Source organism: Dufourea novaeangliae, unplaced genomic scaffold (assembly GCF_001272555.1).
Source record: "Dufourea novaeangliae isolate 0120121106 unplaced genomic scaffold, ASM127255v1 scaffold21, whole genome shotgun sequence".
NCBI lineage: Eukaryota > Metazoa > Arthropoda > Insecta > Hymenoptera > Halictidae > Dufourea > Dufourea novaeangliae.
In genome coordinates, this window is record NW_015373910.1 from 1,658,375 (window position 1) to 1,780,270 (window position 121,896).

The window sequence follows — 121,896 nt, forward strand, 5'->3', positions numbered from 1 at the left end:
TAGTTAATTAAGACACTGCACAATACACGAACCAATATTACCTAAAGAGACTTTTCTTCGATATTATAAACAACGTGGAAAATCTCTAAATAAAATAACAAATAACACGTAGCGTCCATATTTTGTCTTTTATAGCATAGACACTCTCATTTTCGTATTACCTGGGTATAAAACGGAAGCAAGTTATATCAATTCGACAAGTATGACTTTTGAGAGGAAGATTACCCCGCGAAGAAAAGTTGAAAACTTCCTAGGTAAAACGATGCAAAACATTAACCGTGATAGGTAGTCGTTTTTTCACTTTCAACGATATTAATGATTGCAAAGTGGGTTCTTTATGAAATGAATTTCGTTCGTAAGGTAGGATTTGTGCTACTGGTAGAGATATTTTCTCCTACATGAAAATTAATGTACGTCCAGTTTTAACACAGCAATAAATTTCCAACAAAGTTGAGTATGTCTGATGGGATGTAAACAGAATTATTTCCCAGCTGTTGCGATTATTAATAGGCTGCAAGTGTTACTTTTGCAAGAATTCACGTTCTCTGACGGGATCATCGAAAGAATACAATGGCGATGTTGGAGCGTAACGACTATGAAAGCAAACAGTGGTCAAAGGTTTGAAAGTAGGGCTTCGCATTATTGTGGAATTAGCACACTTTTACGGAGTCAGAAGTGGCACTAACGCATAACAAATTTCCCTCAAAAAATGGTGTAAATTAAAATCTTTTACCGATTGCAGACTTTTTTTTATTCTGTCTGTATTTTTCATACAATGTTAGATACACATTAATCCTAGGACTAATCAATTTACCTCATTTTTTATATCATTACATTTTAAGATCCTTATTCCTTTTATTTAATATAAAGAAGTTAATAATTATTACAGAAAGAATATTTACTTAACTGTAGTAATGTACCTGCGAGACGAAATACTTAGAAAGCCTTAGCTGATTTTCATAAAATGACAATGAAGAGGATTAATAAAAAAAAAATTCCACAATACTTACTGATAGTAATGATGTTTGGAAGTTTCGATTTAAAACAACGGGATCGAATACAATACGCAAATCGCTGTAAATATTATCTTGGCTATCTTATCCAGGCTACTTAATCACCTGATACATGTACATAATCAATTGATTTATTCTGAAAAAAGAATTGAAATCGATTGAACAAATATTAAAGATACAATAAATCCTCGATGAGTGTTCGACGGCTTCTCGGCACTGAAAATTAAATATTTTATAAACCACTTACCATATGCGGCTGAAACAAATATAATTGCCTTCAGAATTCCAAACTCTATCACTGTGCTAAACCTCATTAAAAAGTCAGCGTAACACCTGGGGGCCTCTCCTTGTCAGTACGAAGAAGCCTTCGAACACTCAACGAGGATTTCCTGTACCAAAGCATTTTTCTACTCTCCTGGAACAAAACAAGAATTGTCAAGGTTCATTTCTGTCAGGAACCTCTTAATTTAAAATCAAAATCCGCCTAAACATCTGCAATATGACTATACCCAAAGATCCTCGAACGGAAACTACTTCGAATCAAAGACCCTCCATCAAACGGTGAATGTACAATCACGGTTAGCTCTAAAAAGCCTGCAGCACATTTGCTTTCTCATGCCGTGACACGCGGATTTTGAGAACGAATTACAGACGTACGAACCGCAAAATGTGCACAGTTACCGCACTCTGTTATGTCAATTCACGCCGATGCGATTTTTCAGCGTACAGTTTCGCGCCAGCCATAGCCGCCAATGCGCTAGAAGCGCGGGAAAACCGAAACGTTCGCGAGGACAGGTGGGAAAAAAAAAATAGGTCGATCAGAGAAAGAAACTTCGTGTCGTTCGACGACGATTGTCACGGTGTACGTCGGACACGGTGAAACGATCACGCGAACCAGACCGATGATTCCATTATTCACCGTGTACACCTACATACCGTCGAAATACGTTACTTTGCGTTTACCAGAATTGCTGTCGCCAACCCCGTTCTGCTTCGACAAACACCGCTGGTATCGATTTCGAGGAAGCGCGATCTGATTTTACGTCGCGACAACACGGAGAGAAAAAGATCAAGCCGCAGAGAAAAAAAAACAGAACTGGACATGGAAATCGAACTCGGTTGGCCGCTTGGTTTGCGGGAACGGCTGCGAAAACCATCGATCCACGATGATGGAACGTTCATAATTGTACGTGTCATTCGAGAATTTTTGTAACAGTGTCGTTTTTTGAGGTTACATCGGTATATTTATGGGATAACATAATAGTCTCGAGAATAACTGTTTTAAATTGCTAACTACATTTGTCGACTATAGTGGACGCCTACTTTAGAAATTTTAGTGACAATATTTGAAACATTTCTTGACAATCGGCAGTACGAAACCTCTTTAACCCTTTGAGTAACGATTTATGTGAAAAAAATGTTGCATGTGGAATTGATTTAATTTTTTGATGCTTGGAGTAGTATGTTAAAGCAGGTTTTATGTAAAAATTCATTTATTTCTAAACAATCAGTGACGTACATAGTATCGAGATGCCTTCGGGTAATTATTGTAGAATTGTAAGACAAAAATAATATACATATATAAAGAAAGACAAAACTAAAATAAATAAATTCAGGGTATAACAAAAAGCAAATTACGAATAATTATGAAGAGTGTAGTATTTTTCAAAGCGAGTAAACAAGTAGTATCACAAACAAGGTTCATCTAAATACTGTAATTGTTTCTTCCGTTGCAACTGATACGAACTACTCTGCAATGAACAAAAATATACATGGTAAATATTGTCTCAACTCGAATGACGAGTTCGACTCGTTAATATTATTTTTAAACTATTATATTTAAAACTATAAGACCTAGAACGCAATAATTTTTAGTATATGAAAGAATAAATAATTTGATACGGGAACCGTGTAAAATGTCATTTTTTTTTAAAGTGGACTTAACACATTCTAACTCTAGGATCCAGATATATAAATCATGTATTATTAATCTTAAGAATAATTCCATAGTATCATTTCTTCCAGTTTTCGAAAGTGGTGTGGTAAGTGGACCAGGGAATCGAGTCTACCTCCCATATTTTGTAGCCAATAACTAACTGGACTGTTTTATTGGTCAAACTAATTATTACAATACCTAATATACGATTGCGTAAAGTTGGAATGTTGATGCCATTTGTTGGCAGACATTGTACCGTTGCACCGTCACGGTACGGAAAACAAATCGGATGCGTAAAATACTGAACATTTAAATGATTTACATTTCAATAAATCAGTGACAGACCTGTGATCAGTGCTTTCATCAAAAACACACACATTCACAAATTGACACATTTCTGTGACGTTTACTACACTAATGATGGCACTTTCCTAAACCTCGTTGATAACGTGTTCAATAATGTAATTTATTAACTCTGTACAAAAGTAATAACTTACATAACGTATATATGCATTTAATGAAATAGATTTAATAATAATAATAAAGGAATAAAAATTACTTAAATAAAGTAATAATTTAGAGCAATAATAGAGCAAAAGCAAAAAAGACTCACGATATTACTGTGATTCCATTCTATTCTTTCGACATGGGATTCAACTATTGCCAGAAGAAAAGGCAAAATGTTGCAAAAAAGAGAAACGATATTGAATAAAATGCTGTAGCAATTTAATATTAGAAAGTATTTGCGGTAGGAGAACGGCTATTACTTTTTCGTACATCTAAGAACATTTTTGAAATTGCCAACTCACACAGATTTGTTGCAAACATTTTGTCCATTAATGTATCGAAGGATAGAAGAAAAGAGTAATTTACTGAGACACTAATCAAACGTATACTATTTCGAGAGTGTGAAGTGCAATTGACAAGCATATTATAACACTGGGGAACTAATTAAAGGCTAAAGAAAGGCTCAGAACATTTGCAGCAATTTAATGCACTTCATTTTAAAGTCAGTATACTTCTTGACGGAATTATCATTACAGAATTCATCTAGCGGTTGTGGCTAAGTTAATAAAAATTTTAAATATCCTTTACTTAGAATATTTTAGATTGTGTACTTAGTTATCTTAGATTATGACACGTTGTTATGAATTTCTCTATGGACCTAAGATCATTGACTTTCCTGGAAACGAGACCGCCCTTAGAATAATTAGAATAGGAATCTAGTTTACAGCGCATTGTTTCCACACTTAATGCTCTCATCATTACGTTGATGTGATATCGCCATTGATGGCACACATTATACCGTTACACCGTCACGCTGAAAGGATTAAAACAGCGGAACCGGCCGAGCCTTCGTACGATTGGACCTTTATAAACGTCTGACCTTTCACTAGATTCAGTTTGTCAGTCGCTGTTGTGAAAACACGATATCAGTTACAGTTTTAGCGAAAGTAATAGTCTTCCGAATTCTGTGATTACATTAATTAACTTTGAGACTATAATACCCTAAGTTGACATTAGAATATTCAGCAGCAATAGGAATGTTCAAGTCAATAAGATAACTTATTGTGTTGTATTACTAATCGTGTTACTAATTAAACTTGAATTCTTTCAATGTATATCGATATATCATTTTATTGTATTCTTGGGAAGGTGTCTAAACTTAGTCATTATATCATCAGAAGTAATTCTTTTAATATCTGAATTTACTATCTGTAAAAAATGGAAGGTTTACGTTTATTTAAAGTAAATTATATTCGTATTACAGGTAGATTTATATGCAGCAAATTCGTTCAATTGAATAAATTGAATAAATATTTATGGTTCTATTAATTCTATTATCGATGCAACATGTTTTACTTAAATGAGATACGATTAATATTGTCAAATATTTAATTAATAAAATTTACAAGAACACATAACAATTGTTAAACGATGAACTAAATACAATATTTCTCTATGAACTTCTGTAACTATTACACGCTTCCCATTTTATCTAATTCTAATCTGTGAAATGTGATTATGAATATTATCATTTATTTTTCTTGGCATAATGAGTTAACACAGTGTTCTCATCGCAAGGAAAATATTAGGTACTAATTCGATCCAAATATATTCCATTTGCGTGAAATAGAATTTCTAAAGGAATCATGCTTCGTTTAGCAAGTGCAGTTTTGAATATGTAAACGAAAACAACTTCGTTAAAGTTTTTTCATTATTTACACATCACCGCGGAAAATGTGATGTATGCACATGGAAGCATTTAATTTTGTATGCACAGTCTACGAGAAATTCCGTCGGAATTTTCTTTTGTCGAATCATTATTCGTTGATAAAAGGAGAAACTGAGTGAGGCTATTAATGAAATTTATTGGCCACTCTACGGTACCTGATTTTGCATTCCGCATACATCAGTTTTTGCCACTTTGTACTACATTTCGCTCTTTATGGAACTGTTAATTCCATGATTCATTATCATTTTTATCTTCTATAGTAGTACCTATCTGTACGTTTAAGCGAGGAAACCGTAATGTACATTATACTAGGTGTCTCAGTTGAAACTGGCCACATAAATATCCCCTGTCTATCTAGCGATATGATAAATCTTTCAAGCACATTTTGAGTGGTCTCGAAAAAGGAATATTAACAACAACAAAAATTCTTTTGAGGTCATATTTCTATATCTTTTCAAGGTAACTGGTATTTCTTTGCAGAAAGAATATATTTTTTTCTATTGTACCTTGCAGCTGATGATAAAATACATTCGAGCATGCCTGAATTATGACCTTCAGATGACCTTGAACACCACAAAGTGATCCAATTTTAAACCGTGTTACTAGGATGAAGATATACCTACGCATTACAAAATATAAACTAAGCTTTATTTATATTTAGTTGGACAAAAGTATTCGGACGTTTCATTTACAAGCATAAATAATAATCTGAAGCATGAGTTCCGTGAAAATGTCATGTCTTTATTTCATTCATGCAGGATGGTAAAATGCAAAAGTTTCTGAAAATTTACAAACGAAAAATCATAGACAATTTAAATAGAGTATCAATATCTACAGTTCCTCGATCTATGGACATCCCCAAATAGACCGTACATTTAAAAAAAAAACAATTTATTTAACGAGGTCAATTTGAAAATATATCGAAACGTGGTCGACCTAAGAAAAGAATTAGCCAGGACAGTAATTCAAATACTACAGCAAAAGGTGTTCGTCCGAAAATATTTATCCGATACTGTAACGAAGAAAGAAGCCTTAGTATGTACATACATCAGTTTCATATATTCTTTTTTCGAAGTAATTACATTGCAATATTCACTTCTCAATAAACGATGCATGAAGCTACGCAGAAGCTCCGCGAGGAACAACAAGAGGGAACTAATTGAGATCGATAATCGTCAATAATGAAATGTTCGTAGCCAATGGCACCGTTGTAACCGAGAAGCCACGATGTTCGTGACTTCGTCGGCTTATGCACGACCTAATGTGGTTCAGTCAAGTATTGTCCAAGGCAGCTGATTATCCTGACGCAGCTCGAGGAGACATTACTTTACAGTCGGGGGAGGGGGGCCTTTAAGCCAATTTCACGTCGGGTTTCTTCGCTCTAATACCCATCCGACCACGTGATCGCGCGCACGGCGATTGGTTATTGTTCACGATCGGTAAGTTCGCCGCAGGTATCGAACCGTGAAAATCCATAGACGAGGCGTTCGTTTTATCATAGACTGGAGATAATAATCGAGAACGATAACCATCGTTCCCGATGAAATTGACAATGCTTTCGAAACGATTTGGAAGGAAGATATTCGTGGCAGGGAGCATCGATCTGTGAAATTGACAGGATTCACCTATTCTAGTCCGCGGACAATGATTGGTTGTTATTTCGGATAAATAACGGTTTCCAGGAGTCATTGGTTCAGCGAAACTTGGACGATCACGTTCACGTTGATGTTTTCACTTTTAAGAGAAATGTGAATCTTGAAGTTTTGCAAGATAAAGGACGGGTTTTTGTAGGACCTTGGGTTGGAATCTGTGAGAGTTGAGTTTAGTTGCCTGAAGATAAATGGATGAGATAAAATAATATATAGAATAGTAAGATTCATGTAAGTTCCCGTTTATACGAATGGTTTTGGCGAATTGAAATGGAAGTGAAAAAAAAATTTATTTCACCTATTACAGAGGTACTACAAAGATATCTAGTAATATTCTACAACAAATGGATTTTAGGATAAATCGTGTTACAGAGTAAACAGGAATAAAATAATAAATTTATGAGAAAAGTTCTACGAACTTGTGACACAAATAAGTAAGCGTTATAATTAAAAACAGAGAAGTAACAAGAATTTCCTTCAATGGATTCAAAATATGTTGAAATACCTAAGACTACAAGACACCAATTAAATAATTTTCCATTCGTTAAATAATATATTATCTACTAGTCTAAATTAGAAAGGAATAAAAATGTATATTTAATTCGTGTAAAAGGAATCCAATTTATTAGAAATTACAAAATGAGTGGAATTGATTTTTTATCTTTTGGTTGTTGAAATGTTATATTAAAAGAATATCGATTCCTTTTTCAATTACATATAATAATTATGACTAATATGCGGATATCAATATTATTATTTAATTACATTCCGATAGAAATTTATTCATGCTTACAATTAGATCGTATAAAATGTGAAATTTGTAAGAAAATTTCTTTCTTAATATATGACGTATTAATCTAGTAAATTAGTAATCAGGAACTTACGTTTCTCGCGTGTTTGAAACACATTCGCTTGACAAAAAAAAACAGTTCTTACGGTTCGTTGTGCGTTTACATACAATCTGTAAGCGTTTAAAATGCAGAATCACATTTTTACGCGCAAATTGTGTCATAAATAAGGAACGTACATAACAGACACTCGTACATTTGACACACTTCACACCGCTGAATGCACTATCGCAAACAACAATTAACACTTTTATGTGCTCGCTTACAACATGAAGTTATCTGTGTATTTCTATTTACATTTACAAGCCTTATGGAAATTTTAATTGCATGTTAGCGGCTCTTGCAAAGGAAAGAATTGTACGTTTATCATGGAACCATATATTCACTTGTTTTTTCTACTCTTGAACTTGTATACCCTACAAAATGTTATTTTTTCACTTCTTTTAAAAATGTATCTACAGTATTTTTACATTTGTTTGTCAAATAAAGTAAATCCTTTAGTTATTTTGTACTGGTATGATCCGGACTTAAATGTATTAAAATAATTTCTTCGTGGGATTGTCGGAAAAATTGTTTTTATAGAAATTTGATTGAAGTAATACGGAAAAAGTACTCGTAACCACTAAGGTGATATGAATGTCGTGGAAAAATGTGAAATCACCACGATCAGATTAATGGTGAATAATTAACAAGCTAATTTCTACTCTTATCCGGGTCTACACGGTCTCTCGTGATCCATAAATGTCCTGTTTAATTTCATGTTGTAAAATGTCATTCGAAACCACGAGTGGCTTCGATCCTTAGGCGGCTTCTCCCATTGACATAGCTAGATATTATCATACCTTGAATACTTTTGCTTAATAATAAGCGTGCATAAATTATAATATGCCCGTGACAGAAATTTTAGTTGTGTATAATGAACATAAAAACTATTCTTCTTTCACAATAAGAAGAATTGATTAGCCATAACCAAGAATGATTTTATATATATGTATACTCTTTAATATGATTATTTACACTTCACTAAACAAAGCCTCGACACGATTTGATGAAATGATTTTTCTTATTAAATATACTAGATATATTCCATATAAAGTCACAAAATATTGATAAAGCTCTACGAAATTTTAATACAATTATGATACCCATCACAAGGTAGTAAGAATTCTATTGAATATAACAAAGGCTATCAAAATTGAATACTAAAAAGAATAAAATGTCTTGACGAGGATATAATAATTATTTCACGCACTCGACTAGTCGAATACTGATTTAATAATCTCGTAATATATGTATACCTTCTAATAAATGTTAGATAAATTCCTTATGCAAATTGACATACGAATCTGAAAGGGACTATAATAGTTCAAATGAGAGAAACTGATTTTCTTTTTAATGGCAAACTCATCAACGCCATTTTTTTTCTTGAGCGCCCTTCTTTCCCAAGATAAAGGATAACAGATTCAAAATACACGTGTAAGCCTATTGAAGTTATATCACGGAGTTAATATCAAGATCGGGAATTAAACTGACAGAAATAAGGTACACGTGGCACGGTCTTCTTGCGAGACCTATTTCTGAGTGCGAAGTGCGCCGGTCTTACCGAGCCCAATCCTATTAAGGGGTTAACAGGTATCTGGTTAGAAAACGAACGACCCAGTCGTATCTGGTACCTGGTTAGGTGAACAGTGGTTCGTTTAATAATCACTTGCGCTTTAAATGAAGTACCGTGATCTCTGAAATTCCCGATCGTCAGAAACAGTTAACCGAAATGGGTGATATAATCGGTTAGTATGAAACCGTGTAACGAACAACTCTGCGACACCGGTTTATTCCAGTAGTGCGGTAAAATTCGTTGAAAATTACCAGCATTTTTTGGACAAAAATTTTTACAGAAATCCTGTGATTGGTTGTTACATTGGAGGTGCACTTTAAACGAGTGCACAGTCACAGTGAATGTTGTATATTTTATAGAAAATCAGAATTTTATTAAAATTCGTTATAAGTATCGGGGGTTCTGATAACAAAAACGTCCCGTGTCTAGTGTTTCGGTTTTTTGTGATAACTCACAACATACATAGTGGAACCTAACACTATCAAGAATGAGTTATGTCCTAATTTATTCTGATAGGAAAATTGATAGATTTTTAAGATTCCTAAAGATGCCAGAGTATTTGTTTACTCTTCTGGGGGAGAATAACAAAAATAGACTAGGGTCGTTTTTATCACGAGACTCTGAATGGATCTAATGTGAGAAATTCTCGATTTGGAAAATTAATATTCATGTCAACTTTATGTGTGTTTCGAAGACAAGTGAAAGGGGTTATTATGTCTGTTCGATTTGCAAAAATAGAACCTTCGAATGTAAATCTGATTATTATAAGAAGATAGAACAGTATGTTATATAACCGACTTTGCGGGCTAACGGAAGACCTCTTCTCTGTGTTAAGCGTATTAGAGACCCGCTTTGCTAGACCGCGAAGCTACCCATAAAAAAAATATTTTACTGCAAGATCATCAGATATATCCTACATATTTCAGTTTTTTTGTCAAATTAGGTATTTTTTTAACCTATTAACAGTTTATACCGAGTGAGACTCCGGGGCATGGTGCATTTATCATACACGACGTAATTATTAAAAAAATACGCGTAACACATGTTCTTTTTACAGTTTTATTACGTTATTATTTTTTTACTACAATGCGTAATTTTATTTCACTGTTAATATGTTAACTGTCTATCTATTAGATGTACCAATAAGTAATCCACCCTACTTTGTCAATAGTAAATAAACTTATCTTCGAGTGAGCTGTTTTAGTGATATTTGACCTTGTTCTAGAATGTTCGTCGTCATTGTGAAAGAAGTAAAGGGTGGAAAGATGTTTAAAATTTAAACGTCGTTGTCAGTTTATGAAAAAGAAATGGTGGATTACTTATTGGTACACCTACTGCGTAGGTATATTTATTATGGAATTCTTTCATAACCATTTGAATGTTTCAATATTAAAAATGAAACATTCCAACCATTGCTTCTCGTTTTTATCAACATTTTTGACGGTAAAATATCATTGTACCATTCGATACATGTACGATACAAGAACGAGAAGTTCTTTTCTCGCGGTAAACCGCAACTTTCTATACGGCTTCACCTGGAAATTGCTTCGTATCTATAGCTTCCACTCATCTACTGTACAATTGCTACTAAATGCAAGGTGTAAAACATTAATATCGCAATTTTCCCATTCTTTATCCGTAACGTACACCGTTGCCCAGCAATATTCAATAGTTTCTCCTTTCTAAGATGGGGACTTAAAAATTATTTCAGATATTTATACCCCTATTAATAATGAATTACGTGTATTGGTTGGAAAATGTGTCCAGTAACAACTCAAGTATTACTAGTAATTTATAGCACTTGTATTCATTAACACTGGAAAGGTGGATGGTTTTGATGGTAATGCTAACAGGGAAATGTGAGTCCGTTGGGACCCTCTTATATCATTCCTTCTGAATGTATTTTAGAACAGATATGTTTGTGAATTGGCTTTCTTTTCGTTCGAATGAATATAATCAACTACAAACTGAATTTTCGTCAGGATAGAACGGAGAAGATTTTCAGACTCTCCCAGTACAGAATAAGTAAAATTAATCATTTCAAACTATATCACAAGTTTCAATTCAGTTATTTTACTTACTAAAATAACAACATGAAATTTTTAATTATTTATTATATAGGGTGGTTCACGCAACTTGTTCACCCTGAATAACTTTTAAAGTATACATTGTAGGGAGAGTAAAACCCTGTTTGAGCCGTAAAGCTAATAATTAACGAATAATTTTACTTTGTGTCTTGAAAATGGTCTGTGCGTAATATCAAGTTGGAGATTCAATACTAGCAAAAATTTTCGTAAGACCGCGGAGTTTACGTGGCAATGTTTATCAACATGACCCATTCTGTATATATTATTATATTGTTCATTATGAAATGGTAAAGCAGCACCAAAAGCTCTTCGATCCGGATGAGGGTTAAGTTAGTCATTGGAAGCTGTTGAGTCGGACAAAATTCTTAAAAAGTAGAGTCAAAAAGAGCCATTCATCGTCGTTCTAGGGTTAAAATTAGTTTTACAATAAAAACTTCCCTTTTAGCCAATACACCTACAATTAGAAATTTACAGTAAATCCTCGATGAGTACGCGAAGGCTCCTCGGCACTGACAAGGCAACGTCCCCAGGTGTAACGCTGACTTTCTAATGAGGTTTAGCACAGTGATAAAGCTTGGAATTCTGAAAGCAATGGTATTTGTTTCAGCCGCATATGGCCATTAGTTTATAAAATATTTAATGTTCAATGCCAAGGAGCTTTCGAACACTTATCGAGGATTTACTCTATAGCATACAAAATATCAAAGTCTGAGACATATTACTTCTGTCTCTCTAGATGTCTCACACGAACACAGCAGGTCTTGAATAAACTTTAATCTTCCATTTTTCACAATCAGACTTTACCTGTTCGAGAATATTAATTTTACGTCAACCTGTTACAGAAATGACCGGTGGTGGGACCAATATGGCGTACCACGGCCTTAGTCAGCACGTGAATTTCGACGTGATTCCGGACCCCGGCGATCGTTTCGATCTGGAGGATCTAATCGGCGAAGGAACGTACGGGGAAGTTTATTCCGCGCACTGCAACGAAACCGGCAACAAGGTTGCGATCAAGATACTGGAGAACGTCGCTGATAACATCGAAGAAATCGAAGAGGAGTATCTCGTGCTTAGGGACCTCAGCCTTCATCCGAACATCCCAATCTTTCATGGCCTGTTTCTGAAAAGAGCAAGGCCTGCCCAGGAAGAGGATCAATTATGGTTCGTCATGGAGGTATCGTCGCTATAATTCTCGTCTCATAATACACTTGGGAAAGCGTGACGGATGTACAATTTGAATGATATCCTTCAGTATCTTAAACATTTACGTTGACTTCCTGGTTACCTATCATTATTACAATTCGATACTGTAAGTTGAGGTAACTTTGTCTCAGTCGGGTTGCTGAATTTCTATTTCAAATGTTATCAAAATTTGCTGACTTAAATTGATTTTTACGTGAAAAGGTATTTCACGTAAAAATACCTGCAAAAGAGTAACAAAATCGAAAATGATCATTTTGTGACATTGGATAAAGTTACCCAAACTGAGTCAAGGTGATCCTAAATTATGGTACATAAAAACCATTAACGCTGTTCTAAAAAAGTTGGACTAAATTTCAGATTTCGATGAATGTTAATTTTGAATTAAAATTTTGGTTATAGCTGTGCACAGGGGGATCGGTGACCGATCTAGTGCAAGGTCTGAAGAAAAAAGGAAGGCGCCTAACGGATGACCAAATTGCTTACATTATCAAGGAGACGGTAGAAGCGTTAATTTATCTGCATACCAATCACTGCATGCACCGTGACGTTAAGGGACACAACATTTTGCTAACGGAGGACGCGGGTGTTAAGTTGGTTGACTTCGGTGTCTCCTCGCATCTCGCTGCGACGCTCGCTAGGAAGAACACCTCTGTCGGCACACCGTATTGGATGGCTCCTGAGGTGAGGTACAATATTCATTATATTTCGCTAACTTTTGTTGCGTAATGAAGGTGTCAAGGAATAGAAAAAGTAGAGATTAATAGTAAAGTAGGTACTGTCAACAGTATTCAGTCGAACATACGAAATGTCTGATGATTACATTCTGTAGTCTAGTCTGACCTAAAGTCTAATAGATCGCATATGAACTTCGAGTTATTTATCTTTACAAATTGCGTTTTGTTTTATGTATACAGGGTGTCCCACAATAGGTGTAAATCCTTTAAATGGGCGATTCCTGGAATCATTTGAAACAACTTTTTCTTTAGCGAAAAAATTCTCCGAGGATTTGTTCAGGAGATATTAACGAAAAACCCCGACCAATCAGAGCGCGAGTCGGCCAGCTGAGCTCTCGCGGTAGCGTGTAGTCAACGTTACCGCAGCAGTTCAGCTGACAGACTCGCGCTCTGATTGGTGGGGGATTTTCGTTAATATCTCGTTAAGAAAGCTTCTGACAATTTTTTCGGTAATGAAAAAGTTGTTTCAAATCATCCCAGGAATCACCCTGTCCACGAACTTACAACTATTTTGGGACACCCTGTATACATAGCTTAATGTATGGGGTTGATTAAAAAGTAATGTGGAATTCTGCAGTAGGTAATGCTTTTTTGTTTTCTTTTTTAATTACAAAACACTGCTCTTAACTAATAAAATATCTACATATTTTGAAAACTGATATTTCAACGCGTTGTTGGAGAAGAACAATCATTAGATTGAATTATCTTAAATTGACCTTGTTTTAAAAATGAGTGATGAGATGGTGTACTTTCGAACAATTAAGCTTTTTGTTGTCTGTTCGTTAAATAACATTACCATCGTTATACACATAGGAAATCTTTTTTGCCGGTTGTTCCGCATTCTTCCTTTTCCGGAAATAAAAAAGCATAACTTCTTGGAAGTATGTATACATTCTCGTCAATAATCTTTAAAACAAGGTCATTTTGAGTAAATGTAACCTAATCTTAATGATTTTTTTTGTGCGACGCGTTGAAGTGTTAAATTTCAGAATATGTGTAAAAAAAGGTATCGTGTACAGCAAAAATTCGACATTACTTCCTAGTCAACCCAATAGTAGAATATATATAATCTTGTTTCGCAATAATTTCTATTCATACAAAAAGTAGTTTAACGAAATTTAAGAAATTTGAAATCTTAATCTTCCATACGCTGAACATGTCGAACGTGTATTACAAACAATAGGAAATTATGATCAATAATAAAAAATGTTTCGATTGATACATCATAAAGTGAAAGTCATGTTTATTTCAAGCAAAGTAAATTCATGTTTCATATTGTTAAAATGGAATACGCTTTCTGTAATACAACAGTTGTCACGAACTTTAAACTTCGAACAGGTAATAGCTTGCGAGCAACAACTGGATTCCTCTTACGATTCACGTTGCGACGTATGGTCGGTCGGGATCACAGCGATCGAATTGGCGGAAGGCGATCCACCGCTATCGGAATTGCACCCTATGAGGGCACTTTTTCAAATCCCTAGAAACCCACCTCCAGCATTGAAGAACCCAGATATCCATTCGCCTGAAATGGTCGACTTCATTACGGAATGCCTGGTGAAGGATTTGGAGCATAGGCCGTTCGCAAGCGAATTAAAAGAGCACCCCTTGTTGATGGGTATCGAATCACGCGTGGAACAGATTCGAAATGAGATTCAGGAAGAGATTTGTAGACAGAGGTTGGACGGTAGGGTGCACAGGCAACCGGAAGTGACGACCAAACACGGGAAGCTAAAGACCGATAGGAAAACTAGTCCGCAGAAAATGTACATGGATGATCTGGCTGCTTTGGATATGCTATCGGAAAGTGGTATTGTGGAGCAACTGGAACACAGATACGAACAGGGTCAAATATACACTTATATCGGAGACATACTTGTCGCAGTCAATCCATTCACAAATTTGGGACTGTACACTGGAATCGTGAGTACTTTTATAAATGTCCATTATGAAGTTTATTTTCTGAAAATACAATAACGTCGAGTGAAAAATACAGGGTGTATTTTTTGCCTTTACAAATCATTTTGGAAGATGTTTTTAAAACTGGACAATACGACCTATTTTTAGGGAAAACTCGATGAAAGAGATATTTTTCATTACTTCTTTATTTTATCTGTTCAAGTTTGTTAATGTTTTATATATCTTCACAACTACTTTAATTATTATCAAAACGTAACAAACAATAGAAGAAAATAACTTATTTTTTAACCTTAGGCAGGGTATTTTGTAACACAATACCTGGGTAAAATGGAACACCCACGTGACAGAACGTTCCTATATAAATAAGTCACCGCTTTGTATTATTTTTAATGGAACATTACAAAATTTTAAACAAAATAAAGAGACAAGACTACTAGGTACAAAAATAGAACAATACCTAATAGAATTAATAAAGTTGAATTTATATATTACTCACTGCAAATTGTTCAAAAATCGAAAATCAAATTTGTCAAGCTCACTCAATCACATTTTGGCAACCTGGGCATATTACCTAGTTTTATTCTATTATGAGTAGTAATTTAAACGATCATGTGCTGTAAAATATCGATTTTCAAGAGTTTAAGAATCTCGAAATCCTGCCACTAAAATTTAGTCGATTAAGCATCCGCTTCGTGGATTTAGGAGCAAAAGAGATACAAAGGCCAAGCGAGGTCGGACAATCCGCCCCACATATTCGCGGTCGCTGATGCCGCGTACCAGGCGTTGCTACATCAGCGACAGAATCAAGCGATCGTGATCAGCGGTGAATCTGGGGCAGGAAAAACCGAAAGCGCGAACTTGCTGTTGAAGCAATTGGTTTACCTGAGTAAAGCTCCTAATCGTAATTTAGAAGAAAGGATTCTTCAGATAAATCCAATAATGGAGGCTTTCGGTAACGCGACTACGGGGATCAATGCCAACTCGTCGAGGTTTGGGAAATACTTGGACTTAACGATGACGAAAGGTGGAAAAGTCACCGGTGCACGAATATCTGTGTACTTGTTGGAGCAATCGCGGGTCGTGGCTCAAGCTGAGTAAGTCATCCGTGATACATTGTATTGAGGATATTCAAATTGCATTAAATAAAAAAGAAAATGTTTATTAATTTCTTTAATCAATTTTTCGAAAATGATTTCAGGGGAGAACGCAACTTTCACATATTCTATTACATGTACGATGGCTTGGACGCAGACAATCGTCTATCGGAGTTCTATCTGGACGGAAACCTTCGAAAACACCATCGATATCTTATGGACCATAGTCAAACATCTCAGACTCATATCGAGAAATTCCAACAGTTAAAGAATGGCTTCAAATTACTTGGTTTCCAAGATAGCGAAGTAGACACGGTTTACCGTATCCTTGCTGCCGTGCTTCATCTTGGCGACATTGAGTTCGCCGAAGTGGCTAGCGAAGATAACACCGATAATAAAAGTCGGGTGATTGATATGGCACCGCTTCATAGAGGTAATGAAGTTTTCTCTTCACGAAGGGTAGAATCGGATAAGGGAGTCAAAAGTACTCTTAGGTTGAATTGGGCTGGTGAGGCTCCGTTCGATAGCTAACCAAGATAAAAAGGGTTGTATCAATTTTTAATCCTCTATCTCGACCAGATACCCAGCAGTAACAGGGAAAATTCGAATTATCCGCTTTTCCTCTATTTTCTCTGCTTAATCACATTCAAAGATTCTGCAAAAAATCATTGCAAAGACATTGTAGTTAGCAGGGTACATATTAAAGAATTTTTTCTAATTTTCAGGTGAAAATCCTAGCTTTAGAAAATTAAAAACGTCGGAAATGTTTTCTAATAGAAGTTTTAAAGATTCATCTTTTTACGATAACGACATATTACCATAAGTATTGTCCCTCAATTTTTTATGATTTCTTTGTAAATTGCTGAATCGTCCAATTCGGGCAAACTGCACTTTTTACTCCCTTATCCCGACTTTGCCCTTTCACCGTTGCAAATTTATTCTCGACGAGAAATGTTCATGATTGTTGAAATCCGTTACAGTGTCACAGTTACTCGGTATCGAGGAAAACGATCTTCTAGAAGCATTAACGTCGAACTCAGTTATGACCAGGGGGGAAACAATTACGCGACACAATACGGTAGCCGAGGCCTGTGCAGCGAGAGACGCCATGGCCAAAGGACTATACGGTCGCTTGTTCGATTGGATGGTGAATCAAATCAACTGCTTGCTGAGCTTCAATCATGCCCCGAATTACGAGCCGTTGGCGATTGGTCTCCTGGATATTTTCGGTTTCGAGAATTTCCCAAGGAACTCCTTCGAGCAGCTGTGCATTAACATCGCGAATGAACAGATACAATATTACTTTAATCAGCATATTTTCACATGGGAACAGCAGGAATATATGGCAGAAGGGATTCCAGTGGATCTGGTCGAATTCTCCGATAACAGACCTGTTCTGGATATGTTGTTGAGTAAACCTATGGGGCTTTTAGCCCTGTTGGACGAAGAAAGTCGCTTTCCTAGAGCCACGAATAAATCTTTAATCGGTATGTTCATGATTTGATATTTCCGATAATATAGTAGTAGGTATGTCTTTGGTGGTTTTAAATCTGTCTGGTATGTTACAGAGAAATTCCACAGCAACATCAAGTCGAAGTTCTACGTACGACCGAAATCGGACGCTGTTTGTTTCGCGGTACACCATTTCGCAGGACGCGTGGTTTACCAAGCGGAAGGCTTCTTGGAAAAGAACAGAAACTTCCTGCCGCCTGAAGTGATCCAACTGGTCAGACAGTCTCAGTATGACATGGTTCGCTTCTTGTTCCAATGCCCGATTACGAAGACTGGTAACCTCTACTCGGCGGTTCATGAGACTGATTCGAGAAAATTGTCTCACTCGAATCAGAATACTAAGGTAATCGCAACTGAAATATTCAAAAATTGTCTTCCAATTCTTACAATTTTAACCTATTAATTAATCGTTGTACGGTGTATACATATTAAATATCTCTATTAATTTAGACTGCATACGTTCTATTGTATTATCGTTAAAATAAAAATATAACTAACCCAGATTCTAAATGTGAGATTGCCACAAAAATTTGAAAGTTGCTATTATATATGATGTTGCTGTTCTATTTTAGGAGCGTTATTCTAGTCGAGGATTGGCCTCGCAATCCAGGGCTCAACAAACAGTGGCAACGTACTTCCGGTATTCTCTTATGGATCTGCTGCAGAAGATGGTATCGGGGTCACCTCAATTTGTGCGTTGTATAAAACCGAACGACTCAAGAAGTCCACGATTCTTCGACAAAGAAAAGGTCGTGAAACAGCTGAGGTACACTGGTGTCCTGGAGACAATAAGAATTAGGCAGAATGGCTTCTCGCATCGAATACCATTCAACGAATTCCTGAAGAGGCATGTACAGAGATTTATTTTCTCTTATATAAACCGTTTCTAACTTTTATTATAAGCAATTTATTTAAATAAAATTCGAATCCTTTTAGAATAAATTTAAAGCGATGTTTAAAGTTTGATTTGGCATTAGGTACATCATATCATATGAAATATGTTTTCTCGGTACTTATGTTGGTTGAGAATTAACGACATTTATCAGTAATTAAACAATGGTATACTTCCAAATTCTTATAAAAAAATAATAGGAAATTGATCTGAAGGGTATAATTCTCCCTTTCTTTTGAACTTTTTAAACATTTCAGTTGATAACGATATAAGTTTTGACCCGTGTGATTATATGTCGATATAGTTATCTACATCCGGTGTTTGGTCCCTTATAAAGTTTCGATGTTACATTAAAATTGCAGATATTGTTTCTTGGCGTTTGGTTACGACGAACGTGTGGTAGCGAATCGGGACAATTGTCGTCTTCTTCTTATTCGCTTGAAAATGGACGGATGGGCGTTGGGCAGAACGAAAGTCTTTCTCAAATATTACCACGTCGAGTTCCTCTCGAAAATGTACGAGGAACAGCTTAAGAAAATTATCATGGTCCAAGCGTTTGTCCGCCGATGGCTTGCCAGGATTCGATTTAAGAAGCAAAAGTGGCAGTTCGCTGTGTCTGTTGTTACTTTGCAACGTCATATTCGCGGATGGTTGTCGCGAAAGCATTTGATAGCAGAGATGAAGAAGAAACAGGAAGAAGAAGAGGCGACCGCTATAGAAAGAGCTAAAGGTAATTATTCGACGAGCAAAAGAAATCTCTTCGTCTGTCTTGTCAGTTTAACAGACTTCATAAATCACGGGAATCTAAATATACTGTTTCATTAAATAAAAATATTAAAAAGTAGTCCTGATCCTTTTATAACAGAGGAACAGGCAAAGAAAGCTGAAGCTGAAAAGCAGGAGGGAACCGAAGACACAGCAGAGGCAGAAGGTTCGAAGGAAGATGATGCCACGATCGTCACACAAAGTCGTAAGTTGTGAATTAGAAAGCTTGCTAGATTATAATTACAGCGTATCCCCGTATTCGTAGATTTCAGAAGCTATACTATTCGCAAACGTTTCGGCCTAGAACTCGAAGAACGTTGCAAGCGGATCTTGAACTGCTACAACGACCGGGACGAAGCGCATAAGGCATTGCTGCGGGAGGGTCTGAAGGAAGAGGACGTTGCGTCGATCGTTCAGCAATGGTTCAACAACGAAGAAGATGCCAAGAAGAGGAAATCGCTTGTGAGGGATGTGGTGCATCCTAAATTGAGACAAGCTGACCTAATACACTTCTCTCAGAATGTGAGTGAATAAATATGTATAAATAAAACATCTTAGAAACAACGTCGCTTGTCACTTCACTTCAAACGAAGACAAAAGTAGTATTTTATTGAATGAAAAACTAATCCAAGAATGACACTTGTTAGGGCACAAGATTTTTGTCATTGCCACAGAATATCGCACAGGAAAGTGCCATTTATGTCTTACCGAAACAACTGAATTACTGTATCTGGTGTAATGAAGCGTATTTTAATATGAATACGTTAGAGTAAATGGTTTTTGTAGTTCGTTCCTGGATTGTGTAATTTCTGACTGATCCAAATTTGACTGTATTCTGACCGAACTAAACGAATTTTGCTTTGTAAAAATGTTAAAAGTCAAAACGCTGGCCCATTCTTCCTTCCGTTTATCAACCACGTTTCATTTTCCATGCACCAATTTTCAGTACTGATTGTTGTAACTTGGTAAGGTATTAAATAATCCATGATAAGTACAATTCGGTTTAAGGGCACTTTTGTCTCCCTTATCCTTTATGAGTGATTGTATGATAATTCGTTTCATTCCATGCAATTTCAAAGTTTCATTTATCGCATCAAAGGTCCACATGAAGAATCAAGAAGTGCACAAGAACCTACGCCACAACAAACCTGGTCTTCGATTGAACGATATTGATGAACCACCTCCGGACTATGTCCGCCCGGAAGGGTTCAACATGGTGCAGCCGATTCTGCAGTATCGAAGCGGAAATCAAGTGGAAGGGGAGGAGACCATCAAGTACTATCACGATCTGAAGAACGAGATGAGCAGGTAAATAGATTGAACGTTCTGTGGTGATCGGTCTCTCTCTTTCATCTTCCTCGAATGGGAAATTCGTATGCTCAATTTTCGAATGCTTTTGGCACTCGCATCGGAAGTGGTTCGGACTTCGAAGACGACGAAGTTGGCTGGGACTTACCGTTGATACAGCTAGAAAATGACCTTCACCCATTGTCGAGGTATACCGTAGATCTGAGTTTAATTATTCGTAGAAGAATTTTGGTTTGAAAATGGCGGAACGTTTGGAGAAATTTGGCCATTGTAGCTTGATATTCATCGTATTCACCAAATGTGTAAACTATCGGATATAACAACTAAATGAAACGTGATAATTAACGGAACAATGAGATAGTATTTTGTTAGTTTGAAAAACATTATGGACTCGTTGTCCATAGAAAATGCGTGCAAATTATTTCCTACTCGGTTCCGGTACGTTAGTTTCAGTCTTGTTAAAACTTTTTCTATCATCGTTAGTTATGGACAGATTGAATATTTATGCAAATATACAATTTTAGTGATTAGTCCCGGGAAACTGGGAGCAAAAAAGAATTTATTTTCTGCCTGGAATTTTAGACGATTGGACATTTTATACACGCATAAAATCCACATTCTACGCATGAATCATACTTTGCTGGTAGTATTATTGTTGAATCATTGTGTTATTAAAGTGACTACGCATTAATTCTATTCACATACGTAAGAGGTATACAATTATAAATATTTTATCTGTAGTGCGTTTAGTATTTGTACATGATAACTTACATCCAAGTATTAATTTCACAAATTCTACACGATCATCCTATCACCGTCGTATATAGAATTTCTGTAAACTTTTTTATCTTTTGCATTTATTAGGGTGTTTCAAAAAATATTACGTGCTTCAGAATTTCAACCTACTCATTATAAGTGATAAATAAAACAAAGTGTAGTTTACTATAATAAAAAAATAACATGAAATAAAGAGATCGAAATTGCCCAATATTTTCGAGAGCACCCTAACATATTTCATGACAGTAGGCTAGAATAAAATTTGTATGCGGTTCTCACGTTATTTTCGTAAGTTCGTCTATTTGTATATTGTTATACGATTTCTAATTCAGGTTGAAAGATATCAGCCAAAAAAAATTTTCAGGTGAAATATTCATTCCGCGAGGAGATTATGAGAGGTTTAATTACAGGAGATTTGAGAAACCCAGGCGATCCGTCGCAGCAAGCAGAGAATCAGGGCAAAGTGAGGTAGGCCCAAACTTCCGCAACAGTTTCATCCCCCTCATTTCTACTTTGTGCTCCTTTAAATTCCTATTTACATATCCCTCGACAACTTTCATTAATTATTCACTTCCTCACATTTCAAGCTGAGTATTTTATAATAGGCTGCAAACTATCGCTGATATAATAACCATGACATAATAGTTGAGTTACTAATTCTTTATTGTGTTCCTACACTTTGCCAGAGGTATCATGGCAAACTTCCAGGTAACATACAATTATACCATTCGTAGATTGTATCAGAACGCTCGAAATACTTAATTATATTCTGACGTAGTAATTATGCAAATCCATATTTCTAAATCTATTTTGTTTCGAGGTGATACTACTAAAGATCAAGAATGAATCGATGTCTTATTATGAACTCTTTGACTCACAGACCCACCCCCATAAAATTTCTATAGAGTTAGAACCCGCTCCCTTTAACGAAATAAATACTGCATAACACAACATTCATTAGCTGTTAGTTTTTCCACTTTCATAAACTTCTTTCTTCATGAACGCGTTATGTGAGTGGTATAGCGTGATTATGTACGGGGGATACTGTAGTTAAATAAAATAGATAGAAAAAATTATGCTTATACTTCTGTTTCTTATAAGTAGACTACGGATGTTTATGCAAATATGGATTCTTATTGATTATTTTACAAAGATTGGACTTATACAGAAACTCCAATCTGTTAAGAGTTCTATCGACCTAGAAATAAAATAACAGTCTAAGTTAGAAGTTTAATAAGCTGTATTCAATTCTAGATAATCGTATATTCTAGTAATCCGTAAAATCAATAGTCCATTTATAAGCACAATTGTCAATAAAATCCTCTTTATATCCTTAATTATTCAGTAGCTTTGCAGCCGATGACAGATGAAACTACCATAGCAATTTAATTACAAGGGATTTTTTTCTTACAGTACAAGGATTAATCACGCGGCTAACAGCAACATGTGGTCCCGTGAGGATAAACAACATAAGCAACCTGGAGTCAACTCTTCGAATATCAACGATTCAAATGGCCTACGATCCAGATTCATTGACAAACACAACAATATGAACGAACATCAACAACGTTACAATGGTCACCAGCGTAACATCAACGGATCTTCCGTAAACAGACGTCAGAACGCAGGGAACGGACACTGTAGTTTTTTGAATGGACATCCAAACTTCGTTAACGGACACGTGAATAATCGTCAAACTCCTCTGAACAGCCATGAACCAACGATTAATGGCCATTCGAACTCAGTTAACGAACATCCACCTGTGAATGGCCAAGTGGTTAAAGCTAACGGGTATCCACCATACAATAACCGGTACCGGAACATCATAAACGGGTGTCAAGACGGTTTATTTATTAATAAAATGGTCGCCAGTCAATTCGAAAGTCAGCAAGTCGAATCGAAAAGGCAACCCAGATTGAATAACGGTTTTAAGAACAATCCGAACGATGGCGCGAAAGGAGTCGAAGCGACAAAACAAAATGGCGACCTAGGGAAGAGTCGGTTAACTGAAGTGGATGGTAAAAATGGAATAAACCGGAAGTTTATCGACAAGAATGCTATCAATGGTCGATTAGTCGTTAGGAAAGAAGTGGGAAATGACACATTTGGCATTCCAGCCGACCTTAGACAACTTCTGAGGCCCACTGTCGTTCAGAAACGGCAAGAAATCATCAAGGTTGATTATGATCCGGAAGATTTGAACGGGCCATACAATTTTAGGCAGCTACTAAGGCCAGCCGAATATCTTCCTACCGAGTCTTTGAGAAAGAGAAAAGGGGGACAGGCGTCTAACGGAGTTCCAGTGTTAAAGGACAAGGTTCCTGAGAAACATGTGAAAAGAAGAGCACCTTTGGCACCGAATCAAAATAAACTCGTTAATGTGAAGAAATAACGCTACGTGATGCCTGAACGTTCAAATTTCCTTAGAAAGGTGATGTATGTGCAATTAGATTAATGGTTTCGTAAAGATAGAAGAAGTTGATCAGGACAGTGAGTAAACGTACAGGGTCCGTGTTGGAAGGTGTTCAGAAAGTCAAGATCGTATTTGCCATTTTGAAGGAGAAATGTTTCTTTAAATATTTGGAGAAGCATATTATTTTTAGATTCTTTTTTATAGCTACATAATTTTTGCTTGTTACAAGCAATTATGACAAGTACACATACGTAGTCATACATGAACTTCGAATACTTAATTTTGTGGAATTCAATCGAGAGTCTACGTTAATTCCATATTGTTTCGTTATGTTTGTGACCATTACTGATTTGTAAATTCCTGAATCATTTGAAGACCCTGTACATGGAAGCAGCATTACATAGTTCTATTTATACGCAGATGATGTTGGAAGTTTTTGGTAGAAATGTAATCGACATTATGACATATGTATGTTTTAATTTGCCAGCACATACTTCATTTTGTATATTTTATCCTGACTTCTTCGTTCATTTCTGTTTATAATTTGTCATTACTTATTTATTTAGAAATATCTTACTTCGAATTGATTCGTAGCAATTAAACAAATTATGTATTACATCGTATTCACTTGACAATTGATTGCTGCTTCCTCTTAAGACACGTTTCAATACTAACCTTAATTTAGAACTAGTCATGTGTAGCTTTACAAAAGACTTAGATGTGTTTGATAGTGTTCAAAAAAAAATTTCGTTCTCGAAGTTTCGATGGTTTTACCGCGTGTTATGATATTTCTATTTAAAACGAATTTAACTTGTAATCTATGACTAATATAATTAATTGTTCATTAGCGACACATCTCGTTAAACATATGTGAAAACGCTCTGATTAGCAGCAATTATCCAATGTTTGTTGAAACATAATAATTGTATATAAAATTGTCATGGAAAGAATAATAATAGTATATTAAATATATGTTGCGATTTAGTCTATAAAATTTATTGTGCCATTAATTCAGGATTCTAAAACAAAATGCATGAAATATTATCCAATAGGAAATGTTTCCATACCTCAATGTACATCGACGATGAAAATATTATATTATCATTATCCATTCCACTCCTGCAACCTGGAAGTTACCAAAAAATTAAGAGCTCTCTCTTATACTGTGAAAAATTTCTAAGTACCATTTATTTTAGTAACTAGCTGAAATATTCTTGCTTTAAAAGTGTATATTTGGATCATTTGCTGTTATCATGCAAACATAGAAAAAATCTGAGAAAATCGTATTGATTTGCATTGAAAGATACGTTTTGAGTACGGAATATTGATTCTTTTAAAACTAAATCCAGTAAAAAGACATCAGCAGTCGCACAATACATAATCATATATTTTATGTAATTCCAAATAAGGGATGAATAAATGCATCGATTTGCCATCTAGCGAATGAAAGTATAACTAATTCGTTAGTAGCTTGAGAGGTTTACCGTAGATGGTACCACAATGTACATTTACGCGCTGAATTTGTTAATTTGCTAAATATTCGATCATTGCGCCGTTTTTGTTCAATCCAGTAGACATTTTAATATTACCAAACAACTGTTTATGAAGTCTATCTTATGGAAAACGGTTTTTTAAGTAAGAAAGAAGTCAAAATTTAAATTATTTTTGTGATTCTTAAATGAAAAATATGACGGTGCACTGTACATAACTGAAAGTATATATTTTTCTGTCGTTCCCTGTGAAACATTTCCTTTGTCATGCATTGACCCTAAGAAGAACAATTTTAAAGGTATATTTGAAATCGTAACTGATCCACAAGGGGGTCATGGTGCCTGCATTAAAAGTTGGGGAAGAATCGATCCTTTACGATATTCTCATGGAGCTCTTCCTTCGCCAAACACAAAATTTAACGCTCGATGAACGCAGATTAATATCCAGTAATACGTTAGAAAGAATTACAAAGAAAAATTTGGAATCGCCATTGATCGTTACGAAGTTTTCAACCTCCTATTGACGGCTTGCCAATTACCAATCTTTTTTTCAAGCACGGAATTTAAAGTTACATGAATGTAGATTAAGCTCCAGTAATTATAAGTTAAACAAAATTGGCAATTAACATATCGGTGCCGAGGGTCCCTGGTTAAGGGTTGCAGAGAATTGAATTGTTCAAACGTTTCATCGAAGTGTTTAGTCCTCCAAAAATACTGTATAGTTCCTTATATAAATTTTCAAATTCAAAAGTTTATAATAACACCTAAACTGGAAGAATATTTGAAATCACAGATTCTTTCTTGCATTACATTCAGCCCATTGTCAAGTATAGCATTCTAGTTTTCTGTCAGTATGTAAAATACAATTTACGTTCGACGTTCCTTGGTGGCGACATCTATATTCTTTCAATACTGCATAGAAAAAATCGTTTTTGTACTTACGTATGCTCATTGGGGTTTGAAATCAGCGTAAACACACGTTTGGGTTTTCCTCTTTTGAGAACATCTCATCCCATCATTCTTCTAATCGCATCATCCTCACTATATTCCTGTACACATTCGTACTTTAGAACTACCGACGATACACGTGAATCTATTTCTGTTGGATCGATAAACATGACAAACTTTTGAAAATATACAAATCTGTAAACTAACTAGTTTTTTTACTTGCGCATTACCATATATTGTGAAAGATTTGAGAAATTGCATAGTTGTACATTTTAATCACCGTTATAACACAATGCTAACCAGTAATTTCGATTGCTTTGGTAGTCTAGTGTTAAAATATCTGGCTACACCAAATGAAATCGAATCCCACGTAGTTCCTCCACGCGACACAAAATGTCACCGTGGCGCTCCGTGTAAATACCCCGGCGCCTGGCTGCACGCTGAGGAAGTTTCACCGCATCGTGGCGGCATGTCGCTCGCGTCGACTGTCAGCTGGGCGACGATTGGTCGACGGCCACGGGTAGAGGGGGAGGTCTAGGGAAATAAGTGGTATGGCCTGGCGGTCGTCGCGCGGGGTTAGTGGTACGGAACGGAGAAGCGAGAGGGGTGCAACGAACTCTCTAGGCTCGGCTCGAGTCCGCGGAGCGCAGAGTTGTGTTCGAATCATGGCGACACCCGAGCCCCTAGACCCAAGCACCCTAGAGATTAAGACCCGTAGCATAGAACAGACACTACTCCCACTAGTCAAGCAGGTAAGACAATTAATCGCGAAAGTGGCGGAAAGGAACGTTCGTGTGCTCTCTGATCAGTCGATATTTTTATTTTGAGCCGCTTCGAATAACCCTCCCCCCGGCCTTTAACCACCGATAGGTTAAGGTCTCTTCCTATCAACCCCGGCTTTCCTCTCCGGATACGTTTGCGTTCTGTTGCACGGCACTACGGGATCGAAAAGTTGCACACAGTAACCTGTGCTTTGTGCTCTCCGTGGTTTCACGTTTCTCTCCGTGTGTACGTGTGGTGTTTGCACGTGTATAAATGGGTCTTGTGCGTGCGGCGGGGGCGGCCCGGGTGCATGTGTATATTCGTAGGAAAGCACGAGAGTGGTCAGACAACGCGACGAGGGGGGGAAAGGGAGAACGCGGGAGGAGATGTGTTGTGTGTGTTGCCGATGCGGGATAGAGACAAACAATCGGACCGGGCCGTTCTTTGGAGTGGGACAGACGGCACAGGAAAACGGAGCATTCACGCGCGGTGGGATTAAGGGTTACTTAACGGACAGAGACGCGTGTACGATCAACCGTTACACCGGATATCGATTCGATCTCTGACGAAGAATGCTTTTATCGGGCCTCCGTGGCTTTCACGGCATTCGTAACGAAACGCATCGGATATTTGACAGTTCGCCTCTCCACGGCGGGCATGTGCTTTCTATCATCGAACGGCCGAACTACCGCACACACTCACGCCTCCTGTGTAACAGAGATATTTTGGTATTTCGTCGTTCTCTCTTGCCCTCCCCCACCGAGCCGACGTTTCGTCTTGCTCTCTCGTTTTATCCTCTGTATCAGTGTACATAGATGTGTTTATATACTCTCCGTGTGTGCATATATATGTATACACATCGCGGTTGTCACGTGACCAGCGTTTCGTGCCGCGGCGTCGAATTCGAGCTTTCAGAAAGTTACGACGAATTTTTGTTGTGTAATCGCGGGAACACGTGCGCGACGAAATTACGTGTGCACGAAACTTACCACACGCGAAAGCTTGCAACGAAAGTCAAAGGGCATTGAACGATCGAACGGGGGACGAATAATTGTGGTTTTCTTGGGAATTTTACGGGGATTGTACGCGCGCCGTCACTTGACTGATAAATATGTATACCAGCTGCTTTAATTATTTATTATTTACACAGACGTGTTGATCGCCTGTGATTACTGGATTAACACTACGCGAATGCCTCTTTACTTTGTTTACAAAGCTACTTGCGTGGAAAATTATAAGGAAGTAAATATACATATTTATACTATAAATAGTGTCCGATACGCTCAATGGCGTACTTCTGTTACAAACTTCGCTTACATGATTAATGAAGAGACGCCGCGCACCCAGTGTTTTAGTGCCTTCTTTTTATTCGCAGATACTAATTTCGGAGCAGAAAACCGTCGAGAAAGAACTCGGCCGCTTTAACTTTTTGTAGAATCTAAATTTGGGGGCATAAGGCACACTGAGAATCTACTGAAATTTTGCTTCGTTATTAGAGTGATTGCATTTCGAATACTATAATTGTAATTATTGTATGTCCACATACCTTTAGTTTGAAATATTCTTATTAACGTAGGGAAATAACATTAGGAATGAGGGTATCGAATGGAAAATAAAGTAGCATGAATATTCGACATAACATTTTATCTTTGAAGTTATATTAATTACTTCGGAATTTTTCTGGTAAATGTATGAAAAGAATCATTAGACTTTATGGTAGAACCAAATATTTTATGTTCGTTAAAATTTTCTAACACGTCTTGACTATTTTTTTTTGTTAATAAAAAATTATTATGTTTGTTAGAGTACTAAATACTTATTTAAAATTGAAATGAAAAAATGCTGAAACTATATAATACTTAATCGCATAAGATAATTTACTATTGAGTAATTATTGCTTTTAATATTTTATTCACGAAATATTTCAGCGTATAATGAATTATGCATGAGACTTTTTCTAACGAGTATTTTTATAACAAAATCCACATTCAGTTCACAAATAATTTTGAATCGTGCAACTTTCATCTATTTTTATTTTTTACTGTCGAATGTTTCGAAGTGGGTTGTACAGTCTATTCCTAGTCTTCGAAACATATTGGAACATTGATTCATTTCTGTCCGAACTGCTCGGTATAGGATGACCTAATATAAACACGAATGAATAACGAAAGCTACACTTGAATAACATTCTTATCTTTAATTTCTCGTTTCATTGAATAAAACGAAACTTTTCACTCTGAAAAGTTTGCTGTAGCATCAAATAAAGGATATTGATAGAATACATATGGAAAATTGGTAAATAATTCGAAAATGTGATTCTGAAAGATTTCATTCCTAATACGGTCTATTAGAAGACAAAGTAACCCTTGCCCCAGGAACTTCTTAGAGTAAATACCTGAAGTAAGTAGTCGTGTCGAGGGGTTACTGCCCCTTTGATCGAATTAAAGGTAACCCGCTTCTTTCTTGAAGCTCATTTCAAAGCAGCCGTGTCTTTAAAAGAAACCTGAATCGGTGATCGTCTTTTATCTTTGTCATCCTAAGGCTACTTTGCGTACGGAATAGTCTTCAAACACGTCGCTCGGCCCACAAAAGACGTCTTTACCAGAAGCAGGGGAGCAAACGAACTGGTTCGAGTGAATTCTCTTTACCCAGTGATCCACTTAATTTAGTAATCATTGACCCCGTTTTCCAAGTCACTTTCTATTCAAGTACTTTCGACCGGTCATTCGAGTATTTACACACCCTTTTGAGAGTATAATTGGTAGATCAATAATCACATATTTTGGAAACGAAAATGTAGTGGTGGGGCCGAAAGCATTCATACATTTCGTATATTGGAGATAGGATAATCGTATGTTATATGTAGGCATTGGTGTTATTCATTTTCTTATTACTAGATATTTATGCAGAATTGAATTTTTATGGATGAACGTCAAGAAACTAAAATGAAGCAACAATTGTTCACTCCATTACGATTCTATTAGGTTTCAAATAAAATGGAAACGTCAGTAATTTTTTTGAAATTTTTTTATTTTACTAACTTTCAGACAGTAATAATAGTTGAAAAATATAAATAATAATTGAATTGCAATATTACTCATACATGCATTGATGATACTCTAACAAGGTGGTAATTTTTCATGAAAAAATAAGTTAGAACAAAAGAATAACATATCTTCATATAAGGCTCTATTTTGATTCAGTGCGTTCCTGATTGCAATAAGTAGAAACAGTGTGCAATGAACAGACATAATCAGTCATGTGCTAGTTCAACATCCTGTGCATCCAACAAATATTCAGTTTCATTTTTTTCGAAAACACAGCCTTATGTGAAAAGATTTCATTCTACAATTCTTTACATTTTCATAAAAAAATCACCCCTTATGTCAGTTGCACCCACAATATCGTACCACGTCACAAACTATTTTTTCTAAATTACGTATAAAATGTATTAAGTCAGTAATTACATGATATATGTATTTTTAATATAATATACAGTTCTATGTGTTAGCAAATGTTGAAACACAAGATGTTAATATTTATCGAAAACACATGGTTTCCTCAACGTAGGAAAATATAAGAACAAGAGGAATATATGTAAATAGTTTCCAACCAGACAGGTTACAATCGTTTCCACTTATTTCAAATTCTGTTTGCGTTCGCAGTATACATATACACACAAAAGGAACAGTGCATTTCATATTCATACATTCCTTCTATTCGTTCGACATTCCACGTATTCATTCTCCATTGGGTATTGTAAACATCCATGTCTTATATGTTCTCGATGCAATTCAAACTTAATTCACCTTCAATTCCCACACAGACGAAACTGCGTGGAAAAATCTGTCGATTAAACAATACACCAGACACTTTTTTCGATTAAACAATACACCATGACATTTCTGGATATTATAAAAATAAAACCTTTCTACGTGGTATTGCTGGAGAGCTTAACCCTTCACTGGTGAGATGAAAATCTTATTTGGGACATTCTTTTTTATCACAATTTTGGGCATTAATATCTAACTCAAATGGAGTAGAATATTGATTTCTGCACTAGATGCTTTACTCCGTTAATAATAAGACTTAAGTGGTATCAAACATTATTAGAACCGATATCGTATTGCATTTTCGAAGTTAAGAGGTGCTATAAATGCATAAAAGCCGCAGTCTACTTATTACTAAACTGCGGATTTTATGCTTTTGTAACCTGTACGAGTATCTAAAATTGTCACTGTATAAAAATATTTAATAAAGTCGGATGCCATATGCATGGTATTTGGGATCTAATATACTCCATAATGGAGTGAGGAAATTTTTGTTTGAAATCAGTTTTTGTAAAATCGTCAAGACAGCTCAGTATTTGCATAAACATTCGCAGTTTACTTATTACTTCGATACAAGTGTTTCTTTAAATAACTATCCAATAAAGAGAAAATATTCTGAAACTATTCGTAGGGTTCCTCAGAGCCCACCTCACCAGTTAAGGGTTAAGTGAGCTCGATCGATCCGATCGAGGGATCGGGAACTGGGTGGCGTGCTGCGGCGAAAATTATTCCAAGTCAAAAGGAACGTATCGTGAGGGCAACCTTTGTGTCGCTTTAAGCGGTGTACGGAGGTGTCGGTGTGCAAGTGCACTGTCGAAGGAACGACGAGACTGTCGTGTGTTGGTTAAACCTCTTATAGACAGAGAAGGCGCGCGAGTGTCTGATCCATGGCAGAGAAGGCGATCGTTACGGGCTGCAGCCACTTGTTAGAGCCCTGTCTAGCCGCCCCCTCTGCCCTCTCCAACCCCATCTCGGCTCGCCTTCCGCGCCCTTCTTCCTTTACTTCTTCCTTTTCCCTTTCCGTACACCCTCCCCCCCCCCTGACAGAGACCTTCGACCTACACCTTTCTCGCGCAGTCTTTCCCCCTGCATCACGGTTTTAGAACGGTCGGCTTGCGGTCAATGTTTTATTGACCATCGTCCAGGTGGGGTTTTGTTGGTAGACCGCGATCGTTCCGTTTGCAGCCCATTTTACTTCGACCTCTCGCGTTCGAAATAGTACTCGTTGCTGTTTCGATACCGATGACGTGATGAATTGACGTGTCTTTCGCCGGTGGTGTAATGGTCTATTAGTTGTATGTATTACTGCAAGTGCACGTGAGGTGCCAGGGATGTTGTTTGGAATGATTTTGAACGGTTGTTTGTGATATATTTAGTGTATCTAGTGATCGTTGATAGTGGTAGAAATGAAGTTGTTTTAGAAATATTGTCAGGTATTGGTGAAGAGTTAAACGAACGGAAATAGCGGGTGGTACTTGAATAACGATAATTATAGAAGTGTTTTTTGTAACTGCGTGGTATTTGATTGAATGTAGAATGAGGAGAGGGGTGTACAGATATAGGGTACATAGATGGGTACAGTTTTCAGAGTATTGATAGAAGTTTTCTATCGGCCCACTTGAATATCGCTGAAACTATAGATGAAATTAAAAAATGTGTCATACGAAAGTTAAATGGTATCGGGGAGCACACTTTCTGATGTAATTTTTCTATGTGGACGCGTAGAGTTCATATGAAGGTCAACTTTGTTCTTTTTAAATGAAATCTTGTATTTTTTAATGCACTACTTGATGCTGCTTGGTATTCCCTACATAAAGTACTATGTGACCAACAGCGAATTAGTGTATTAAAAAAATATAAGAGCCATTTAAAAAAACAAAGTTGACCTTCATATGATCTCTACGCGTCCAGATAGAAAAAAGTTACTCTCATCAAACAGTGTGAACCCTGGTACTATTTACTATTTATTTGAAACATTTTTTAATATAAACAGGTTTGGAGATATTCGAGTGGATCGATTTAAATGGGACACCCTTGTATATGTCATGTTATTCTAAATGTATTCCAAATTAATAATTATTCATTAATATCTTAGAATATTGTACTACTTCACACTACATACTCCAATTTACAATATACTAGAACTAGTATTATTTTAAATGCCTCTAAGAACCCGTGTTTATCATTTATCAGCAATGATAATGTTAGGAAATGAATTGTTAACACTTATTACATAAGTAAATATGATTCGAATGATATTGTGTTTGGTGTCATTTTAATCAGAAAAATCTCGCCAATATATTAACAAACTTTTCATTAACAAAGGATCAAGAAGAAAAGAATTTATCCGCGATAGGATACGCGGGCATTTAAACCATTGCACTTGCTGTCCTTTTTTACGACAGTCACTGCTGACAAAACAGAAGGCAAGATCAGGGCTGGCCCAAAAATTTATGATGTTCGAAATTCATCGATTAATTCGATTACTGTTACAAAACGAACCGAAATTTTTCACATTTATCGGGAGGGTACTGTATATACTTTTCTTTAATTTCCTATCTAAAACAATTTGAATGTTACCAAAATCGATATGAATGAACTCTTAATTAGCACTGCCTGTTTTTACACACAGTGATAGCCTAAGCAAACGTAACCAGCTTCAAACACTTCAATTAACCGTCGCTTCGCGCTCGAATTCACACTCCGATATCATCGGCGTGTTAAGATTAATGACTGTGGCCCGTCCATCAGCCGCTGTCAATCGTAAATGCAAATTGGGCACTAATCGACCAATCGGGGTATTGATATCGCCCTATTTTCCTGCTGCAAAATTCGTATGAGCATTAAGGTCGTTAAAGATTGTCTCTTCATTCTTAGATACCTACCGTTGTGTGTAGTGTTCAAATATACTTTGAGTGTAGTTACTTCAGAGTTATCTAAATAGTTTTACGTAGTATTAAAGTCTTAGAATTTTCGTAATATTTATATTTTTTCCATTACTCGTTTGCAGATTAGAAAAAGCGCAGTTTAAATATATTTCGTAACCCCGAAAGGCAATATTTTCTGAAATGGTAAATATTGCGGCGTCTTATGCAAACCCGAGAAGGCATTTCTCACGAGATAGGTTGGAAATCGATACGATACATAGGAGCGTGCTTTAAATTATGTGCATTTAAATTCCCTTCGACATTTCGACTCTGCGTAGGTTTGAAATATTCTTGACAGTTCCACAGTACGCGTGATCCGAATACATTTGTACAATTTGATAATCAGTATGGATACTAAATTATTATCATGAAATATTTTCTGCTTTTATTACTAAATTATTATCTTGAAATATTTTCTGCTTTTATTACTAAATTATTATCACGAAGTCTTTTCTGTTTTTATTACTAAATTATTATCATGACATATTTTCTGTTTTTATTACTAAATTATTATCACGGAGTATTTTCTGTTTTTATTACTAAATTATTATCATGAAATATTTTCTGATTTTGTTACTGTACCAGAATTCTGGGTATTCACCATATCACTAATGATAACATTCTCGTCTACAAAATAATTTCATTTTACCCGTTTTCCATTTCTGTTTTCGAGAATCTTGAAGTTTGTACCTGGTTTTAATATAATATAATATAGTATGAATACTTACATTTGATAGTATATAGTATTGAATAGTATAATATCTTTGTATTTTCGTCAATTTTATTACTGTTTGCTGACATATTGTACTCTCGAAACTAATCAGATTCGGAATTATACAGTTTTCAGAGTTATATTCGTGTCAGTTCGAGTTAATTTTCGTGCTATATTTGTTCAGAGGAATATGCTTAATGTGCACGGCGAGGATAGAGTGAAAATTTTCATTATCTGGCTTCGGGCTGGAGAAAAAAAGAATCCTTAGTAGAGACGGTCCAAGCGATGACGACAGTGATGACGGCGACACGCTCGTAAACCAGCAATATCTACTGAGAATTCCTCGAGTGGCGCACTTGAACACTTCAATTAACCTCGATCTTCGACCTAACCCCCCACACTGATCCATTACTGGCATGTTACGATCGCTGACTATGGCCACAGACTTCCGCAGTGGCTGTCCTTGGTTATAAATGGGTAACTGTGACGGATAAATGGGGGTTCGAAGCGTTAAATTATCATTAAATATTTCGTATCTAGTTTACATCAACCGATTGATAGTTTTGTTTAGAATGAAGACACGTTTTTTCAAAATTAATTACGATACATCTTCTATTCTGACATTAGTGTTTGTTGGGTTCAGTTGGCTAATAGGTATGATCATTTGCATATACAGGATGCCTCAGATTGGGCAGCACAACCGGACAGGAGGTATTTCTATAAGGAACAATAAGTCGAAAAAAGAGAATAAACTTTTTTCGTTTGATGTTTCGTTTTCAAGAAAATTGGGTTTAAACACATGTGTATTCGTACATATGTAAGGTAATAAGTAGAAAAAACCTGCAATGACCAGGCGCGTTAACAAAGTCCCCTTCTGTTGCCCGTGTATTGAACAAATTTTCAAGTTTGATTCTATTGAAAATGAAGCATCACTCGAAGAAATTTTATTGTTTTCTTTTCGACTATTTTGTCTTGTAGAATTACCTCCTGCCTGGTTGTACTACCAGATCTGAGACACCCCATGTATAATCGCGTTAGAAGAGTGTTAGAATGTATTGTCGAGTTGCAAATATTGAGTAAACTATAAAATAAATTATCTTAAAATCTAGTACGTTTACAGAATATATCTTATTGTTTTGAAACTATGAATGAACGATTGCTGAAAATGATAAATAATTGTTTGTATTGAATCAAATAAGTTCTTTTAAATTGTTATTTTCTAAACTTTAGATAACTTCATGAATAGACACGAAAAAGCAAGATATTACTGTTTTTGTATAATTAACACTCTGAACTTTCTCGAAGATTATGGCAAATAATTATCACATCCATTGTTTTTCATGGATTAGTAAATCTCATGATGGAAATTAGTATTTCTATCAAATAACTTTATTCTAAATCAATGTGTCTATAATTTTATTTCGCAGAATGAGCGTAAGAATGATAGATAGAATGCTATTACTCTGGCAACACATATTTTCATTGGTATCTGAGGAAGGCTGTTATTGAAACTATCATCTTTCTGTAAGTTACAATTTAGTTTCTTATTTAAAATAACATTGAAGTAGCTTGTGTCTAAATTAGTGTATTAATATACTAATTGAAATTATCGCACAGTTATTGAAGATATTTCCTGTTATATCCAGGTAATATGGTTGGTTTACTTAGGAGTAGGGTCTAGGTAACGAGCTCTGACGTACATTTTCTACTAGGAAATTACTTGTCGTGTTTTCGATCGTTCGGACGTTTCTACGACCGAAAGCCCTGAAAGATAGAACTTTTCCTGACAAGTGTGTGCAGTGAACTGTAATTTACGACCCCGAAAACCGCTCGGCCTTAACGTTCCGGGCAAAGTCACTAAAACCCGAACTCCTTAAGAATTTTAAGTCGACGGGTGAACGTTATTAAAGGATCTTAATGAAATTGTTCCGAAACCAGCAGATCCTTTAAATTCTTAACCACCAACGTTGTAAACTTCACTTCTGACTGACCGATCATTTCAATCACGCTATATAGTTAATTATAAACAGGTATGTCATCTGCGATGTACCATTTGTAAGGATTTCGAGGAGTCCTTCCTTTTATATTTCATAAAAAAAATTACGTCGATCGAATGAAAGTAAAAAAATTCTTGCATTCTATACAGGTTGTTTAATTTAATTCGACTATACATGAAGTATTTGAGGAAACACGTCTTCGCGTTTATGTGTTAATATATACAGTACCGGACAAATGTTTTCGGACAAAAACCTTTTGCTGTATTATTTGAATTAGGAACAGCATTGATGTTACAATAAGTAATCAACACCTGTCTTACCTAATTCAAACCGTATAAAATAAACTGAATAAGTTTAATAAAATACATAAATTTTTGTCTGGTTCCACTTCCTGTGAAGTAATGCATAAGAATTTATATTTGCATAAACATCAACGGTCCACTAATAATCATTCGCACGAATAATATTAACAATGAACGAAGAATAAGGATAGTAGGTACTTTTAATGTCTCAAAGACGGTTTAATTGCAAACGAAACTGTATTAAGACCATTTTCTTTTGTTTCGTTCAAAGTGTTCCATTAACTAGTTTAATTTCTGCGAGTAGTTAAGAGGCATTGTATAAATTCACTCCTTGAAGAAACTCACACCCGAGACAGTTGAAATATATCTAGGTACGGAACTTTCTGAAACGACTAATTTCAGTGCAGTTTAGATAACTCTCAAAGTTTAAGTGTCTATTAAAATCCTTTCGCGATTTTCACCAGTGTATCTTTTTCACGGTTTCATTACGCTCGAGGTTTCCAATGTTTCGCGAATGTTTACGAGGATGTTCTCATGTTTAAGGGAGTTTAATGACGCTCGACGATAATTTCGGAACAACCCTTCTGTTCCCGCGGACTGAATAATTACCCACTTTCGATAAATTGCATAAAGGGCTGTAATCTATGGGAAAGACGACAGTCGACGGATATTGAATTACGCATCGTTTCATTACGAGGTCACCAAGCAGTTTACGTCTTTGTAAGTGATCCGTGTCACATTGTTCGAATTAATTTCCGTAACGCGTATGGTGGTTCCAAATACAGGATTGTTTGTAGATACCGTACTGTTTCATATACCCGATGTAACTCGATTAAATTCTACTATCGAGTTAGTCAAATTGGAAATTGTTTCATGAAGGCAAGAATCTCGATGAAAACTCTAAGTTGCAATTTTGATTAATGTGGTAACAGTTTTGATCGGATAGAAATGATAATAAGTATATTTATCAATATCGAATGAAATAGTCAAATTTGGAAGAAATGGGTATTTGTAATAATATTTATAAATTGTTGTGAATTTTTATGAAATACTCAGGGTGTCACGTAACTGGTGGTACAACCGGGTAGGGGGTGATTCTACGTGAAAAAATAAATTGAAAATATACAATAAAATTATTTCATTTGAGAGTTTGTTTTCGAGAAAATGAAATTTTATGTTTCATTCGAGAAAATGAAAATTCATTACTCTCTTACTATAATTAAAATTTGAATAAAAGGGGAAAAGAACAAAGAGAGATGCGTTCCTCATTACAAGTTAGTGGATTTAATATATTTCACCTTTGAAGTTCCGTGTACACATCCGTCAGCAGATAATTCGAATGTAATATGTGCGACGGAGGTATTTTCCGTTTGCATGGGGGGTAAATATATGTCAGAAGCCATCGAACAAACTAATATTGACCATCGGCCTAACCAGCGATAGCGAGACCTAGTCCGATCATTATACTGCTTTGTCGACATATGAAGAGTTTTCGCATTCAATATGCACTAGAAAAAGTACATTTCATATCCAGTCCACTCTAATCATAAAGTCCTCGTTGTATACACGTACAACTATATTTTGCTCGTTCAGTAAATTAATCTTTCCACCGAAACTTGATGAAACTGTCTTTAGTGGAATATGGTTTTCATTATGCAAATTGGAATTATTATGGGAGTACAAAGCTTTGCTTCAGGGGGACAGAATATTACATAACAATGTAATTAAAGAAATTAATTCAGATATCTCTTTGTTTTTTTAGAAGAGAACGTTTGGCGTTTAGTGGATACTTCGTTAGTTGACTAAAATAGCAATATATTTTTTCCCTCAAAACGTTTTGCTTATTTAATAATCATATAGTAGGATCTATGTTGGATTTTATTAAGGTTTCTATTTTGCATATTTTATGCAAATGCAGGAGGTTCTCAGTTTACTATATTAAAAAATAAATATTGGTATCTACGTTTCATGTGTAGAAGAAGTAATGTATATTTATCACTTTGAAGGATAATAAACTATTTCTACTATTTACTAGGTTTATAGTGTACTTAGTTTTCGACGTTTTCGGTATATCTTGTAAATTACTATGAATCGTTTTGCACCACTATAAAATCAATGAATAAGGAAATAGTGCATGAATGAATGTAAATATTAAATTTCAGTTCCGTTTAAATAATTATGTTACGATAAAATTGTTAACTGTTAGAAACACTTAATCGAAACAATTTATTCAATGTTTCCATTACAACCCTTCAAATAATTCGCAATTGTGGAAAGATGTTTTCTTAGAATTCATATTCCATTTATTTACTGTGTCTCAAGTGTAGACTCAGCCGCAGTAATCGTGTTTCCCTGTGTACCGATTTGTAGGCTATCTCTTCCTTTTGTGAAATTGAATTTCTACTGAAATTTGTCGCAGCTACTGGAAACTCGACCTCAATCTTTCGAGTTACAGAAAGTTTAATGACAGTTTAGTTATACTAAATCGAATGCCCACTGGATTAATTTATGCGTTCACTTCCCTTTTGATATTTAGCGCCGTTGCTGTGACACTATATCTAACGACAACTGTCATTTAAATACATCACTAACTTTTTTCATCATTTACATTATTCAGTAATGAATAAATTAGATTGTTTAGGTGTTCTATTAAATGTAATCAACTTTGCTAAAGGTACTTGGTTATTCATTATAAATTTATAAAATATATTTTTTTTAAATGCTTGATTTCTAGATAGCCGTAGAAAAATTGTTTTAGTTACGTAGGTACAGTAAGAATCCAAATTGAGTCTTAATTTCTTACTTGTAATCCATAAATTTCAACAACTCAGTACATATTGCAGTATTTACATTAATGCTATTCACTCGCCAAATTATTCATATTCAAAACAGTATGCATCTATAAATATTCATATCATGAATATTGAATCGAAAACCATGTTTACATGTGCATACATACAGTTTTTCTTCAACAGAATCTATACATTGTATTAGATGTAAAATACATATAAATAGGAGCAGAGTTTCATTCGAATGTTTTCACGAAATATAATCTTACACAAATACTTCATAAAATTAAATTCCTTCAATGTTTCCAGGTACTAATTTTTTTCGAAAAATTTTGTCGCTGATTACAAATGTGGTGTCAGTCATGTATTTTGCATTTGGTACATTCTTTCCAAATATTGAAATATTTATCAATGTAACACAAGATAAGAGAAAAACCTTTTTTTTTTTATTTACACGACTTGCATTAATCACTGATACAATTATTCAAAAATATTGGAAGAATTAAAAAAATTCATACTGTACAAATGCATATCATTCTTGACTGATTAAAAGACGGGAAAGAATTTTTACGTAAAAATCTAATTGATAATCGTCGAAAAATACTTTAAACGGTTCATAATAACCCGGCAATTAAATTGAAAGCTCTGTAACACGCTTCGTGGAGCGCGTTAATCCATTAACAGCAAACGCTGAAAATTTCAATCTTGAACGCGCGAACTCACTCGAAAACGTTCGTCCAGTTTTTATCGGCGCCCCCCACCCCTCTCTCTCCGACGTGTTAAATCCGCCTCGATAAATTGCTGGTATCTGTGGCCATCGCGGCGAGCAAAAAACTGAGCCGCGTTTTCCGCTCTACCTTAAGTGGGTGACACGTAAAAATTGTATGCCCCTCGGGTTTCGTGCGATCTGAAATCGTGAACAGTGCGGAGAGGCTCGGCTTGAAAAAAAGAAAAGAAAGAAAATACGCGAGAGAACGTTTCGCCGCACTCGCGGTCCGTATCAGACCCAACGAAGCCGCATTTTCACTCTTAGGAAAATGTCTGCCCCAATGACGGCCATTCCGTCAAGGAATTCACTCTGACTCGCGACTCGCTGCGGCGCACAGCGAAATTACCAAGATGATGTAGCCGAAAATCCATTTCGGAACGTAACTAGAAAGGCAACCTAAGCGAGATATTTCCACGTGAACAAATTTGCCGATAGTGTAAAGTAATTTATTTTTTTATCCCGTGACTTCTATTCTTTTAAATCGAGGTTACAAATTCGTTCTGACGCTGAGTCCATTTGAAAATGTAACTGATGACATAACCCGAAGGGATTGGTTTTGCATAGAAATATCAATCGAATTCGTGGAGTACTATTTTTTTAGCGTGAAATTTCTGCTTTTTAGAATTCGAAATAAAAAGTTTGTTGGGGGCAAGCAATTTTGAATATGGTTCATAGCTTATTAGTTTCAAAGTGTTATGGGCTGTGCAACCTAAGGACATATTTGTGTACGAAAAAGGTAGTTGAAAATGTTGAGTAATATTTTTTTTTGTCAGACTTCGGTTTTGTAAAAATACGGAATTAAAAAATCTTGGTGGCCGGAGATTTCAGCGATGTCTGTATATTATCGACTACTTCTACTAGCATTGATGAACGTATAGCATTGTCTACGTTCTATTAATCTCCACGTCTTCTAAAAATTAGTTATGTATTGTATACATATACTAAAATAGTATAGCAATACAATATATAAAAAAATGAAGAATTCCATATCATTGACAGTGTTTAACACTTTGACTGCCGTATCACAAGAATATGGGTGACACTAACATTGCAAAGAGGGCTGGATTATTTACATAGCGTTATATAAAACTAATATCGCAGTATAACTTAAAACAAGCCTCTATTAACTAAATGCATATATTTTCGATGATTTATCTCTGTGTCTGACTATGTACGGCCATTTTCACTGTTGTAGACGACCTGTTAAAGTGTCATCTGCAAGTAGAAATAACGGATGGTGATCAGACACATAATCCATACGGTGTTTAGTGTACAGTTTTGTTCAAGATCTGTTGTATAAGTGGAGAGGGGTTAAAGTATAACAAAATTCTAGTAAAAGTATTATGATAACATGAGCATTTGTGGTATTTCAATATCATTGTACTCATTCGTACATCTACTACTGATCTTCAATCTTCAATAACTCCGAACAATGGACGATATTGGAATTAAAAAATTATACAGACATCACAATCTTCCTTTACGACGATGCTGCAGTAGGTTTGCAGTCAAATATGACTTTTCTCCTTAAGCACTTTTGCTGCATCATTTTCATATACATCACGTTTGAGGCAAAATCATGTATAAAATTTTTTCTACGTTGGATTTTTTATTTCCAAATACACCGTACATACAGGCTTCGTCGCCACATTAACTAAACAAAAAGATTCTCTTTGTACGTCGTAGAAAAATCGTTCGGTGGAAATCCGAGCGTATTCGCGTGGTTTCACATTGTTCGAAATTCGCTTTATTATACCATTCGAAGAAAAGATCGCCGAGGAGGCTGTGGATCGAAGTTTCAGACGCGCGAATCGTTTCGAACGACCCACGTAGGTCGGGAATATATGGGACGGGTGAGGCGAGGAAATGAAAAAAAAAACCGCGTGGGAGGAGTCTAGTGTCGTATATTATTTTCTAATGGCTCGTGGCTAAATAAATTATAGGTGGATGGGGTGAAAACGGGAGGGCGATAAAATCTTTCGACAGTAATTCCTGCAGCATTGTGCTTATTATCCGCCTCCGAATTTAGGAAATCGCGTAACTAAATTTTCATCGAAGCTTCAACCTCAATATACAGGCTGTACCCTGATATGTGGGATTGATTCAGCATTCGGGAATAATAAAAACAGGTTACGTAAGGATATGTCTTATTTAACTTTATTTTCGAGTCATCGTGTTACGTGTTGCAATAATTCTTCCGGCCAATAAGTGGATTGGATGTAGAGGTCCTATTACGTGGTTCGTTCGATTTCCAGACTTAAATCCATTGCACTTTTACTTTCTTTGGGATATTCAAGGTCTATTATTTACAGAGAACTTACAATAAATGTTGAAATACTGCGTTATTGAATTAAACAAGGTTACAATCGAAGTCGACAACCTAGAAGCATTGAAAGAGTAACAAGATTTTTTATAAGTGGTCTAGAGGCATTCGTTAAAATGATCATTTTGAACATCTGCTCTGAAAGTATTCAGATATCAATTGATAGAATGCAAAGGCTGTATTTCCTAAGTAAAGTAAAATAGGACCAGATATTTACAAAAACTTTTCTTTATTACTTTCAAGAGCTGGATCAATCCCTGAGGTGACATTTATATATTATAAGGCACCCTAAACACGAACCCTTAAAAGCTTAGTAGTGTAAGTCAATAAGTATACTTTTGAGATATTTGGAGGTTTAGAAAAAATCTTGTATATCAATTTATATGGAGTTTTATTGTTACGAGATTTGTTTTATTAGTGAATGTGGACATACATATACATCATTTGTACACGAAATGAAATGAAATTAAGGCTATCTGATGTTAAATAAAATTCATCAAAAATTGACTTACACGATTGATGCTTTCAAACACTCATATGTTACTAAATGTATTACAGTTTTAATTATTTATTCTTGAAGATCGAAAAAATGATTGATGCCATCTGTGTTGTAATTCTGCAGCTCCAACTTGGCGAACAAAATTCTAATTGCGTTGGGAACTTGTTAGGAAAATGAAACTTCTCTCGTAATTGTAGATACAAATTGTCTCTTAAAATTTAATAGATACAGATACTCGGGTACCAACTTCGTATTCAACGGGAGTCTATGTGTTCTATTCCTTTATCTAAAATACTTACCGGACATTGCGTTATGGTTCCTGCAGTTTGCACAGCTGCATTAAGATAATCATAGGTTGGTGCATGTGGAATGTTTTTCTATGGGTTGAGCTCTGCGATACGATAACGCGAGTTAAACGACGTTCATTTATCGGTTGTTTGGGGAACTGAAAACGGTAGCTTGAAATAAATACGTTTGAAGGTAGCAAAGAAAATGTCTGAAAGAGACTTAATTGGAATGCCAACGTTGTTTGATGATCGTATCGTATAAAAAGTATCTGATGTTACTGCAGAATAATTTAAGCAGATCAAATACGAAATTCTTCAGTCTCATTTTCTTCAGTGACAGTATAAAAAGTATTACAGTAGTACAGCCAAAGTATTAAAGAAACCAAATTTCTATTAATTACTAGTTTTGGTAAATTAACCCCGATATGCCAAAAATTCTTTTTTTTTTGAAGTAGTTTTCTTCATAACATTATGACATTGAATATCCTTTACAATTTTTATCAGGAATCATCTGGATTTTTAGTGTGCGTTTTAGTGATTTTTAAGTAATTTTTAGCAACCTGTGCCACCATTCAAGTGTGTAACTTGAAAAAATAATAAAATACAGGCACCGGTCATGTATCATTATAGCAGGGCAGTGGGGATATTCAGGTTATTCACAAAAATTTACTTTTTTTCGCGCATTTCAACATAACTACAGTAAATCCTCGATGAGTGCTCGAAGGCTGCTCGGTATTGAACATTAAATATTTCAGAGACTAACGGCCAAATGCGACTAAAACAAATATCCTCGTTAGTGCCGATGAGCCTTCGAACACTCATCGACAATTTACTGCATCCTAAGAAAATTCTTCTGATTCTCAATGATATCGTGAAAAGATTCGTCGACTTGTGAAACAAATTTCTGGTTCAAAAGGACTCTATAGACATTAATGGGAAAAGTGCCTACAGAATTATCTTCCACGACGAACCCTAACAGGACGCCTCATTTTCATTTCACGCGTATTATCTCAGATCCTGGCCAAACAAATTTTTCATCTTCGATCGGTGTCATATTTTTCAGAAATAGGGTGGGGGGGGGTGTGGCGACGTTCGATGGCGCCGGATATAAAATGAAGGATCGATACCTGACGGCGACGGAATTGAAACAGTAAAACAACGAATAACGCAGTGAGGAAAAGAAACATGTAGAATTAAAGGGTGGGTGAGCGAAGTGGAATATCAGCCAATACACAAGGGACTCCGGGGGGAGAAAAAGTAATCGCAACTGTTGTTTGCACGGCAGCAAACTGGGAAATATTAAACTTCATTATTCCCTTGTTATTTTAATTTCCTGTTCGCGTTACTTGCGTACGAACGAACGAATCGTTACAGAGCTGCTTGACTTTCAATCCACCATTGATACTGTATATCTGCCCATGGGTTTCATTTTGTTTCCTCCACGCGTTCTTCGTTCACTTGCGTTCCCCCTGGGGAAATATGTGTCACCTTTAGCTTGCTTAATTGTACATACAAATTGAAATAAAACGTAGATTGGATTTGCTTCGTCTTTCGAAAATGAAGAAGTTCATTTTTGTGTGGGTTTACTGTCTCTTAGAGTTCATTGATATGATTCATACATAATTCTAATATATTTATCGAAAGAAATACTATATCTTTTATATCGGATTTCATATGAATTGAAAATTACTAATATTAACATTATTATTCCATTTAAATTTTATTTTTACATGTATACATTGCACTTTTTCTCCATGGATCAACCATATACTATACTAAACTATATTCTCACGATTGTTTTATACATATCGAAAATTGAATGGCGAAAGTATTAATTGGAATTCGAGAAAAAATTTATTCCATTTGATGCGGAAGTTGCGTACTCGGTCTATGGAAAGTAATTTGAAAAATATCGGTGGAATTCACATTTTAAATTAAATGTCGTTGAAATATCAAACCTTCATAACAGCCCAAAATCACGGAGTCAGCTGTTACCGTCTTAACGAACCCGTTCCGAAATGCGTAAACGGAGAAATAATTCTACTTTGGGAATCGCATAAATCTCCGGGTCCATAGAACGTTCACAAACCCTAATTCCACGAGCTTTTAGGTCAAGGCATTATAATTATTTCGGTGCAGCCTTTCGAGAAACAATAATTGTGTCCTTCAAGCTAAAACTTTATAGAGAAACTTTTAAGATGAAATTTCACAAGAAAGAATGTTTCATAATTTTCAACATTTTACGTAACAACAAGGTAACAGAAGTTAAAAAAGGAACTAAAAACTCACATCTTGTAATTTAATAATTTTTTCAATATTATTTAATTGTACTGTTAGCTTGTCCTTAACAAAAAAATTGAAACTGAAAAAGGAATGAACGGTGAACTAAAGACAAAATCTGAAAAACTTCTGTATATTATTTTATGCTTCTGAATAAATCCAAACAGCAAAGTACATTTTTTCTTCGAAGTTTCGTTTCTCTAAAAACAAATTTTAATTGATGTTAGGTTACATAACAGCCTATGGTCGCTCTTTGCACGTTATTCCTTGTTACTTATTTTATGTGTCTACTGTATCTCTTTTATGTTTCGCGTAACAAGGTCATAATAATAATTCGCTAATGGAGCTAACGGTGTGTACTTCGTCGAAAGAAAACGATAATAATGATCTCCTATCGTCTCCATTATTTTTCATCGTTATTCGTAAAAAGAAGCTCCATACGTAAATAAAGTGCTAATATGTACAGACACGTTCTTGTATTAACCCCTTACGAACGAGAATTTCATAAATGTCAAGTATATTTTCCGCGTAAAATGAAGTCAGGTATATATTAAGTTGCTGCGATAATTGCAAAAATAAAACAGCAATGTAATTCCATGAAGACATTTTATAGTAAGAATTCCACTGTATATTTTCCAACTGGTTTCTACATTTTCTAAATAGTATTTATCAAAATAATATCCTGCAATAAACGCAATTCTTTTGTTTAGTTTAATAAAATAATTAGCGAACAAAATGTATGCAGCAACCTAATCTAAAGGAGCTAAATACAGTACATATCATGACTATAAACAGAGTTGGGCAAAATGTAATTTAATTACAAAATCCAAATAACAATTACCATGTAATTGAAAGACAATTACAATTACATTTACCTTGTAATTAACTATACTAAATTAACAATAAAAATTACAATGTAATTGTAATTGTAATTGTCCCGTAATTACATTGCAATTTAGATTTTGTAATTAGATTACATTTTGCCAAACTCTACTATAAAACCATCCTAAAATTTAGATCCTTATATTTTGTACTTGTATTCAATTGAATCAAGTACAGTCAATCATCGATGAGTGTTCGAAGGCTCGTCGGCACTGACAATGAGAGATTCTCACGTGTAACGCTGACATTTTCATGAGGGTTAGCACAGTGATAGAGCCTGGAATTCTGAAGCCAAACATATTTGTTTCAGCCGCATATGGCCATTACTTTATGAAATATTTAATGTTTACTGCCGAGGAGCTTTCGAAAACTCATCCAGGATTTACTGTATATCGTGTACTTCAGCGTATTAGAAAACTAGTATTTCACTGCAAAGAGAAACACTACATATAGGTATATTTGTGCACGTCACACTTTCGTTATTGTTTCACAGCTATTCAGTGAAAATTATAAACTTCGAACGGTTTTCTAGTTTCGAAATGCAGTGTACTAAGATTGAAAAAAAAATTATGAATTAATTATTCCCTCTATTATAACGAAATTTTGTATATTCCGCAAACTTTCGATAATGAAGTTAAATACTCAACGTTTCCCTCATTCATTCCTCTGGTACTTGAAATATTCCTTCACAAAATTACACTGAGGAAACTAAATCCTTCAAACACGTAATCTCTCTCATTTTACGTGTAACGTACCCTCAATTCACGCGTAATAATATCGCAAATATTATTCGACGGGGTCGTGGCTGGGTAGACACGTTGGAGGTAACATTTCATAGAACGTTATTCCTCGAGGTAGTCCGAAATCTCTTCGGGAAAGCAAAATCGTAGCCGGGTTCGTTTCGACGGTGTGGAATAGCGTCGTTATGTACAATAGAATGTAGAACGAACAAGATATTCGCGCGACGGTTGTACGGGATTCATGATGTTTTCACTGAACGGATTGTACGATATGTTCTAGGCACATCTTCGACAGCCGATACTATTCAGTTCGTAGGTATAATGGGTTCCTCCATGGTAAGTCTTTAGCGGGCAATGTTTCACGGACACGTAATCGCTGCGTAAATGTGGTGTTACACTCTTAGAGTTCCATAGTTGAGTAGCGGTACTCCGGTGTTGTTGTTACTTGTTGTCTGAAGAGAGAAAGAGAGAGTGTGAGAGAAATGACTAGACCGCCTAATTGAGTTACATTTCATTCAGAGCTTTTTGCAGACGTTGCGTTACATAGATCCATGTAATCATAGAAAAAAAAAAACAACCGACCGATGATTTAGGGCCGATTGAGACCAGCGATTTGCGACAATTAGCCTCCACGTTTTAGAAGATTATAAATTCATACGACTAGGCGTCACATTTTCGTTTGTTAAGGGGACTTTCTCATTTAAACGCTCAAAAGGTAGGGAATTTTTGTCATTTTTTCTGTACAAAAGTATACAACATAAGTGGAAAATGTTGTGGCTCTTAATTTATATATTATACAGATATATGAAATAAATTTTTTCTTTTAAGTTCCTGTAGTGGTGCGATTTTTTGGATGCTGCTCCGTGTAATTTTACTCGATAATCAACATTACACGACGTAGGATTGTCTGAAATCAGAAAATCAAATGAGTTCTTAAATGTTATATCAATGACTGTCGTGTCAGCCTTTAAAAAGGCAAAAAAAAAATTACATGACACTGTTTGGTACATCTTGGAACCGAGAGGTTCTAAAAGAGGGATAAGTTTACACATAAAAAATGTTAATATCAACAATCATGAAAGAATTGACACTAACGTGGCGATAAATTGTCACGAACCGCTCGTATATATCGGCCCTTACATGGTTGCCAAAGTTTATTTTGCACCGACACGAAGTTCAGTAGAGAGGTGTTGTGCGGAGCGATTGTTGTTTGATTAGCGGAGAGAGGAGGATTGTTGTCGCTCAATTGAACGTGAATTCATTTCGTTTTCGTATTGTCGAACGTTCATTTCTGTTTCATTTTCCGTCTTTCTGTTCTGTTCCAGTAGCTTGTTTCGCAGGCGAAGCATGATTTCAGTTTGCATTTCGATTTACTGTGCTGGGTACGTTGTTTTACGTTTAGCGATAGAGAAGAAATTTTGAAGTTTTCAGTCGTCCAGGGTCCACGGAAAAGAACTCCGGGATAGTTACTTCTCCGCGAGCAAATTTCCGTGGAACTTCTTTCTAGTGGAATGCTAGATGTTCCGGCGTTAATGTCTTTTTACTTGGTACTTGCGTGATTTAAACGACACACTTGGAAACGTGATTGAATACGCTTGAAAAAGTGTCCTGAACACTTGTGTGGCGAAGAACCGATCTCGCAGTTTCCTTAGAAAATATACACTAAGCTTCTCATATTGTATAACGTTGGAGTTTCCTGCAAGACAAAATGTCAGACCTAGTTAGACTAATTTACAAGGCAAACATTCAATTCGCTGTGTCCAGAGTTTAACGTAGTTTTGTTGGATGGTTACGTACCTGTGTCTGCTACTATCCATAAAATGCAGGTATGTGCAAAATGTAATGGCGATTTTCCGGTCAAAACCTTTATTAACATTGAACAGTTGTTACAGAATTTGTTAGTCAAGTTAGTCATTAATTTTGTATACGCCTAGTATAAAATGTAGACACTCAATCATTTTAGGAATATAAACAGCTATATGTATACAGGGTATTCCAGATTTTAACGGCTAAATTTCATTGGTATATTCTATGGGTCTAAATAAGGTGGTTGTTTATTATCTGAGGTCGTCAAAGATTTTGAATGTAATTTCTGCCAGTACCTTCTGCAATAGCAATGCCAGTGCTGTTGTGAAGGAGTATCAACGTAAATATTGCTGATATATTCCCTCATTGTATTGCAGTAACCACAAGTTCGTTACTGTTTCCATCGTATCTAGTTTTTTTTATATAAATTGAAATTCAAGGTTAAATTTTTTTAGTGCATCGTATTTTGCTCTTCATGGGGATAAAAGCTGCATTAGAATTCAAACTCACTTCATTTACAATTTGCTTAGTTTTTTCAGTCAGCTGCAAGGTAAATGGCACTTATTGTCGTACGTATATATTCCAGATACACCGTTATGTGAGAGATTAAATATTTAATTTAAACTGAAAAATCGTGAATTAATCTTCGGTTAAATTTTGAAATGTTGAATAGAATATCCGAACTATTTCGACTGATATCGATGGAAACGCGCATTAGAGGATTCTTGGCCTATTCTTCGGCGATTTCCATAACCATTTAATATATCCCTATCTTCAGTCCATAGTCGTTTCCCGTTCACCGGAGGCATAAGATCAATAAAAGGAAGAATGCACGTTCTATTAAGACTGCGACGTGTCCGAACACGGTCGCCTCGAATTATCATAAAGCACAGTCTTCATTTTTCCGTCGATGAAAATTTCATTATAGAAATGAGTTCCCGTTAACGGCGACGGCGTACATTGCTTTAAAACAGTCGTCCAACCGCGTAAAACTATATTTCGTCGTAAAAGTGTATAGATCTTTGGGAAGAAGTATAATCCCTTAAGATTACGACTTTCTATAATGATTTGCTTTATACAGTTGGAATATTTAAAACAAAAATTGAATTGTTTAACTGAAGAAAACGACGATTCTAAAACTGTACCATAAGTATTTTACTCATAATTGTCGTTTCAAGTTTGTATTACATTATGGCGGAAATATACTTTAATTGCTATACATGACATTTTGAAGTATTATATTGGTACAGTAAATTAACCAGATTCATTGGAAGAATTACTAGTATTACTACATATTAATTTAAGTAAAGCAACTACTTTGTATATCTATATTTTTCAGTAAAGCTGACACTTCTCTTGGAACTCGTCCACTTTGTTCTCGTTGTTTAAGCAGATAATCTTGAATAGTTAACTAACAGACAGTGTTAGTCTGCGGACTAAAGTAATGCATGATTTTTACAAAGAACCAAAGAACTGAATCTGAACTACAAGATAGTGCTACAGGTTTTATCAGTACGTACCAATCCATATTGTTTTACTCAAAAACCGAAGATACATGCATTAAAAAATTGGCTATTCTTGAGTACGTCTATCTTATGTTTAAATAAACCGTATGTTTTTACTGGAAAATTTTCTCAGGAATCGATTGATGATACTTACATATCGTGAAAAGTTTTGTTTTTTATAAATGTTAATTGAAGGATATAAGATTTTGAAAGTACTCGAAACTTGACATTTTTGCTGGTGCGAATTCTCACAAGTGTGCCTTCTACGGGTTAAAACACTGTGCGTCGTGCTTCCTTTTCTCTTCGAAATTAGTCATTGCGGCGTAATAAGAGCAAGGGGAGCACGGAAAACCACGGCAAAGGTTGTACGGACGCCCGTAGAAGGATTAACTCGAACATTTTCCCTTTGAATGAGTGGCCCATTAAGGGGACTGATACGAAGTCGCGCGTTCAATCGTAACTCATTGCAAATTATTTTTCTAATGGCGCATAAAACCCCCGAGTGCGTCTGACACGTCTGGCTCGCTGGAGAAGGGGGACCATGAAAAACGGAAACCCTTCGCGTAGCCGAGTTAACTGCTTACACGGCGAGAAAAAAAAATAATTCGAGGCAGGGTCAGAGGAATTTTTATGGCGAAACAGAAGTGCGAGTTTGTTGTTCGCTGCTGTTCCTGAAAATTAAATCGCATTTTATTTGCCGTGAAACGGGATTCAACTCTCCCATCGCAGTAATTCTCTTTTCCATGGATGGAATGGTGGATTTTCTAGTGGCAACTGAAACGAATGTTATAGTTTTGTTATATTATTTAAAAATTGTTGAAGTACTTCGTTGTGTTTGGGTCTAATCGTTTGAAAACATTTCTGGCTGTAAATTCTTATGTAAAAGATATTTCGAAAGTTAAATGATATTGTCTGCAGTTTAGTATTCAATTTAGTTTAAAGTGTTGGAATTGAAATTTACGTAAAGGAATTAATTTCGTTATCGAACCATGAGTTGTTAGTGTATTTCATTTAACTCCAGTCGGAGTATTTAATTTAATGTTCTATTTTAATTGAACTCGGTGTGTTCTTAAATTTCAATTTAAACTAAGGCTCATCCTCAATTATTTTCATTTATAAATCTGCAGACATAGTATTGAAATTACTGAATTTTCTAATGTATTCTATAAATGAAATTCTTTGTACAGGAATTTAATTATTTTAACCTCCATGGGAGAATAATTGTGACAATAGAAGAGTTCGATTTCCATGAATTTCCATACATTCCTCGCGTACATTCCACGAAGTTGCATCGAATTGGATACAAGATGGAGGGACCTTCTATAAAGTGAGCGTATTCGGTGGGCGAGGCAGAGTCTTCGAAATCAATGTAGAACGAACTGGAATGCTTTATTTGCGGTCTTAAAATCACCTGAACCTCGAAAGATTCGTCGATTTTATTTCACTCCGGATGGAATGGATTCGTCTTCCTTTTATTAGATCCATACGTTTTCTAAAGTGGAAAAGATCGTGGTAGTTACTTGTAACGTGAGTTTCCTTCAGATTTGCAGTTAACAAATAAATAATTTCTTTTTTGCACTGCAATCGAAAAAGATGATTCTTCATAAAAAATATTAACAGAATATTTAAGTGACCCGATATCACACCAATAATAACTAAATAGGTAATAATATAATAGGCCAAATATCCGATACGACCCAATGGGAAAATATCTACATGCATCCATCAAAACGATACAAAAATTTAACGAATGCTTTTTCCAAACAAATTGGAAATTTAATAAAAAGATATTGTATAAGAAAAATTAACTCATGAACATATAAATTTACATAAAAATCCAGAGTCTATTTATTGTGCAATTCTGTTGGAACCTATTTTTGGAATACAATTCCGAGACAATATCAAGTTCAATATCTCATACAATCGTGTTCCCTCAGTAAGGTAACACTACGGGAATACACCCTTTTGTCTCATATGCCGCATTAAATATATACGAAGCTATTGCATATAGATTTTCTGGAAGGCGATTTCAGTGGCTGGGTTTGAGGTATTTCTTTCTTCCAGCCTTTCGTATATACTGCAGAACATATCTACTTGATACAAAGAGATCACACTCATCTCACTGGGTAAAAACCGATTTTCCTGCTTTCTGCGAAAGATGATCGTTTGAAACACTTCACCGCAGAACTCTTCTCAGGCTTTCTTATCCAAAAGAATCAGAAACCTTCTTTTTACGTGATCCAAGAATTTACTTTTTCTTCGTGAACAGAAGGAGAAATTTCCATGTCTTTTCTTATGTTTGAAGTCTGAAATATGCAAGTGTTTTTTTCACACTACATACATGTGTAATTCCATTAATAAGTGTTGGGACACCTAATTTCTAGAAAAATTACATATACATTTATTGCACGTCTATCCAGCAGATTTTCAAGTTCCATTATCTCCAAAACGAAGCATCCCACGAAAAAATTGTATACTACATTTTCGACTTATTTTAAATGCATATTTCTACATTATCATGTTATAATTTCCAACGTAAAGGGTCGCGTTTGGGTCGTATACACCGACGACATCGTAGAAAATGCTCGTGTACTTGATTGAATTGTTATTATATTATACTAATATGACTCAAAAACGAAACGTGGAATGCACACGTGTATTTCGCGTCCTGCATATCATACACAGCGTGCAGGATGCTCATCTATTTCTGGTCTAAGCTAGATTTTCTGTCTAAAATAAAAGAAGATAAATTCTGATGATAGATACGTATGGAGTGAAAGCAGAAAATACGCTGTTTCACCTCGACAGCGAGTTGTATTATAACTTCGATATGCGCGGAAGTGTCCTCTACTTGTGTTGTATTTCGCAACAGAAAAAACCTTTTGAACTATAACGCTACCGCAAATATGTACAAGAGTTACGTTTTCTGCTCGGCGTGCGCTTTCCACAAATCGCTCTTACTCTCGGCTCATTTTCGAGTTCTGCTTTTTTCTTCGTTTTAAGCTTCCGGACGCGGTGTCTTTCCGGGATATTTTTCTCTCTTGTCCGATTTGTACAGTATTCCCTTCTATTGTGCATCGAATACTAAGGAAGACTATTTTATCTTACTATAACAATAGCAACTGTCCCCTTGTCTGGGCTATTCTGTTAATGAAACTTTATGTCTGGTCATATACTTACACTTTCTACTTAGAAATAATATTTTCACTTTAATTTCTTCTGAAAATAGAATCACCGGACACGTGATTATTAAGAAGAATATACAAGTTGATACACAGGTACAGATTTAGGGAACAATCCTGCAACACTGTATTAGTTTTCCGAAATACATATACTGACTCTGAATAAAAACTCGACACCTTTTAGGGTTATTCCAAGGAATTTGAAAAGACTAATTACCTCAGAATTGTGTAACACATTCCACGGTTGCGCCATATTCACAGAATTAAAAACTTGTGGCTTTAATTAGAGCAAGGACAGGTGTAGAATATCAAGAAAGAATTTGCGCTAAAACTTACAAGTTGATTGGAGTAGAAGTAACTAAGGAATGTTTTTTAAATGCACGGCTAGGCTGGCCTGCGTTGCTCAGCTGGACATTTTCAACGCAGACACTGATAAACTCTATTTAAACTTTGTTTACAACACATCATATAAGGAATGTTGTCTTCGTTTTCGAGATAATCGAATTTGAAAATCTGCTTGATACGTGTACAATTAATAAGACTTGGCTAAGGTGTCTGTTCAATACAGTTCGTTTCTACTTACTGTCAGCATTATGTGACCCTCGCGAGCAAACTCGGCTTCCGTTAGGGGAAAAAGTGATGAAACGGAAAGATACCTGACATTTGGTCTCGGAGTTACTTAAATTTATGTCAAATGAACATTTGGTTTAACATTGATTTTAGTATTTGAAATAAATTTATAAAGCGCAGGAGGCCCCTACATTGCTTTTTCTCCTCGAGAAACCGAATTTATTCGTGGATGTACATGCACACGTGTTACATGAATTTTTAAAAATTGATTATCTGGAAAACTAAGCATCATACAAGAAGATTTTGTTTTAAATTGTATTATAAATAGATGTTTCCTTAACTTTACTAACCCGTATGATATTCTTCTATCTGTTATACTATTATAATTTTTTTAAATTTACATCACGGTGTTGTGCAGTTGTCCTGTATTGATATCTGATCGCTGTTCAGACTTTATAATACTTCCATTCCATTGATCATAATAACTGCTTGTTTTCTTTAGAATTCTGAATAAAAATGATGATTGCAGGTTAAATTAAAATATGTTTATGATACTTCTGTAGGTACTTTGATGTTTGTTATTCTCTTAATAATTAATTCCATTAAATAAGAGATCTTATTAGCCACATGGTGTTCCTCTTCTCTATCTCCACATTACATGTTACATTTTCCCTTTTGTACTGTCGAAAGGCTTTTCTAACAGTTCTTCCCACATTCCTTTTGTGGTTCGCCTTGGGAAAATCTCGTTCGTCATGCTTTGTCCCCACGATTTCATTTTCACTCGTGTGATGGTACTGCTATTTCATTTCTGTAATAATGTAGCTGCGGTGCTATCGTAATTCTTGTTTGTCAGAAGTTCCCTAGAACGTCCATTCAGATGGTGCCTTTAGACCATTTCATTCGATGTGTATAAAACGTTTATATCACTTCAAAACCACGAAAATATATATTTCAAAATACGGTATAATCGAACACCTATATTTATAACGATATTATTTTCAGTTTGCGTTATTTCGTCTAAACAACCGGTGTCATTCATTTCAGTAATTTGTTTGCTGCAATTTTCAGTTATTAATCCGTTTGTACTCGGTTTCCATGCACAAATATCCTGTGTAGCGATAATTTCTAGCTTCATTTCGTGAGTTATTTATCTCCCAAGTATTCAATTTCCCGGAATACGCTTCATGTTTGAAGTAAATCTCAAGTATTACCCAATAAAGGTGCATTTGGATAAAAACAATATCTTGAAAAATTATTGTATATTCATAGAATTCATTTTAAGTTATTCGTTTCCGTATTTTAGGCTACTTTTGTCATTTCGATATATTTGAATCGTTCACATTCTTCAATCTTCATCTCTTCGATTACCTTCAGGCATGCGTTATGAATGTGAAAACGTAAGAGGAAATTTCATATACATATTTCTTCGAGATCCGTTTAATCGTTACAATGTATCAAAGTCGAAGTTGTTGAAGCTTCAAATTAGCCCTCGAGACTCTCCAAAGCCTTCATTTATATCGTCGCCCCAGTAAAGTAGCTTCCGATCTCACCTAATTCATCATAAAAGTGGAACGAACGAATTGCGGCATAATTGGTGAACGATTTACAATTCTTTTATCCGGAACAGAAGATCGCATCGATTACACGTGTGTCGAAATCACGATAATACGAATATTCCCCACACATTTGGAAGTGTTGGTCTAACAAAAACATGTTGACACGAGCCAACTGTTTTTACGTGGTACATCCTTCCAAATCTGCGGTGTGAAGTGTTCTTAACGGTGAGATAATCGAATTTTTATCGGCGATTTTCCGTGTGGATACGAGATTTATGAGTACCTTCAGTAAACACAGGTCAAGGTTGTCGGTGATTTACGATATGCTTCTGCACGAACTCGATTAATTGCAATTTACTGCATCTATGTTGCTTCGACCCTCGGCGAAGATGTTTTGGTTACCGTTCGTGGCAGATTTAGCGATGGAATTGACTGTAGTTGCATAGAAATAGATTTCCCTAGAATTATTATATCGTAATGTAATTTTCATGTGTGAAATACGCAGAAATATTCTACTATTTAACCTGCTGATTGCCACACACGAAAGTCTTGATTAGAAGAAGAAGACGGAATACGAAGTTACCAACTTCTTCAAACCCAAAACATGAATAAGATATTTAATTGTTTTTTGAAAGCAAACACAAATAAGCATCGTCTTTCGAGCTTCAAAGTCTGACATAAAAGTTTTGATTAAAAAAAAAATACAAGAAACAAGAAGGTACCAATTTCTTCAAACCGAGAATACATATGAATAAGACAGAATCGTTTTCCGAGTTTCAAGGTCGAACCTAGAACTCTCGATTAAAAGAAGAATAGAAGAAAGAAGAACATACCAACTTTTTCAAACCGAAAACATGAATAAAACCAAATCGTCTTTCGAGCTTCTAAAGTCCAACCTAAAACTCTCGATTAGAAGAAGAAAAAGATACCAATATCTTCAAACCGAAACGATGAATAAGGTCGAAACAGCTTGCAAACGTTAAACTCGAACCTGAATCCCTCGATCAAAAGAAAGCAAAGATAAAGAAGAAGATACCAATTACCTCAAACCAAAAACATGAATAAAGCCGAATCGACTTCCGAGCTTCAAAGTTCAACTCAAAACTCTTGATTAGAAGATGAAGAATACAGAAGAAGATGATACCAATTTCTTGAAACCGGAACGACAGGTCAGATCGAATCAGCTTCCAAACTTCAAAGTCCAGTCGGAAAGTTCTCGATTAAAAGGAGAATAAAGCGACCAGACAGATGGAAAATCGACGTGAACAGGAAAATGACCGACAACGGTTCGCCCATTGTCGTCCCGCCAACAAAGGCCACCGAACAGTCGGACCTATCCCTCCCCCCGGGTCCGACCGGTTGCGCAAGAAATTCCCGCGCTTTTTCGCTGGAGTCAGCGTAAACTGGAAAAAAAGACCCCGACGAATTCCCTAGGCCGAGCGATACCGTTGGTGGCGGATGAATGCTCTCGGTTGGACGGGGGAAAATCTCTGTGGTTGCTGTTACGGACGAGCGCGATGGGATATCGGTGCGACTGGTTTGGGTTGCGAGCAAACTGGGAGAGGAGGACCACAAGCACCACCATCATCGTGGGAACGGCGAAAAGAGTAGGAGGGTTGGGACTGGCGTCGTGTGGGCGCTGGGAAGAACGAGAAGGAATCGCGAATATCGCGATTTCGCGGGCGAAAGTACGGGCCTGCCGGCGTATTGATTGTCGGGGTTGGCGGCGGCGAGAGAGTCAGCGCGCGCGCCTCTGCTCCGACGTTTCACGCAGAGGACCGAGAGAGAGAGAGAGAGAGAGAGAGATAGAGAGGGTGACAGAAAGAGAGAGTGAGATAGATGGAGCAAGAACGAGGAGAGGAAAGCGCGCCAGTAACAGAGGAGAGAGGACGACAGCGGGCAGCGGGGGCGCACCGAGGGCGGAGAATGGATCGGTTGGAGGGAGAGAGGAGGGCACAGAGAGGGAATGCGAAAGAGGGAGAAACACCCTCGTTTCCCGTGGTGGTCCTGCCACCGAGTCGGCTCCGAGTCCAGTCTTCCCCTAGGCACTCGACAGGCCGGTCCCTGTTTCTCGAAGCGACACGCGCTCTGTCGTCCTCGTATCCACACACTTACACACACATATATACACACGCAGCAACAGACACACATATATACAAACACGCGCTCTCGCATACACGAACGTAAAACCGCGTTCCCGAATGCACACACGTATATGAATCGTCAGCCGCAGGCACACGGTGCGTCTCCGTATACATGATATGTATATGTATATATATGAAGAGGAACTACGGAAGGAAATATAGATAATAATAGAAAAAAGAGAGAGAGAGAGAGAGAGAGAGAAAGACGCGGGCGCACACGTACAAACACACGTTACCCACGCACAGGCACCCACATGTCTGCTCACACTGTGTACACGCGTACGCGAGAGAGCGAGCCGCACACACGCAACGAGTTGTCATCGTCGTCTTCTTCTTCTTCTTCTTCGTCGTCCACGTTCGCCACTGTCATCCTCGCCTCGTCAATCCCGGTTACGTGTCACAGTCACAGGAGAAAACGAACGTGGCCGGTCTGTACGCCGTGAAACGATCGGACACGTTTGTCGAGTCAGCCTCTGAGAATTGCGTGGATAGAGAGACAGGGAGAAGGAACGAGAGAGATTATCCCCGAGAAGGGACTTAAGCCTCGTGTCTCTGTACCGTTCGCGGCTCAAAAGAAGTATATCTGTAACAGCGATCTGGAAATGAAAATATTACAGTCTCCCATCGATGGATGCTAGCGATCGAACGTATCGAGTATAAGGATTACTTGGATTGTTATCCTGATCGACGAACAACGGGTTTCAACCCTGTATAACCGAAGGACAGTTGAAAGTTACCGTCTATTGTTTCCTCTGTGACGAGTGATATTCCGATTCGATCTATCGAGCACCAAGATCGAAGGGGCTGAATTTTAGAAGACTGGCCCATACACACACACACTTGTTACTATCGTTAAGAACTCGAACGTGTTCCGTCTGTTGGTTGTGTGACAGAAGGGAACGCAAGACCCCCACTGCTCTCTGTTTGCCTGACAAATTCTACTAACCGGTTCGCGCTGAATTGGCTTCATCTCGTGAGCGTGCAGGCGGAGGGGGCACGCACGCAACGAGAATCACCGGTGGAACAGTCAGCCTGATATCCCGTCTACGCGGGTCGTGCACCCCGTTTGAAGGGCGACGACGAACTTTTAAGTCCGGGTTCGTTGCACCGTCACGATCGGTGGACAGGTTCTGAGCCTGTAGCAGCAGCCTGAAAACAGTATTCTTCCTGCAGATATACAATATATATATATATAAAATAATATATATAAATATATATACAAGGATCTATTTTTGTTCACTCTCCGTCTTCGAAACTGGCCCCCCGGCTCGTCTGTCGGGCCCCGTGGTTAATTAGACGGTGTTAAGGAATTGTGATTATATTCGAACGGAGGAGCACACTTGTTAACGAACCGACATCACCTGCACCGAGAGAGAGAGAAAGAGAGAGAGAGAGAGAAGATTAAATATTTCTATATAAGAGGCACATATCTTAATGATGTTGACGATTCATAGTATATTTTGATCATAGTGGAAGAGTTAGAAAGGCTGAGAGAGAGAACGTCTTTGTGTGTGTGTGTGAAAGAAAGAGAGAAAGGGCAGAAGAGGAAAGAATTAAGTGGAGTACAGCTGACAAATCTCGACAGGCACAATAATATTGAAGTTCTAATAGTAATATATATATAGAGAGAGAGAGAAAGATATCTATATACGTGTATATTAAAAAGCAGCTGATAGTAGAAGAGAGGAAGAGAAGAGACGAAGATTATTTGTTCGAATTGATTAACACAGAATTGTCTACATGTCCGCCGCATTCTATCGAAGGGAAAGAGAAATGTACGACAATTGGATGGCTCGCAACATAAGGTACGTTTCCCGATAATTTCACGTCTTACTTTAATCTTTCGTCCTTTAATCTTTTCAAAGGAACTATTATTATCAGTCTCTGGTATCTCGAACCGAGACCGATTTCCTTCTCTCGGGGAACGATTGAATTGTGTGCATTTGTAGGTTGCTTTGGTGGGAATCGTGACATTTCTCGACAGTTTTTAATATATATTTAAGTCAGAATAACGAGAAGTACGTAAAAACTGCGCGATTGTGAAAATCCGAAAATATCACACGGAAATATGTCGGAAAATTGAATTAATAGTAATAGTTAAAAAGCTGAAACTGAAAAATGATGTAAATAATATAAATGTTTGCTTCATAAAATTTTGGAAGGGGAATAGTTTAACAATGCTTGATTAAATCCCCCATAAAAAAATTAATTACGTTACCCTGTAAGAAAATTAAATCATGATTTAAGACACTACAATATGTATCGATTAAAGAAATCCTTTTTAGAAATTGTTGTAATGTATTCATGAATTTCGAGAAAATGTCACCTTATTTACTAGACCAATTGAAATTATTCTTTCTTGAAATCATAGTTGTTTGGCTGGTTTAGGGGGACTCGCTTTCTTCAAAGTTTTTGGAAATGGTACCGTATAATTTTGTTTCCACCTATCCTGTAGTGGATAAAAACAGAAGCTCAACAGCATCGCAATTTACGTTTTTTTAGTTCGAACGGAAGAAGTGGTGGAAAAATATATTTCAAAGGAATCCTGCACTGTCATACATAAATAAACACGACGTTATTGTGCGATCAAATTGATTCTGACCTTTCGCATACGTAGGGTGCAGGATTTGTCAGAAATAGATTGCTCGACCATTTCTTGCGTTCTAATGACAAAAAAAGTACGTTATGGTTCTTGCAGAATTTGTCTTTTTGTCCGCTAAAGAATATGAGGGAAAAAATTATAGTGTTCCAATTTGAAAAAATAACTTCTTTACCTTGAAAAGTTTGACAACAAGTAACTAATAAAAAATATGCTATAAAAAAGAATAATTTCAATTGTCTACCATGTATATGATTTCCCAGAATTGGTGGTGCACTCTGACAGGTAGTAAGACTACAAAAGAAAATAAGATGGAAATGTGCAGAAAGATTTGTCACAGGATGCTTCGTTTTCATGTGAAACGATGTTGAAAATTCATTGAGTACGCGTGCACTTGAGTACCACTCAGCTAACGTGTCTGTCCATTACTGGTTATTTCCACTTGCGTCGATACTTTGAAACATTGATAGGGGTATAGTATTTGTTGTTCTGCACGGTCAAGTGATATAAATCGATTGTTACATAATAGCAGAAACAATGATAAGCGGTTAATATTGTACCATCGTCGATGGTTGCTGCAAGTAGAACTAGCGAATAATAGTCAGACACGATACGAATCGTACTGGAATGTACGCGTATAGGACGAATATTCAAACTTCAATTTCTAGGAAATAAAGTTTCCTTCTGAAAGAATATCGTTTCATATTTTCAGTCGATTTGTTCATACAGAATCGAATTCTACCGTCGTTTAATTGACTCGCTCTATTTGTGAGACGTTTCACTTATCTTGATCCTTTAGAATATGTTACTTTTAATACGAAAAACTAGTTTCAAAACACATTCTTTCTGACAGGATAAATATTAAGACTACAAACACTCTTGTATCATGATACGTTTTTGTTTAAATATCGATGTCAAGAAAGTTCCTTTAAGGTGTACCACATGTTTGCATTGTAACGATATTATCACCGTAGGAAAGACAGATCTATCTGTCACGATAATATCACTGATGAAAAGACAGATCGATTTGTACATGCTATGACCATCTGATGATCTTATGTACGAAATAACGTTCTAAAAAAAGTGAAAAAATCAAAATCGTATCGCTTTAATACACAAGTTTCCCTTTGAAAGCGTCTAAGCCGATCTTCATTTACTTCAGCATATTTCGTAATAAGATAATAAAAAGGAATACTCTATATCTTCAGCTCTCAATTTAACAAAAAATATACCAGGTGATTAGGATAATTAGAACACCCTTGTGAAAGTACTTCATGTTAGCACGCAAAATACGCAAAGACATAGGAGACAAGCTAATACATTCTGAACAAAAAAATACAGCGGACGCGAAAAAAGCTTTAAAACGCGAAGTTAATATTTTTTTTTACGATACCAAATATCTGCTCGAGATATTCCTTGGGAGGAACTAATAAGCCGGTTTTAATGGGGGATTCGCTTGGTCCGGAACGACCTTGCCAGAAGAGCAAAGCCCCGATGGCCCCTTCTTAAGTATAGAAGACGCCGAATGGCGGAGAAAGGGTGGTTTCCTCCGTGGGGAATTTCCCTCCCCCAAAAAGGCTTAAGGGTTGAATCAAGAGGGCGTCGGGCAAATCTATAGCCCCCGGGACAATTCTTGCTGGAGTGGGGGGGGGTAACGTTTCATCGAATCTTCTCGGGCCCGATCGATGATCCCTCTGTTCCAATGACTCGAGTAATTACAAAGTACGATCGAATAAAGAACGGGAAATAAAGTTGTCGTTTCACCGTAATTAAACCGTTCTTTCGAGAGCCTCTGTCAGTTAATTAGCAATGGAGAATGTTTTTATCGGAACGGGCAAGATCTTCTAATTAATAAACTGATAACAACGTAGAGAAGGTAATACTATCGAGGTTGTTGAACTATATCTTCTCTAATTAATTTTTATATTCGTTTGGACCTTTTCGGCGGTATCGTTGTCAAACTTGAGATGTAAAAGGTCCAGAGTTTGATAAATAAGTCTATGATAAAGTCACAGAAATATTCTGACGACAGAGGGCTAGTCTCGGTGATGAGTTTTTAATTTTACTGCTGATTTGCTCCTGGACATCAACCACACTGAGAACTGCAATTTAACACGAAGTCAGGGCTGATGGGGTCTAACGTAGCATGATTTAAATGTACAATTCACTGTCACTTGCAGCCTGTACAGAAATTAACTTAGAAAACGACAGGTACCGTCTGGTGCAGTGAACGAGTGATTGTATTAAATTATCTGTTTTCTAACTGCGACGATAAATGGAGAATGGAGAAAAGCATGTCGAGAAGGGAACAGTGGAATATTTTTTAGACGGAGGGTTGCACTGTAGCATGTGATCTCCGTCGTGGAAAATGAATATTGCGTGAGGAAATTAAACGGAAATTGTGACGAACTCGAATGGAATCCTTACTTTCACCCCTAGAAACTGTTCCGCCACGAACGACCGAGAAACGAGAAAAGAATCGCGTCGATCCATTTCCCGTCACGGCTCGGGGAGCGAATTTCCCGATGATTTCGCCTGTACATTTTAATTTCGTATTCCTCGAACGTCACACCAATCAAAAGGTGCCCTGGAGGCGTCGTTTCACAGAAACGCGGCCGACGTTTTAGACTTATTTCTGGAGGAGCAACCTCTTTTCATCCCATTTACTTCTTCTCTGACACTTTTTATTATGTGTTTCCACAGGCGTGTGGTAGATTATACATATATGCGACAATTCGAAAAGAGATTGTTTTTATTAAATAACGTTACAAAATTTGTGGTAATTTGAAAGTACATAACAGGTTAACAGTTTACCGATCTGTAGCTTATTAAGGGATTGCATACCTTTGAGCTGTTAAATAAGAGGGAAAATGAAACTATTTTTTTGTACATGCAGAAATATTGTTCATTAAAAATTCAACATATACATCTTATTACATGTTATTTCCTTGATAATTTCTGAAAAATTGAGCTATATGTATATCAATGAACAGAAAAAAATGGGTGCCATTTAATTATAAGACGTGTCGATATATCTCTGTGGGATTTTACATGACTATGTTTCTTGGTGTGTAATTTAATGGCGCGGGTCATCGGTGACCACCATAACAGTCAACGTGTTTATAAACTTCTCGAAAAGGATATTTCAATTCGAGAAACTTGTGTCTCTGTGGTGCTTTGCAACAATCGTTACGGCATGTTACAATCTACTTTCCTGGTGGCCTATATCGAGGACTCAGCGAGAATTTATCGAGGAAATGTTTTCACGTAGCCAACGCTTTCAAAGCTGTTTCCCTGTTTCAACGTATTTCCTCGCGTTTGTGTAAATGCTTCGAGAACACCATGCTTGGACTGAGAATCTCGATGTTAAAAATGTAGAAATTCTACCGAACTATTAGTGTAAATTCAATAAGCGTGATTTTGCATGGTAAAATAGATCGATTGTGTACACTAACTGTGTTTTATTTACATCTGCATTTCGAGAAAAAATTTGTTGAAAGCATGTGGCTTCGAATATTGCTTGTACTGTCTGTTTATTATTGATTGTTTTTACTTGTTGTAAACATTGATAATAATATAATGTTTCCAAAAAGATTTACTAGATCGTAATTAATAATTTGTATCAAATGATCGGTGGAAAATAAATAATACTATACTATTTGCTTATTATTAATTATGAAATATATAATTTTATGGAACGTTACTGAATTTTCATATAATGAATATTTTTATATACTGTTACTGTGTAATATACATAAGTGAAAGCAAGCAGAAGTAGTCAGACACAGCTAAACGGCGGTCAAGTGCACTTGTACCCGATGAACTTTTAATATCGATTCATTCGAAAACTAAGTCTCCTCCGTGCAATTTTATTACACGTTCTTTATCCATGTTTGCACGTGCATTTTAACAATATCTTTTTCAACGGAACTTTATGTGTTACTTACAATTCTATAGTCCATTCTTCCAGATTATAATTAATTACACACTTTCATACAAGTAATAGTGTTAATCAATATATTTCTTTTTCAAGAAAATGAACTTTGAAAAATCATTGAATTCGTGTTTGATTATTATATTTTATATTGATTCTAGTTATTCTAAGAAATACTTAGGGAGTCGGTTGCATGTGTATCAAATGAATTTTCGAAGTCGGTTTCCCAAAAACTAAACTTCCAAGAAAACTTTATTCTGTAATTTTAACATATTTTCCCACGAAGAATCATCTTATGTGTACATACACTACCGGCCAAAAGTGTGGGACGAGGTTTGATAATTAAAAAAAAAAAGAGGAAATGTCTTAATCTACAAAGATCTGATAAAAATAATGTGCTAAACCTGATTAGAAATGATTTCCAAATATACTGATTCCGTAACATTCATTACATAATTAGATAATAATAAGTTACTGTTCTATCAATCATGAACTCTGGTCACATACATTTGGCCGGTGGTGTATTTGTAAAATTAGTACTGCTTCGCTCAGTATAACCAGATGAATTTGCCTTTATTTATTGCTTCGTGCACCCAGAGAGCGGAAAATTACACCGTTCTGACGCTAAAACATCACAGAACCAAGAACCGGCAATAAATTCACAATGTAGCAGAATAACGGTCACGCAAGGCTGATTAACACACGTGTCAAGCTTAACGCTTAACTAATCTTTCCGCAACGATCGACACACACGCGGCCGTGTTCCTCTAACTACACCGATAAACATTGTTTACGCCGGCCATAGAAACATGCAGCAGGTCGTGGATCGAGAAAATTATAGCGGGACCAGACAGTGCGCTAAAGTAAACCGTCGCTGTAGAGTGTGTGTCGTGAAGTCTGAAAGCGAGTCGAACAGATGAGTTTACATGCCATTCGCACGGCAATAAATCTGCGTTCGAGTGGCACTTCGAGCAGACTGTCTGTCGTCCCTTTATTTCGAGATAATAAAATAGTCCACAGCGACGTTAGGAGACGTTTTACGGCCGATTATTATTTACATTTGCTTGCGGTTGCTATTCGTTGCACAAGGAACAATAGGGAATTCGAATAGAAAATAAGCGTGCAATGAAGACACGTTGCAGTGTATTGTGTTTGTAAGAAAGTAGTGTTGATTGTGGATAGTATTGGGTGGCTACAGAAGGGTCTTTTCGACGAATTGATGGTGCTACTATATACAAAATGATTTAATCCTTTTATTCAGTAGCTCTTTTCCATTGTTCTGCAACACTTGGACCTCGTCTTTGAGCAGATATAGATATCTTTCGTGATTATTACTTTCATTTTAGCTAATTGTTCGTAATACTTAAGAAAATAATTAACTCGTCAGTGAGGCGCTATTTTCTCAGGACATAACCTAACGTGGACTGTTTATAATATTTATAATTGTTCCTTTGCTAAAGTAATAACAGAAATCCAACCTGAGAATGCTCCTTTTCGATCTCATTTTAAAGGAACTATTAATTATATTATATTCTCAGCAGTATAGATATATCATATAGTACACAATATATATATTCCTCGGCAACATTAAATATAGTATAACTAGCCATATGTGGATGAAACAAATATCATTGGATTCAGAATTGCAAACTCGAACCACCGAACCCGTCAAAATGACGGATTCCAGATTCTTTATTCTACAATTACTGAAATCCTAGAGATACTTTCATCGGAATTTATGTTAACCTCTAATTTCTTATACACTTTTTATTATAGTATATTAACACACACTGGGAATTAAAGGGTTAATAAACATTTATACACAAAGTAAAACATTACTCTTGTGTATACATACAACAAACGAAATAATTTCTAGTAATCCTAGAGACGTTTTAAAAGTGGAATACAGGACGGAGATACTGAATGACATTAGATCGATGAATTCGTGGCACCAGGGGTCGGAGAAGGCTCAGCCGTCGCATGATTTTCAGAATTATTTCCTCTGGGATTAGCTGTCAAACGGTAATGAATATATTGGTTCGTGTATGATTTCATCGTATCGTCCGGAGGCATTGATGTCTGTCGGGTGGCCGGAGTCATTACAGTCGCAAGAGTGGTAGTCTCGCGTCTTCCCGCGGCATATCTATGGAATCACTTGGAATCCAATCACGGATAAACGGATTACGCTAATCCCCGGCGCTGGTTGTATCTTTGTTTACATAGCGATATCGCGTACCTGTGCGCCACGCGAAAATCTTCATCCGTGTGACAAAGCAGTTTTCCTGGCCGCGGGAACGTCACGGAGGGCGGGGTACGTTCATGCATACGAAATCAGGCTGGTCTCCTATCCAAAGGGAATTTTAATTAACGGATTATCTTAATCCTGCGAATCTCGGAACTAATAACTCGACGGAATACGTTCAGCGGCTGCGAATTAGTTGATGGGAGCACGGAGTGTCGTTAATTTTGCATACATTTATATTATACTCCGTCGAACGTTCGCTTTAGATTTCATTATTCGTCTTTTGATGAATTTTATAATGAACACTTTTTTTTGGTTCGTGTATGGTACTAGGAAGATATTTTTTTTATTACTGTTTGATCGTGATTTCACGCGTAGGAACGTTTCCGTTAGGGAAATAAAGCTGATGTTTGATTTTTCATATCATGTAATATTATGACGAATCTCAATCACCCTTACGAGAAAATATAAAATAAAGAATGGAGTTTTCAAAAAGAAATTCTGTTTTTCCCTTTCATTTTTTTGCTGTGTCTATTCTGCGGTATTCGAACAGTGTTTATTATCGGTTACTGTTTACTATCTGCATTTTATTTAACGAGTTTGAACATTTTGTTGCTGTGAATCTTTGTTAAGCAAGAAATTGAAATCTCGAAGTCCATCGTAGATATAGTGTTAAACGATATCTTATTCGTGGTCACTCAACATGACAGTTTTGTTGAAGGTTTTCTCTCACCTTTGTAGAAGGTTACTACTCACTTATTATACTGCTTGTCATAATTATTATTGACCACCTATCCTTCTTATAATTATAATTTAATATCTATGATATAATTGGTTTGCAAATAAATAATAACTTATAACGATTATAAAATAGTTTTCATACTGTGTCAGAAGCACCAATGTAGAAGTTAATAGCTACAAATATCTGCTTACTCAAGTAGACGGTGTTCTTGTAAGACGATTAGAAAACGCCGGTTGGCTGTCCATAATCGATATTTTCTACCGTGTATAGTAGCACGTGGCATTTATGATACATGTAAATCACTCACACAGAACAAGCATAGCATGCAGTAGCCTGGCCAACGTTATTCCTCGAACATTAATCGATGATTTTATCAAGATTCAGTGTAAATGCTGATATTGTCATTAACAGTCTGTCACATTCCACGACAGTTTACTTGTTACATGCAACCAACTCCTTCCAACTGGGAAATAGTCACGTCATAATAATGGATTTGTAGTTTCTCTTATAGTCATCTGATTATTTTCACATGCAAATGCATTACAATCAGAAATTGCGATTCTACGTGTACCTATACTATGCAATTATTATCTCTACTTTGAATTATGAGTTAAATACTTGCAAAATACATAATAACATGTATTACACATCCGAGAACATGATATAAGTCATCTCTTTTTATAGTGTTCTCACAAAATAGTCCATTAATTATTTAAAATACTATGGAATTATTTGTTTCAAACACCGATAAATTTCGGGAGACAGGAATTAAGTAAATTGTCCACGCAAACCGATGAAATTGGCAATAATGGAAACATTCAATTTTCATTTAAAAGAATTTCTAATAACGAATATAAATTTTTTATTTTTAAATACGCAAAAAAAATCAATAAACATAAAATTTAATTTTATTTATTTTTATTATTTAACAAATGTCGATCCTCGTATGTATAATTATATCTTTTCCATAATTCCAATGATGGAGATCCCGCTCGAATAACTAGACTGCGAATTTTATGCATTTGTAGCACAGGATGACTTCTTACTCAGGTGCCTGCAATTTAGTACAGTAAATTTTAATCTTTTCGATTCCAGTTTCTGTTAATTTATCCGGTTAGTTTATATTTACATAAACATCCGCAGTCTACTAATAATTAATCATGAAACATATGACGTTATTCCAGTTTCCTTTTCTTCGATACATTTCTCAATTTTTTCCCAATTTCAACACGAAACATAACATTTATTCTGCGAACAAATCTGTCACAATATTTTCTCGAGTCTTCATCCTCCACCGTTCGAATAATAGAAATCAGCGGTGCTGTATACATATATCTCGCGTACAAAACGAAAGAACAAGTTTCTCGATGGCAGCTCATCTTTTTCGTGCCTTAACTTTATGAAAGCGGAATTAGTTGGTGGACTAGTTAGGAGGCTAGGTAAAGTTTGGGAACTGTCCTTTTGTTCCTCTCAGTTCCTTCATCCTCGAACGTTATCGATGCGGGAGACGAACGACAACGGGCGCGGCGTGATAGGCTACGAAACACAGGGACAGCAAATTACCCGAATAATTCATTTTCACCCGTCGTCCACGAACTTTCGTCTCGGGACAATGAAATCACTCGTGGATCCGTGTACGAGCGAATCCCATGCTTGGAATCTTTTCGAGAGATTCAAGACCGTCGGAATCTTTCCATTCGAGCGACTTAATGGGCCACGAGTGTAGTGCTTCCGTTCGTTCCCGCGAAAATTGGCCTCTATCGACACGTTCAATGAAAATGTTATCCATTTATAGGCATAAATCTGAATAATATTACGAGAAATCATTTGCACTTCAATCTTACTTCGATAAAAATCACAATCTTTGTCCACTTTCATATTTTTTTACTATGCTACTGCACAGAAAATACGATAAGTAATAATTTCTTATTATGTTTCTTCGCGGGTATAATGCCTCAATTATTTGGAACACTGTGGAATTATTTGTCTCAACCCTTTCATTCTCAAGTTATTTAAAAATTACCGAAGAAATAATTTGTTTTTTTTGTGTATATTAGATAACATATAAATGATTCACAAGAACATTTTAACATTTTGGAACCGTCTAATGTCATTTGTCATTCGTTGTCATTTGACAACTTTTTTACTTTTACTACAGTCATGTATACATATAATGATTTCCATTATAATGTTATTATACATAATAAAACTTAATTTTTCTTAACTTGGATCAATAAACCTTCCTGGAGTATTTGAAAGAATTTTCTTTTCCTCGTTAAAGAAAGTGGAAATCATTTGGGGTAATAGCGTAACATCAAATGTGTAGCCTAGCAGGTTAAATAAAAATTATTGCACCATCTTTTTTAAAAATTCCCTCAATTTTCCGTTAGTTTCGTAGGAATAATTTAATATTTTCCTTCAGATCTTCTGTAAAAGGTATTCCTTCCCTTGAATTTATAATACTCGCTACCCAGTGAAATTAGGTCAAAATATATGTCCGTGAAGACTGCTCTCCACTTTTCTTACCTCTATTTGATATCTGTGAATACGTAATAGGGAAAATAACCCAAAGGAAATTCTGTATTTCTTAGAAGTTCAATATAAGAGTAATATGAAGTTTCATTTTTAATTAACCATTTCTAATTATTTAAATAGATATTGTAAGAAAGTCATTATCACCATGGAAATTTTCTGCAGAAAAGTTTATGTCTTCCTTAGAAGTCGGTTTCTCGAAACTTAATTGCTACTGAGTAATTAGGTTTCCGTTTTTCCACTGGCAATTACATTAGTTTTTCTACTTCAGTCGCAAGCTTCTGCACAAAGACGAGTCTTCACAATTACGAAGAATTACACAAATTCTTATGCGATTAGAGCTTGTTGCGAAAGCTTGTTACTTCCCTTTTCGAGTGCTCCTGTGCTGAAATCGGTTTATCATTTTGTTCTTTATTTCATAATTGCGCTAACACATCGACTACGTTTATAATTTAAAACTGAATATACTACAGCAGTCAAATTCACTGATTAATACGCTGTTATAGCAATTATTAAACTGTTAGAACAACGCATTTTCTCATATCTTCCACAACTTTTGTTACAGTATAAAAATAAAAAAAATAGTTGATTTATAAATTTGAATATTTTCGAAAGGTTCTGGTATTTATATTTAGAAATTTATAGTTTTTTTAGTAGTCTATGTAACTATAACCTTCCTTTGTGTTCATTTAAGGAAGTTTGAAGTTTAAAAATCTAGAGAATTATCTTAAAACCTATAAAATCGTACCTAACAGTTGATCATTTGTTATACCTAAGAAAATTATAGTGGAAATTTGTATTTAATACAACGTGTACCTGCATAATGGATTGTATGGGGTGGAGACTGACGATCGCTCGAGAGACTAAATCAGAATTTCAAACGACTTAAATGTTTTGTTCATATAACACCAGGGAAATAAAAGTACATTCAACGGTGGTGATGGATGATGACGAATGAACCATTAAAAAATTTGTTAGGCTACTGAGGTCTTTAAGAAGAATAGTATCCTGTTTATCGTCATTAGTATTTGCATTTAATACGATATTATCTTCCTTTAATTAACTTTCTTTAGATGGGGTGAGAATATTTACCCAAATTAAAATTATTTTACTGCACAATTCCTAACCCAAAGGGATCCAATAAATTCGATGCATTTTTCTCAATACTGTAGAAATACATTTACATTATTATTACAGAAATCTGAACCTGTCTGAAAATAACAGTGCAATTTTCATTCACTATACAACAAACAGTTCTATTTTCAAATTCATTAAATTCCTGTGATATAATTCACTCTTTTTTCAATACGAACAAACTGACTTTATTAACATTAGAGGTAACAAACACAGTATTAGGTTCATACTACTATTAATCATTCTGATCAGAAGATCAGATTCGTTTCGATCGTACAGAAGAAAGTATCTATTTATATGTTGTATATAAGCACTATATTGTATTAGCAACAGGAGAAGGCATCTCTTGCCAGCGGACAATCTGTTCGAATAACAGAACGTTCGTATATGGGAGGGTCTACTATATTTAACAGTCACTTCTACCAAGTATCCAGAGGCGATTCTCCTTACCACGTACGGAAAACAATGACTTAAGGGGGTATTCAAACTATAATAAGCCATTGTTACGGTGTCTCGTTACTTCACAAACAAAAACATCCGCATGTAGGTAAATAAAACAGTAGCAACAAAAGCAAGTCAGAAAGTGATAGACAGGCCACATCGTAGAGACAAGTTGGACATTAGACGACGGGGAGGGAAATGGCGAAAATGCGGAGGCTCTGTGAAGGATAGCGTGAACGGCGTAAAAGGCACGGTTCATGCATCTTTTATAAGAGCAGAAACCAAGGGGGTGGATATCCCCAGCGACGTCGCTAGTAATCGCATGATACGTCGAAGCCTGGGAAAAGGGACGGGACACAGAAGAGTCAAGGGGAAACGACGAAGGTTAGATCACGCGAACGCTAATAAACATTCACTTTGAGAGGCTCGAATCCTATAATTAACGGGTGCTTTCGGAATATATTTCGTTCGATTATTCTGTTTCGCAGGTTCGAACGAAGCTAATGGACAAAGTAATGTAAATTACAATAGCCTGCTCGTTCCAGACTGTCGCTAATAACCAATTCGAGCAGTTGATGAGATATTAAACTCCATTAAACAAAAGAAATTAATTGGGCAGGCTTAAACGGTGTAATTAACGTGACATCGGAATGTGTCGTCGCATTATTCTGGTATTAAATATCTGTTGGTTTATGAAAAATATTGTGTAACGGTAAAAATACCGTTTGTTTCTTCCTTTCAATACGCATTTTATTATTTTAACCACGTTCAACGTTTGTGTCAGGTAATTATAAAGACTACTCTAAAAGTTATATTATGACAAATGAGGTTTACTGAGTTGCTAATAATTTGTTATTAGGAATGAAGAGTAAAAAATAAGGGATAATCGTGACGCGTTTAAAAACGGTTCCTCTACTAGCAACTAGCAGTAGTGATCCAAACAATAAGTACACAATTCAACACTTAAATATTTGTATTAACAGTAGAGAGAACGAATACAAATATACTAGTATTTAAGGTAGCTTCCGCGTTTGGTGTTGTATCCAGCTGGGTCTCCATACTTTTTAATTTACAGAACTGTTCTTGGTGGAACCCGTAGCGAATAATTGTACAGAAAGAATTGTAAATGAAACTTTTGGCTTATTAATATTAGAGACTACGTTATCTATTAATTGTAAGTCGTGAGAATGAGTAATTAGTAAAGCAAACAACAAATTGGTAAGATAAGTACCAGTTTGCGAAATTACATCACATTTACCTCGCTACAGAGCGGAGAGTTTTTACCATCCAATTAACGTTGTACCTAATAATTTTCATCTTAATTGCGATATTAATTTGAAGAGCTTATCGTGTTGAAATATTTTACCATAAAATTCTTACAATTATTATACCTATACACTGCGTGGCATAACTGTAAAACCACTTTACAATTTTCAATTCTTATGTATTGTGGTTAAAATAAAAACAAACCAAGTGTGCAATGCCCGAAGTCGTGTTGAGGAATAATGTTTCTCCAGAAAAGGATAGATTATATTTCCTAAAAAGAAGTAGTTCGTTTTTATTTTAATCACAATACACGAGGATTGTAAATTTTAGGGTGGTTTCATAGTTATGCCACGCAGTGTATGTTTATATAAATATAAAGAATGTTGTCGCATGGAAATAAAATTTCCATATGTTTAAAAACTGTTAGCACAGTTCTTTCGAAACAGACAAATTAACTATCAATGTCAATTACATTACTGAAAATATTATGAAAAATTCATTGAAGGGTGACAAGGAATCGTGTTTCGATGAGTAATATATGATAAAAGAATTCAGGGACGTGTTTAACGAGGAAAAAACGGGCACGTGAAGAGTAAATAGTAGACGTTAAATTGTTTACATACATATGGGCTCTCGCTTTGAAGGGCTCTACGCCTCTAATTAACACCGAATTGAATATTCACGACCTTTTTCAACTAACCGTCACGACAAACTCCGTCTTTCCACGATAAATTCTAGCGGTCTCACACAGCCACTGCGGGTGGGCACACCATATTCTCTCTAACCTTTGTTTCCTCCGCTTCCTATTGCATACGATTACGTTCAATTAATCACACAGGTGAAATTTCGCTATTATACCGCTATAATATTGTGCTATGCAACAAATCCTTATACCTAATTAATTAATGAGAATTCTTATCAGGGTATAATTCAATATAGATCAAAATATGTTAATTTTGTTGAGTTAAATATGTAAACTTAGTACCATTTACTCCGAATTTTGGTTAGTATCGATACCTACTAGTAATTAGCACATCTGTATTATTATATTTTTCACTGGGTCCAAGATTGTTCACGTGTATAATAATAATAACTATTATTATAGCATATCAAAACGACGAATTTCTATTAGGTGTATGCAGAAAATATGGCAGTCGAATTTGAATTTGTAGTATGTTACTATTGTCAGTTACGAATTCAACTCCTACAAAAATAGAGGCAAATAGATATAGAAAATAATGGAAACTATTATACCTTGAATATCGAATGCTGTAGCCGTTATTCAATATTAATAAACAACTTTGATAGGAAACAGCCATTGCAGTTGTATACTGTTAATGTGAACAGACTCGCCATAAAATTTCATCTGCTATTGTCGGCTTCCTACGCAAATTGCTTTTGATCTCATACGAATTGGGTTGCTAAGACGATCGTTACTCCATCGCTAACACAAACAGTATGAACATTGTCTGCGTTATGGCTCTAAAATTGGCGAGTATGATTCAACAATCTGCACACTAAGGTTAAATTACACTCGTGCCAGTTGGCCTCTGGTGGTCCAAGAACCACATACAAGAAACTGCTTTTTGGTCGGACAAGAATTTCATATTCCCGTATTTATCATCGAGAATTATATGCAGCACTATGAGAATCACTAATTCTAATTTCTGTTCTAAACAAATAATCACTTTTAGGTTGGGTTCATATATCCCCTCGAAGTCAGCGTTTATAAATTTAATGGGGGCTGACAGCAATTGACAATATCACGCAGCGTTTATCTCTCAGCACGCAAAATTGCTCAATTTAGATCACTATCGGACTTACATGTGGTGCAGATTAATTAACGGACGTGTAGGGTAAACTTTGATATGTTCCGTGATAAATTTCGAATTTTTCTATTAACTGATAATATTTACATATTATAAAAATGAGTCCAGGATGTAACGATAGATCAGATAGCATACAAACAAATAATACATTAACAGAATTTTAATGAATGTACAGGGTGAGTCAATAAAAGCTACTATCTAAAATTACCTATTGGTAGTATCGAAAAACGTTTTAATGAATTATGTAGCATTTTAAGGGACGGTTGGATATAATTTGATTTTTTTACGTCGTATTTTATTTCAGATACCATGGTGACCTTGAGTTTTTTCAAGGTCAATTCATTTTTTTAGTACCATTATGCTATAGATCCTTAAATTTATTCTTGCATCAACAATGACGTGGTATTAGAAAAAAAGATGCATTGACCTTGAGTCAACTTAAGGTCACCTTGGTATAAAAAAAAATTAAAGTAAAGAAATGAAATTGTATCTAACCGACGTCTTCCTTAAAATGCTACGTAATTTATTAAAACGTTTTCTGATACAATTATTAGGTAATGAGAGTTATTTTAGATAGTAGTTTTCATTGACACACCCTGTATTTAATTAAAAAAATGCAAACTTGAATTTTCGTGGTAATTCTTGTTTGGTAGTGATATGTTTACCAGTCACTTATTTATTATTGTTTATATTATTATTATGTTAGTGTTTTATATTACGTTTATATTGTATATCGAAAAAATATGACGACAATTAGAACTCGACGCTGATATTCCTTCCGAAAATAAGTAAACATTGTTTCCGATATAATATTTTCCCAGATACAAAAGGAATTCTATTCTTATAGCAAATGTTTTATTTATTCTAAATCTTAAAAGTGAAAACGAGCGAACCAATATTTCACGTTGACTTAAAGAAAACGAATAATATAAATGTTCACTAAATTCAGTTTGAAATCGTTTTCACGTGTCTGACTCGATGTTGTAAGGCAAGGGGTTTAATTGACGTGATCGGAATACATCAATGAATGACACTGCCTGGCTGAGAAAACTCTGTTAATTCGTAAACTTGCCTCGTTAGATAAAGAAGTGAACCGAGATGGGAGAAGGTGATTAAACTCGTAGTTAATGTCAGGCTTCGCATAATTTGTGCTTTTCGAATTCAAGTGCCTAGGGTTCGCCCTGTTCCCAGGTAATTTGCGCCACCTCGACCGTGCTCCTCCCATTGTTCGACTTTAATTCGGATTAATACCGTTAGTATAGTTACTGACAAATGTGCCGCGCTAATTTTACCATTAGATCGTCACGCCGTACTTCGAAATTCGCTGCTAGGAATAAAATGGACAAATACCGCATATTCTGCAAACGGTATACACGACTTATCCTAATTATATTGCAAAATTGCTCGTTAAAACTTTTCTGTGCGGCGCTCCGTCATTTCCGTGATTTTGCTCGGCGAACTTCTCCGCCGAAATTCGTCGTCAGTTGAAATTGCCAAATTAGTGAAAACTTCTATTTAATAATATTTTGTTTCATGCCAGTATTGATCTTTTCAGAATTGAATATACGAGGTGATTCTACTGACTAAGTAGATTATAACTTTGTTGCAATAGCGCGACAGGATACATAATACATATTCAAGTAATAATATAGAATATTACATGATGTATTAAATTTTCTGTGATCCTATTCGTGTACCCTGTATATACACAAGATAAATTTCGGAATCTATTTATTTATTAATAATACCTTTTTGAATATTTATTGCACACAACGTTGCAGTATCAGGCCAAACAAACGTATTTCAAATGTACAAATGTATTTATTATATAAAATGTAATATGAACAATTGAGAATCCGTGATGGTAGCTCTCGCCTCAGCAGGCTTTTTTAAACCTTTAAAAACTCACGATTACGACAGTGACAACGAGAGCAACGGCGTGGCCGTCCTAGGATTAAAAACGAATTATACGGCAGATTTACAGAAAGTCCAATTATACGCTGAAAATGTACATGAATATAAAGTTCATTAAACCATACAAACCCATTCTACGTGATTATTTTTTATCTCCACATAAATTCTTAAAACAAATTTATACGATAACTCAGGTATTACCATTGCTCTGCATACAGCTTTGCATTTATATCGTTTCGTTTTTTATATCCTATCCGTGGTGTAATTTGTATTATGAGATACGAGGTCATAATCTGAGCGTCTTCCATGGAATTTTTTGGCGGTCCACGTCACAAGAACCACGACCACTTGGTCGTTCAAGTTGTAAAAGTTTATCAGTTCTTGGATTAATTGCCCTGAATCTATGGAATTTCAGATGGAGCAAACAAGCCCATGTGTGGTTGGTTCATGTAATGTCTCGTAATAACTTTCCTGTCGCAAGAAGGATGAACTTATGCAAGGAATTTGTTCTGTATATACTGTCGCTACGATGTGTGGCCTCCTTACATTGAACTTAATGAATTTACGAGCTCCTTTCCGGCCACCGGAGTTACGGCAGCAAGTTTTCATCGACGTGTCACGACACATGAATGATTGAAAGTTATTCCAAGCGTGATATTTCCCAGGTGGGACCCGTATTGAAGGAATTTTCCGATATCAAATCTGTCAGTGTCCAGGTGTATTTAGCTTCGGGGAATTCTTATATTAATTTTATTTCGCCTGTTTTTATTTAGCCTGTCGATATATCAGGATGGTCTTAACATTTCATTAGAATTGCATGAACTTATTATCCGGATATAAAGTGTTCAATAATGATTGAAATATACAATCTGATTATCAGGTATTTATGGAATAAAGATAAGGATTCTAATTTCATAGAGAAATATTATTATTTAATCGTGAGATTTCGAAAATTCACTAAGCAACAGTTATTAAAAAATTTAGTTCGTAACAATTTTTAACTAAATATCAATTGCTGAGCATAATGAATAACATTATTATACAGTACTTTCGTGTTAAGTATAAAGTGTCTGAAATCGGTTTAAATTAATGCAGGCAACAAACATTATTTATGGTTACACAAAGTACGTATATGTATAATCACAATATATCAGTTTTACCCTCGTTACTTTCTGCTGCTTTTATGTTGCAATTTTTGTATTACATTAATACATACCGGTTATGCCAATATTCGTGGTGCAATCTTTATCACTATCTTGTTATTCGGGTTCAGTGCTTTGGTTTTTTGTAAAAATCATATGCTACACCTTTTTGCAACTTCCTTTAGAACTTAATATTTAAGTTTGTAGGCTGCCCGCGATGTTTATATTTTAATATCACCTTCTGGTGTCATGAAATCCTTCATTAAACACTTTGTGGCTTAAATAACGAAACAAAGTGGACATTTTCCAAAAGAAGTATTAGGCTTCCAGAAAAATATAGATATACAAAGTACTTACATTAATATCGATACTAATAATTCTTTCGACGAATCTAATTAAGTTACTACGCCAATACAATAATTAAAAATGTTACATAGGTAGAGCAATTAAGATACATTCGAATCATAATTTAATCTAAAATTGAAACAATTACAATCATAAAATAGTTACAGTACAATTTCAAAATCATTGTTTTTTCAGTAAAATAGTCCAGTGAACGTTTTGAACTATTCTGAGTTTATGGAGAAAAGAAGCGTAAGGCAGCCGTAATCTTTAATTGTCCTACTTCTTTTCAACGATCTATACAGTTTTAAGTCGAAGTATAGTCTTTCGCGGTCAGACGGCTGTTTCGAAACGCTGTGTGACGGGAAAACGTGCGTCCCGTGGGGATCGTTCACGCCGAAAGGTGAAACTAACGAGAGGGAAACGCGTAAACCTGCCCGACCTCGTTTCTCTGCTGCCGGGCGATATTAAAATTTTCCATGTGCTCGCGGTGATGAGTGACAAACGAGGATAAGTCTGGACTAAAACGAAAAAGAAAACACAAAAAAAAAATATTCCGCGGGGGCCACAATGCCGCGCCGACTAGGAAAAACGAGCCTACACGCGTTCTCGTATCCGCCACGTAACGCCCCGTTGTTCTTGTCTGGATCCGCGACACTTGACAATGGTTGAACGCGAACCCGCGAACCATGAGCCGAGAGTGGGTGTAAAGATCGCCTCTGGTTCGTGGACACACATATACACAAACATACACATACATGGCCCCACCCCCGCACCTGTGTTCATTCGATTGTACGCATTCACGTCGACGAAACAATGCCCCCGGGTGCGTCCCTTTCTCGATATTCCCTACCCCTGTCCCTCTGTCCGTTTCTCTCTGTCAATTATTCTCCTATTTCTTCCTGCGTTCCAATCCCCGTTGCTTTCTGTCTTCCTGTCTTGCGGCCAGGTAGTCGTCTGCTTTGAGCTTTTATCATATTAATATGATGAAAATTTTGATAAAGCTTTTAATCATATTTTCGTTCGCTACGTTCTTTACAATAACTTTCCATTGTTTAAGAAGTTTCATTGAACTAGTTATGTACAACTTCGATTTTATTTACTTAAAAAGCTTGGGTCAGCATTGCTTTCTGTCTTCCTGTCTTGCGGCCAGGTAGTCGTCCGCTTTGAGCTTTTATCATATTAATCTGATTAAAATTGTAATAAAGCTCTTAATCATATTTTCATTCGCTACGTTCTTTACAATAACTTTCCATTTTTTAAACAGTTTCATTGAACTAGTTATCTACAACTTGGATTGTATTGGCTTAAAAAGCTTGAGAGAGCGTTGCTTTATTTTCGCTCCCCTCTGTTAGCTCGCTCGCTCTTATCTCGGCGATTCTACGCTCTGATGCTCTTTGATACATTGCGGGAAATTATTGCGACGCGACATTTTATTGTTATTGCTTTTGTTTTCTCAATCTTGTAACGCAAACATTGGTGTAATACCGTAGGGCGCGTTGGTTCCACGAAATTTTGGAAATTTAGTGTTTTGATTATTGCGATACATTTCCGTTTTGTTTCGGGAATACAAACGTGAAAAATAAATGGGAACAGCAGGATTACCCCAATGTCTACGACTTTTTCTCAAACTCCGGAGAAGACATTCCTCAGTAACTAAACAGACGGAATTTCTGGTTCACCGCAATATTTATATATTTACTCTTTGCAGGCATGGTATATACGGATCTGTCTTATGTCTACCCTTTGCCTCGATTTCTTTTCCTCTTTCCACGACCTATTTCTGCTTCCGCTTTTCTCCCTCCCATCCTGGAGACTCCGTCTGTAGCTTTCTCGTTCCTCGTCGTTTTATCTGCTCGCGCCCGACCCGCTCGTAGGGAATAGTTTAATAGGGACGGCGGCTAAATGCATTGTCTAATTACGAGGGAAAACGAAATATTTAGAGTCGACCTAGTGGGACCTGCAGCCACAGGCCAGGTAATGGGGTTACTCTCGTGCATCTTTCTTGAATACACGTTCGGCATTTACGAGGAGGACTGAGGGGAAGGGGAGGGTGGGTGGTGAGGTCTGTCTGGTCGTTACCCGACAGACAAAACAATTCAAGCGTGGCTGGTTTCTCCATTTAACCTGGAGGAAAGTTTCGCGTGCATCAGTCGAACCTATTTTTCGGAACGGTGCACATTGGTATGCGACATTAACACTAGAACTATCGACGGTAAACGTAAATATCGATGTCGATCGGATTGATAAACACTACAAACTTTTGAAAACATACAAATTTATAAATCGATTAATTTCTGCGCTTACGTATTGGTATAAAAGTTGTAAAAGACTCGAGAAAATGCATTGCTGTAATATTTTGATCGTCGTTACAAGAGTGTACCAACCATTTTGACTGCTTTGATAGTGCTGGTGTTAATTAAACCCGTCTTAAACTCGGTTAATTATTCGTTGATACTCCACTTTGTTCATTTTGAGTTTTTAATACTGTGCTACGGAGTTATTGTGTTAATTTTGTGTTTTATAGTGATAATAACGATAGAAGATAATGACAGTGTGACAATATAAAAAAAATGTATTTGGATATATCTACAAAGATTGTGTGAATAAGTTGTTTTTTGAGAACTGACATTTTGCGAGTGTGTCGCTTAGGGGTGTTGCATTAATGTAATCAATTAGTGCATTAATTCATCGATAAAATGCCGCTTTCGTGTGTGCATCGGTACAATAATAATAGTAGCAATAATATTTTCACTTTATTACATATTATTATACGATGTGCATAAACATGTGAAGGGATTACTAGACTGCGGATGTTTGTGCAAATTCAATTTTTTGTAAATAAATTTGAGAAAAGTATTTTATTCAGTTCTGTACATTCACTTCTGCCATAAATATATAAAATCCGCAGTCTAATGATTACGGGATCATTAGAGAGTTAAATGGCAAGGAAAACTGTCTATAAGTATGAAAATGAATGTACATAGTTTCATTAAACTTAGTTCTGAACCGTGATAAGAAAAAGAATGTTTTATAAGCGTTCACTTAGGAAAGATTTTATTAGAAGTTGGAAAGGAAACATCAATAATATAGGATCGTAAACAGTATCGTAAACTTCCCACATTTTGAAGCGAAGTAGCTACATTATTAATCGAAGTTATGATGGATATTTTTAATCTAATCTTCTTGCGTTGGGGTTTATATTGTAATTTATTCTTTTCTAATCTTTTACGAATCTATTGTGACAAAACTCGAGTGAAAACTATTGAGATGCTCTATATGAAATATTCGTGACAATAAACCGGCTTGCTGGACTTAATCTGTTCGAATTGATACTTTTTAAATGGCTACCTCATTCACAGTTGGGACGGTAACTTGGAGCATTGCCAGATAAAGACGTACCCTAATTTTCGCCCCGTTACTGCATGTCCGTGGAGCATAAATTTTTACCATTTATTCCAGCCGTGAAATCCTCGTTATTAACGGAATATATGTATGCTTAATTCCGAATTGTTCGTTTTTTTCAATCTTTGGTACGAATTAAATTCAGCGGTCTTTTACGAACTATTTACTGAATTAAAGGATTAACAAAATAAGTCTAACGATTAACAAATAAGATTAACAATGACGTTTTCACTTGATTTCGAACTTAATAGAATTTTTAATACAGATGACAAATTTTTTATTCGACACCAATTACAGTAAATTGCTGCATAGACATTTATTTGGTAAATATTTAGAATTGGGGAGGCAGCTCCTATGACCTTGACCTTGACATATGTTCAGATATTAAAAAATTCCCTTTCGTTTGTTTCTTTCAGATCTCCACGTTAGTGTCGTACAAAGAACGTTCGCAATGTTCGTGCAGAAGTTACCGTGCGGTCGACCGAATCGGTCAAGCAGTGAATCTGGCGGTCGAGAGGTTCGTCACTGTCGGCGAAACGATCGCAGATAACAATCCGGAAATTAAGGTCGACATGTACCATGCATGTGAGGAGGCGAGAGTGTGCGGTGAGTAATTCTTTCACCTTGAAATACCTGAATGAATAACAGAATTCTGACGAGAAATTAGTTTTCACACGGAACGTTCCATTATCCCGCAATACCAATTGGAAGAAAATTTGAAATTTTTTATTTCTATACATCACTTATATTGCTTATAATATTGGGCTGTTCTGAAAGTTCGTTGCGTTTATAAAGGCAAAGTTACAACCTACATTTTCAATTTACATTATAATTTTATTCGCTACGTTTTTTACAATAACTTTCTATTTTTCAATCAATTTCATTGTATTAGTTATGCACAACTTCGATTGTATTGGCTTAAAAAGCTCTTTAACATGCTTCTGGATGGAATGTATTTTCAAATTTCTTTTTAGATACAGAATATTCCGGCGATCTAAAAGGATATACATGATGGGGCAAAGTGTAATTATTTAGGTAGATGCTAGAAAATCTTTCCAGTCGTACTAGTGTGATTTTTTTACAAGTTTTATAAAACGTAACTGACATGGGCTTTGTGCTGGTTCGTACGTTTCGTCGGTATTTCTCACAGAAAACACAAAGAACGTTGACTGACGGAAAATAGTACCTGTTCATCAGATCAAACGACTTTTCCTTCGTCCAGTAAAAAGGTTACGAAGACTGTGCTCGAAATATTATCAACTTTCCTAACAAGCCAATATATAAACTTGTAAACATTATTTTCGTGCAACAGACACGCCTCGGAATGACTCATTCAGTAAACTTTTATTTATTAATAAAATATATAAGGAAATAATAAACAGCAAAAGTGGACGTTTTTCCGTCGTAAATTATTTTCCGATTGAACAATAGCTACATCATTTGTAATTCGTAAGAGTTTTCATTTCTTAGAATTTGTTGCTATTTTTCTTCGAAAACTTGACTACTCCCTCGGCCAAAATGAAATGCAACCATAACTGCAACTTGATTGCAGCAACTGATTTCATATAGGTACACCTATTGTAATGTAAAATATTGAAAAAAGTTCGGAAACATACGAGTCCAACGAGGCTAAATTTTTTTTAGTTATAATGTCTAAAATGTCTCGACGATTTACTGTACACTGTTTCCGTTATTTTACTTCACATCTAATATCCTCATTACGTTCCTTCGTATTAAGAGCCCGGATACCCTAATACATTAGCGGTATCGAATAAATTCGTAGCGGAGATTTACGACCTCCCTTGAGGACAGTCACAAGTCTAGTCTCATCGTGAGTACCCGCAAAATACTTGCACCTGGTGCTGCTGTCAGACTCCTCTTTGAGAGTGTTTCTTATGGCCGCCACTGCGCGCCGAATAGTTGACCGCTCGGGATTCATCGTCAAAGCTTGTTAGCCAAATAGTCTGCTGCTGAAAAAGCCGCGCGAAAGATTCTAAGCCCGGTCGCGGCTATATAAAGACGTTTGTCGCGGATTGTCCCGCCTGAAAGCTAAAAAGGTATGTCTCTCAGCGGACGTATTCACGCTCGTGTCGACACGAATGTAAGAGAATATGCAGTCATTGTATATCCAACAACTTTTACAGCGAGCTGACTGCTCTGCACTCTGCTCTCTTGACAGTTAGACCCACGGTATCAATACTTTGGACGTTTCCACCGGTGGGAGTGAAATCCCTGGTAAAACGGTACGTGCTCTCTCGTAGCTTCACCTGCGGCTGGAATATCTCCTTTTTTACCCCCTTTTTGTAGTGTATTCGCCAGATACAGAGAGACGTGCAAACACGTTTTCGTTGCATTTAGCGGATCAGAGGACTATAGTGTATCATCACTTGGAATTGAAGAGTGAAAGCCTGAAATACATGAGCATTTGATTATGTTGCATATTAAGTCGTTTCTACAGTGGAAAAAGGGCATGAATTAACGTTAACCCTTTCGTTCATAATGTAGCTATATGACAATGTATTTTAAATTGGAAAATGAAAGATTGGTATCATATCATATAATAGTTTATATCATATAAACTATTATAACATTTATATCATATAATAGTTTCTTCTGGTATTTTTCAGTTGGCATGACAGAAATGTTCATATGTCTGTTTCACACAATTCGAATTGACAATTTAATCAGAAAACGGTACATCTGTTTGCGCATGTCCTTTTACTAAATTTCGTACACGTAATACAAGGTTTAAAATTACATCGAGTTACGAATTTATGTAGAATTAAATGGAAATTGGTTAGAATTTGTTTTAGTACCTTTTGGAAAACCCACGCTATGTTTGTTACAGACGAAAATTTTATATTCGCAACTGTTAACTCCCACACGAATTCGTGAAGTTGAATATACGACGAATAAACTAGACACTTTACTTGCAAACAATTCTAGACAACCATACTCTGTATATTTTTAGATAGATAAACATCTGGGGAATGAAACAACAGAAATCGATTTTTTTTTAAATCGTGGGTGATACGCTCTTGTTTAATTCTCTTGCGCTTCCACCCAGACCCGATTTCTCGTTTTTTTTTCCAATCACGCTGGTCGCCCTCGAACAGAAACATTCGACGTAGATCCATATCCGTGACGCACGAAGAAATGCTTCCGGCTAAAAGCTCTGTACACCGTCGCCCAAAGGATATAAATGCAAACTCTCGTATACCGTTCCGCAGAAAGCGTCGGCAAGAATACGCAAACTGGAGGAAAAAGTCGGTACGCTGGGTGGTACTTCTGGAAACAGTGTTGCAGAAGTATTCTATGACACACAAACACACATACATACTTCAATCTAACGGTAATAGCGAAAGTTCCACGTGGGACTCTTATTAATTTATCCATATAAGTTTCATAAGGTGATAGTAAAAATATTTTCTATTCTATAAAATACAATGTAAGAGAAAAATTTTCTGTACTGATTGAGAATTCCATTACAGATAAAATAAGATGGAAGGTTTGCGTTATATTACAACAGTTCTGTTAAATTGAAAGATATCGATTACAATAACAAAAACATTCGCGTGTTAGTCATCACTAGACTGCAGATTTTTATGCAAAATGATATCTTCTAAAGCAGTTCATACAGAGAAGAGCAAATGTAGGAATATCTTTCTTTTCTCAATGATCATATTCGGTTCTGAATAAACCAAAAATCTTATTGAATCTGATGGAAGTATTGTCCTTTATTGTATTTTACAAACACTTAGAGGCTATAAATGCATGAAATCTGCAGTCTAGTCATTACATTCTTCTGTTTATAGTTGTAAACGCACAGAATACTTGCAGTTTAGTGGTAAACGTAAAAGGTAGAATGTTACTAATATTTGAACATGAAAAATATGCTATATTAAACACAAAGAACCACAGCCTAATTGCTACATTTCTATTTAATAAGTTATCTAAAGTAAAAGTTTTTGTATTGTATTAATTTTTTATCTATTTTTAAATTAAATAGAAACAAAATGTGTAAGTCATTATTCATTTTGAAATATGGTTTCATGATTATTTCGTATCTTAAGTATAGGTAATATATAATCTTATAATTTTATTATATGCATTTGAACTCGAAAGCTGTACATCTAAACTCGAAATGAATTTTCTTCATTTAACAATGAGAAACTGTTACATCATTGTATCTATTGTGATGAAAGTGAAATATTTACGTAATCAACGAGTTCCATTCGGACTTGTTACTTTGGATATATCTTCGTAACTATTTCTGGTTCTTCGGATTCTTCGGAAAATATTCTCTCTCCCCATGATTTCGGATGATCAACACTCTACTATATCATAAAGGTTATCCAGGGGGACGTTTCCAACGTGTTGTTCTATTTCGTTCCGAAAGATTAAGCAGATTTATCGAGTCGTTTTCATAAATTGTTTACTTCGAAATGTGTTTGTCCTCGTGCCACCTCCGTGTTGAAACGAACGCCAAAAAATATCGCGATTGCCAAACGTGGATGCGTTATGACCCATATTCGGGAACTCCTTGAGACATTTTTCGCCATCGCGAGCGTAGCCTTGAGCAGTGTCTCCTTCAGATAGAAGCGAACCAACAAGGAGACGTCGAAAGCGTTTCTTTTCCGGTTATCCATCTTTTCTGCGACCACACTCGATGAATCGTATCGAATCTCTGAATAATCCAGGCGTAATGTTATTTTAAAATACTGAATTCGCTTGCCGTCAGGTTAACAATACTTGTAAATATGAAACGAAAATGAATTATGTTCTCCTGCGATGCAAGAAGGATTTCTTTTCAATTTGAATTTGATCATCAAAATAAAAGACTAGAATGTGATTTGTGGAACAATTAGCCAGTAATATGGAAATGTTTAGAATGTAATAGAATACATAATTTTATGTTAGTTCATTTCGTTAGTTGTATTAGGTATTTTCAAGCCAACCAAATTCTTAATTGACGAAACAATTTTTTTTTTACTCTTGTTGGGATGAGGTCATTTATGAATATGAAGCTTCATATAAGTATCTGCAGTCTTGCAGTACAAAATTGCATAAAATTGCGAAATGTTTCGTGATTGGTCCACGAAGTATTGACGTAGGGACAGAAACGTTTTAAAAGCAGCAAATTGAGGACACTTGGACTAATATTATCTCGTCAGTCGAAACGTTATATCAAATTGAATACAGTGTTATTTTTGAAGATATCTTATTATTTAAATATTCGTTTCTATTCAGTTAAATTAAGATTGTCTCGTCAGGCAACAAAGATATTCCAAACATAATTTTAGGGACGTGCGACCAGCTGCAGCGGTACTGTATCGTGTAATTATTTATTCCTAGTAACTGACTGTCGAGAAAAATGGAATTGGACAGTGTGTATTTCACAATCGATCTATGACGTATAGATTAAGAGATTGAAAATTGATAAAGAGGCGAATTGAGGACAAGAAGAACGAAATGTAGACTATCTTTATTTAGGTGTAACAACGATTTTCTTGCGTTTGGTTTAAAAGGGCAGCAGTGGTAGAATTCGCAAAGGTCAGTTCAAGAATACCATCTTTATAAGGGCGATTCCTATCGTAACAAATCCGAGTGCTCTGATATCATTGTGTGGTAAATTCACGGCGATGCAGCATGCAATGCATCTGAATAAATCGTTACGACCGTAAAAGTTACTTTTATTCAGTATTTACGGTTTAATCTCGCGCTAAAAATACTCTTAAGTATTTGCAACCACATTGACCAACTATTCAGTACCAGAAAAAAGTTCTTGACATCTTGTGGTAAAAAATTGATTTAACTATAATTTTGCTCAACTACGTAGATCCATTGAAATTTCTACTGTTTCTTTTTCGGGCTTAGAGTAAATGCACCAACGAACGGTTGTAACTATTAAAGTCGAATTTTCACTAATAATAAGTTTAAAATACTTACGCAGATAGTAATTTTAAAATGCAATTTATATACGAAGTTAATAATTTAAATAAAATTACAGTAGGATGTCTAATACACTGAACACTATGCGAATGACTGAAATACAATGAAAATTTGGAATAGCTCTTTGTCTCGTTTGGCAAGTGTAAAATTTTTCAATATGGTAAATAAACGTCTAAATTGATTCCCAGTTCGATAAAGCTGGCTATGAAAATATCAGCTTATATACAAATCTATAGACTAGTGATAATAAATGAACTAATGATTAAAAAAACAGTGATTTTGTTAAGAAGCCAGGCGTTATAAAAATGAAGTTTAAATATTAGTCAAGTACTCGTGCACTCAAGTCACTCTTGGACACTTCTGTGGCCTCCGTACGCCGCTTATAGTACCAGTACTAGTTCCCTCTTACCTCAGTGCACGCATACTCGATCAATACTCAAACTCAATTTCTCAAAAACAAAGCTATTTATTAAAAAATTTCCTTCTCTACTTCTGCTTCATTGTCTCTTATAAGATCCCTAATTTCCGATTTATTACGTTATACAAAAGGTGGGTCGCACAAAGCGTTACAAGTTATTTTCTCGTGTATCAAAAATGAAATCGAAATTCTTTCATAGATAAAAGAATTTGTTCAGTTTTACACATTCTACATTCTCATTTTCACATTCAGTTTTACATATTCTATGAAAGAATTTAAAAAAACTAAAAAGAGTTTCACTGATCCATGTGTACGCCACAGATTCTGTAATTGAATTCTTTGGGATCCGTCCACAGTGAAATTCGATTGAACCTGCAAAAATTCGAAAGTAAACCGCTCCACACACAAAAAAAAAACAGTGAGTGAAAAATGAAAGAGCCTGGTGTATTTAATCCTTTCAGACCAGAATTTTCTTTTAAGGGTACAAAAATATTGGATTACACATTTCACCTCAGTAGACTGTGCAGATGATATTTTGTTTTAAAAAATTGTTTATATGGCCCATAGTTTTGAAGATACCAAATATAATAGTAATGTATTAACACTTGAAACTGAAGAAGACCTGTGTAAAATTATACTGCTTCCAGGTTCCTACTATTAGTTGTCACAGCACAGTATGTAATCAATGTTATTCAATTCTGAATTCATTAGACCTACTAAAAACATTCAGAACATGAAAAAATTCAAATTTAATACACAAATATGAATCTGCAACACATTGTACATAAGGCTTTGTGTGAAATTGTAAGAAACTTAATGTATGCAAATGCGACCACCAGATCTGAAAAGGTTAAAATCAAGTTCAATAATTGTTAAAATAAATACATTTCATTTGGAATAAAAAAATGTAGAGTATTCGAAAACGTGTAGATTAGTGGATTATTGAATGACGCCACGTGAATATTGAATCGGGTCAATCGTTCAGAAAATAGAAATTTAATAAAGACCGCAACGGCAATTAGCCCGCGATTAATTGCTGATTGGAACGTTAATGCGAAGCAGGCGAATCTGGACCCGGATTCGCTGGAAATTGCGGCGAATTCGCCCGCAAGAACGATTGTGTCTGCGGTGGACGATAATTTACGATACACAGACTCGAAAATTCACGATAAATTCGACTCACTATACACAACTGCCTCTCCCGCGTTACAACGTGTATTTACGAGCGGTGTCGTGCATGAGCAAAGTGAGTTTTCTCTGAGCTCGACTAAATTACCCGCGACACAAACACTCCAAATTGGAAAGGCAACGATTTAATCGTCCTGACACAATAGCTTTGCGCTACTCTTTCGCGATTCACCCCCGATGAAATTGATTGAATCGTTAGAAAACTATATTCAATATTTCTATGGAATTATATATTCGTAGTGCATTTGCACTTACACCTTTGTCAGATTGCTTGGTAAAATTCTGGAATGATCGGTGATCGAAAATTATTCAAACAAATAAACAAGTGATGAATACAAATTTAAACAAATGGATATTTACTTCCGATATCCGTTCAGAGGCTAACATACATACCTATAAAGTGTGTTTAGTGGAATTCGTTAAGTCTAATCTTTAAATAAATAATAAAAAAATAAGAAAAAGTTTGGCATGAACAAGGAATTGTTTTTTCATTTTAAATTTCCATTTCGATGTTTTTATTATGTTCACCTTAGTATAGAACAACGAACATCGAAATTTCAAATAATGTCGAATGTTTGTATAATATAACAATAAAGATACAGTTTTATCTAATGGCATCGCTCTGAAACAAGAATCGGGCACTACGACACAATTCAGGGATAGCAAAGGAAAGTCAATAGACAGTTGGAAGAGGCGAGTGACTCGAGACAATGTAGTACGAGGTCAAAAGCCAAGAGGCGGATGACAATAGTTAAGAGAATAATGTTGAGGAACCATAGCGAGAGGATTGAAGGGGATAAAAGTGAAAAGGTCAGACTTCTAAGCGCATTCACTTCGTTTTAAGATCACGCAAATGCTGATATATTCAAGAGAATCTGAATTGATGTTTATACCGTGAATGATCATGAAGAATAGATTAAAATGAAATCAGCCGTCACGGTTAATATGATTTCTCTATAATCGTTGACCCTGTTTTAATCCTTTCGGACCTGGTCGTCACATTTGTGTACACGAAGTTTCTTACAATTTCACAACAAAACCTTAGGTACAGTGTCCTGCAGATTCACATTTTTCTTATAAATTTGAATTTTTTCATGGTCTGAATGTTTTTAGTAGATCCAGTGAATTCAGAAATGAATAACGTAGCTGAAAGATAAATATTGAACCTTTTCTTCTTCCGTTTAAAGTGGTAATACATTATTATAATTAAGTTTTATAAAGTGCTCTGTAACTCACGATAGCAACGAAACCGCTCAAATCACCTTTCTTCGCAACGGACACACATATTAAATTTTATTTCTATTAAAATGCTGCCATCCATTGAACAGCGGGCTGTAGCATTTTGTACGGAAACACTGAACTAATTGAAATAATTTGTTGTATAACTAATTTTTTATTTAACTTTTTACATTAAATAAAGGATATGCGTACTGAACAGAAATCGGGGCGTGATTAGAAATAGGGACATTGACCTTAGACTTCCTCAGCGATCTGTTTTAGATGGTGGTCAATTTTTTTATACCGATCTCAATTATTCTGACTGTCGAGGCAGTTCCGCTTCCGAATGTCGAGATTTCTTACCGTGAAACAGAACGGGTTCAAATGTTCCGTAATCTTGGAGTGCTTAGCGGACAAAGCCGAGGAAAGTGGGAAGCAAGTAAGGCGAAGCAAGCTACGCAGTCGGGGGACAGAGAGAGAGAGAGTGGCGACATGCCAAGCGATATACCATCGGGAACAGTCCGCATAAGTTCCAAAATAAAGCTATCTTATAATCCCTCCTTGTTCTTTTTGGTGAACACTGAGGAGTCGGCTGAGGTGCTCTCTGGCTTTGGACTCCTTTAGCAATCGTTTTTATTATCCTTTCGCGCATCAAGAGATTGCTGACAGATGGTGCATGGAATAGGATCGTTTTTGTCTCAGTAAACTTCTCAGTTATTTAGAGTGTCACATTGTAATTCATAATAGATAAAGGGAAGCAAATTCTCTTTACAGAGAGAAATCGAGTATGTGGAATAGAATTTTTTCGTACGATGCTTCGTTTTTTAGGATATTGTCTTCGAATATCAAGCAGGAGTTCACCTTGAAATGATTTATTAAGGTGTCTGTCCATTACTCACCATTTCTACTTACATGAATATAGATTGAAGTGCGATGTTATATTTTTTTTTATTGCCGTTAGGTATCTTGCACAAGTTTTTTTGTGCTAAGTTGCTGTGAGAAACGAGTAATACCATATCACTATTAGTGTCCATAAACATTAACATAATAGAAGTAGTTATTAATGGAGGTGAAAAAATTGAACGAGTGAAAAAACTCATTGGTAATATCATCAATCTATTGATTCTATCGAAGTGACTAAAAATCTGATTTTATATTGCGTATGTCATAAAAGTTTGAACAAATATTTTAGTAAAGACTTTTGACTAGAACACCCTAGTTCCCGTACAATCAATCAAATACGCTACTAACCTAATGTAATATGCATAATGTGACATCCGGGACGTGACAATAATAGGCTAGATGTCCCAATCAGGCCACCTTAGGATTGTAGCATAACATCATTTAATCATATTACGTGTTGTTTAACCTAAAAACCCTCTCGGTTACGAACGTAATATTGTTTAGAATTTCTGTCATTACAAAAAAGAATTTTATTCATTAAATGTGAAGAATGAATTAATAATTAATTAAAATCTGCGAGCAATCCCAGTATCCCTATTACTGTTACCTCAAAAATGAAAGTAATTCTTATATACTTTAACAATTCATTTTCTACAATAGGTATAGATTTAACAGTAAAATTGCAGCTCTTTCTTCAATATGATTTCGCCATCACTTCCTACATACATACATGCGTTTTTAACGCTCAAATTGCACTTGCATTTCTGAACATTCCTTTTTAAATATCAAGACATACATCTATCTCTTTGTTTTTATGTAAAGCAGAGTCCCAATTTAATAACCAAACTTTTTGTACGCAATTCTTTATACGTTACGTTTTTATTAAATAAAATAAATAAAGTGGCAGTATTAGGGACACTGACAGTAATTTTGACATTTACCCTACATCGTACATGAGTTTACTACCTGCTAAAAATTAATCAATTTCCTACAGATTCCAGATATGCAAAACTTCGGGAATAAAACGTGCATTTGAAATACCGTATTGAAATTTTGCTTCGAAAAGGCAAGAAAGCATATCACCGAGACAGATTTCAACTAATAGATCGATTTAACCAACAACACGGTTAAAAAATGAATCAACGTTCCCTGATGTTCAATATTTGCAGAGGAGAACTGGACGGATTTCACTCGAAAACGGGAGGGAATTCGAGTCGTGGATTAATCGAAAAGCATCGTCGATCACCGCGCATAGTCGGATGTCCCGATGTGTTGGCTTTTTCTCGAAGAGAGCGGCGGCTGTGTTGTCGGTCCACTAATAACTGCATCGATCACCGGCGAACAGTAACTTCTTCCACAGTCTGTGTACCCTTACGATAGACGGCACTCAGCTATTTTTATCCCAACTACCTTTTAAGATGGGGTCAAGTCAACGTGCAAAACATTTATTAACCTCCGGCCATTTTCCATCGAAGAACGAGGCCGAGTGCATTATTTTGTCAGCTGTTTAAATACCCGCGGGACACTATTCACTGAGTTTTATTTCGAATATTCTGAAAATGCTAATTTGAGTATACAGGGTGTCATATAACTGGTGGTACAATCGGGTAGTCTATGATTCTACGTGAACAAAAATGAGTCGAAAATATACAGTAAAATTTGTCCATTTGAGACTTCATTTTTGAGAAAATCGATTTTGAAAATCTGCTGGATAAAGCGTACAATTAAATAGAACACGGCTACCGTGTCTGATCATTGCATTCTGTTTCTACTTACTACAACGCGAATGCACGAATTTCAGATTAATATTTTTAAAGTCGATTTTCTCGTAAACGAAGTCTCCAATGGAAAAGTTTAATTCTATATTTTCCACTTATACCACCAGTTATAAGGTCGAAAACTGAAGAAATAACAATGAAAATGTCACCATCGACTCATCAATTCACCGCACGACAATTAACACGAACTAAACAACTGCTGTCAGACGAGCCGTGTTTGAAAAAGTTGGTGAACAGGATTACGTTTCGAATGGAAAAATAAATCTCGACGACCTAGCACGGCTTTAATATCGGTGTCGGGAGTCCGACATGAACTCGATTGGCAGCGCATTTCATATTGCACCACGTGTGACGCCCGTTCCCAAAGGATTAATCAGACAACCGGAAGGGACGTTAGTATTCCAGATGGAAATTGTTGGTACTTCCGAGCGTGTTCCGTTCCCTGATCGGGAATATAGGTCCTGGTTGGCTATTCCTGGAACATTCAATAGATCTCTGCTCGAATCCTCGCCGTCGATATTCACGACACGTCTACGCGACAAATTCCCGTTTTTACGATAATTGGTAATTCGAAACGCCGCGCAAGTTTTTAGGAAAATTGAAAAAGTTGGAAAATTACATTTATAAACCCACGCCCGGAACATTTTGCAATTTCAGCTTCCGCCGAGCCATCGCAATGATAGAGATTTTGTATTTAACCCTGCCACGGTCTTCCGGTCTATCTCGATGCAATCACGTTTTCGTTTCTTTAACGCTATTACGATATTACAGACTTTTTCGACTTACTCGTAATCTCTTCTCTTCAGAAATCAACTCTGCTTTGTGAAATATGCCAGAAAATTGTTATCGATCTGAAAGATCGGTAGCAGAGTCGAATTGGTGTAACGATTGCGTACTTTCGTTAAAAATTGATGAATAATTATATTGTTGAATTTAGTATTCTGAAAAACTTCTTGTTGCAGAAAAAACGAAATAAGTAGATCACAATTTTATAGATTTGTAGTACACTCGAGTCTACAAAATTCAATAAAGAAAGGAAGATTTAAGAAGTTCAATTCTACATATTTTATTCTAACTGAATTTTTATAAATTAATCCACAAGAATTGCGAATTTTCATGAAAATGTACATATTATCCAGTAAGTAATATATTTTTATGTAAATGCTGCGAGAATTACGATGCATTATAATATCACGCGTCAGCTATGATTTATTGTCGATGAGACTTAGCAGTTGACCGCGTATTTCGGCGTGATTTGTCTGCTTTCATTTGTCATGACAAAGGATCAATGGTACCAAGCTACCAATCAGTGAACTGGGTTATACGCAGTGCGCCTATATTGTGGTGCTGCGATATCTCTAATCCCGTGCTCTCGAATTTACATGAGAAACTGTAGGAGCTTGATCCTCTTGCACTGCTATTACAACGAATTATTTGCTCTCCGGTGTTGGTACGCGATAAAATAATTCGTTCTGTTGCATGTGTGGAATTTCAATTTTCGCCCGAACACAATTTCGGTCATTGTACAATTTTCATCATTTTTACCGAAAAACGATTGGAACCTGCGTTGATATAATTCTTTGGTAAATTAATCTTTTCGCGGATACTGGATAAAATTTTGTAAATGTTTACGAATATACAAATTTTTATATAAAGAAATTTCATCAACGAATTTTAAATACATCACGAATTTGATGCATGGGTTGAGAGTGTACAGATATGGAAAATAGTAAAAGTAAAATTTCAGATTGACTTAACGGAAAACGTCGTTTTATTGTGAATGTAACGATAGATTGAATAGAGAAGATACATTTTTTCTTCCCATTTGCTGACAAATACAGTATGAAGATGTGAATTTGTCGATGTTCAGGTAATCTGGGACTTCGCAATTTTAAATTAATAGTAATATATTCCATAACAGTGTATGTATTTCATATGGTTCAAATAATGGGAGTTCAAGTGTACGTTACATCTGATAAAATTTCGAAAAGGAGTAAATTTTCCAAAAATTGTACCCAAAGCCTTTCACTAAGTTTGTAATAAACAAAATCTTACACAGAAAGATCTTGAAGAAAAAGTTACTTTTTCTCTAAAGTTTGTTTTTCATTTCATCGAATTTCATTGACGCTTTGCATTTCACTTAATTTTTAATATTTTGAAAGGTTTTCAAAATACGTGTTATATCCACAGTGAAGAATTGTAGAATGATTTATTAGTCGCTCTTCAATCGAACCCACCAGAAACCGTTCATTTTAACCGTTTAATAACCACCTTAAAGGAAATTCATGACGGATTAAATATCCTTTCAAAGTACAGAGAGAACTTGCGGATGTTGATTGCTTTCGATTGTCGCTAGTCCAGGTCCTTTGGCTCTCATTCATGGGAATTGTTCGCGGAAGCGAGCTTCTCCCGTGGATTTCTCCCTTCTTCTCGTTTAATCTTGCGAATTGCGATCGACGCGGCGCATCGTAACACAAACGCCGATATCGAAGAAACTACTTGGCTCCAAGATAAACACGAATGTGCTCCTCCGGGTGAAACATCACGTGCCAGTTTGCGTATACCACCGACAGGCTTACCGGCATCAAAGGTTTCGCAATAGTTTCGCCATTCCGGTGGATTCGAGAACAAGTACATCGACAAAATCTAATTAACCCCGATGATTAATTCTTTCGTGGTCAGTTGGCACTATGTTATATACATATGTAATTCTCCTAGTTTTACAGCACAGCAATTTTTTAATTTTTTTGGCTGTGGAAAATTACGATTTCTTTTAAATACATAATTTTTTGTTAGTGGTTGTAAAAAATGGTTGGTAAGGGAGTATACCACCCCGAGGCGTTTAAAAATAGGTAAATTTTAGGAATTTTGTTCATACATAGGTAGTTGAATTAAAATAAAAAGTTTCAAATTTTAAAAGGATATAAATGTAGTTTTCGATTTTATTCTTCAATTCTTTAAAACTAAAAATGTTACAAAATGGTTGAGTTATTGGGTAATTCCGAGACCTTTTCTACTAGAACATCGATTGCTGACTACCATCGTCAGCAAGGACTAGAATATTCGAAATAAAAAGTGATGTTTGATCTATAAATAAGAATGTATTGCTTACAATATAGTATAGGGTTTTTTTCGATATTTCAAGTATTTAATTATTTAGAAACGTTTAAATATGATCTTTGTAGAAAGAGGATTTTCCTCTTCAAACTGTGGCCATTTTTATATTTTATTAAAAAAATTTGAAAGATTTTACACTACCTTGTAGATAATACATTCTTATTTGTAAATCAAAAAGCACTTTTAATTTCGAACGTTCCAGTCCTTGTCGGTGAAGGCGGCCAGCGATCGATGTTCCAGCAGAAGAAGCTTCGAAATTATTGAATAACTTTGCCACTTTGTAACATTTTTATTTGTAAAAAATCGGAGAATAAAGGTAAAAGCTACGTTTATATCCTTCGAAAATATGATACTTTTCCGAGACTTTATTCATTTTTTAACGTTTTAAGATAGTGTACCCCCTAACAACCTATTTTTGCAACCACTAATAAACAAAAATTGTATTTAGTTTTTATTACTATTTCATAAGACTCTTACGATCTGTGATATTTTTTTACAAATTTGTACTAAATTCGTGGGTTTAAAAGATCTTCAAAATGGAATCATAGACTATTGAAACACTATTTCTCTATTTTTATTAGGAAATCTTAAAAGAATACCTGTCGACTGCAGCATAAGCGAAGCTAATAATATAACTAAATTTTCATCAGGTTACTATGATAAACTTTTTCATGCTGAAATATCAATCGTGAGAAAGACGTTCACTTTCATCGAACGATCAGTTTATTCGTCGGACACGATAGAAAAATATGTAACAGGAGGGGGGAAAGATATTGGATCAGGACAAAGCAATGCACTTCTGCGATTGTTAAATTGGGTCAAGGGGATTGCATGGCGTACTTGATACTCAATCTGCATAAAGCATCGTAAGGTTTCGCTATCAAGGCGGCTGAACTGATTACGTTACGCAGTCATCCCTGCTGGGTTACTATCTAAGTGTAAAATGCCAAATGGAAAATCGTAAAAATGGCACCGTCTGAGTGATATCTGAAATTTTTTACGGTAACATAATACCGATCCGCCAGTATCTCTTATTGAACATAAACGGAGGGTCCATATAACGGGTGAACGTAAACGTATGCAATGGCACATGTATGTATTCGTGGAAATTATAAAGTCAAATTTTATTATCCTTGGCAGGAAACGTTTAATCAAACATGATCGTTGTAGGAGTTATTTTGAGATTTATATGAAATTGGAATATACGAGACCTCCTTTTCAAATTTACTTCGTGTGTAGATAAGTGTTACATTACTTTCATCATCTCCGGCACACATCTATTTAATTTCAAATGCATCCACCATACAGAACAAAAAAACCAGATTCACTTTTATTTTCTATTTTCTTGGTTTCGTAGTTTTCATACATAATACCATATTAATCACCAACATTTTATTTCTTCCACAGAATCGAGATCACGCAATAAACGTATTTTTAACAATCACTAAAAAAAATTATCCCCGTTTCATTACTCATATTTTTGTCACTTGAATTCTTTCAGTAATCCAGAACGCTAAAAAAGAAGTACTGCAATTAAACTTAAGTTTCCTTCAAGAGGAGTTTAAAAATGTACGGAAAAATGGGAAACTTGTTACTCGATCGCGAAAAATAAGAAATAACGAGGAAAGAAAACAAGATAATTTAGTCGCGTTCGACATACCGTATCATCCCTTCTACGTCATTTACTTCCCGTTCCCTGGGCGTTCGGCACAATAGTCGAGTACAAAAACGCTATCTGGTAACGCTTCGTTAAACTTTCTCGGTATTATTAATCCGAGGAGGAGGGGGTCTCGCGTTTTATTCAACCATTAATCGATAACTCAATGAATCTCGTTCAAGCTCATTGTCAGATATGAATCTTATCTCCCTGTGAAAGTGCTTGCACGAATTTTCGTTGCAGCGCTTCCATCGAGTTCCTTTCCAGTTTGGATAGGGAATTTTGCGTTAATATTTCAAATTGTACTGTGGCGTTTAAAGGATACTTTGGAACGTAGAAATGTGGAAAATTTCATGAACATTCAGGAAACTTTTTATTTCATGTTTATCTTTAACCACAGACGACTCGTCTGAACAATGAATAATGCAACAACTATAGTAAATGCTCGATAACTGAGAAATCAAGTTACAGAGGTTAAACTAAAAAGAAAAAGGTGGAACAAAAATGTCGCACAACACAGAAGTATCTCCATTAAGGAATTTTAGAACCCATAAAAGTTCGGTTCGTCGTCGTGGTAACTTCCTGCTTCTTCCATCGAGTACCTATAGGAAGTCCACGAACTTTATTTTTCACTACCGACAGTCGTGAAAATGTACGAACAAGCGATGTATGAACTTCGAAACTTGTACGACCGAATGAAACTTTGTAATAGGTAGAAAATCGAAGTTCGGACTAGATGTTGTTCGTTATCCATTGCAAATGTACAGAATACACTGTCGAAGATCTATTCGATTCTTATACCATCTGTGAAACTAGAGACAGTAATATTTGTGAGAAATATATAAAAGGTCTTTTCTGTAATTATTTTGGTATTGTCATTGGACCGCAGATCTTATGTGTTTATATGTACCTAATAATAATCTAAAACTCATTTTACTTTCACTTAATTTTTTACCTGTCAGAACCACCAACAATGTAACTAAATTTCGTTTTTAATTCAGACTAAATTCGTTTTTAATTAATAACAGACATCAGATAGAACGCAATTTTAATATGAGTGTGTGAAATATATATAGAATGATAAATTTCAAAGGCTTTCATATTTCAGTTATCTTTATTTTTATCTATTACGCATCGTTTTTTTAATAAAATCTGGCCTAATTCCTACAGTAAATCGATATGGCAGTATCATTGGAACAAGTGAATTTAGAACTCACAATTTAAGTGAATTCGTTTTTATCTCTTGTAAAATTGAATGAAAATACGTCGATAAATTTTCGATTAATCACGTACGCTAATATTCGAAAAATGTACCGGGATAAAAATTCTTATCGATGCCATCGACACCAGCGTACCAAAGAAAAATGGAATTTCGATAAAATGGATTAAGCAAATCTATTTTAAGTGACTGAGTATGGAACTAAAAAAATCTGACACGAGGGAAGATATAGGGTGTATCTGAATGCTCGTGGTTTCCAGAAGGGAAGATCCGGCGGAGATCAAAATCAGACGATTTATGGTGTTCTCGTGTCATATGGATATGAGTTTTCGGGGCTTATTTATCACCAAAGTTACGGGTACGTGTAGCAAATCTGAATTTCCGCGAGTCCGTGGAAACCGTGAACGCAATTAATACCACTGGAACGTATATTATTTTGGAAAGATATGTTCGTTACAAATAAAGTGCTTAAAAGTGTTTAAAAAAGAATTTAAAAGACGAAGAACAAAAGCAAAACCTAAACTTAATAGTTACAGGTAGGAATACAGTAGAATGATAATGAAGCAGCTGTTATTTAAAAAAGGCAAAATTCCATGGAAAACGAAGATTAATACAAGAAAAGGCTTATCATACGAAATAATTGCGATCAATTAATTGTAGTTTTAAAGCAGAAAGGTTCTGGAATTCTCGTCAAATTGAGGAAATGCTTCGTCATTCACGTAACGATTATATAATACCGGAAGTATGCAATTTATGAAGCATCTCCGATGAAAATGTATGTTAAGGGAACATAATTTAATGTTGATAAGCCCCCGCACCCCGTGTAGTTGCTTTACGACGTGGCTTAATTGCTTAATTAGAGAGCACGAGCTTCGAATATTTTGGCGTGAAGTAAAAAGAAAATTTTCCAGCGTCTGCTTTGTTCGAGATTATTTAATCCTCGCAGAAAATTGAACACTTCAATGTTACATTTAAAAAATGCAATATTGTTGATATATAGGATAATACAAACTAACGAGCGTTTATACGGCAAAAGTTCGAGAATTACTTTTTTAAAGAAATTTATTGAACACGTTGATGTTGCTTATTTGATAAAATTCTCAAAAATTGTAGCTCACCCTACTTTTTAATCGAAATACTTCCACGTTAAAATTCGAAGTGTCTTGATAAAGTGATTTCGTTGATGGTCAGATTATTTACCACACCTTCGAGAAATATCTTCTTCTTTTTTCTTCTTCAGAAATGTGTTCATGGAAATGTACAAGGGATAAATGGACGAAGTGAGTGTCTCTGGGGACGTAGAATATTATGGTCATCGAAACAAGCAGTTTACGAACAGAGCTTTGACACGCTGTTATAGAGGAACACCTGTACCCACTTTCCATATTCCATATTCCATGTAATGGAACAGTAAAATAAGGGAGTTCAATCGCCATTTGCAGTTTGAAGTTTACATTATTAAGAGATGGAAACCGCTACGCAATATCTAAACATATGTGCATTATTGAAGTACCAATAAACTCTTAAAGGACGATTACAGTCTGTGATCGTTTATCAAGGTACAATAAATCACGTAACACAAAAATTGACCCAATTGAGTGTGTTTTACTGTTTAAAATGAAATTGAAATTGAGTTATTGAAAGGAGTAAACGTTACAAACACCAAAAAAGAAAAAATTAGTGATCTGGTTGGAGAAGCTTTTACGGTCACCTCACTCTGTGGGACACTGTAAATTTATTAACATAATTTAATTATATAAATTTACTAAATAATAGTATTCCAAAAATTTGTTTATTAAAATGAGTATTTCTATTAAAAATTTATATGTTATTAAAGAATCATTATTTATTTCATTAAAATATTATTAAATTGTAATTAAATTTATTATGAGTCTACTCTTCTAGAGCAAAACCCATCGAAAACTGTTGCACTGGTCCAAAGTTTTTTAACCCTAAATAATCCATCCGATGGATTTTCGCATGGATTTACGTACAGAATCAAAACACAGTATATCAGAAATAATATTGTGTACAACAAACTCTACCACGAAAATTTTAAGTATTTATACATAAAGCCATCAATGGCATTGATTTCTGATAAAGATATTCTCACCGTGGAAACGAGGACGAAAAACGACAATGAATATTCTGATCAAAAAAATTGATTGGATTTTCTTATTAAAAAGGAACTCGTCCATTGTGATTTCCCACGAAGAAAGCGAGAAAAACTGTAATATATTCGATATTCTTGGTCACACGTTCGACGCATTTCATAAGATGATGAATATTCATCGGATGGGATGAAATGAAATTCGATTGTCGGCAAAGGACGATATTGGAGACGAAGCTGGTGCATAGTAGAGACAGCCAGAAGAGCGAGATCGTAATGCCTACGTGTAGGAGATAGATTTACATGGACCAGTTTGCATATAATACCGGCCGCATGTAAATGTAACTCAGGGTCTTACGTTCCATACATTTGCTAAATATATTTATATATCGAGAATGCTAAATCTTGATCTTACAATTAGTTCATAATGATTTCAAGTTGACGTCAATATTTAGAGGAATTTTCGTGTTTACAAATTCAATGACGTACAAAAGAACTGAAAACGTATTTTTAACTTCGACATTCGATAAATCACTGACAGGTCTGTAACTTTTTGAGCACTCGCCAAAATAAATACGATTCGTAAAAAAAGCATCTACTTTCTTTATAATTTAAATTTCCTGCATTACCTGTTAGAGGAAATTCTACACATTCCTTTGTAGGATGAACCACAGTAACTACACCATATTTAAACGGCCATTTATAATATTTTCCAAGGACCTATTAGGTACATTTCATAAAATAAAGTTGGAAAATCCATTGAAATAAATGAATAAATATGTGAAAATGTCAATGATGCTGTATTCTTTCTTATCTCTATATTTATTGTCGTTCGAAGAACACACACGAAATTAGTGATTAATAGAATATCAATTATGTTCCAGGCTCGGCGATCGAGAAATTGTGCGAGTGTATGATGGATGACAACCTAGCCGACAGGAGCGCGCTGATCAAGGCATCCAAAAGTCTTCTGGGTTGGATAACGAGAGTCCTCCTCGTGGCCGACGTCGTCGTGGTCAATCGACTCCTTAGCGCGAAGGACAAGGTGGCCAGCATCCTTGACCGGTTGGAGGACGTCTCGAACTTCACCGAATTCGTGAAAGCATTTAGCCAGTTTGGGACAGAAATGGTGGACCTGGCCCACCTGACAGGTGATCGCCAAGTGAGTCGTTAAACGATTTTTCTTAAACGGGTATTTTAGTTTAGTTTGTCATTTTTTGAGGTTCTTTGGGGATTTTTTTTACACAAACTATGAGTTTTTGGTATCAAGGGAAAACAACAAAAACTGACGGAATTATAAATCATTTATTACGGTTCGTTAAACGAAAGTGTCCTAATGAAATTCCAGATCGACCTGATAGACGAGCGACGAAGGGCACAGATGGCAGTGTGCCGGCAGATTTTGGAAAGGAGCACCATGATGCTGTTAACATCCAGCAAAACCTACCTGAGGCATCCGGAATGTCCGGCTGCCAAGGAGAATCGGGACACTGTGTTCTGTCAGATGAGAAGAGCCATGGACATGATACACTTCATTGTTAAAGACGGTGTGGTGTACCGCCACATGAGGAAATATTTAAAGGTTGGTAATCAATTCTATAATTTTATTATATTTTTGCCATTATTTATTATGCTGCATTCTCATCAATAATTGCTATTGTTTATATATTTGAACTTATTAGGAATTAGATATAATCTCGAAGGAAAGCATAATATTAATGATTTTTGTGGATATACTTTATCGCTCGAACCTTTGAGTACTCTTAGATCATTTGCAAACAGTAACGGATAAAAAGATTACCACTTCTCTGATTCTTTATATTTCTATTATTTCTTAATGTCTACTTAAAAAACTGTAACATACTGTGTTTTATAAAATTTTGAATGCCCTACCAGAATATATATTAAACACATACTAAAGTTTTAAATTAATGTTAACAAAATAATCAAAATAATACAAATCGAAAAAGTGGTAACTTTTTGTTCGCTATTGTATATTCTATTACAATAGAAAATGTGAGTAATGAAAGGTTTGAAGGTGTAGTTAGTTAACTTGCAGAATTCATGGTACAAATTGATGCGACTGATATGACAGTATCGACACATTTGAGAGAAATCGGCAAAGAGAAAAAGCTCTAATCTAATACATTCACATGGGAATTATAAAGTGCCACAATTTTTTAAAATAAAGTTTTGTTTAACATACATTATTTTAATACTTTTAATGGTAAAAATACAGAAAATTAATACTTAAAGAATAATACGTGTGCTTACACGTGTGTATACCTATTTTAAAGTTACGTTTGAAAAGTGAACGAAGTCAATCGAAAGTCCTATCAACACCGAAATTCGTTGCCAACTGAATGAATCGTCATATATCGTTGAGGATAAATATAAACGTCGTGTGCAACGATACATTCAGCTGTAAAATGAAAGCCATGTTCAGGTGTTTTATTGGATTTTGTTCTCTCTGCAAATAGCGATGGTTTGTAGAAATTTGTCAAAGATTGGCTGGTGGCAGATATTATCGAGAATATATGCGTTACAGGAAATGTCGATAAAATCTCTATTTCATAACAGTATAATGGGCTCATCGTTTCATAAATAAATTTAATAACAGTATAATGGGCTGATCATTGCATAAATTTTAATAATAGTATAATGGGTTGATCGTTTCATCATTCACAAAATAATTACATCAGTGTAAAATTTGTATAGATATTGCTAATAATTTAATAATAACATATCGGAGATATTTTTATGTTTCGATAAATTTTCTAAGAAAATGTAACAGATCACAATTGCCTGGCAATAATTTCTTGGTAATACAAAACCTGAGTACCTACGCAATAAAAACCAAAAGTTTGATTTACTTGATGAAAATGAATAAAAGCTATTATTTAAATATCTATAATTTCCTATTTTTTAACATTTTTAATTACTAAGAAACGATGATTGTATATGCATATGCTGAACGTTTGGACTTTACTACGTGCGAGACATCGCCTCAATATGTTGTTTGTAATCTTTTAACTTTCCACTGCGAACAAAACTCGTCATATAAAAAAATAGCAATTTCAGAATTGCATTGCAACTGGAAAGTAATCCAAAGATCTGGATACATAGTTCTATTCGAACCACTCACTGAAAATCTGAAGTATCCTGTGTCCTTGATGCAATCTCGTACTAGATACGGTTTAAATGTTTCTCTTACGGTACGTTGACACAGACTTTTGGCGCCATTCGACGTTGTTTATTGTCTTCTTGTATGACCGGCAAACATAGTCACGCGTTCCTCCTCGAAATCGTCGGAGAAGAGAAAGAATGGTGTTCACGATGAAATACGTAAGAAATTTTGGAAGTAGTCCAAAGAGCTTTCGTTGGTTAAATTATGACGCGTGGTTTGCCGCTAACACACAATCTCGTTGACCTTGAGCTGCATTGGCTGCCTTGCAGAAGGTGATATCAAAGAGGTGAAGTTGGTGTAATCGTTTGCAAAACCATAAAAAGTGGCCACGGTTTTTATAACTGCTTGTTCGATCGATCGAGTAGAGAGTGGAAAAATTACGAAGCTGAATATTTCGAGTTAAGAATCATGCGTACATATTATATAGTGCAACGACTCACTTTATTCGTAGAAAACTGAAAAATTCGTTTGAACAAATAATATACGGAATCGCAAATTGTATATTGAAAATGAAGGAAAATATATTACATTGTAAGATGCTAGAAATGCAGATAAGAAGAATACATTAAATTTTGGACATAATTTTTAATTACACAGTACTTAATTTTTCTACTTACTCTAGTTCTTAATTGTGCTATCTCCACTAGTTTTTAAACTGAGAAAACTGAGTTTAAAGTTTAGGAATTTTAATACATATTATACAACAGGAAAGTAGTATAATAATCAAACAGACTATAATATCATCTACTGTATAGCTATTTATTTCAACATTTAACAAAATTTTATCTTAGTATCAACATACATTTTTAATTGTTGTCAGTTTTTGGAGGTACTAAAATTAGATATTAAAATTAGATACTAAATAGATTAAAGAAATAAAAACTTTCAAAGTGTCGAAGTTAGGACTTAAAAGAACATTTGTTGTTTTCAAGGGTTGAATTTCCTTTATATTATGATAAATTTGTATTCTTTGGACCAATCAGATTCACGTAGATTAATTAACTAATTTCTTTTCTGAATATCGCTTTACGATGGCTGTCTTCATGGGCAAACTACCAAGAAAAACACAAAATACCATAAAAACGACAATACTATTTCACTGTGTCCCAGTTCAAAATATAGCATTATCGTGGAAAACGTGAATCATCGCCGATGCATCCCTTCGCGCTCATCGACGTTCGATAGAACATCCACGACACTCTCCTATCCGATACACACGCGAGACGAAGTATCTGAAATCTTGCAATATACAGGGTGTCCCAAAATAGCTTCGACACCCAAAAATAAACGGTTCCTGGGATCATTTAAAATAACTTTTTCCTTGGGAAAAATATTATCCGAGGCTTTGTTAACGAGATATTAACGAAAAACCCCAAGGTAGCATTGGCTACCAATCGCAGCGCATAACCAACGCAACGACAAACTCGCGCTCTGATTGGTCGGGGTTTTTCATTAATATCTCGTTAACAAAGCCTCGGATAACATTTTCGCTAAGGAAAAAGTTGTTTCAAATCACCCCAGGAACCTCTCATTTCCGGGAGTCGAAGCTATTTTGGGACACCCTGTATATTCCATACTATAATCCAGGATACCAACACCGTCTCGGCGACTTGGAACACGATTCCGGGCGGACATTTCGAAAATTTTCGACACATCTTCCGACGACGACGTATCGACAGCGGGGGAAATTGATATCGTACCACGGACAGGTCGGATGCATAGCAAACGACGCCCTCTCCCGATGAATGTCTACGACATTAGCTGAGCGTTCTTCCGTCACACGTGCCAAATTGCGGCGTCGAGATTCCGGCGCATTAATGCACCGACACATTATTTAAATTTCTTGCCAGCCAGGGACTGGGAGGCCGGCCAAATCTCACGGAAGAACAATGGGCCAGATACTGGGAAATTATTTCGTTTAAATGACCCTAAACGCCTCGCTCCCTCAGGAGACAGATGTGTAATACGGAGTCGTGTGAATTAAGCCTGACGAATACAGTGGCAAGCCTCCACATTATTACAAACAATTCGGATAATTGAATTGTGAGACGCAACGGGGTAATTGTTAACGCGATGTGTATAGTGAAATTTCAGGACATTGTCCTCAGCTCCGCTTTTGTTGAATTTATCTCTTTAATAGGCTTTTGTTGTCCCCTGTATTTTGGAGCTTAACCCCTTGCGTTACGATTTTCTTGATATCTGCAGTCCCTAGGATTACTTTATTGTCAATAGTTTCCCAGAAGCAAAAGGAATTCTTTTACTTATCGCAACGGTACAGTCATTCTACATGTTAAATATTACATCCTGTCAGCAAAGTAGTAATTCACTTTGACTCAAAGAAAATGAATAATATTTATGTTTGTTGGATCTATTTAAATTGTTGCCATCAGTCTGACTCGATGTGATAAGGCCAAGAATTAAAGATATTTTATTTTTATTTGTAAAGTCAGGGATGGGGTTCGAAGACTCGATTTCTAAAATTCTCTGCTGGAACTGGACAAAGTACCGAAGTTGTTTCATATTATAAATTTATATTAAAAATTCAAACAGCTAAAAGACTCTCGGTTTAAAAATTAACGATATTAAATGATATTGAATCGATAAAGATTGAAGGTATGACCGACTAATTTAAAAGGAATTATCAAGTGGCGAAAAATTTATAACGAGCTGATTAACCGATATTCAATAAGATTAAATGGAAAAAGTAACTGAAGTTGCTCGATTATGTTCGAGATTCTCGCGCGGATAGTTGCATTGGAAAATGTAGACACTCAATCGCCGTATCGCTCGGGTATTTTATAGTTGGATGCCTTCTAACTCTTGGTTCAATGCAGTTGGTTGAACTGCATGTGTATATGCTGACCTTAGGACAGAATATATTTAGATGCAGCCTGTCATTAACGTTCCCTATACTGATCCTAGATCGTGTTTACTGTGTAAACATAATAACGTTTTATAACGTATGTGCCGCGGTTTTGAGTTAGGAGCATAAACTTCCGGGGAAATATATTACTGGGATTACAAAAATTCGTAGTGTGCCCTGCCGCAAAACTTCTTTATTAAAAACAAAAAGTAGACTGGAAATTTTAGTAAAAAATACATATAGATTCACACTTTGACTTCCACGTCACCAAAATATGTGTGACACGTACATTGCAAAGAAGCTGGACTATCTAAATATTGTTATAAAATTTTTGCGTAAAATTAAGATCGCAGTATAATATAAAACAAGACCAATAGCCTCTATTAACTATACGCATACTTCGACAATTTATGACGTAAGAAACGAGATAAAGTGTGTCTGGTTACGTACGGCCATTTTCACTGTGGTAGTCAATGTGTTAAAAAATATATTCATTATAGGAACTGAATTTAGAAAGGGAATTGACTAACCTTCTTTCATTCTTCTCTTCTTGCTGTAATTTACAGTGCTGGTAAAATGAGAGTTTAAGCTTAGCAATTGCATTCTATTACCAACCACAACTTCTAACTATTATTTTCGTTTAAATCATCTGTTGGGAAGAATTCATTTATTTTTTTATTAATGGTATAGAAAAGACCTACATTTGAAGCTTCTTTTGCGATAACGACACTGGAAAATAATACCCGTATCAGAATTATCCTTAATTTATATGTATTATATATCTAAGAAACTACCTCTTCTTACCCGTAAAAAGGGGGTTAAAAGATGTTGGGTTCAGACGAAAGTTTCTGATTTTACCCGTTCAGTGACTTCAGAATGCACCACTGGCATGTTCTGCGAAACTTGAATCGATTGGAGAAGTTACAGACCCCCATAATAGAGACCCATATGATTTCAGGAGACAACGGAACTGGATTGGGAACGCAAGACAGCATTGTTCTCATTGCAACACTTCGAGGGACTCGTGGAAACAACGAGGATGACCCTACTAGGACCGGAGAGCCGAAGTACCCTGCTAGACGCGTTCAATAACGTCATTGACAGGACACAGGATTTCACTGACAGCGCGTACACCAGCCATGAACACAGAGAAAACATCCTTTTGCTGTGCGACCGAGTGCAGCTGGAGCTGAACTACCTGCTACGAGTCGGTAACACCACGGTAAGAATACTTTTTAACACGTAAAACTACCTTGGACCTAGCTTTCGTGTTCAAAATAATTAACGGAATTATCAAATGCTGCACTCGAATGTTAAATAAGTCAAACTTTTTATATCCTTGCCAAACCTCAATTTAGACTTTTTATATTAGTTTATACTAATGTAATACAGGCTTCTGCGAGCCAGTAAATTGTCTCTGTAGCGTAGGGTATAAGTACATTGATGCAGTAGACCTATATTCGGGATCTGATTTGCATCCTTTAAAGACACAGTAAATGAACTTGCGTAATTACGGTATTATACAATGAAACCTTCGATTATGACACCAGTTACTTATGTAATGAATGTTAATGCCATCTGTCACTAAGGAGATTATATCCTGTTGATTTAAATAAAATGATAATAATAATAATAATAATAATAATGTGGCACTGGATATTTTGAATTTAAGACTAGGAATTAGCTAAAGAATATTTCAAAAGTAATAGTGAATATTAATAGGATAATGGGACATTTTCATGTGATAAGTTCCATGGAGAACTGATGGAACCTTTAATAGGGGAAGCAAATTTCTGTTAGATTTCAATTTTCGTAAATTAATCCACAGAAATTCATACTGCTATTAACATTTACAATTTACTGCTTATACTTGTCCTTTTCTGTTTTCCATATACAGAAACTATGCAATAGTGTTCAATCCCCCACAACCATCCGCTTAAATTGATTATAAGATCAGAAATAAAAATGCACAACCATGAGAAAATGAGCGAAAAATTTAATTTCACTCGCACAAACTCGTACCAGTCGAATACTTCATCAAGAAAATTGGAAAGTCGTAGCTTTTCATAGAAGTTTGTTGATTAGAGACGCTCAACTAACGGGAAAGTCGCCATGTCGATACTGTCCACGCTCGAACGAACCAATTTTCTCGGACGGTGTGGAAAATTGGGCTGCAAAAAAATTCATATAATACCGGATTATAAGCGGCGGGATAATCCGAGTTGGCTTGATCCGCGTTGAAAAGAGCTGACATTCTGTCGTAAATCCCAATGAATGGGCAGACTAAACTGAATCAGTTAGAAGAGCATGCTGCCAGTGAATAGACGACAGCGGCGAGCCGTTCACTCTTTTAAAAAACGCAAACGAAAATATAAGAACCGCCACGGGAAGTCGGAGTAGAATCTTTTTCTACTGACAATCACAACAGTTTCTTAACACTAGAACTACTCAGCAAGTGGAAATGACTTGATAATACACTCTTATGGCGATGATTAAAATGTTATGACAATACATTTTCTCAGACCTTTTGCAACTTTTATTACGATATGAAAGTAAAGAAATGAGTTAACTTATGGGTTTTGCACTCCAAGTTCACAAGTTTACAAATTCAATTCACCCGTTTGTAAAGCAAAGTCACCATTTTGTAGATGAAATTTACACTTTCGCAAATTAAATTGAAATACATAAATGTTTATCGCTGGTAATTCGAGTGTTAATAGTATTACGTGTATAAATAAATTCTCGCACTTTTGTTCGAAAGTATATTCATTAATATAAAAGGAACGGTCCAGTGCTTTCAGTCGAAGTATTTCCCATCGGAAACTACTACTTTTTGCTATCTCTCAGGCCACATACGGATACCGTGGCAAAAAAATTCACTTCCTCCTTTGAGGCGATAAAGTCATCGACCTATTTTTCGACTTCCGCTTCATTTCAAAAGCGTGTATCAGAGGGGCCATGCTGCATTAACCAGAAGTGATCGAAATCGAATGGTACGATGTCTGGAGAGTACGCTGGTTGAGGTAGGACTTTCCATTCGTGATCAAATAGTATTTCTTTCATCTCCACAGCAAGATGCGGTCTCGCGACAAGTGCCCAAACGCTCTGCACAATGCTCCTCGGTTAACTGATGTGGCATCCACTTTCCTTCCCTTTGGATCTTTTCCATTGCATGCAATCGATTAGAAATGATTTAAAAAGTGTTTCGTAATCTTCCTGACAAAACAAAAAAAACAATTAGATAAGTGAACCTCACTGCACCGTTGTTACCGTCATCTAAACTTGATCGCGGGAAGTTATTTACTAGAATGATTCATAAATATCACCTATCAATCTATTTTGTTTGTCCATTTTTGAGGCATTTGCAACACAGAAAAAAACAAGTAATATATATGGGTACAGGTATAGTGATAACTGATTCTGTGGCGAGATCTCAATTATCAATCACCCTAGAATACATTTAATATAACGAGGATTTCTGACTTTTCTAATGAATGTTACTTTGTTGTTTCGGTGGGATTCCTTTTAGAATAAACCGTAAGAATTCCTTGATTTTATTGCAGTTCAGTGAACAGTAGACTATAGATGCTAATGTGAATTTCGATTCTCCTAAATTGTTTTCGAATAATCGAACTTAAACAGAAATTTCCTTCCTCTGTTAAGGGTTTCGTAAGAACAGAAATAACTTACTAATTTTATTTTGTCTCGCTTCGTTACAAGAGCACACGTGCATAAAATCTGCAGTCTTAAGATCAGCTTTCTCCTTACCAACATAAATATATTATACTAACATTTGATTGATTTAAAAACTCAGAACATAGAAATGTTTTGTTACTTTTGTATATCGTTCATTCGAAAGTGTAACTTCAAAGGTTAAGTAAAAATTAATGGAACAGAGGTAGCGATATTATTCCTCGCGGAAAGACTTGCTGTAGTAAAGGAAGAGCAATGTGTGAATGAAACGATTATTATTATTAATCTCTCGTAGCAAAGTTACGAAGGCGGAAGTGGTTCCCCAAGTGCTGAAATGGAACAAGCTGTACAGGCAGTGTTCAAAGCCACCAAAGAACTCCGCCAGGTGCTCTGCACGACGGCGATGGAGCAAATGACGAATCTTGGTCAGGTGACCAAAGCGGGCCTAGAACTTGTATCCACGATCAAGAATCTCGCGTTGGCCAACGACATCAATAGCTTCGAGGAGAAGAAGTTCAAGGAGTACCTCGATCACATTGTCGAAGTGAGTTTATCATTTCAATGTTAAATAAATAAATCACTGATGAATCGTTGTTCCCTTTACTATTATATTTCTAATGAATTAAACTCGATTCAGTTTTATGTAGAATATTGTTGGTACTTTAAACTTGACTCAGTTTTATCTCGAACATTAATACTTCATATTATATGAATCTCTTTTTAGAACGAAATTCTGCATATAGCTGAGTTTAACTACATTTGAAATCGAATACGTACGTTTCGTTATTATGAATTAAATATAGATCTAAAATAAATACTAGAAATATGTTTTGATGTGACATAAATTTCATTCCTGATTCGTATTCTCTCTAGAGTTATGTTTCCAATGAAATAAATCAGATACAGTTTTATCTGGAACTTCATTTGTCTTCCTGTTAAATTTTAGAAAAGATACTTCACGTAAACCTGTGACTAAATGTATTTTAAATCCAATTTCTATTGAATGGTCGTGACTAAAACATAGATTAAAAGTCGATAGTAAAAATAGAGTAAGAAAAAAAAACTTTCATTTTATTAATACATTACAGACGCTGACAATTCTGGTGTTCTCTATTCTAACGCTTCACATGGCTCTCGAAAAATATTATACATACAGGGGTGCCAGAGATACCTGACCGTTACATAAATAAATTAATAATACAGCTGATCGACGATACATTTAAAATCGAAATTGTTTCTTAAAAATGCCATGTTTGGGGTGTACAAGTTTAAGCTTTAGTGTCTTTGAAGTTGTATTTAAATCCTCTACATATTTATCCATATAGGGTATAAATCTACATATATATGTATATATGTACGTATAATTCGACATTTATCAACTCATCCATTAACAGGTGTGCAGAATGATCAGGCACGTTGCGCCGACGGAGACACTCTCAGTGTCAGCGAAGTTCACGGGAATCCATTTGGAGATGTACGGACCCCAAGTGCTGACAGCTGCGCACACGTTGGCAAAGCACCCGACCAGTAAAATCGCCAAAGAGAATTTGGAAGGTAACTTGAAACGTATCCAAGAGCGTAAGTTCTTGTTACCCTCGTGAATGGCATCGTAAATAAAAATTAAATAGATTCGACAATGACATTCACCTTTTTCCATTAAAGAAAAGTCCAAGTACACTTCTCAGCGAACGAGTGATCCCATTCATCTGAGCGATCGAATTTATTTAAAGTACAAACCGTACCTGCGTTTCCAAGGAATTATAAGCTGAATGGTATTTGTTTGTTTCAGTATTCGCCGATATGTGGCAATGGCTCATGAACGACGTGACTTCCGCTGCGAAAGATGTGCTCGAATGGCATCAGAATCAACCAGAGAAGCAAGTATACATGTCCTTGCCACGGCCAGGCGTAAGTGCACTTCTACATACTTTTGCACTTCCTTAATTAGTGCATGTTTACGATAATCCCCGAAACGATCAGGACGATCGTGAGCTTAATTTTACAAAGTATTTAAAGATTTTTGATCAATATATTCTATCGCACACTGTCCACTTCGCTCCATCATGCCACTTTTTTAATTCAAAGAAAGAAAAACCGTAGATGCTGAAAGACCAATTTTCTGGCTTCGAATTAGTATAATAAAACGCTGGGTATGCTAGAAAGCGTATATATTAATTATATACTTTTATACTTAACTTCTTAACTAAAAACGGTATAGGTAAAGGAAATAACGAAAATGATTATCAAAATGCAGAAAATTATAAACACGAGGAGCTATAATGGTTTGTTTTTTTGTTAATTTATGTGCAATGTATGGATTAAATACAATTTCATTCAAGATAAAATAGGGATAGTTAAGTAGCTGTTACGCAAGGAAAAGAAATTGGATCCCATTATTCCAGTTGGTAATCCTACCCTTGTTAAGTAAATTAAGAACAGCACGGGTCGTATGTAATCAAAGTAAACGACGATCATTAAGGTTCAACAGCGCAGAAAATTAATGGGGGCCATTGTATTAGCAGCTCGCGTTGCTTAAGACACGACGATACATTAACCACTTCATATTCCTACGGACATTCAAGGAACCCATTTACGGTACCCTTTAACCCCTTATGTCAATAGCCAGAATCAAGAAGATAATTTATTTACAAGAAACGTGTAGTTCTACTTTAAAAAAAAGAATGTGACCATACTTTCTGGAGGTCCAACTGGTAAGATTTCGTTGTAAAGACAATATTTCTTTCTTTAAATATTTTCTATTTTCATTTAAAAAAAGAGCTATAGCCCGTTCAATAAAATCCAATAAAAATCCGGAATATCCAAAAAAAATTCTCTTCAACATATCAAACAACAGTCCTTTTACTAACAAAAAAACTACAAATCTTGATTACCATTCACAATATTTAAATTATTTTCTGCATTTAGATACCCATTGACGTTGAATTCAAACAGAAGAAACGTTGAATTCCCATATAGTTTAGCTTCCCAATGAGGTTCATTCTTCGAACAGCCAACTTCTTTCTTAATTCAATGTTTCCATCCGTTTGAAGAAAGTTTCCACTCATACCATATCGCTTCTACCACTAATTTTTCCGTGTCCCTAGAGCATGTAACACGAATCTACTTTAACTTCCAGTCCACTTTTTTAAGACCGCGCTGAATCCCTTAGAGCCAGGAATGCTAAACGGTGAATTCTGGAATAACGAGACCTGGCTATGATTTTTCAGAAACATGGCACCACCAGCAAACCGTTGAAACCGGCGAAACTGGACAGCGAGGAGCAAGCGAAGATCGCGAAGGCAGGCCTCGAGATGAAGCTGATCACCTCGGAGATGGACGCTGAGACGGACAGGTGGCAGGAGAGCGGCAGCGCGTTGGAGGAGAACAACGACATCGCGAAACGGGCGAAGAACATGTCCTCGATGGCGTTGTCGATGTACCAGTTCACGAAGGGCGAAGGCGATCTGAAGACCACCCAAGATCTGTTCACCCAAGCTGAGTATTTCGCTGAGGAGGCGAACAGATTGTACAAGGTTGTGAGACAATTCAGCTATCAGGTACGTGGCATCCGTCGTGGTGGCGTAGTTTATCAAAGCAAAAAACCGATACACATTTCTTAATTGGACTGATGTTGGGATGTTTGTGTATGTACGTGTACGCACGGTACAGGCGCACACAACCACACGCCTGCCTGTCAGCCTACGTACACGTACAACACGTGCATCGACATTTTATTTCTGATCATTCGTTCTATTTACCACTGTTTATTATTATACGGATTCTATACTGGACTTGACTCCGAGTTTTTTGATCCTTGCTATATTGAAGATACGTTTTTTTCCTTGAATTTCGCTGTTGAGTTTCGTTTTTACGTAATTGCGATATGCCGGAGCCACCTCGAATCTGTTTGACGATCGTATCGATTGGTCACTGGAATTGTTTTCGTAACGGGAATCGATGTTTTATTGGATCGAATTTATATTACAGTGATGTTGAAGTTATATCGAGTGTTTTCTGTGTGTATCATTTATATTGGCCGTGTGGCACTGTTCGGGATGTTAGACATTTGTCGATACTTTGGTGTGATATTATTATCGAAGTATTGTAGTAATGTTATGAGTGGATTCGAAGTGGCTCAGGCGTGAGTTATTAGCATTAGACATGTTCGAATTAACACGTTTGCTGCCCTTTCGACCCTCCTAGCTAGGCCGAATATATATAGTTACCTGAAACCATTTTGATCTCTTTATACTCTTTTTGAAAAAAAATCAACAAAAAAAAAACGCTAACCTTGTAATATATTCTGTATTATGAAACCCCTTTTTTGACCCTCGCTCTTTGAATGCCTCCATCCAGGTAACTCTTTCTCTCTTTACTTTAGACCCTTGTTGGGCTCATAGAGATCATGTTCGCCTTGTACAGATCGTTCTCATTGCCGTGCACATATATATCTATACTATATCTACTACATATATTATATACATATCGCTCGTTTATTCTGCGAATACGTTGTTCCAGTTGCTGTTAAATGTTGTCATTTCTCTATTTATTTCATACTAACCATCATTACACGTTACTGTTCCATACATATACGCAAGTACTGCTATGCAAGATCATAAACACCAATTACGATAATCCACCTGACAACACTTGTCTCGTTTCTGTTGAATGGCGTAGCGTAACTACACCTGTTTTATGTTTCTGTTCATTGAAGAGAAAAGCACGTTGAAAAGAACGGCTGATTTCACTAGCGATCACAAACCGTCACATCATTTTCGTTAGACGTTCGATTAAGTAGAGGAGTACATGAATTGCCTTTTCATGCTGTAAAAGTACAAATCAACCCATCCAATCGAGAATTACACGTATGATTTGAATCGTTGGAATATGATATACAGGGTGTTAAGGAAAATGTTGAATACTTTCACAGGAGGTGGATTTTGCATTCAAAACTAAAACGAAAAACATGAATGACGAAATTTCATTCGAGGCTTCATTTCAGTTATTAGTGTTGAAAATACGAGCGAAATACGCGTAAAATTCTTCTGACACTACTTGAGAGCTGTGTTGTCTAACTGTTTCAGGAATTGCTCTCATATATTTCCTTTTATTTCATTCATTAATTTCTAGGTAATCAATCGAGACCGTGTTTCAGCTGAAAATCGAATATTTACATAGTATAATATACAGGGTGTCCCAAAAATATAGGACAAACCGCAACATGCATATTCTTCATGCAAATACAAATCGAAAAGTCCTTTACCGTTTTGTAATCTGAAGCTCCCTTTTCAAGATATTAGCAGTTAAACGAACTCACACGCACGCGCAGCACAGTCAAAAAGCGCCCGATCCGACGAGCAAAGGACTTTTCGATGTGTGTTTGTATGAGGAATACGCATGTTGCGGATTGTCCCCTCTTTTTGGGATTCTCTGTATATTTTTCCCGTATTTTCAACAATTAATACTTCAGAAACAACGCCTCGAACGCAATTTCGTCATTTTTTATTTATGTGTCAGTTTGGTATGTAGAATACACCCTCTGTGAAAATTTTCCACATTTTTGTTAACACCCTGTATATATGTATATATGTAGAAACATACGTTAATTCACATAAGCAATTATTCTTCGCATGTCAAGTTTTATATAATTGAAACTCGAAAACGACGAAGAGTTTTTGTTTATTCCGAGTATATATTATTTGAGATGGAACGATTCGATTGTGTTTCCGTGCGTACAACATTTTCCGTGTTTTATTTGTATTTACGAATGCGAACGCAAGAGTATTTTTGGAATCTGTAGATTTCGCAGGAACGTGACTCTTGTTTCAACGATTAGACGAGTTATTATTATTATTGAATTGTCACCCCTGTCACGGCATCGAATCGACTACGATCATTATTTTGTTGGTAAATCTATTTTCTGTGCGTACATTTATGAATTTTTTGTGTACGATTAGAAAGGTGTGTTTTAGATGCTACGGGAATGCTTCCGTCTGTGGACGACGTCTATGTGCATTGTGGTCCCCCTCCTTCCACTATCTGGGGCATGACTATTATGTCTCAGTTTTTGCCAGCTTCCGATTCGATTTATCACAAACGTTCACATTAATCAGCTAAGATGAAAATATTTCAGTGTATGTTCGTCGTTAGACTGCAAATATTTATGCAAAATACTGCTGCAAAGTAGTTATAATTTTGATGAATTGGATGATTGATCAAGCTAAATATGATGAATACAAATTCCCGTTCGTAATTATGAACGTACCGATCAAATGTGAAGTAAATTTTGAAGAACATTATTTAATTATTGAATATCTTGGATGAATATTCTCTATAGGTGATTAAAGCTCAATAGACTATATTTGCGCAAGTAAATAATAATGATGCAAAATTTATAATCTTTATAAGTTATCGAAATTTCCCCAGACGCAACAGGTGCCGTAATAATTATGAACAGGAGTATAGATATTTATTCCCCACGTTATAAGTTCTATTAAATTGAAAATATTACTGTAATGGTATTCAACGTTACGTATAATGTTCTATTTTTCGTATTTCAAATGCATAAAATCCGCAGTCTGTTTATTATATTGATCAAGACGAATCTAATTGTAAGTTATGGTCTGGTATCAAAAAACGAAAATCGGGTGAGTACTAGTTCTGTTTAAAAATATAAATTCGTTAAATAATTTAAGAAACATTATAAGTGAATTAAAAATATTTTATTTGAAACAATTGAAAGTATTTTAGAATTTTGGATGAGAACAATTTCTTTGCTTTTTGCATTCATGAAATCATTATCCCCGAATTTCATCTTGGCTGCAATCACTTGCAAAGTGCAATTTAATCCGAGCATCGATTGTGTAACAGTCGTGAAGCTTGCAAAAAACAACAAGGTCTGTACTATTTCACTGTCATTCACACAGTCACTATCTAATCTTCTTCTCAAGCAACTTACACTGTTCCGTTCAATCTTTTGCATTGTGTTTCTATTAGGACGACTAGAGAATTTCTCTGTTAACTGATTAGATATGCAAACTTACAAGTATCCAAGATTTATTACTATCGTATTACAAAGTATTTACATATTACTAGTCGACGAATAAAGAATAGAATCAGGCATTGCTTTAAAGAGTTTTTAAGAGACGCTACATATGTATGAAGACTAATATCGCAGTGCAAACGTGATCGATGGTTCTCAACGATTTATTTCAAATACGTAATTTTTCAAACGTTCAGGCAATTGTATTCAATCTTCAGAAAACAATTAAATTTTCATTAAAATTAAAAATTGTCTGATATGAACGGTACAGCTGAAATTACGAACATATATGTATACAGTATTGATCATACAGATTTAATAATTTGGTATGTATTATTACGAGTCTTTAAATTCTTTTTAATGTATTAATAGAGTAACAAATAAGTTAGTTGAACCTACAAAACCCTGTTTTCAAAGTAATTTGATGAAATTGTATAGATTATAAAAAATTTAAGTTTTCTGCTCAGGAACAGTATTTATAACCTTTGCAAGAATCTGAAAATATTCATACATATTTTAGAGAATGCATACCGTATTTCAACATATTTACTATTAAGTTTTATGTATCTGTTATAAGCTGTCATTAGTTTCGGTGTAGCCATATTGAATTTTCTTGTGTTTGCTGTCAGAAGTTCATTTCGATCATGACGATAATGATAGTAGCAGTCTTCTCTAATACTTCTAATGTTCTATACGTCAAGTACTCGTCAAAATAATGGTAATTATTCGCAATAATGTTTAATTTAAAGAAAATTATAAAGTTGTAGAAATGAACTCACAATCTCGTCAAACGTCATAAGAGGGTGAAACTAGACAAATTAATGACACTGTATGAAAAATACTAAAACTTCTAATACCTTAAAAAATATTATACATATCTATATAATTTTAAAAACAAGAAAATTTTTGCAGATTTCGTCATGTTCTTTTATTATTGAAGTCCTAATAAGGAAACTTACGTTCAAGACCTTTTCTTTATTAAATAAACTTAAATCTTATGATCGATATTGTATCGATAAAAAGTTTGTCTCTTATCCTTTATTAAAAGTAATATTCGTTTCAATGAATAATAACTATAAAATCGAAGCAATTAAAAGAAATACTGAATTTTAATAAAATGGAACTCAAATGAAATAAAATAATAGAATTTGGATAATATGATATTTAACAAAGAATTCTGTACCAAATCGTTGTAAATGATAAACGAGCACGTTTGCCTTGCGACACGAATGAAGACGTAAGATTTTATACGATGTTGCATGGGCACAGGTACCAGGGGGCCCGCACAAGACAGAACTCCTGACAGACCTCGACCGTGTGCCGATGTACGTCCAGATGATACAGTTCGCCGTGATGGACCCAACCGTCGGGAAAGCCGCCACCTTTAGGAAAGTCGATAAAGTAATCCACGAAACAAAGAATCTAATGTACGTGATTTCGAAAGTGGTCACCGCATGCTTCGACTGCGCCACAAAGGTAAGACCGTTTGAACATGTCGATCCAAATGGATCATTTCTCTGTGTTAAACGCGAAAAAGTCAAGCACAGATGGCGCAGTATATTATTTTGTTCACCTTGTACTTTTGTCTTTTCTTCGGTATTTTTGAGTCTTACCGTTTTTTTTTTCTGCTCGAGAACAGGAAAACGTTCAGTCTTTGCTCTAAAAAATACTTAGCTTTCTCTTTATTAATAATTATCGATGTTCCTTTCAATTTGATTGTAATTACAGATCATTTGTTAAATGGTAATACTAAGTTCGATGAATACAGTAATTCAGTGGAATTATACGGTAAGCGAGGAAAGATTGAACGATACTTTGTTTTGATGGTAGCTAGCTTTGTGTCAGCAGAAAATGTATTTTAATTTTTTATAAACGTATAGCTGTGCGTAAAATCGTTGAAATCGTGATTAATTCTGTGCGAATATTTGGTGTTCTGTAATGCGAGTCTTAGTCAATGAGACGAAGAAAGGCAAATTGGAGAGAATATAGTGTTTAAATTACTGTACGTATTTTGATGTTACGTTCGTGATGTGTCACGTCTGACATCATTTGAGGATATTACACTTAGGACAAACATTCTTATTGCACAATACAATTATGCAGTATATAAGTTTAAAATCAGTAACAAATATTCATTATTTCACTTTTGCTATATATTTATAACAAAACATTTGCGTATTTCTTTTTGTTAAATATCACACACAATATGTAAGTAAAAATAGTAGACAATAATTGTGAACTGTCCACCACAGGCATTTCTGTAATAACTATTGCAAACTTCATTCAAGAATTACACCTAATATTAATAATAACATCTCTTCATTATATATTTAAATAGAACACGAAAAATAAAGCATTATAATTGAATATGTATACGCAAAAATAGTACTCATAGTATTTAGGACTTATTACTCATAGGAAATTTAACTTCTGCGCAAATAAATGACAACAAAGTGTAGGAACGGAGGGTAACCATTTCAAACGGCAGATGCTGTAGCAACTGATCAATATTAATAAGTTTCAACGGAAATTTCATATGTAAGCATAGTTGTCATATGGACATTTAATTCTACAGAATCTGATCTTTAGCACGGAAAAAATTCTACATACTTTACAATCCTACCAGGGACAATAATGTATGCTAATCTTAACATACCTAAACACTCATTTCTCTCTCGTCGGTCTTCTAATAATTCAAAGTAATGGTTCACTTACAAAAAAAATCCAAGTCCTCTACTCTGACGACTAAACCTAATCGTATCGTATCGATCGCATGTCTCTGTTCGTTCTAATCAGACCGATACACCTTACGGTCAAATATTCGCACAGAACGACAGACATCATACGAAATCGCATAAACACGCCGTCATATCACGCCTAAAGTGTCTACGTGTCCTTCCATGTATTCATCGACTAGCACAATCTCACCATGCCGCAGTACGTGGAGCTCAGTCCGTCGACGATGCACGGCCTAAGCGAAGAGGAATGCTTGTACCCAGTTAGCCCCCAATTGCTACCATCGACCAGTCCCTATGTGCAGCCCCATCCCTTGACCTCCGTCCAGTTGCACAACATTTTAAGAACGCCCAGCCTGAATTTCTCGTCCTTCAATTACAACACCTTGCCGATCACCACCAATTCCGCAATCAATACCGGTCCACGTAACTCCGCTTCCTTCGTTCATCCCTCTGTCCTACCCTACTCGTCTAGCAACAATGCAACGTCCGGTTGCGGACCTCAGGCACCAAATTGCCTGCAGAATCTACAGCTACTCCAGCTGCAGCTGCATCACGCACAGCTGCAGCACCTAAGACACGCCACTCTACCGAGATAACACAGAGTTTCGTTGCACCGTGAAGGTCGCATGTGTTCACGTGCGCTGCCACGATGCCCAGGCGCGCATGTACAACCGCTCTCCTTTGTTTTGCACAGGTTCGACTTTGGTTTCATCATCTTTTCTCTTTTGGTTTTTTTTTTCTTTCGTTTCAAGTTTGATTTTGTCGCTTCTGACGATGCTTCTACGGATCTCGTTGGTTCTCGTTCAGTTCTCTCTCTTTTTCTGTTTTATTTTCGTTCTTCGGGCGAACTGCGCGACCCGTCGAACGCGAATCATCGGATTACGATCGATCGATGGATACTCCTGGGGGATTTTGCGGGATTAAGTAGATTCGTGTGATGTAGTATTTTCGTGTGAGGGGAAAAGGTAGTCTGGTTGAATGGACTA

At 35.7% G+C, this 121,896-nt stretch overlaps 2 protein-coding genes across 2 annotated transcripts; both read left to right on the forward strand.

The window, feature by feature from the left end:
* The first annotated feature begins 9,418 nt into the window (after nucleotides 1-9,418).
* LOC107193900 (myosin-IIIb-like) lies at nucleotides 9,419-24,092 on the forward strand. Its single transcript, XM_015583436.1, has 16 exons — nucleotides 9,419-9,469; nucleotides 12,227-12,561; nucleotides 12,990-13,271; nucleotides 14,663-15,247; nucleotides 15,947-16,338; nucleotides 16,443-16,771; nucleotides 17,319-17,825; nucleotides 17,907-18,193; nucleotides 18,423-18,697; nucleotides 19,105-19,472; nucleotides 19,608-19,712; nucleotides 19,812-20,029; nucleotides 20,607-20,815; nucleotides 20,923-21,046; nucleotides 21,957-22,060; nucleotides 23,006-24,092. Exons 1-16 carry the CDS (start codon nucleotides 9,454-9,456, stop codon nucleotides 23,982-23,984), a joined length of 5,115 nt encoding a protein of 1,704 aa, XP_015438922.1. The 5' UTR covers nucleotides 9,419-9,453; the 3' UTR covers nucleotides 23,985-24,092.
* Nucleotides 24,093-27,108: 3,016 nt separating this feature from the next.
* LOC107194004 (alpha-catulin) lies at nucleotides 27,109-121,506 on the forward strand. Its single transcript, XM_015583559.1, has 11 exons — nucleotides 27,109-27,195; nucleotides 82,244-82,433; nucleotides 102,272-102,549; nucleotides 102,736-102,969; nucleotides 108,396-108,659; nucleotides 111,426-111,674; nucleotides 112,525-112,684; nucleotides 112,920-113,038; nucleotides 114,358-114,687; nucleotides 119,442-119,648; nucleotides 121,090-121,506. Exons 1-11 carry the CDS (start codon nucleotides 27,109-27,111, stop codon nucleotides 121,504-121,506), a joined length of 2,535 nt encoding a protein of 844 aa, XP_015439045.1.
* The last annotated feature ends 390 nt before the right edge of the window (nucleotides 121,507-121,896 follow it).

What these genes read in the sequence shown, in the direction of transcription:
- LOC107193900 (XM_015583436.1), top strand. An exon ending in TAATACACTTCTCTCAGAAT is followed by an intron (nt 20,030 to 20,606) that starts GTGAGTGAATAA and finishes ATCGCATCAAAG; the next exon opens with GTCCACATGAAGAATCAAGA. An exon ending in GAGAATCAGGGCAAAGTGAG is followed by an intron (nt 22,061 to 23,005) that starts GTAGGCCCAAAC and finishes TTTTTCTTACAG; the next exon opens with TACAAGGATTAATCACGCGG.
- LOC107194004 (XM_015583559.1), top strand. Translation starts at nt 27,109, where the DNA reads ATGGCGACACCCGAGCCCCTAGACCCAAGCACCCTAGAGATTAAGACC. An exon ending in ACCTGACAGGTGATCGCCAA is followed by an intron (nt 102,550 to 102,735) that starts GTGAGTCGTTAA and finishes ATGAAATTCCAG; the next exon opens with ATCGACCTGATAGACGAGCG. An exon ending in TACGAGTCGGTAACACCACG is followed by an intron (nt 108,660 to 111,425) that starts GTAAGAATACTT and finishes AATCTCTCGTAG; the next exon opens with CAAAGTTACGAAGGCGGAAG.